The 121399-nt window shown below is 42.7% G+C and overlaps 3 protein-coding genes and 1 long non-coding RNA gene across 8 annotated transcripts; 2 read left to right on the top strand and 2 right to left on the bottom strand.

The window, feature by feature from the left end:
- Positions 1–5171: 5171 nt before the first annotated feature.
- On the top strand, positions 5172–51813 carry LONP2 (lon peptidase 2, peroxisomal). Its single transcript, XM_034426456.3, has 15 exons — positions 5172–5548; positions 7351–7579; positions 8948–9079; positions 11082–11204; positions 12927–13090; positions 14403–14497; positions 14952–15210; positions 22523–22664; positions 29538–29688; positions 30012–30138; positions 31293–31423; positions 37991–38133; positions 41633–41840; positions 48283–48473; positions 51534–51813. Exons 1-15 carry the CDS (start codon positions 5310–5312, stop codon positions 51753–51755), a joined length of 2556 nt encoding a protein of 851 aa, XP_034282347.1. The 5' UTR covers positions 5172–5309; the 3' UTR covers positions 51756–51813.
- Positions 51814–59308: 7495 nt separating this feature from the next.
- On the bottom strand, positions 59309–71857 carry SIAH1 (siah E3 ubiquitin protein ligase 1). Of its 4 annotated transcripts, none has more exons than XM_034426458.3 (2): positions 71409–71857; positions 59309–60317 (listed from the first exon to the last, which is right to left on the bottom strand). In XM_034426458.3, the coding sequence occupies exon 2, from the start codon at positions 60313–60315 to the stop codon at positions 59467–59469; it is 849 nt and encodes a 282-aa protein (XP_034282349.1). In that variant the 5' UTR covers positions 60316–60317; positions 71409–71857; the 3' UTR covers positions 59309–59466. The 4 variants fall into 4 exon arrangements, with proteins under 4 accessions (XP_034282349.1, XP_034282350.1, XP_034282348.1 ...); XM_034426459.3 differs by having other exon boundaries at positions 59319–60317; positions 71744–71843; XM_034426457.3 differs by lacking the exon at positions 71409–71857 and adding an exon at positions 64297–64870 and having other exon boundaries at positions 59319–60317.
- LOC148112268 (uncharacterized) lies at positions 71134–75463 on the top strand. The gene is made up of 3 exons (XR_015729646.1): positions 71134–71204; positions 74759–74854; positions 75358–75463. It is a non-coding gene; the product is annotated as an uncharacterized LOC148112268 (long non-coding RNA).
- Positions 75464–88188: 12725 nt separating this feature from the next.
- Positions 88189–110628, bottom strand: N4BP1 (NEDD4 binding protein 1). 2 transcript variants are annotated; one of them, XM_034426462.3, is made up of 7 exons: positions 110077–110628; positions 99549–101248; positions 93751–93881; positions 92922–93018; positions 90923–91030; positions 90238–90345; positions 88189–88769 (listed from the first exon to the last, which is right to left on the bottom strand). In XM_034426462.3, exons 1-7 carry the CDS (start codon positions 110368–110370, stop codon positions 88445–88447), a joined length of 2763 nt encoding a protein of 920 aa, XP_034282353.2. In that variant the 5' UTR covers positions 110371–110628; the 3' UTR covers positions 88189–88444. The 2 variants fall into 2 exon arrangements, with proteins under 2 accessions (XP_034282353.2, XP_034282354.2); XM_034426463.3 differs by lacking the exon at positions 90923–91030.
- Between the last annotated feature and the right edge of the window lie 10771 nt (positions 110629–121399).

Here is a 121399-nt window from a genome sequence, read left to right as displayed (position 1 = left end):
GCTTGGGAGATCTGTTTTATCTTGTAGTAGAACCCCCTAAGACTCTTCAGCTTCTGATGAATGTTCAAGACTGGCATTGTTGAAGAAGTGCAACGTTAGCCACATGGCATAATAGCTTTCGGCGGAGTCCTTGGTGCTGTCCGAGCTTGGTTGTTTTCTTGCAGACATTTCATTACCCAAGTAGGTAATATCATCAGTGAGAGAAGGGGATGGGGTTTGCGGAGAGGAGAAGAAGAAAATGGGAGGAGGAGGAGATGATGGAGATGACAACTATGGGGTCCTTGGTGGTCTCTGAGCTTTCTTGCTTTCTCGCAGATATTTCATTACCAAGCTAAGTAATAGATTCAGGGATCTTCTATTAGTATATAGCTTTCTCTTCCAGCGTCTAGTTGTTACTTCTCAGGTAGCAGCAAAAATAAAGGGTAAAAGAAGATAACCTTGTCAGAGGTATATTTGTTGCCTAGACAAGAGGGCTGAAATATGTATTTAAAAAAAAAAAAATCCAGAAGATATATATTCAGAAATGGCTCAGGCAGATGCCTTCCTAATTTACTGAACCCTAAGGAACTGAGCTTGTCGATCAAAAGGTCGGCAGTTCAGCGGTTAGAATCCCTAGCGCCGCATAACGGGGTGAGCTCCAGTTACTTGTCCCAGCTTCTGCAGTTCGAAAGCACATAAAAAATGCAAGTAGAAAAATAGGGACCATCTTTGGTGGGAAGGTAACAGCGTTGCGTGTGTCTTTCACATTTAGTCATGCCGGCCACATGACCGTGGAGACGTCTTCGGACAGCGCTGGCTCTTCGGCTTTGAAATGGAGATGAGCACTGCCCCCTAGAGTCGGGAATGATTAGCACATATGTGCAAGGGGAACCTTTACCTTTTTAAGGAGGAGGACAAGGTGGAGCACAAGTAGACTGGCAAAGTTGTGTTATGATAACCAATCTCAGTCCAAGTAACTTTGGTTGAGTTCCTGCTCTGAATTATCCAGTTGGATAAATACTGGGTTGGACTGACAATATTTCATGAAACTATAAAATCGGTTGAGACAGTTTAGAATATCAATTCTCTGCTTGTTACAAGAATCTAAATCAAGTCATTCCTATCTGATGGTTGTCAGAACACATCTTTCAAAGGGTACGTCTCCCACCCCTAAGGAACAGGATTCCTTGGTGAACTTTTCTGCATTACCGTGCAAACATTTTGTACAGCCTCGGTTGAACAACTTTTAAGTTCTACCCGGAATGGCAGTTTATCATAGTACTCCAGCTTCATGGCTGATTAATGTGTTTCAGATCAAATTAACAGTGAGAAAGTTAAGTGCTTTATTTTTGCTGTCTGTTTTTTTTTTTTTAAATGACCCCATTCTATCAATTCTAATTGGAAACCTTTGTAATTATTGACTTTGGCTTTTTGCAGAGTCAGAAGAACCAAAAAGTACATTTTGTAACAGCAAACCAAAAAAAAAAAAAAGGAAGATGCCCTCTTGGGAGATATATTTGTGGAACTGGAATATTCCTGACTCCAAAGCGTTTTTGAGAGTTGCAAGTAAGTGAGAAGAGAACCAGAAATGCTATGGTGGACAGTTAATACGTGGCCATTTGAGAGATGTCTAGAGATTGGTTCTTAAAAGAAAAGATTATATTCTTCTGCTCCTTGAAGTCACTGGTTGAGTCTTCTTAGGTCTGGGCAGTTCTAGGTGCATAGATTGGTAAAATTCCCATGCCTGTGGCCATTAGGAAAAAGGTAACTGATGATTGGGAAGGAATGGCCCTAATGGCTGACCAGTCCCAAGGATAAATGTCTATCGAGATTCCCAGTCATCCAAGTCATGGATGAGCTGAAGAAGCTTCTTGGATGAGACTTTCAAAGAAAGTCCAGTTGCCTCTTGAAAAAGCACCTTTGGGAGTCCCAAGGCTAATATTTTTTGGAGAGCCCACGTGGACAGGGTGCATTGCTTCACTCCTAGCCCTTCTCTAAAGTTGGCTTCACAGAATTAGTTAAACCACAGGATGGATTGTTTCATTTTGGCTTACATGTACCACGATCAATGGCTTATGGAGTTTTAGGAACCCTGCTAATGATGGTTAAGACAATAAACTACGGTTGAATAAACCGTAGTGTGGCACAATATGGGGAAGCCAGCAGGGGATCAGGCTGGTGATAAGATTACACGAAACCACTATCTTTCAGTAATTAGTTATTGCCTTCTATCAAGGAGTGAAAAGAACTCAATGCTAGGACTTCGTTTTTATAGAAGGTGCAATTTGTTGTTTCTTTAACCTTAATTGATGCATTTAATTGTTCACAGAGATTGCACTAGACGTACAAAATGCCAATGAATTTAGGGAACAAGGAAGGTGTCACTCACATAATGGCTTTGAGATACCTAGAAAAGTCAACACACACACACATTCTCTCTACCAGGAGCATCCATTATAAAAACACAAATAAATCAAAAAAGGGTTTCATGTCATGGTTGCCAATTTCATTATTTTCACTTTCCTTTCAAAGCGTGCGTGCTTCATGTTTTTTATCCTATCAAGCACTCCATTTGATTTCTCTTTTTGTGTGTGTTTGTAACAATTTTATTAATTTATGATATAACATACAGAAAAAAATACAAGAGCCTTGGTGACGCAGTAGACTAAAGCACTGTTAAGCAACACCAGCTGCCTGCAATTACTGCAAGTTCAAATCTCACCAGGCTCAAGGTTGACTCAGCCTTCCATCCTTTCGAGGTAGGTAAAATGAGGACCCGGTTTGTGGGGGCAATAAGATGACTTTGTATAAAAAAGAACACCGCTTTGGGGGAGGGGGCGCGAAAGCCCTACTAAGCAGGTATATACAAAAGTATGAAGGCTATTGCTTAACGTATTGTAAGCCACCCTGAGTATCCGGAAAAGGGCAGCATATAAATCGAACCAATAAATAAACAATAATAAATAAAAGCAAAAAGGAGAAATAGGGAAGGGAAAAGTGTGGAAGAGAAAGAGAATTAAAAAAAAAGAAAAGGCATTGACTTCCGACTCCCTTTGGTGCAGTAGAATAGGGTAATAACATCAAAACACAACTTTTTAGTTTTACATAGTAGTTTAAACTAGCCATTTCTGTAACACTGTATCTATCTAATCCGTAAAACCCCAAATCAAAGTTTCATTTCTTTTCTACCTCAGGCACAAAGTCCAGAAGCCGTTTCCAGGTAGAAACAAAGGTATTTGTATTATTTTTCCTTGATCAAAGCTCTCCATTTGATTTTGATACACTGGAACACTGTTGAGTTTAAACAAGTGTGTGTCTGCATGATTTAATCTTTTATTTTCTTGAGCTACTACATATACATAATGAAACCAGGTTCAGTTAACTCGAGGTGATTTCAGTGGTCCCCATAAAGCATTTAAAAGATTTATTTAATAGAAAAAATGTGCCATCTGCTGATAAGTCTTTTTTTAAGACATCCCATTTATTAAAGCTCAGGAAATCAAATAATGTGTGATGCCCTGACACCTTGTGGTCATCAACTGATATAGCAACAGGAGAGAGTCTGGAATTGTTTCACAGTATATACAATTTTTCCAAGTAAAATAATTGGTTCCTTGACCAGTGCAGTTGTATCTCTTTAATAGCAATAGCACTGAGACTTATATACCGCTTCACAGTGCTTAAGCACCCTCTCTAAGTGGTTTTGAGAGTCAGCCTCTTGCCCCCAACAACCTGGGTCCTCATTTTACCGACCTTGGAAGGAAGGAAGGAAGGCTGAGTCAATCTTGAGTCCATCAGGATCGAACTCCTGGCTGTGGGCAGAGTCAGCCTGCAATATGGCATTCTAACCACTGCACCACCATGAAGGAAGGAAGGAAGGAAGGAAGGAAGGAAGGAAGGAAGGAAGGAAGGAAGGAAGGAAGGAAGGAAGGAATAGCAATACCCTTAGACTTATATACCACTTCACAGTGCTTTACAGCCCTCTGAAGTGGTTTACAGAGTCAGCCTATTGCCCCCAACAATCTGGGTCCTCATTTTACTGACCTTGGAAGGAAGGAAGGCTGAGTCAACCTTGAGCCCATCAGGATCGAACTCATGGCTAAGAAAGGAAGGAAGGAAGGAAGGAAGGAAGGAAGGAAGGAAGGAAGGATGGATGGATGGATCTGGGTCCTCATTTTACCAACCTTGGAAGGAAGGAAGGCTGAGTCAACCTTGAGCCCATCAGGATTCAACTCCTGGCTGTGGAAGCCAGGAAGGGAGGGAGAGAGGGAGGGAGGGAGGGAGGAAGGAAGGAAGGAAGGAAGGAAGGAAGGAAGGAAGGAAGGAAGGAAGGAAGGGATGGATGGATCTGGGTCCTCATTTTGCCAACCTCGGAAGGATAGAAGGCTGAGTCAACTTGAGCCGGTGAGATCGAACTGCCAAATTGCAGGCAGTCTGATCTTCATATCGGTCGTCAACGTTTTAACTGCTCCTCGCAACTCTGCATTTCCATGTCTTGAAGGCTTAAAAATATACAGGAAGTCCTTGACTTACAACAATTTATTGAGCAAGTGTTCAAAGTTTCAAGGCCCCCCCAAAAAGTGACATGACTAGTTATTGCAGTCCTAACTACTGCATTGAAACATCCCTATTGCTGTGCAATTGATTGCACAGCAAATAACCTTTTTAATGTTTTTTTTTTTAAACTCGCCTGATAGCCCTCATCTTAAAAGTTCATTTAGTGGCCGTTCGAAGTTACAACGGCACTGGAAAAAAGTGACTTATGATCATTTCCCACACTTATGACCATTGTGGCATCCCCATCATGGTGACATGATTTACAGTTGGATGCATGGTAGCTGGTTCGTATTTATGACAGTCGCCGTGTCCCGGGCTTCTGTGATCCCCGTTTTGCGACCATCTGGCAAGCAAAGTCAATGGGGAAGCCAGATTCACTCAACAACCCCGTTACGAATTTTTAACAAGGGATTCACTTCACCAATGTGGCAAGAAACGTCGTTAAAATGTACCCTCCACTGATACGGTTGTGGGTTTTTTTTAATTTAATGAATTGTTTAATGAGTTGTTTTAATTTAATGAATTGTTTAATGAGTTGTTTTAATTTAATGGGATTGTTCTCGCTTCTCCACGCTTAAAAAAAAAAAAGAGTCGGCGCAATGCCTGCCGCGGCCAGAGGGGGCGGCCGCGAGCGTGCAGCACGCGCGGCTCGCGCCGTTTGCCCCTCGCCGCTCGCCGTAGCGCGGCCTGTACGCGGAGGCGACGAGCCTTGCTTGCGCTCCAGAGAGAGAGAGAGAGAGAGAGAGAGAGAGAGAGAGGCGAGCTCTCCGACCATGGCGTCGTCCTCTGGCAGCGCTATCCAAATCCCGACCCGCCTGCCGCTGCTGCTGACGCCCGAAGCCGTGCTACTGCCGGGCTCCACCATGCGCGCCAGCGTGGACTCTCCCGGGAACATGCAGCTGGTGCGGAGCCGGCTGCTGAAGGGCACGTCGCTCAAGAGCACCATCCTCGGCGTTATTCCTGACACGAAGGACCCGCTCAACGACCTCGACGCCCTCCCGCCGCTTCACAGGTCCGGCATCCAGCCTTGCCCGCCGCGGTCGCTATGGCAACAAGCGCCCCCCACCACCACCTCCAGCTTCCCTTCGGTTACCCTTCCCAACATGGCGGTCGTGACGTCAGCAAGGCCACGCCCCCTCGTTCCCCCTCAACGCCACCTGTCTTTAATCCCCGAGACCTTCCCTTGCGTTGCCATGGTCACCATCCGGCCTGTTGCCAGGGAGCTACCCTCCCTCTTTTCCTCCGGCTGCCTATCACACCTAGGTTCACCGTTGCCATGGCGACTGCAGCCCCCCCTCCTTCCTCTCGCTCCTCTCTGGCTAAGGATGCTCTTTGCTCCTTGGATAATTTGGGGCTAATTATTACCTTATAAAGAATTGAAACATTGAGCTTTATTTCTGATTTAATCCATTTTCATAGCTGCCCATCTCCTCCCATCTCCTGGCAGGGATTTTGGATTATCCCTTCATTTTTTATTTTTTTGGGGGGGTCTTTGTGCATAAACTGCAACAGTCGTGTATGTGATATTTTATTTATCTATTTATTAAATTTTTATACCTTCCCGCCTTCCGTATTAAGGCGACTCCGGGCAGCTCTGGAAATTTAATAAATCAATAGGTTATGGATTTGCCTGACAATCCAATTTCGTGCTGCTTTGAGGAGTGGAGCACAGTTAGGATGAGAAGTTTACTTTCTGTTTCCGATGGCGGTAACTAGCGAAGTTTATAGAAATAGGTTTTTACAAAGTGTTTGCAAGTTTTAGAAACTTTGCTTTGCGAAAGATTTAGATTTAGATGAAATGGGTGGGGGGGAAACACACCGGGTATCAGTCAGAATCTTGTGTTCTGTTCTTGAAAGTGGCTTGAGAAGATTATGGGCATTTAGGTAGGTCAGGCCCTCAAGGAAGGACATAGTTTTAAGGGGAAAAAAACTCCATACAACTGAAGTTGCCACTGGTGAGAAGACAAGTGAGTGGTCAGGTGAAAAAGCAGCTTTTCTTTTTCAGCAAAAAAGTGGCTGCAGAAATGCAATGAACGACAGTTTGTATTGCTTTTTTAATGCTTGAATTGAGATTTATAAATGGTCAAGTGCTTCATCTTGTCAAAAAGGTTGAAAGGGTACCCTGAAAATATTCCATATTCAATCACAGACGTCTCTAAGCAAAATGCCTGTCTAAAATAGGAATGTTTTCCAAAATATCTTTTAAGTATTTCCTGTGGCTAGGACTAACATTGCTAACATGGTAAATGTTAACCCCTTTATCATGGACATGGACAATACCTTCTAAAACAGCTTTGTGGAGACAGGTAGTCCTTGACTTACAATCATTCGTTTAGTGACTGAAGTTACAATGGCACTGAAAAAAGTGACTTATGACCGTTTTTCACACTTAAGGACCGTTGCTGCATCCCCATGGTCATGTGATCAAAATTCAGACACTTGGCCGTTAACTTATATGACGGTTGCAGTGTCCCGGGGTCATGTGATCCTCTTTTGAAACCTTCTGACAAGCCAAGTCAATGGCGAAGCCAGATTCACTTTACAACCAAATTGCTAACTTTAAAACTGTAGTGTTTGTTTAAAACTGTGGCAAGAAAGGTCTTGAAATGGGGGCAAAATTCACTTCGCTGTCTTGCTTAGCAACAGACATTTTGGGCTCAATTGTGGTCCTAAATTGAGGATTACCTGTAATGTTAGCCCCTTTGCTAGGGACAACATCTTCCAAAACAGCTCTGTAGATATCGAACTCCTGTTCATGTGTATTCCTAGTGTAGCTTGGCAAATAACACTTGCTTTTTTTCTTGGCCGTTTCAGGATTGGCACAGCTGCACTGGCCATTCAGGTAGTTGGCAGCAACTGGCCGAAGCCCCATTATACGTTGCTGTTGACGGGCCTCTGCAGGTTCCAGATTTTGCAGCTGGTGAAGGAGAAACCTTATCCCGTTGCAGATGTTGAACAGTTAGATCGGCTGGAACAATTTACCAACAAGTCCGAGGAGGAGCTGGGAGAGCTGCCGGAGCAATTCTACAAATATGCAGTGCAGGTTAGGGGCCTTGAAACGGTGCTAAATATCTGAATTATCTGTTGAGGAAATTACGACGAACATTGGGTGTAAAGGAATTGTGGCAAAGTGCATGCTTTGTTGCTGATGCAATGTGTTTACTTTTCCTGTTGAAATGTTCTCATGCATTTGGGATCAGGAGGACAAGTTTGCGTAGATAAGGAGAGTTGCAAAAAAGAGGTCAGGCCATGCAAGAGATTGGATCGAGTACAAACGTCCCAAAGGTGCTTTTTCAAAAAGACAACTGGGCTTTCTTGTTTATCCCTTGAAGACATTTCGCTTCTTATCCAAGAAGCCTCTTCAGTTCTGACTGAAACAGAACTGAACAGGTGTCTTCTCCACCATAGCTTAGGGCAGGGGTCAGCAACCCGCGGCTCTGGAGCCGCATGTGGCTCTTTCAACCCTCTGCTGCAGCTCACTGTTGCTGGTTGGCGCCACAATTTTGAGAGGAGCTTCCGGTTTTGGGGGGAGGGGGGAAGCATGGTGTGCCAGGAAGAAACTCTATGGCAAGGGGTGGGTTTTCCAGTCGGCTCCACAATTGATAGGGCTTTTGGTTAGGACAGGTAGAGCAAAAAGGATACCACACTAGGAGGAGACTCTATGGTGGGGGAACCGGACTTCCGGTCGGCTGAATTGAATGGGGGGCTTCCGGTTAGGACCTTTGTGACTCTTTGAGGGTTTAAGGTTGCCGACCCCTGGTTTAGGAATAGCAACTATCGTATAGTCAGACCATGTGTAATTGACACTGGATTTTATTATAGATTTTAGTTGTTATTTATTATTTTATACTATATACTATTATTTTATACTATACTATATATATATACTGAGTGCTTTTATTTGTTCTGGTCTCGGGTCTAAGACTGTAATAATGAATTGAATTGAATTGAGTTCTGACAGTCAGAACTGAGCATCCAAATGCTTGCTTCTCTGACCAAGAGCGCAACAAGTTTTATTACTTTATTTTTCCGACAACGTTGTTTGAGGATGAGATTCCTGACCTCATTCTCAAAACAGCTGCTGCTTGCCCCCAGGAAGAAGAAGCTTCACCGACGCAAAGTGTGAATCCTGCGGATAGTTTCGTCTGAAAGGTGCTCAGGTGGCCTAGAAAAAAAAGCATCCTTCAGATTTTGAGACAGCAGAGTTCACAGACAACTTGACTTTTCTTCTGTTGGTTGGGCAAGTCGCTCCAGAACAAATGACCTTGGCACAGCTGAAATACAAGAAATGGATGGGTCCTTGTTTTATTGTTGTCCTATCCAGTAATATTGGTTTATCGTGTTGAATGATACGAATAAATATCAGTATTAAAATTTTGCTCTACATTTCCCCCCCCCATCTTTGACCAAGCTGGTGGAGATGTTGGATATGTCCATCCCGGCGGTGGCAAAACTGAGGCGCTTGTTGGACAACCTACCCAGAGAAGCTCTACCAGATATTGTCACCTCGATCATCCGTACCAGCAACCAGGAGAAGCTTCAGGTATCAGACACTGCTTCCGCTCTAGCTTCACAGAGGAAGGCCATTTTAATGTTGAATGTTTAGCCCTACCAAAACAATGCCAAGCTGAAACAAACAAACAAACAAACAAACAAACAAGGCTTCTTGTCAATTCCCTTATAACTTAACAAATGTGTTACCCAAGCATTGGTGTAGTGATCCTTCATCCATGAAAAACATATATGACAGTAAATATACCAACAGTTGATGGATCACATTGTTGTTTTTTTTGCTGCAAGCTATGTCTCTGGTCACGATTTTCATTTTAGAAATTTCCAGTGGCATCACATGATAAGTTCTGTACACTGATAAGAGTGCTTTCCTTCTAATCATGGTAACTTTAGCACTCACACCCTGACTGTTAACCACAACACACTGTCCCTGATGTCAGCGGTTACCCTTTGCTTGTCTAAAGAAAACCCAACTGGCATTTGTCTAGTCAGTGTTTCTCAACCATGGCAACTTTCTGCTGACTGGGGAATTCTGGAAGTCGAAGTCCACGGTTGAGTTGCAACATGGAGAAAAAATTCTGGTCTAGAATGCCTAGCAAACGATTAAGGATTCTAAGGGCCGCGTGGCCACTCTTCAATAAGGCGTCTTGGGTGGTGGGATTGGGGCTGGGGGTTGAATTCCAAGGACCTGGAAAAAGTGCTTTCCTGGCTTTTCGAACCTGGGGTCTTCCACAATGATGGAAGCTGTTCTGCAGCACATGTCCGTGGCACCAGATTGAGGAAAAAGGGGAAGACAGGCCGTATCAGACAGCTTCTCAAATTTGATTTCTTGTGCCTGCCTGAATTCCACTAGTATCCTTTCCCAAACCCTGCATTTTTACCCCCCCACCCCCACCCAGTTCCACACTTGGAAACAAATAATTCCCCTGCTATCAGAGGCTTTCAATGTTTTCCAACATTCCTAAGGGGGGATAGTATTGTTGTTTATCTGTTATTTCTCACGGTCGCCTAGCTGATATAAATAGCAAACATTTCAGTCGCATTATGAAATATTGCAAACCCAGCAGGCAGGAGAGATCTTTTCGTTCAGCAAATCCTTACGACGGGATACGTCCAGTTTGCTCTTTTCTCTCTCATGAATAGCGGTGGAACAGGAACTCAAACAAGGTGGATTCCGATAGCTTACGATACTTTAATTTTCTCTGATCCATTTCAAATCATTGGCATCCTTCAGTCTCAAAAGACTATATTATCGTGCTCTGGAAAGAGGTCCTAAAAAGCATCTGGTGTGACTAAAAAGGCCAATTGGAGAGTGGCAATCCCTTCCACACTGAGGGCAGATACATTCTGTCTCCTGCCCAGCCCCCAGATTTGCTGGTTCCGGGACTGCCTCTTTGCCTCGGCCTGCCGAACAACTGTCTCTTCAAATTGGAGAAGGCCATGCTGCGTCTTTAGCCTCCAAGCTGAATGATCAGAGGTCAAGGTTTCCCAGTCATTAATGTCCATTCCCAAGGCCTTTAGATCCCTCTTGCAAATATCCATATATGTGTGTGTGTGTGTGTGTGTGTGTGTGTATATATATATGTATATGTATATGTGTATATATATATATATATATATATATATATATATATATATATATATATGTTTTCTCAGGTTTTCGCGGGTGTTTGTATGTAGGTCTTTGGTTATTAGGGTCTTCTCCCCTCCCATGTAAAATTGGAAGTGTCTTGGCGACGTTTCGATGAAGTCTCATTCGTCATCTTCAGGCTGGTGTTCTCGGCTTCGTGCTTCCAGGAGCTGCGATCTCACATTGCTCCTGGAAGCACGAAGCCGAGAACACCAGCCTGAAGATGATGAATGAGACTTCGTCGAAACGTCGCCAAGACACTTCCAATTTTATGTGGGAGAAGACCCGAATAACCAAAGACCTACATATATATATATATATATATACATATATATATATACATACATACATATACATACATACACACACACACACTTAATAATTTTTTGTACTTCTTTATTAGATCCTGGATGCTGTGGGTTTAGAAGAAAGATTCAAAATGACCATACCCTTGCTCGTTAGGCAGATTGAAGGTTTGAAGCTACTGCAGAAGACCAGAAAACACAAGCAGGACGACGACAAAAGGGTATTTTTGTTTGCAATAAAATGATTTACTTCAAGGTGTACGGATAGTCCTGCGTGGGTGTAATTTATTTGGCAGAGGATAAGTATTAGCAACAGGACTGATTTAGCAATGGCAAAAAGCAATAAGGAGGCGAACTAAATTGGGGCTGTAACTCAGCGGTAAAATACATATTGTCCTTGGGAATTCAGTTCAGTCTTCTCATCTCCAGACAAGGCCAGGCAAGTCTGGTTGAAACAGGAGAACTGCAAGCAGGTAACAGAGACATGATTGGGCTAGATAGATAATGGTCTGACTTGATACAGGTATGTGTTTCCCACTTTCAATATAGGATGTGGGATTTAGTATTCCCGTATTTCATGTTCTGCAGCAACCTTTTAGAGGATTGTGAGGACCTTTGATCCTAGTTATAGACCACACCTGGAATACTACATCCAGTTTTGGTCAAAGAAGGGAAAAAGTGCAGAGAAGAGCTGCACTGGCTCTCTATTGGTCTCCGGGTGCAATTCAAGGTGTTGGTCATTACCTTTAAAGCCCTATGTGGCTCAGGGCCAGGCTATCTTCGAGACCGCCTTCTACCGCATAGCTCCCAGCGATCGGTAAGATCCCACAGAGTTGGTCTCCTCCGGGTTCCGTCAGCTAAACAATGTCGGCTGGCGGGCCCGCGGGGGAGGGCCTTCTCTGTGGCTGCCCCGGCTCTTTGGAACCAATTACCTCCTGAGGTCCGGATCGCCCCCACCCTATTGGCCTTCTGGAAAGCGGTGAAGACCTGGCTCTTCCGGCAGGCCTGGGGCCGTTGATCTCATTATAATGAACTTGCGAGACCCGGCCACGAATTGGAGTGCATGTGTTTTAACGTTTTTAATGTTTTAATGTTTTTCTTTTTAACATTTTTTATGGGATTGTTCGCATTGTTTTATTCTTTGTTGTAAGCTGCCCAGAGTCCCTTGGGAGTTGGGCGGCATAGAAACGCGACAAAATAAATAAATAAAAATAAATAAATAAGAGCAACTAAGATGATGAAGGGCCTGGAGACTAAAACATATGAAGAAAGGTTGCAGGAATTGGATATGGGTAGTCTAGAGAGAAGAAGGATTAAGGTTGACGTGATAGCAGTATTCCAGTATTTGAGGGGCTGTCACAAAGAAAAGGGGGTCAACTTATTTTCCAAAGCACAAGAAGAAATATTGGACGGAAACTAATCAAGGAGAGAAACAACCTGGAATTAAGGAGAAATATCCTGACAATGAGGACAGTTAAAATAGTGGAACGGTTTGCCTTCAGCAGTTGTGGGTGCTCCATCACTGGAGGTTTTAAAGAAGAGATTGGAAAACCATTTGGCCAGAATGGTATAGGATCTCATGCTTGAGGAGGGGGTTGGAGTAGAAGACCTCCAAGCTCCCTTCCAATTCTGTTATTCTATTCTCCCAAACACTTAAGGGTAGGACAAGAAGTAATAGATGGAAACCTATCAAGGAGAGAACCAAGCTAGAACTAAGGAGAAATTTCCTAACAGGGAGAACAGTTAACCAGTGGAACGGCTTGCCTTCAGAAATTATGGGTGCTCCATCACTGGAAGCTTTTAAGAAGAGACTGGACAGCCAGTTGTCTGGAATGATACAGGATCTCCTGCTTGGACTAGAAGACCTCCAGGTCCCTTCCAGCTCTATTCTGATTGATTGATTGATTGATTGATTGTATTCTCCCCACCTTTCAATTTCCTAGATCATAGCAATACGTCCTATGCGGCGTATCGGCCACATTCCAGGTGCTGTGGAAGATGAGGAGGAGGATGAAGATCACAATGACATCATTATTCTTGAAAAAAAAATCCGAGCCTCGCGCATGCCCGAACAAGCTCTCAAAGTTTGTATCAAGGAAGTTAAAAGGTCCAGTGAGTTTTTCATTACTTTCGTGCAGCTTCTCTTCTGTGACGGAGCATGTGTTATTGATTGATGGCCAAAGCATACATGTTTTTTGCCTTTGGTTTTGGTATTCACTCGGGAGATTGCCTCTCTTTATTCTGTGCATGTTTTAAAGTGTTGGTGTAATCCCGAATACCTAAAGGGTGGGTGGGGTATAATTCTAACAAATAAGAAATAAAACACGCATCAAAGGCCAGCTGTGCAATGAAGACACTCCCATTAAATTTGGTAAATCTTATTTCCAAATAAACAGGCTTGGGATTATAGTCTTAGTTGCATAATGCTGCTCTCGAGATGTGGTTTTTATGTTACTGTTTCACATACACTAAATAGGATTTTGTAAGTCCAAGAACTGGATAAGAGCCATGGTGGCACAGTGGTTAGAATGCAGTACTGCAGACTAACGCACTGCTCACTCCAGCAGTTCTATCCTGACCAGCTCAAGGTTGACTCAGCCTTCCATCCTTCCAAGGTTGGTAAAATGAAGACCCAGATTGTTGGGGGCAACAGGCTGACTCTGTAAAAACCGCTTAGAGAGGGCTATAAAAGCATTGTGAAGCGGTATATAAATCTAAGTGCTATTGCTGTTGCTATATTGTGAATTAGAAATGTTTCTAATTTATTTAAGTACAGAAGAGATCCCTTTTCAGATATATCAAAGACCTGTGCCTATTTGGCAGCATTAAATGCCCGCCAATTGTAAGTTTTCGCAAACATTCTGAACATTAAGACAAAGACAAACTGAATGTTAACCTTAAGTCGAGGTAATCCTCTACTTAACAACACTTAGAGACCATTCAAAGTTACAACATCGCTGAAAAAGTGACATGATCATTTTTCACCCTGACCACCTTAGTAGCATCCCCATGATCATGTGTTCAAATTTCTGATCCTTGGCAACCGATTCATACTTACGACCGTTGCTATGTCCCAAGGTTACATGATCCCCTTTTGCGACTTGGCAAGCAATGGAGAAGCCAGCTTCACTTAACAACTGGGTAACTAACTTATCAATTGCAGTGATTCTCTTAACAACCATGGCAAGAAAGGTCGTAAAAATGGGGCAAAGCTCCCTTGACAAATGTCTCACTCAACAACAGAAACGTTGGGCTCCATTGTGGTCATAAGGCGAGGACTGCCTGTGTTAGTGCAAGCTAATATAGTGTCATATTAGTGTCATCAAGTATTCTAATAACGTTTCATTTCATTTCTTTGCAGTTTTATCTGTAAATTTTGATTTCGGTCCTTCAGTTAACAGATTTGTCTACTTTTCTAGGTTAAAGAAGATGCCTCAATCCATGCCAGAATACGCCTTAACCCGGAATTATTTGGAACTGATGGTGGAATTACCCTGGAGCAAGAGTACCAAAGGTCAGCGGATATTTCCTTAAGACGAGAATCCCATTTTAAAAAAATAAAGAGATCATAGAAACTTCTTCTATTTAAATACAGGTAGTCCATGATTTAACGACCACAATTCAGCCCCAAATTTGCATGACGATTGTTAAATGCGTTTTGCTCCATTTTACAACCTTCCCCACTGACTTTGCTTGTCAAAGGGTCGCAAAAGGGGATCACGTGACACCCCCCTCCCCCCCAGGATACCGTGAACGTCATAAGTGCACACTGGTTGCCCCCGAATTTCGATCACATGACCACAGGAGTCCTGGGAAAAAAGTGTCATAAGTCACTTTTTTTTCCAATGCCGTCGTAACTTTTAACAGACCCTAAATGAACTGTTGTTAAGTCAACTGTATTCTTCCGGTTACCAGAGGAAGGATTTTAGCTCAAGGGTGTAAAAAGATTTTATTGTTTGGATTAACAGATTGCCTGGATATCCGTGCAGCCAGAGTTCTTCTGGATAACGATCACTATGCCATGGAGAAACTGAAGAAGAGGGTGTTGGAATACTTGGCGGTCAGGCAACTGAAGAACAATTTAAAGGGGCCCATCCTTTGCTTCGTGGGACCCCCTGGAGTTGGGAAAACCAGCGTGGGACGATCGGTGGCCAAGACTTTGGGCCGAGAGTTCCACCGCATCGCGCTGGGTGGAGTGTGTGACCAGTCTGACATCCGAGGTCACAGGTATTTTAAGTCTTCTTGTTGTTGTTGTTATTGTGATTTAGAGGCTGTGGAAAAAAACATTCATCCTATTTCCTCACTTCCATCCCAGCTTCTTCCCCACTGATAAATGGCTTTCCCTTAATAAAATATCCGTGAATTCAATTCATGGTAGAGGATTTGAATCCCATAGAACAGCATCTGGCTATCTATGTTCAGCAGATCCCAAGTAGGGCAAAACTGATCCCTGGGCAGTCATGGTAACTGTAGTGACAGTAGAAAGCTATTATTTAAAGGAAGATTATAGAGAAAGTTTAAGGAGTACATGTAGTGCCAAGGATCTAGTTGTAGCAATCGTAGTTGTAGGGATGGGCTTGGGGGCTGTTTAAGTGCGGGGCATTAAAAAGACCGTTCAGCATCGCCATCGAAAAGACTCGTTACAGAAACTCTGAAGGGGATGAAATAGGCTGAGCTAGTTTTTATTTTGACAGCTGCCATTCGGTGTTCAACTGGGAACAGGATGTGCTGACTGGGGGAAAAGTTAAAAGTGTTGCCCAAATCATCTGGGGCACTGAAATTTATGTTCACGGCTGCAAGTTGGAACAGGGCAAACGAAAGTGTATGGCAACATATAAGGTGTTATTAGGGTGGAGGTGAAGATTTGAATTGAGCGTGTGCGTGTGTGATCCCTTGGGAAAAGAAGCGTGCTGTTTGTGCAAGGAGAGAAAGGCAACCTTGGCCAAGCGAAACAAGGCCTTCGCTCCTCTCCATGCAATCTGTTCACGTTGGGTGCAGCTCGGATTTGCACTGCTGATCATAACCTTTCTATGAAAACCTCATAGAAACATAGAAAACTGAGGGCAGAAAAAGACCTTATAGTGCCTCAAGTTTGCCCTGTGACTGTCTTTCTTTCTTTCTTTCTTTCTTTCTTTCTTTCTTTCTTTCTTTCTTTCTTTCTTTCTTCCTTCCTTCCTTCCTTCCTTCCTTCCTTCCTTCCTTCCTTCCTTCCTTCCTTTCTTTCTCTCTCTCTCTTCTCCCCCTCCCTCCCTCTCTTTCTTTCCTTCTTTCTCTTTCTTCTTTCTTTCTCCCCCTCCCTCCCTCTTTCTTTCCTTTCTCTTTCTTCTTCCTTCCTTCCTTCCTTTCTTTCTCTTCCTTCCTTCCTTTCTTTCTTCCCCTCCCTCTTTCTTTCCTCTTTTCTCTTTCTTCTTTCTCCCCCTCCCCCTTTCTTTCTTTCCTTTCTTTCCTTTCTTTCTTCTTTCTTCCTTTCTCTTCCTTCCTTCCTTCCTTTTTTTCCCTCCTTCTCTTTCTTTCCTCCTTTCTCTTTCTTCTTCCTTCCTTCCTTCCCCTCCCTCTCTTTCTTTCCTTCTTTCTCTTTCTTTCTTTTTTCCTTTCTTTTTTTTTTCTTATTTTTAATTATCATTTTTATTTAAATGTTATTTTAAATTTTTGTCGGACGATGGACATGTGTTTATCCCAAGCATGTCTAAACCCAGTTACTGATGACTGACCCGCTACCTCTGCTGAAAGTTGGTTCCTAGCTTCCTCTACACTACCTACTTCTTCTCGTGATGATCTATGAAACCACCATGTCTTAATAATGATTGTATGTCAGCCTGCTTCAAGTTAGCTTGTTGGAACACTTGCACTACTTCTATTAACAGTTCTGTGAATGAATGTTATGTACTTGTTCAGGCAAATAGCACAGAGCAGTGTTTCTCAATTTTGACCACTTTTACATAGTTGGACTTCAACTCCCAGAATTCCCCAGCCAGCCATGCTGGCTGGAGAATTCTGGGAGTTGAGGTCCATCTATCTTAAAGTTGCAGTGGTTAAGAAATACTGGCAGAGAGCTTCTTGGTTTCCCAATGGATGCATTTTATCAAAGTCATCTAGAATTCCTCAATAGATTCTTGAACCCAGCGCAAGAAAGTTGGAAACTGGGACAGTGGGGCTGATTGATGCTATAGTTAACTTTTGTTACCACTTGAAACCTGCTGGAATGTATGACAAAGGGCTTCCAAGGCTTGATGTTCATGTATTTCCCAGTAAGTCAGATAACATTATAAATACAGTTACATGCGCAATTGCCATTAGCTCAGTTCCAATTTTGTCACATCCTAAGTTATGTTGATGACAGGCAGAGAGGGAAGCTGGTAACTTGGTTTACAAGTCTCTCATCTGTTGATTAGACTTCTGAAAAGCAGAAAATGTCTTGCTGTTCAAGTGGGGACCACTAGAGGATGTTCTATGCCTTTTATTGAAGTACCTAAAGACAATGAGTATTTTGAAGAGTGTAACTGTTCCAACTGTCAGAAAGTTTCTCTTTAGTTCCAGGTTGCTTCTCTCCTTGATTAGTTTCCATCCGTTGCTTCTTGTCCTGCCTTAAAGGGATTTGGAGAATAGGTTGACTCCCTCTTCTTTGTGGCAGTCCCTGAGATATTGGAAGAATGCTATCATGTTACCCCAGTTCTTCTTTTCATTAAACTAGATATACCCAGTTCCAGCAACCATTCTTCATATGTTTTAGTCTCCGGCCCCCTAATCATCTTTGTTGCTCTTCTCTGCACTCTTTCCAGAGTTTCAATACCTTTTTTGTATGATGGTGAGCAAAAATATTCCAAGTGTGATCTTACCAAGGCATTATAAAGTAATAGAAATCTACATAGGGCTAAAAGTCTGTGAGGGGATGGCTAGGACAGAGTATTTGGCCAATAGAGCTAAATTTAAATCTAATAAAATGATAGCTCTTTAACCACAGGTTTCCCCCCCACCTTTCTTTGCCTTTTAATTTGTCTTCCTTTTTCACTTTGTAAAGTTTTGTATGAAGCTCTTGGGTCTGTCCACCAGCTCATCACATGAAAATAAACTGTTTCATAAACTGTTTCAACTCCTACCCTCAAAACAAACCAGAACAACTATACACAAAAACATTTTTTCCCCGAACGCCATTGCTCTGCTAAACAAATAATTCCCTCAACACTGTAAAACTATTTACTAAGTCTGCATTACTGTTAATCTTCTCATTGTTTCTATCACCCATCTCCTTCCACTTATGACTATATGACTCTAACCTTGTTGCTGGTATCCTTAAGATTTATATTGACTGTTTCCTTATGACTATCATTAAGTGTTGTACCTTATGATACTTGACGAATGTATTTTTTCTTTTATGTACACTGAGAGCATATGCACCAAAGACAAATTCCTTGTGTGTCCAATCACACTTGGCCAATAAAGAATCCTATTCTATTCTATAAGTTTGAATTGTGAAAAGGGACATCCCCGTAACATCCGTTACACAGATACGATTCCGTCAATTGTGATGCCTTTTTTGATATGTTTTATTTAAGTATGTGAAGCAGGATGTGCTTTGGATGCAATGAGAGCTTTTCCTTGCTGCAGTTTCAAGTCTCTTGAGTCCATGAGTGCGATTTGCAGCGGCATTATTCACAATTTATTTACCTTCCTCTTCCAAGGGGTTCTAAAAGTTAGGCATTGAGGTGAAATCTTTCTCCCTTCCATAGTGGAATTTCTCTCCCCGCAATAACTCGGAACTAATTTGGAAAGTGAGAAAATGAGAGAGGTGCAGAGCGACCTTAATGGGTTAGTAGGATTTTGATCGTTGCTCTTCCTCAGTCCAAATGCACCAGGCTACCTTCCGAGGAATGCAATACAGTTAAAATTAATCACTTTAACCTCTGGTGGATTTGTTTCAGTGCAATAGATTTAAAGGGAATATGTGTTGTTGAACTGCTTTGTGACGTCCACTGTTCTCTGGTGCCTGTCCCTAAAAATCCTTTTTATCCACAATAAATCGTCTTAATAGGTGTGGGTTTGGGTAAGAAAAAAAAGCAGAGGAAGTGTTTCAGGGCATGTACATTTATTTTATAATAATTTCCTCCTTCCTGAGTTTCCCAGGTCTGATAATTAGAAGAGTAGAGCAGAGCAGAGCAGAGCAGAGCAGAGCAGAGCAGAGCAGAGCAGAGCAGAGCAGAACAGAACAGAACAGAACAGAACAGAACAGAACAAATTAGAATTAGAATTAGAATTAGAATTAGAATTAGAATTAGAATTAGAATTATTAGAATTAGAATTAAAATTAAAATGCAGGAATGGAATGGAATGGAATGGGAGACAAGACGAGACGAGACTCTGGAAGGGACCTTAGAGGTCTTCTAGTCCAGCCCCTTGCTCAAACAGGAGAATTGTCTGATTTCTTGTGGCTTTCAACTGCTTTACAGATTTTTCAGAGAAATTTTGTTTTAGTTGGGACAGATTGGCTGGGTTCAGATTTCTGTTTCTTTAATTCTGTTTCAGCACACGTGACAGCCCAAGCATGGCAAATGAGAATCTGTGCTTTATGTCTTAGCTTCATTTTGTCATCTCGGGCTCTTTGGCTTGTTCAACAAAACCAGGGCTTAAAAATGGCCCCTGATGAAAACACGATCATTTTTAACTCCCTATACAAGTGGCCCTCAATTTACGACTACAAATTTTTGATGCTAAGTGAGACGCAGTTGCTCAGTTGTTAAGTGAGTTTTGCCCCCTTTTACGACCTTTCTTGCCTCAGTTGTTAAGTGAATCACTGCAGTTGTTAAGGCAAGAAAAGTCATAAAAGGGAACAAAACTCACTTAACTTTTCACTTAGCAACAGAAAGCTTGGGCTCCATTGTGGTCGTAAGTCGAGGACCACCTGTATTTGTTATTTCTGACAAATAAAAAAAAAAAATTGAAATCTCACAGATTACCTAGCCTGGTTCAATTGACAGGACGGCTCTTCCTTCCCTTCTGTGAAAACAGATATTAAATGGTTTTGCCCTGAGCTTAGAAAGTTTTTTATCATTTATCCCTTTGAAAACAACATATCCTTTAAACTTTTCTTTCTTCTGATGAGTGGGTTTAATGGAGCTTTGTACTATCTCTAGGCAAAAACTGATACTTTAAAACTCTATATGTATTATATTACTCTCTGCAATTCTATCCATATTGCTATGCTTTTTTTTCTGTAAATTTTAATAATTTTCAATAAAAATTTAAAAAAAAGAAAGAAAAGAAAACAACATATCCTTATTAAATTCCTCCAGTCGTGCGGGAGAGAGAGAGAGAGAGATGGTGGAAATCTAAGACTTGGATCCTGTCTGGGAGAAGTTGGATGTTGGTTCTGCTTTGTGTTTTGATCCCGGGAGACAGATAAACCCAGAGGCTTTGTAGTCGTAACTGGCCATGCCAGCACCAAGCCAAGGAAAAGAAAATGACTCTTTTATTGTCTACATTCTTTAGGTCTAATAATAGACCTAAAGGGCTAGGAACTTGTTTGTATGGACTTTGTGTACACACCCACTGAGCCTTTTGGGCAGGCTGCTCGGATACTACAGTCGGGGAAAACAAATTGCAGGAGAACATCAACAAGTCAGCTGCTTTGAAGAATTATTTGTCCTATTCCATGCGGGAGAAAAGTTTTTAATCTGTCTCACTGAGCGGTAAAAAATGCAGAAGCAACAAGAGATTGTTTCTCTCTTTTTCTTTCTCCCTCTCTCCCTCTCTCTATGTTTCTCCCTCTGTTTCTTCCTCCCCCTCTCTCTCTGTTTCTCTGTTTCTCTCTCTCTGTGTTTCTCCCTCTCTTTCTCTCTCTCCCTCTCTCTCTCTTTCTTCCTGCCTCTCTCTGTTTCTCTCTCTCTCTTTCTCCCTGATTCTCTGTTTCTCCCTCCCTCTTTCTCTCTCTCTCTGTTTCTTCCTCTGTTTCTCCCTCTCTCTCTTTTTCTCTCTTTCTCCCTCTCTCCCCCCCTCTCTCTGTCTCTCTATTTCTCTTTCTCTTTGTTTTTCTCTCTTTCTCTCTCTTTCTTCCCCCCCCCTCTCTCTCTGCCTCTGTTTCTCTCTGTGTTTCTGTTTCTCTGATTCTTTTTCTCTCTCTCTTTCTCTCTCTCTCAGTGTTTCTCTCTCTCTCTCTCTCTGTTTCTCTCTCTGTACTTGGGTGGAGCTTGGCTTATATCCTGCCTTCTGACATCATTTGGGTCCTGAGAAGGAGGCTGGCAAAACATTCCTTTCCCAGCTGGATTTTATTAGCCACCCCATTATATAACATAGCATTTTCTCCATCGTTTTAGCTAAATGAAAGTTACACAGGGTGTATAATCATCCACCACCTTACTTGATTTATGTTTTGTGTGCGTGAGATTTAGTTGCGGGAAATTCATGAACTCTGCTAAGGTTTCACTACATGAAGTTATTGGGTATTTTTAGTGATAATATATCATAAATTGCAGGTAAGTATAAGCCACTCTATCTATGCACATAAACACATATACACAAACATTTTTTTATTATAAATAAAAAACATTCTTGTCCCAAAGTCTAAGGAGAGACTGAATTTATCTCTGCTTACAATAAAGAATGATTTATCATCAGGCTTGACTGTAACCCTTCTTATATCCAGGCCTGCTCTCCAGCTGTCAATTTTTTTTTCTTGATTCACATTTGAGCTGGTCCTCTTATTGTTTAATCAAACTAACAATGTAAAGAAAATCTGTAGTACCATCATTCAGAAACACACATGAATAAGTTTAAAGGTCCAATTATGCCCACACTTAGAAATGATGGGCCATTTCACAAAGATGCTTAATTTGGGGGCTGCTGAGAGACCCTTTGTTGAAATCTTGAAAAGCTACCGTCAAGCGGATAAATCTGGATGACTGATCCCGATTCTCTAAGATACGTTTTCATAGCTGTTACTTCATTTATATAAGTTGTTTTCAGGATCACAACATATTCCATGTATTTTTTTGTCCTTTCAGGCAATTTCTCACTCTTGCTGATGGATGTGCTTGCATAGCTCTTAGTTCAAAATGTTACTAATTTTTAACAAGGCATAAAATACAGAAATGTATTAAAAAAAAAGGGAAAAGGGAAGAGAAAAAAGTGTAGGGTAGAGGGGGAAAAGAAAAGAAAAAAAGCATTGACTTCCAGACTTCCTTTTGGTGAATAAGATGATAACATAAAACCTCAACTTTTTACTTCTGTATAATAGCATATCCCAGCCATTTTTGTAACACCAAACCTATCTAATCGGCAAAACCCAAAATCAAAGTTTCATTTTTCTTCCCACCTCGAGCACAAAGTCCAGAAGCGGTTTCCAAGTGGAAACAAAATTCACTGTGTTCTTTTCTTTAATCAAAGCAGTCATTTTAGCCATCTCTGCTTAACTCCATCAACTTTAGCAGCCATCCGTCCATTGTGGGATGGTGTGTGCGCATAACTTGAGCTGTGCTCGCATCTTCGGTTTTTCAATACTCTCTCATTGCCTTGCATTTCAACCTTCCCATTTTGTCCTTTTTATCAGGCGCACTTACGTTGGCAGCATGCCTGGCCGTATCATCAATGGCCTGAAGACCGTTGGAGTCAACAACCCTGTCTTTCTCCTGGATGAGGTGGACAAGCTTGGAAAGAGCTTGCAAGGTGATCCTGCAGCTGCATTACTTGAGGTAAGAATTGGGATGCGTTCTGACAAACAAGGACCGGACATCTGGATTCTCACCTCATGCTCTCCAGATGAGTCGGGACCTCCGTTCCAAAGTTCTCCCACCAAAATTCCGGAAGTTGCACACCCATCATTGTTGGTGGACCACAACACTCTAGATAGGGAAGACGTGAAATAGATTTTCTGACAGAAGTCTGAGGTAAATTTCACCTCTTAAGGAAAACATGTTATAAAGAATATTACATTTTAGATATCTGATGTCTGTTTTGAGTTCTCAGGGCAGGACAGTCTTTAGTTTATCCTGGAACTATTAAAACAGGGAGTGATTAGCTTTTTGGAGTGAAATGAACAGCACGCTGGTTTCAATCCATTAATCAATTCTAGCAGAACATCCCTGTTTGCATCCATATTGGCTTTCTGTGGTAGAGGAACGAAATTCGAGACAGTTTATTATTTTCTTTTTTTAAAAAAAGTTCAACTAAGTTAATATAGGAGAGAGAACATGTTAAGAATGATAGCTATTTCGGATCAGAGAGCTCATGATAGTAAGCCCTTAAGCACGTGGGATTAATATTCTTAAAGATGGGCATTTTTATTTTTAACAGGAGTAGAAAGGGAGAACGGATCAGCAGCATTGGTGAAATAGCAAGTATTTTGTGCTGGACAAAATTACAAGTCATTTTCATTAGACAGGGTTTTTTTTCCCCATGAAATACTTCTCAAGTACTACAATCCCATCGTATTAGGAAACCATTGTTTTCACTTGGAAACAAGATGGATGTCTTGGTGCAACTTGGCATTGCTATGGTGTTAAGAATGATTATAATTAGGCGTAAAAAGTCATTCTGTTTACTTTCTCAGTGTGTTATGTCACAAAGCTGCCTCTGTTGGGACAAGGAATTTAGAGGGGATTGTTAGTCACTTGTGGCTAAATCAGAGAGATTCTACATCTGGATCTTTTATATGAATTGAAGTAGATTGCTAACATCTCTGACTCCCAGTTGTTAAATAGTGTCTGCAACAAATGTTTTATCCCATCTTTATATAGTGCTGAAATTTATTTATTAAAAAAACTTGTGGAGGGTGTGGATAATCAGGATTTTATTGGTGTGGGGAAGAATTGTGGTTGCTGTGCATTTCATTTTGGCTTTCAAAGCAAATTCCCGAGCTGGTAATTCTTCTGAGTAATTCTGATTAAACATATGTTTTGCATTATGCTCTGATTTGTGGGTCACGGAGTTATATTAAAAATAAACTGTAGCCTGCTCACCCCTGTTTTATAGGAGGCATCCCTAGATTGATTTATTTCATATTTCTGAAGCTGCTTAAGATGGTCAAAGCATTTCCACAAGTGTTTGGCAACATTCTGCGCTTAGACAGGTGAGGAAATACGTTTGCTTCCTAAATTCCAACGCTGAGTTTTTGGTCACCCATCTGTTCTGACCTAGGCCTCCCAAGATTGTGAAGCCGACTCCTCATCCCGATAAAACTTCTTTTATTTAGGTTAAAGGGAATTCCTCTCCAGCAAAGTCCCAGCAAACAGTCTTTCGTGAGATTTCACAACTACAGACCTTTATCAGGCTTGGAGAGCTGCCAGGCCGATATCTTCCAAACGCCACGCTCTAGCAGCAATTACTTGGCAAGAAGTCAAGAACAGATCTTCACCCTCATGAATTGAACTAATTGTCTCCTGCAAACTCCCCTTCGCTCCTCTTTATTCCCTATGGGAGGGGCCATTCACCGTCCACCTGTGCCTTGTTCCTTAGCTGTTCCCTTCTCCTGGCATCTCTGTGCATGCGCACATCGGGAACAGGCTCCAGCTGTTCTGCCCCACTGATGTCCAACTCCGAAGGCAGCTGACAACTGTCCGACGGCCCTGGCCCCCTCTCTGCCTCCGATGCAGAGTCCTCATTAGAGCCTTCCCCAAACTCCAGGACTGGCCCATATTCCTCCCCAACCTCCTCACTGTCCAAATCTGCCATCAGCTCCACAACACCATCAGCTATGATATTTCAGAAGGCTGTTAACACACCTGAAGAGTTCAGGAAAATGGGGTTCAACTTGCCTGAATGTTGAATAAATACGTTCTGCCATATGTAGCTGGGGGAATGGGCTGGAATTTTTCAGTGTGTTGATAGTCTCTGTTTAAGGTCAAGGTGCATTGGTTGCTTGATCAGAGCGGAATGTCTTCTTATTTCCAGTTCTGTTCGTCAACAAGGGAACATTCATTCTATATTTAGATGTCCTCTCTTGAAGGTCAGAGTGGACAGAAAGGAATCCAAGTGTTTCTTAATGGAGAACATTTGTAGGCAAGAGAAATTGTGCAGAAAGTACCGGCCAGCCTCTAAATGTTTTTGCAGATTCCTATTCCTATTTATGGGAATAGGAATTTCAAATGCACAAAAAGCTTCTTTTTTAGTCTTATTTTCATGCAAAAAACAAACAAATCCCAAACAACAACAGCAACAACAACAACATTGGAACAAAGAGCCTGAAGACGGATATTTTATCTTTCTTTCATGCTCAGGTGATCACGGATCGCACTAGCCCCTTCGTATTTGGAAACAGACTCTTGATAGTAAAATAAATGGGGCAGATTATTACCTTCACACCCTCTTTATGACTTTTGCAAAGGCTCCGCTGTGACTGAAAACCGAACTTCAAGCTAAATAAAACTTAATTTAAAGGTTCTTAGAAAAAAAGCAACTTTTTTCCTGGGGCGATTTCACTTGTATGCCGACAAACTCAGTGCAAAGCTTGTGATTCTGTCTTGAATCCTGTGAATGAAAGGTTCGCTCTGTGAGAAGGGAAGCTGCTGGAAATTGCAAATAACTCTTAAACTTTCTCTATGGAGATTTTCAGTCATCCAGGTCAGGGGTGAAATCTACTTACCTTCCCAACGGTTTATGAAGTGCGCTCTGCGCATGCTTTGCTCACACGTACGCTACCCACATGTGCAGAGGGTAAAAAACAGGTTACTACCTGTTTAAAACCAGGAAGTAACAACCGGGCAGGTGGGTGGAGCCTCGCGCCGCCATCGCTACCGGTTCTCTAAACCACTGGCCACCATCGCTACCACTTCGGCTGAACCGGGAGCATTTCACCCCTGATCCACGTCATGGTTGTCCCAGAGGTGGTTTTTTTTAAGAGGCAACTGGGCTTTCTTTGTTTTTCCTTGAAGACATTTCACTTCTTATCCAAGAAGCTTCTTCAGCTCTGACTGGGTGGTGGGGAATCTTTTAAGTATAAATCCTTCGATTTCCCCACCATCCAGTCAGAGCTGAAGCAGCTTCTTGGATGAGAAGCGAAAAGTCTTCAAAGAAAAACAAGAAAGTCCAGTTGCCTCTTGGAAAAAGAAAAACACCTTTGGGTCTTAAGCTTTCTCGATAGCTAGAGGTTAATTTCAGATCTTTGCAATGTAAAAGTTTGATCAAGTAACGGATTTCTATTCCAAAGACTGGGTAGGAAGAATTGTCTGGTGCCTTTTCTGCTATTTTGAATGGCTATGGAACAAGCTTTGGCTACAGACTGCGATTCGGCTGAAATATTAGCTGTCTGGCAGAACTTCTGACCCATCTCTGTTGACTCTCCCTCAACTCTTTCAGTGTATTCTATCAATTTTAAAAAGTTGTAGTAAGAAAAGCTAATTGAGATGGCTTTCTGTCTTTGACAAATGTTCAAACCCCCGCATGTCCATGTGTGATATATAATTTTAATTAGCAGCACTCTTCCAGGCCATAATTCAAGCCGATAAGCAAAAAAGGATGTGTGTTCATTCCATAATGGAAAGGATAAATTATGTTGACAGCAGCATGCTTGCCCGTCGCTCAGGCATTGTGGACGTTCCATCCTGTATCACGTGAGAATTGTTCACAGTAACGTAACATGGCTCGCTTAACCCATCTCAAGTGAGAGCTTTAGAGGGAGTCGGAAATACAGAAGTGGAAAAACATGAATCGCAAGAATGCCGGTTGTAGGCTGGACTTAAGGGAATTAATACCGAACAATGAGAGTTAAGAGGGCTAACCATGTTTCAATATTTGTTTCTCCGATGTGGTTTACACCATTTTCCGTAAACGTTTCTTGAAGTGGTATTCAGATAGAATGCAAAATCATTACGATGCAGCAATAAAATTCAAGTAGATTTAAATGAGTCGATATATAAAAATGTATATGTTAAAAGGGGAGACTGGCATAACTTTTTCAAGACTTGTGTCAAGTCTTCCATGGGAACCTAAAATTTTCGGGAGTAGCTGCCCTCTCAAACATCAACATACTGAGGTGAGATTTTGGCTTGCTTCCTGGCCATCATCCATATTTTGTAGATTGTGTGTGTAATCTGTATGCTCATATACAGGTGGTCCTTTAAAGTTACAACAGTGCTAAAAAAGAGGTGACTTATGATCATTTTTGACATTTATGACAGTTGCAGCATCTCCATGGCCACGTGATTTATATTCAGATGTTGGCAACTGGCTCATATTTACGACGGTTGCAGTGTCCTGGGTTCATGAAATCCCCTTTTGCGACCTTCAAACAAGCAAAGTCAATGGGGAAGCCAGATTCACTTAACTGCCGTTGTTGCTAACTTAACCACTGTGGCAATTCACTTAACAACGGTGGCAGGAAAGGCTGTAAAAGGTGGCAAAATTTACTGAACAACTGTCTCGCTTAGCGAGATAAATTTTGGGCTCAGTTGTGGCCGTAGGTCGAGGACTAACCTGTACTTGTATGCTTATAAGAAGCATATTCTTATAAGGTTGTAAGAAGCATATAAATATTTTGCTAGCCAGCACGATCAATTTAAAGTTGGGAATCCTTTCTGAGAAGCAGCTTTCTGTCTGTTGGCTTCGAAGCAGGGGTGGTAGTCACTTACCTTCCTTACCGGTTCGCAAATGTGAGCGTGTGCACTTTGCTGGCATGCGTGCTTCCGCGCATGCGCCCAGTGTCAAAAACGTGCCTAAATAGGATGGCATAGAGCCGGGGTGGGCGGGCCCATCCGTGATTTCCACTACCAGTTCGAGCAAACCGATCCGAACCGGCTGAATACCACCTCTGCTTTGAAGGTATAGTCCCAACCAATCTGGAAGTTATGGAAGGTTGCTAGAGATCTTAGCATAGACTCTGAAAGCTATCAGAGTTTCTGGCTTCTTTCCACATATGGAAAATTAAATCCCTTGTGCTCCGGTGTGATTCATTTTGGGTGTCTTCTTCTCTTGCCCTCCAGCAGTTTTGTTGAGGACAAGTTCTCTGGATTTGTGGGTTGAGTGCCTTCCTCCAAAACAAAGCTGCAGCTGCAAAGTCTTGTCCTCCCATTGGGAGTGGATCTTGTTCATCATGTCTTAATGTAACAGAGCTCATCCCTGGGATCATACAAATCTTGGGAGGATCAAAACAAACCAAAACAAAAAACCCACAGTTACCATATATCCATATCCTAATTTTACATGGTTGTATTTTCTGCCCAGGAACTGTTTCACGTCTAGGAGAGTTGGAAAACTCACATTTCTTTTCAGTGTTACAGAACTGAAAGGTATATGGACCATACCATTTCAGTCCCATCTCTGGACTGAAACGGTATGGTTCCTATTTCTACCATCTCAGTCCTTTTACAAGGATCCACTTAAATAAAATCCCCCTGACCCAATTGCCTTCCCTGAACTCAACTCTCTTTCCATCCCTGAAGCATATTTTCTTCCAAAGAGGCCAATAGACAACTAAAACTAACGGAAAACAACTAAAAAGTAGAAATAGAATTACTATCTACATATCTAGAAATACGGAGAGGCTATTACCATGGGCTCAAGTTCTGCTCAAAAAAAGAGAGATCTTTTTGGCTACTGTTTAGAAATCATCCTAATATTATATCTGTGTTTTTGTGTTTCATGACAATCCATAGAAAAGATTAGCCAAATTTATTCATTTTATTTAATTTGTTTGTCAAACATGTACAAGATAACAAGTGTAGGTATGAACATAAACATGAGCAAACCAAGTAAATACAAATAAATGGGGACAATAAGACAGGGATGGTAGGCACGCTGGTGTGCTTATGCACGCCCCCTTTACGGACCTCTTAGGAATGGGGTGAGGTCCACCGGGAGACAGTTAAGGTTGAAGCTGTGAGGATTTGAGGCTGTGACCACAGAGTTGGGTAGAGCATTCCAGGCGTTGGCCACTCTGTTGCTGAAGTTGTATTTTCTGCAATTGAGTTTGAACCTTGAGTTTGTATTGATTGTTTGCCCGTGTATTATTGTGGTTGAAGCTGAAGAAGTCGTTGACAGGTAAGACGTTGTAGCAGACAATTTTGTGTACTATGCTTAGAGCGGATTGCAGGCGGCGCAGTTCCAGATTGTCCGACCTCTGTGTGTTTCGCTGTGCCCTTAAGACCCTGCTGTTCCGCCAGGCAGGGCTATCTATGTAAATGATTTTAAATTGGGTGTTTTAAATTGGGTTTTAAATTCGGGCCGAAATTGTTTAATACTTTTAACTATTTTAAAACTGTTGTTTGTATCTTGTGTTTTTAATTGGCTGTACACCACCCCGAGTCCTTCGGGAGAAGGGCAGTATATAAATTAAATTATAAATAAATAAATAAATAAAATTGTCCAAGCCCAAAATTTCAAGCTTGGAGGCATATTGTGAGTAGAGGAGTGGAGTACTCTTCTCGAGAAATACCTCTGCACCCGCTCAATCATGTTAATGTCCGATATACAGTCTGGGTTCCAGGCGGACGAGCTGTATTCAAGAATTGGTCTGGCAAAGGTTTTGTATACCCTAGTTAGCAATACAATGTTACCGGAATGAGATGAATTAAATAAGCAAGGTAAATTTTTTTAAAAAAACCTTTTTTTTTTTTTGTTTCTGCTTTTAAAAGGTCTTGGATCCTGAGCAAAACCATAACTTCACCGACCATTACTTAAACGTAGCATTCGATCTGTCTCAAGTCCTCTTCATAGCCACCGCTAATACCACTGCCACCATCCCAGCTGCTTTGTTGGACAGAATGGAGATCATTCAGGTTCCAGGTAAACCCAAGCACGAATCACAGTCGTGTGTAGGTGTGTCTGCATGGGTACGCATCTCAGAGAGAGAGAGAGGGGATGTATGTCAAGATCCCAAGTAACAGACCCAACGCAATCAAACCTCTGAGGCCTAGGTGTTCCTCAAAGTACAGATTTATTAGGCATGTCATATTGGCACATCTGGTGAAAACCCGACTTGTCGTAAGGCATCTGGAATATCTCGTCTCCAGGCGTTCTCTCTCTACTTTCAAACCGAGGTTGTTGCTGTCTTAACCCTCTTTTAAAACAGCATTTCTAAATGTCCCTTCTCATGAACCGTTTCAAAGGGTACACGCAAGAAGAGAAGATAGAAATTGCACATCGGCATTTGATTCCGAAACAGCTGGAACAGCACGGGCTGACTCCACAACAGATTCAGATTCCCCAAGAAGCAACGCTAGTGATTATCACCCGGTAATGATTTTCTGCATTTTCAGTTCTGTACCACATTTTATTTTATTATATTTTTTTTGCTTGTAGTTCTAAATTTGGAATATTCTATTATCAAAGAGCTTTCGAAGAGCAGGGTTTTGCAACCCCAGTGCCTCTGTTCATTAATACAAGGCCTTCATTCTTAATTATATTTTAAATTTATGCAAAACTCCCAGGGTCATTGGGAGTTCAGATGGTATAACAATAATAGTAGCAATAATACTGAACATGAGTTATCTATGATTACTAGTGGAATGATTAGCAGAAAAGACAGACTGGTTTTTTTAAAAAAAAAAAAAAATCTGCAGGCAAAGATAATGACTTTTTCACGCTGAGTCTTTGAACAGATCTCCTCATTTTGGGTTTCAGAAACGGAAAAGAGATTTGCAAAGGAGAGAAGCAACACTGGAAGACAACAGAAATGTGTTTGTGTGGGGGGATGGAATTTGTCTTAGAAGAAGCAGTAGAGTTTACGGATGATCAGTGATCTTGGCTTACCGTTTCCAGTTTGTGTGTTCCTATCACCTACGGTTATCTTCGTGTTACTTTGAGAGCCAAATTCTGCCATGTTCCCCAAAGATGCTTTTTTTTTTTTTCAAAAGGCAACCGGACTTTTGTTTTTCCTTGAAGACGTTTCGCTTCTCATCCAAGAAGCTTCCTCAGTTCTGGCTGAAGGGTGGACGATTGCTGCAAGGAATGTAAATCCTTCCATCCTCCACCATTCAGTCAGAACCAAAGAAGCTTCTCGGATGAGAAGCGAAACGTCTTCAAGCAAAAAACAAGTCTGGTTGCCTTTTGCAAAACGCACCTTTGGGGCAACCAAGATTCGGATGACCGAAAATCTCCATAAACAAATTCTGCCAGGTTTTCATTGTCCGTTTCGCGCCCACCACCACGACCACCACCACTGCAAGGGAACACAATCGGCGTCCTCTGCAGAACTACTGAGGTGTGGAAACTTAGGGTTTATTGCAACCTTTGGCCTATATTATTTTGCACTCTGGATAATTTGCAGACCCCTCCTCACCAAACTCAGGATAGCTAGTAACCTCTGCAGCCCCCTCCAGGATCCCTGGGCGATGTTTGCTTCTGTTCACACACTGAAAAGGGTATCCTTGTCCGTTGCTTTTGGCTAGCTACACCCGTGAGGCTGGGGTTCGCTCTCTGGATCGCAAACTCGGAGCCATTTGCCGGGCAGTGGCCGTCAAAGTGGCCGAAAGCCAGCACAAGGAGACGAGGCCGGATCGCTCAGAAGAGACAGAAGGAGGTTTGTAAGCTGCTTTATTATTTTGTTTTGTTTTGTTTTCATCTTTCTCCTTTCTTAAAAATTCTGGCCGATCTGGGGCTCTCTCGCCAGCTTTCTGGCTTGGGTAGTTTCCAAGAAGGGGCCTTGCCATGATTTGAGTTTTAGATTTGCATGTGTTTTCTCCTTCGCTGAAATAAAACTGCACCGTTTCCCGGTTTTTGGCGTTCATCTCTCACGGCGAACAACAGAATTATCTGCCCCACATCTGCTGGCAGAAGGAAATCTTAGCTGAGAGGTGAATGCGTGACTGAAGCAGTTGCTCGCCTCACAATTCGATCTCTGAGGCCAGGGGTGGGTTTCACCGTCCATGTGTTGTGACTTTCTCCCTTCGCTTCCCCCTTCCTGTGTTACTTTTCAAAGGCTGTGCTTCCAGCCCATAAGCTGCTATCCAGGGGCGAGCGAAATACTAATCTTAAGTATTATTAACTCTTCATTATTAATTGAGACTCTGGAAAGAGTGCAGAGAAGAGCAACAAAAAAGATCAAGGGGCTGGAGGCTAAAACGTACGAAGAACGCTTACAGGAAATGTGTATGTCTAGTCTAAGAAAACCATAAGGAAGGCTGAGCGCCAAAGAATTGAGGCCTTTGGTGTTGGAGAAGACTCCTGCGAGTCCCTTGGACTGCAAGGTGACCAAACCGGTCAGTCCTAGAGGAGATCAACCCTGACTGCTCTTTAGAAGGCCAGATCCTGAAGAGGAAACTCAAATACTTTGGCCACCTAATGAGAAGGAAGGACTCACTGGAGAAGAGCCTAATGCTGGGAATGATTGAGGGCAAAAGAAGAAAGGGATGAAGAGAACGAGGTGGCTGGATGGCATCACTGAAGCAGTCGGCGTGAGCTTAAATGGACTCCAGAGGATGGTAGAGGACAGGAAGGCCTGGAGAAACGTTGTCGATGGGGTCGCGATGGGTCGGACACGACTTCGCAACTAACAACAACAGCCTAAGAAAAGAAGGATTAGGGGAGACATGATAGCAGTGTTCCAATATTTGAGTGACTCCTACAAAGACGATTAAAGACGGTTTAACTTTCTCTGTTACTGTGGAGAGGCTTCTTCTGTTCGCTCTGCCTTCCATCTACTGTCCATCCTCACAAGATAAAAACTTGTTTGGGGCTAAAACAAACACCTTCCAAATCCAGTTCTGATTTGTTTTGGAGTTTGATCCCAATAGCATTGCTGAAGATTTGTATTTGTTCCAGTGGGGTTGCTATACAAACAGAAAATTATCTGTCATAGCAGGTAGCAGGTATTTGCCACAGTGGTTAGAGTGCAGTACTACAGGCTACTTCTGCTGACTGTCGGCTGCCTGCAATTTGGCAGTTCGAATCTCACCAGGCTCAAGGTTGACTCAGCCTTCCCTCCTTCCGAGGTGGGTAAAATGAGGACCCAGATTGTTGGGGCCAATAATCTGTAAGCCGCTTAGAGAGGGCTGTAAAAGCACTATGAAGCGGGATATAAGTCTAAGGACTATTGCTATTTTATCTATGGACTCCAACACTTACAATATGTACGTTCCGGAATTCTTTACAAGCTCTCTTGAAAAATGTGCCTGTCTTCATTATGATGAAAACTTTGAGCTCACGTGTGTTTCCCACATATTCATATAACCTGAGATTTAAGACTCACTGATTATTCAGGCGTGTTTATCCTGGCTGCAGACTTAGCATTATTCTAGAGCAGTGATTTTTTTTTTTTTTAATGTCTGGCTGAAAGTACGTTAGACATTGAAGAGAACGTATCCTGTCACCATATGGAAACTCGGAGGTGTATTTTTACAGAGTTTTGTGCAATGTGAGAACATTTTAACCTCTTGAACTTGTACCTCAAATCTTTTTTTTTTTTAAAGATGGGACTCTTTTGAGTGGCAACAGAGAGATGTTGACGCAAAGTTTGCTACCCTCAAGTTCGTGTGACTCACACACTCGCACTCTAGAGAGAAACAGATGTCAGCCCCCGTCTTTCACAATTATTTTTATTGGCATATTCCTCGTGTTTTCTTAACTGGCTATGCCTACGTTAGCATCTAATAATTGCGGCCATATATTTCGAAAGCAACTTTTAAAGCACAGTTTTAATTATTTATGTCATATTTCTGTTCCCAGCCCCCTTTTTCTTCCAAAGGAGAAAGAATCGAGCAATTAAAAGGAGTTTGAATTTATTCTTAGCCGAAGTCAAAAGGCCCAGCTAAAAAAAGGAAAGCTTAAAATCCCCTCCTGAAAGCAAGATTGGCAAATCAAAGAAGTCGCCTTTTGTGGAGGACTTTCCATCATATGGGACTGGACAGAAACTCCTCCGAAAATAAGACCCAACTGGAAAATAAGCCCTAGCATGATTTTTCAGGATGCTCATAATATAAGCCCTACCCCCCAAAATAAGCCCCAGTTAAGATCATCAGCCAGACGGACGCAATTAGTATTGCATTTCCCCCAAAATAAGACCTAACCAGAAAATAAGCCCTAATGCATCTTTTGGAGCAAAACATAATGTAAGACTCAGTATTATTTTCGGGAAAACACGGTATATGTTTCAAGTTGTGGGGGCTTTTTTTCCAATCTAAGTCGGGGTGGGGAACGATGGCCCCCTTTACGATCTGAGGACTTCAACTCCCAGAATTGTATGGCTGGCAGTCAAGATCCACAGGTCGTAAAAAGGACCATCTTTCCTCACCGCTGATCTAGGTTTGCATACAAAACCTGGTTGCCCAGTGCAATGAAGTTCTTGTTTCTGCTACATCAACCATTCCCTAACCCTAACCCTGGCAAAAAAAAAAAAAAGTCGTAAAATGGGGCAAAACTCACTTAACAGATGTTTCACTTAGCAACATCAATCTTGGGCTCAATTATGGTCGTAACTCGAGGAAGACCTGTAATAGTGATAGGCCCCTTATTCAAGCCCAAATGTTGATAGTCCCCTTATTTATCCAAAGCACCAGAAGGCAATGCAAGAAACAATGGATGGAAACTAATCAAGGAGAGAAGCAACCTGGAATTGAGGAGAAACTTCACAATTCCACCAGTGGAATAGCTTGCCACCAGAATTCGTGGGCACTTCATCACTGGATGCTCTTAAGAAAAGATTGTACAGCCACTTGTCTGAAACGGTATAGGATCTTCTGCTTGAGCAGGGGGTTGGACCAGAAGTCCTCCAAGGTCCCTCCCAGCTCTATTCTGATTAAGCTAGTCTCCAAAGCATCTGAAAGCAGGACAAGAAGCAACGTATGGAAACTCATCAAGGAGAGAAGCAACCTGGAATTAAGAAGAAACTTCCTAACAGTGAGGACTATCAACCAGTGGAAGAGCTTGTCTTCAGAAGTTGTGGGTGTTTCATCACTGGAGGTTATTAAGTAGAGACTGGACAGTCACTTGTCTGAAATGGTACAGGGGGTTGGACTAGAAGACCTCCAAGGTCCCTTCCAGCTCTAGTCTGATTCTGAAGTCAACTCTCATCCCCTTGCAAAGCTTCACCGGCTCCAGATGCTTTTTTTTTTTTTTTTTAAGGTTTCTGGGGTTACCAGTGGAAGAGGCCGAAAGCTTCTCCCTTGCAACATTAGAGGGACATGTTTACTACTAAACACAGAACAAAAAGGCAGCTTTGTCTTCTGCGTCTCTTCCCCGCCCTCCCCCCCCCCAATTCAGCAAAAGAAGTTAATTTACAGGGTAGAAACTGGAGCTGGAAATTGCTGCCAGCAAGGAAAAGAACAGCAAACGGAATGTTTTCTGAATTGTGTAAAATTCAAGGGTTTGGGGGGGGGGTTGTTTTTTTTTTGTTTTTACCACCCCGTTTTGGTCTTTGTTTTTGACTGTTTGGAGGAAACCCTACCGCACAACTGTTGCCGACCCGGCTGCCTTTGTGTGGTCTGAAATGGCAGCCGGCAAAGCAGTGCAATGAAAAGGAAGCTGCCAAAATGGGCAGGGAGAAGGTTTGCCCTTTGCCTGGTGCTGGCATTTGAATCGCATCTCTGTCTCCCAAACAAGCAAAGGGGTTTTTCCCTTTGTTTGAAAAATTAGGGGGGAGGAGGAGGAGGAAGAAAGAAGAAAGATGTGGTATTAGTAGTAGTAGGAAGGAGAGGAGGAAGAGGAAGAAGAAGAGGTGGACGAGGAGGAGGAGGAGGAGTAGGAAGGAGGAGGAAGAAGAGGAAGAGGGAGGAGGAGGAGGAGGAGGAGGAGAAGAAGAAGAAGAAGAAGAAGAAGAAGAAGAGGAAGAGGAAGAGGAAGAGGAAGAGGAAGAAGAAGAAGATTATTATTATTATTATTATTATTATTATTATTATTATTATTATTATTATTATTATTCACGGCCCAATGCCGGAGTGAATCGGATTTGTCCTAAACATGAAATATGTCATGGAGACATGTATTGTTCACCGGCCACGGATTGTGGTTGGTCAAAGTTTGCTTCAATTCCAATTCCAGTTGGTAGGCAGCAAAAATAAGAGAGGTTTGCTGTACCCTCAATAGGTCCTCGTTAAAAAGGCACAAGGATAGAAATCAAGAGATGGTGAGTTCTACTCCTGTCTTAGGTATGAAAGCTAACTGGGTAACTTGAGTCAATCACCAGGAGACTGTGAGTTCTAGCACTGCCTTCCATATGAAAACTGGCTGGGTGACTTTGGGTCAATCACCAGGAGATGGCGAGTTCTAATCTCACCTTAGGCATGAAAGCCAACTGGGTGACTTTGGGCCAATCACTAGGTGATGGGGAGTTGTAGTCCCTCTATACACATGAAAGCAGGATAGTTGACTTAGACCAATCTCCAGGAGATGGTAAGTTCTAGTCCTGCCTTAGGCATGAAAGCTGGCTGGTTGACTTTGGGCCAATCACTAGGTGATGGGGAGTTCTAGCCCTCTATACACATGAAAGCAGGATAGTTGACTTAGACCAATCTCCAGGAGATGGTAAGTTCTAGTCCTGCCTTAGGCATGAAAGCTGGCTGGTTGACTTTGGGCCAATCACCAGGAAACTGGGAGTTCTACTTCCATTTTAGACATGAAAGCTGGCTGGGGGATTTGGGGGCAATCACCTTGAGATGGTGAGTTCTAGTTTTGCCATATGCACCAAAGCAGGCTGGGTGACTGGGCAGTCAACTTCAGTCCAACTCACCTCTCAGGATTGTCATTGTGGGAAAAACAGGAGAAGGAAAGAGTATTAGGTATGTTCGTCACCTTGAATTACTTATAAACTAATAAAGGCGAGCTGGGGATTCTGGGAGTTGAAGTCCATGCGTCTTGAAAAAGTTGCCAAGTTTGGAGAACCCTGCCATAAAATAACCTCAAACCTGGCACAATCCATCAAAAAAAATGTCTTCCATGAGGGATTAATTCAAGAGTCCGAACAAAACAAGAGCAGAACTGGAAAGTGAATTTTCTCTCCATTTGGCCCTCACGTTAATGCCAAAAATAATAAAAGGAAATTGTATTATGGCCAAGGTACTGTTTGAAGCTCGGCCCACTGTGCTTTTGTGGATAACATAATGTGCAAACAAGGCTGAGGGAAGTAATAGTAGTGCATGTGCAGGCAAGAAATCAGGTTGATACCGGAGTTAATTGTGGGTTTACCAACCGATGCTGTAGTTTAGGCCAGGGTGTGAAGACGGGCTGCATGGCTTATTTGTGGTTAGTTTTAATGTCTTCATGGCTTGTTCAAGTCTAGAAAATTGCCAAGTGAAAGCAGGTCTCTGCGGAGAGGGAGAACAAATCAGAAATTGGCTAAGGAAACTATGGTTAGTTTGCTTTGATTGAAAGACAGAACCCTGGCTTATTCAACAAACCATGGCTTCGTGTGCTATCGAAGCCCAGTCTGTCTTCAACTTGTATCCCGTACTGGAACAAAAGTTGGTTTAAGTGAATTCATTTTCATGCAGCACAACTTTTTATATCAAGATAAGATTCTGCCGGGTTTTAAACAATGTTTGTCCGGATTGCATGCACGACCCAAAGTATTAATCATATTTTGACTTATTATAAGTAGTCCTCGACTTACGACCACAATTGAGCCCAAATTTTCTGTTGTTTAGTGAGACATCTGTTAAGTGAATTTTGCCCCATTTTACGACCTTACTTGCTACCGTTGTTGTTAAGTGAATCCCTGCGGTTGTTAAATTAGCGACACCGTTGTTAAGTGAACCCGGCTTCCCCATGGACTTTGCTCATCAGAAGGTCGCAAAAGGGGATCACGTGAACCCCCCCCCAGCGCACCGCAACCATCATAAATATGAGTCAGTGGCCAAGCGTCTGAATTTTGATTAACATGACCGAGGGGATGCTGCAACGGTCGTAAGTGTGAAAAAGCGGTCATAAGTCACTTTTTGCAGTGCTAGTTAGAAGTTTGAACGGTCACTGAATGAACCGTTGTAACTTTGAACGGTCATTATACGATCTATTGTTAAGTCAAGAACTAACTCTATATTCTTCTTCGATGGAGTATGATCATTCTCTTTGGGAGCTGCCATCAGAATGTTTTTCCTCCCCCCATTTTCAGATAGGAAAGTGATCAAAATATTTTTTTCCCCTTTTAATTATCTTCCAGACTGGAAAGAACACATCGCCGAAGAGCCGAAATCGGAAACCCTCCATGACGCCTCGGACCTATCTCTGCCCCCTGAAATGCCCATTTTAATTGACTTCCATGCCTTGAAGGACATCCTGGGGCCACCGATGTATGAACTGGAGGTACGACTTCTTCTTCGTTTTTCTTCCGTTGCTTCTTCTGTTCTATTTCTTTCCTTGGTTGGCCTTGCAGCTTGTGCAAATCAGTTGTTGCTAAATTGGTAGGAGATGCTTTGCAAAGGTGGATCCTCCCCTCCTCACTGCTATGGTAGACTCTGAAGCTTTTTTTTTTTTTTTTAAGTTTTGTGTTTTTAAAAAATATAAACATTCCATCTTCCCTTAAACAGTGTGTCGTCTGAGTACAAATAACTCTGTGCAATAACTATCAAGATTTACAACATCGTTCATTAAAGGTAAAGGTTCCCCTCGCACATATGTGCTAGTCGTCCCTGACTCTAGGGGGCAGTGCTCATTTCTGTTTCAAAGCTGAAGAGCCAGCACTGTCCGAAGACGTCTCCGGGGTCATGTGGCTGGCATGACTAAATATCAAAGGCGCACGGAACGCTGTTACCTTCCCACCAAAAGTGGTCCCTATTTTTTCTACTTGCATTTTTTACGTGCTTTCAAACTGCTAGGTTGGCAGAAGCTGGGACAAGTAACGGGAGCTCACCCCGTTACGCGGCATTAGGGATTCAAACCACTGAACTGCCGACTTTCGATCGACAAGCTCGGCGTCTTAGCCACTGAGCCACCGAGTCCCTTTCCTATTTGTGATAGCTCCATTAAAATGTAGGTCTTGGGGTTAGAAGGGATCCAGTGGCTTTGGAACCACAGATTAAATCTTCAAGAAATATATACGTATTCTGGACCAGCGGAGAGTTAAAAGCAGCTCCAGATGGCCACCATCTGAGTGTGGCCATTGGCCAACATCACTAGGTAGCAACCTCAAACAATAAGTGCTGAAACAGCTTCCTTGGCCTTACTTAACTGCCATGTCTTTTTCTCTTTTGGGGTCTCAGTGGAAAACATTCCTCCTTGGTTCCATTTGTTTGTTTTTCCTCTAGCTTGCCGTGGGCCTCTCGTTCTTTCTTTCTTTCTTCTTCTTTTTTTTTTCTCCTCCTTGGCTCGGAGAGTTTTCACCTCTGACCTCCCCTCTGCCATCAATAACTAGCTGGAAATCTAGACCTCGCCAAGACTGTTTGCCTGTCAGCGCTTGGCCGGAGGAAGAGAAACCCAAAACCGAAATTAATTGAATCAATTAGCCTTCTGGAAGGGGAAGAAGGCCTCCCACGCCCCCCTCCCCCCAATGAAATATTTTTAAAACGAATACTTTAGGCCCATGAGCTTGCAAGCACTGGTGCTCTACGCAGTTCCTGCACAAAAGGAACCGGACACTTAGGAATCAACATTTTACTCATTTAGGGAAAGGAAGGGAGCCGTGCAGTCTGGATACGTTGAGTCGAATTCTGAAATAAAAGCTTGGGGGAGGGGGGGGGCTGGATTTGAAACAACTGTTTTGCAAAGGTATTGCAGATATTGGACCAGTGATAGATAGATAGATAGATAGATAGATAGATAGATAGATAGATAGATAGATAGATAGATAGATAGATAGATAGATAGATGATAGATAGATAGAGATTGGTTCACCTCGCACATATGTGCTAGTGGTTCCCAACTCTAGGGGGCGGTGCTCATCTCCGTTTCTAAGCCGAAGAGCCAGCGCTGTCCAAAGACGTCTCCGTGTTCATGTGACTGGCATGACTCAACACCAAAGGCGCACGGAACGCTGTTCCCTTCCCACCAAAGGTGGTCCCTATTTTTCTACTTGCATTTTTCACGTGCTTTCGAACTGCTAGGTTGGCAGAAGTTGGGACAAGTAACGGGAGCTCACCCCGTTACGCGGCACTCGGGATTCGAACCACTGAATTGCCGACCTTTCGAATGATAAGCTCAGCCACTGAGCCACCGCGTCCCATATAAAAGAGTTAAGGCGAGCTTAATTTCTGGGAATTATACGGATACATCCACGTGGCGAGGTGGGCGAGGGATGGCGTTGTCGTCTTCTCTCTTAACTTCCATTCCTACAACCTTGAGATTCCCTGGCAACCTTGCATCCACGTGGTAATTAGATCTGACCCTAAGCATAATTAAAGAGTTGCAATTGAAAAGGTCCTTTTTAATTGCTATCTTCATGGCTAAATGAGGTGGCAGCATCAGGAGAAGGACCTTCAAATACGGCTGCAGTTGGACTCTGTGGAGGGTGTCTCTGTGTGCTGATATTTATAGTCTGCATCCCAAATTACACGGGGCTTTAAAGTTTCAAACCAGAATGATTTATGCTCAGAACGACAGGTAGTTCTTGACTTACAGCCAGAATTGAGCCTAAAATATCTGTTACTAAGTGAGACATTCGTTAAGTGAGCTTTGTCCCATTTTACGACCCTTCTTGCCACAGCTGTTAAACGACTCACAGCAGTTGTTAAGCCAGTAACATGGTTGTTAAGTGAATCTGGCTTCCCCATTGACTTCGCGTGTCAGGAGGTGGCAAAATGAATTTTGATCACGTGGCCATAAGGATGGTTGTAAGTTTGAAAAACGGTCATAAGTCCCTTTTTCAGTGCCGTTGTAACTTCAAACTGTCACTAAATGAACTGTTGTAAGTCAGGGTCTGCCTGTATTGCATATTTGATTGTCTGTAATACTGTTAAGAACAAGCGAGTTGTATTCTGCCTAGCCTGGCCCACCCAATTGTGAAAAAGCTGTATTGGGTTACTCGTGTGCCAAAACAAATGGCAACTGCACTTAAACTTATATAGTGCTTTACAGCCCTCTCTAAGCGGTTTACAGAGTCAGCCTCTTGCCCCCAACCTTCTGGGTCCTCATAGTTTAGCATTTAAAGTTTTGGCCACTTCTGTACCCAAGAATTTAGAATAGAATAAGAGAGTTAGAAGGGACCTTGGAGGTCTTCTAGTCCAACCCCCTGCTTAGGCAGGAAACCCTACACCATTTCAGACAAATGGTTATCTAATCTGTTCTTAAAAACTTCCAGTGTTGAAGCATTCACAATTTCTGGAGGCAAGTTGTTCCACTGATTAATTGTTCAGGAAATTTCTCTTTAGTTCTAAGTTGCTTCTCTCCTTGATTAGTTTCCATCCTTTGCTTCTTGTCCTGCCTTCAGGTGCTTTGGAGAATAGCTTGACTTCCTCTTCTTTGTGGCAGCCCCTGAGATATTGGAACACTGCTATCATGTCTCCCCTAGTCCTTCTTTTCATCAAACTAGACATACCCAATTCCTGCAACCGTTCTTCATATGTTTTAGCCTCCAGTCCCCTAATCATCTTTGTTGCTCTTCTCTGCACTCTTTCTAGAGTCTCCACATCTTTTTTACATCGTGGCGACCAAAACTGGATGCCGTATTCCAAGTGTGGCCTTACCAAGGCATTATAAAGTGGTATTAACACTTCACGTGATCTTGATTCTATCTCTCTGTTTATGCAGTTTAGGACTGTGTTGGCTTTTTCGGCAGCTGCAGCTTTTTGGGCATTTCATGCAGGCTGCACTCTAGATGCAGATGAGATGAAGGATGACTTGTGAGCATCTGGCTTCTCCTTTCTTCCAGGTGTCCGTGCGGCTGAATCAGCCAGGCGTGGCGATAGGCTTAGCCTGGACGCCCTTAGGCGGAGAGATCATGTTTGTGGAAGCCAGTCGGATGGATGGGGAAGGCCAGTTGACCCTAACTGGGCAGTTGGGGGACGTCATGAAGGAATCGGCCCACCTCGCCATCAGCTGGCTGCGGAGCAACGCCAAGAGATACCAACTGACCAACGGTAGAGGAGGCTGGTGCCAACCCGATGTGTCCTTTTAGCGGTGTCATGCTATAGATCTGTAAACCATTCAACAATCAGACTTTTTTTTGTTTGGAATGAAGCATCACCAATGCTAGCAGAAGGTTGTGGCTTATGTTGGCAAGATAAGTGACAAGTTTAATAACAACAACAACAACTATTATTATTATTATTATTATTATTATTATTATTATTATTATTATTATTATTATTATTATTATTTATTGGTTAATCTTTAGTGAGATTCACAGCCTTTGAGGCTGGTTAATAGCTCAGCAGCTCGAGTCCTAACCAAGGACCTAGGAACTGTTAAGGTATCGTCGGAGGATGTAAGCTGTTCCGAGTAAGGTGGTTTTTTGTAGAGTCAAAATGTTCAAGTCCGGCAAATTTAGAATTTCTAAATAGCGGGGTAGCCCTTTGGGTATTGCTCCGAGGGCTCCAATTACAATCGGGACAACACACGATTTCTTTTTCCACAGTCGCTCAACTTCAATTATTATTATTATTATTATTATTATTATTATTATTATTATTATTATTATTATTATTATTATTATTATTACTCAGTACTGCCTACATTCAGACACTACCTTAACAGATCTTAGGTCCTTGGTTAGGACTTGAACTGTTACGTTTTTACCAATAATAATAATACTGATGGTGATGATGAAATGATATCATTGATACCAGTCAATGCTATTTGTGATACATTTTTAAATGTTCAGTTGACTGAGTTTCATGTTTAATAAATAAAATAATAATAATAATAATAATAATAATAATAATAATAATAATAATAATAATAATAATAATAATGCGGAGATACGGAGGATCCCGGATCTGCGCACCTTCCGCCGCGCTCTTAAGACCTTTTTATTCCACCAGGTGGGCCTGGCCTAATTTTTTCCCTCTTTTTAATTACGCAAATTTTAAATTGGTTTTAAGACTTGCAACCATGGCTGGGGCGGAAAGGACCTGGTTTGACTTTTTTTTCCCAGGCCTCAGGCGGCCTCAAACTGTGGTTGTGCGAGAGGTTGGGGACTTGAAACAACTGCCCCACTTCCGCCTCATTTGTCTCTCCCCAGCGCTCCCTTTTAAGACCGGGCCCACGGGGACCAACTTTAGCCGGTGGGACTCACTTCCGCTATGTTCTCACTACCAGCTGAACCCCCTGACTGTGGAGAGGGCTATGGAAAATTGGAGGTCGGTCCATAGCTGCATCCCTTCGGCTAAGGGGGCTGGACACCAGTTGGCCACCGTGAGAGGGTGGCCTGGTGTTGGGGCCTCCTGAGGGCCGAATCGGGATGTATTCACACATAAGCACTTTACCAGCGGTGGGGACCCGACCATCGGACCAACTGCCGTGAGAGGGCGGTTTTTTGGACCTGATCCCTGGACACTGGTTGTACTGACTCTATTGCTGCCACTTCACCACAAATGGGGGCGGACCAGCTGACCTAATCACCGTGAGAGGGTGGTTGGATCGATTTTCCCCCTTGGATTGCGGTCGTTGTGGAATGTGACTGTGTCCTCTGTTGTGAGGGGACAGTGGACTTGGTCCTGTGAATTATGTGTGAGATTCCCCATTTCCCTACCTTCTTCCCTGTCCTTTTAGGACCCTTAGGATATGGTCATGGCGAGCCACTATGACCAAACTGTACTCATCAGCGGAGCTTCTTGGTCTGCGAGACTCCCCCCTCTCGCAGGCTTGGCCCTCCACTCTATCGAGGGCCTACCTCGATGACGGGCTTTGGAACCCCGAGAGGTGGCATGTCGCAAAGAGGGGGTTGCGGGGTTTTTTAAAATTGTCTATGTCTAATCTTTTAAGGGGTTTGGGGAGGGGGGAGGGGGGTGGTATTGGAATTAGGGGCGTGGGTTTGGGGGATAACCCACCAAGGGGAGGGTCAGGCCCGGCCACGACACGCGGCGGGGCGGGTGGGGGACCCGGGGGCAATGGAGGGGGTCGAGCTTGTTCGGACTGTGTTTTTACCATCAGTACTGTGAGTGGGAGGGGTAGATATGGCGGGAGCAGGGGGCCATATCATGTTAAGGGAGCACGCACCCGCTGTCTCCAAGCGGTAGGGTGCTCCGGCCCCCAAGGCTCCACCCGTTTGCCAGGTTGCACAGATCCTCACGGCCCGGGCCTTTGTCTGATGTTGTGCAACGCCAGGTCCGTAGTAAATAAAGCCCCCCTCATCTGTGATCTTGTTCAGGAGGGGGGAGCGGACCTGGCGGGTATTACGGAGACCTGGTTGGGCCCGGAGGGAGGGGTCCCTCTGGTAGAAATGTGCCCACCAGGCTTCCGCGCATTCCATCAGCCGAGGTCACAAGGGAGGGGCGGGGGAGTAGCGGTTATTATTAGAGAAGGCCTTAGGCCTAGGGAGACCACTGTACCTCAGACAGCTGGTTGTGAGTCCCTCCTTGTGAAGTGGGGCCATGGGGTTCAGATGGGCTTGCTGATCACGTACCTGGCTCCCTGCCGCGTGGCAGCAACCCTGCCTGAGCTACTCAACGTTATTGCTGCGGTGGCGGTTGATACCCCCAGACTTATGGTCATGGGGGATTTCAACCTGCCGTCCGTGGGCGAGACGTCTGAGGTGGCTCAGGAGTTCATGGCTTCCATGACGGCCATGGATCTGACCCAACTAATTCATGGCCCTACGCACACTGGGGGAAACACACTGGACTTGCTTTTTGTCTCTGGACAGTGGTTGAGTGATCTTGAGATAGGGGATATAGTCATCGAGCCCTTGTCATGGTCGGATCACTCTCTCCTTCGCCTTGACCTTCGTACCGCGGCACCCCGCTGCAGGGAGGCGGAACCGATAAGATGGTACCGCCCCAGGCGCCTGATGGAACCTGATAGGTTCCAGACGGAGCTTGGGCCAATTCCTGAGGTTCTGGCTCACGCCTCGACTGGAGACCTAGTGGCCGCCTGGGATAGGGCGGCCGCTGGGGCCCTGGATCGAGTCGTGCCTTTGCGGCCTCTGACCCGGCGCGGATCTCGCCTTGCTCCTTGGTTTACCGAGGAGCTGAGGGAGATGAAGCGCCGGAAAAGACGCCTAGAGAGTAGTTGGAGAGCTAGTCTTTCTGAATCGGACCGGACACTGGTTAGATCCCATATTAGGACTTACCTAGTGGCGATAAAAGCAGCAAAATGTACGCATTTTGCTGCTCTTATTGCGTCATCAGATAATCGCCCGGCCGCCCTGTTTAGGGTGACCCGCTCCCTGCTCCACCAGGAAGCGCGGGAGGACCCCTTGGAGGGAAGAGCCGAGGACTTTGTTCAGTATCTGTATGACAAAATCACTCAGATTCGAGAAGGTCTGGACTCTGACTGGGTAGATCCAGCGAGAGTGACGGAGGCAGGTCTTGAGACTGTTATCTGGGATGAGTTTGATCCTGTGACCCCAGATGACGTGGACAGGATTCTGGGTAGATTGAACGCGACCACATGTTTGTTGGACCCGTGTCCCTCCTGGTTAGTGCTGGCTTCCCGGGAGGTGACGCGAGGCTGGCTCCAGGGGATTATAAATGCTTCATTGGGTGAGGGTGTCTTCCCCGCCGCCCTTAAGGAGGCGGTGGTGAGGCCCCTCCTCAAGAAGCCTTCCCTGGACCCGGCAATATTGGCTAATTATCGTCCAGTCTCCAACCTTCGTTTTGTGGCGAAGGTTGTTGAGAGTGTGGTTGCGGGACAGCTTCCCCAGTACCTGGATGAAGCGTCGTATCTGGATCCGTTCCAGTCGGGTTTCAGGCCTGGTTACAGCACGGAAACGGCATTGGTCGCGTTGGTTGATGATCTCTGGAGGGCTCGGGACAGGGGTTGTTCCTCTGTCCTGGTCCTGTTAGATCTCTCAGCGGCTTTTGATACCATCGACCATGGTATCATGCTGCACCGGTTGGAAGAGTTGGGGGTGGGAGGCACCGTACTAAGGTGGTTCTCCTCCTTTCTCTCCGACCGGTCGCAGTCTGTGTTGACAGGGGGGCAGAGGTCGACCCCGAGGCCCCTCATATGTGGGGTGCCGCAGGGATCGGTCCTCTCGCCCCTTTTGTTCAACATTTATGTAAAGCCGCTGGGCGAGATCATCCGTGGTTTTGGGGTGGAGTACCATCAGTACGCTGACGACACCCAGCTGTACATCTCCACCCCGGATCACCCCAACGATGCCCTTGAAGTGATGTCCCAGTGCCTGGAGGCCGTACGGATCTGGATGGGGAGGAACAGGCTCAGGCTCAACCCATCCAAGACCGAGTGGCTGTGGTTTCCGACGTCCCGATATAGTCAGCTAATGCCATCGCTGACTATTGGGGGCGAATCATTGGCCCCCACGGATAGGGCTCGCAACTTGGGCGTCCTCCTGGATTCACGGCTGTCGTTAGAAGAGCATGTGACGGCCGTGTCCGGGAGGATTTTTCATCAGGTTCGCCTGATCCGCCAGTTGCGTCCCTATCTAGATCGGGACTCCCTACACACAGTCACTCATGCCCTCGTTACTTCTCGTCTGGATTACTGCAATGCTCTCTACATGGGGCTCCCCTTGAGGTGCACTCGGAGGCTCCAACTGGCGCAGAGTGCGGCCGCGCGGGTGGTGATGGGAGCGACATGGAGTTCCCATGTGACACCTCTCCTGCGCGAGCTGCACTGGCTCCCGGTGGTCTTCCGAGTGCGCTTCAAGGTTCTGGTTATCACCTTTAAAGCGCTCCATGGCTTAGGACCTGGTTATTTACGGGACCGCCTGCTACCACCAATAGCCTCCCACCGGCCAGTACGCTCCCATAGAGAGGGGCTCCTCCGGGTGCCGTCGGCCAAACAATGTCGGCTGTCGGCCCCTAGGGGGAGAGCCTTCTCTGTGGGGGCACCTACGATTTGGAACGAGCTCCCCCCGGAGATACGTAGGATCCCGGATCTGCGCACCTTCCGCCGCGCACTTAAGACTTTTCTATTTTATCAAGCTGGCCTGGCCTAAATCTTCCCCCTTTTTAAATGTGGAAATTTTAAATTTTTAAATTTTAAATTTGTCTTTTTATAGGGGTATGGGTAAGGCATTTTAAATTGGGGAGCCATCTTAGATTTAATTCTGTTTTAAACGTATTTTAATTGTTTATATTGTATGTTTTTAACTTTGGCTGTGCACCGCCCCGAGTCCTTCGGGAGAGGGGGCGGTATAAAAATCTAATAAATAAATAAAAAAAAAAAAAAAAAAAATGATTGGGGTTTTAACATGTCTTGGGCCAAATTTGTTTAATTTGATTTTACTTTGTTTTTAAATTTTGTATTTATATGTTTTTACTGTTTGGCTGTTCACCACCCTGAGTCCTTCGGGAGTAGGGCGGTATTTAAATTAAAATAATAATAATAATAATAATAATAATAATAATAATAATAATAATAATAATAATAATAATAATAATAATAATATGATGATGATGATGATGATGATGATGATGATGATGAAACATGTAACGGTGGTACCCATTGTCACTGGGGGACTTGGTACCATGTCCAAGAATTTTATAACCTACATCAGCAAATTGCAGCTTCCTGCAATAACACCAGTAGACCTGCAAAAAACTGGACTACTCGGAACATTGTACATCTTAAGAAGGTACGTGGTTGATATCCAGGACACTGGCAGCAACCCGTATCAACCATTAGCACCAGTCAATGGTATTTATGATGCATTTTTGAATGTTCAGTTGACTGAGTTTCATGTTTAATGAATAAAGATAATAATAATAATAATAATAATAATAATAATAATAATAGTAGTAGTAGTAGTAATAATAATAGTAGTAGTAGTAGTAGTAGTAGTAGTAGTAGTAGTAGTAGTAATAATAATGACTCGATAGGTAGACAGACATGCCAAACCCAGTCTGAACATCTGGCTCTCTGTGTGCTGATCGATAACAGCAACAATTGCAATACTATCTTGGCCATTTTAATGTATTTATTGCTTCGTTACTTACCCTTTTCACTTTTATACTATAGTTTTATCCGATTGTAAGCTGCCTAGAATCACGTGACAGCTAAATGGAGGGCAAATAAGTTTAATCAAGAAACAATAATTAAATTGTAGTGACTTTGAAGGGTAAATAAGATGCTTGTTTGTTTTTAGGCAGGATTCGTTAGCATGCATCATCACACCAGAAAGGCACTAACTTCCTTCTGCCATCAATCTAGGGCAGGTTACTTTTTTTTTCTTCTTCTAAAGGCTAGAAGTTTGTATATTGATGCAGGTGTTTTTCACACATCACCCCCTCCCTCCCTTCGCTGGCACTTCTGCTTTCAAATACGGGTTTTCTTCCAAAATGGAAACATGTTAGGAATTCAAGCCTTCCAGCGCCGGGGTGGGTTTTTTTATTTATTTTTAGAACAAAGACCGGCCTAGCACCAATCTGCAAATCCCTTTCTCTTTCTTAAAAGCTTCTGGAAGTTTTGATCTCCTTGACAACACAGACATCCATCTGCACTTCCCAGCTGGAGCTGTCACAAAAGATGGACCATCTGCAGGCGTTACCATAGTAACCTGCCTTGCCTCCCTCTTCAGTGGGCGGCTGGTGCGTTCAGATGTAGCCATGACTGGGGAAATTACGCTAAGAGGACTGGTTCTTCCAGTAAGTATTGTTTAGAGATCATGATGGTTAAAGCTTTTACCCGCCCCCGGATCAGCTCCGATTCTTCCCTTCTTTATTCTAAGAATACCTATCCTGGCAACCTTCACTTCCTAGAGAGCTTTCCTGAAACCTTCCCTTATTAGATCTCTGTTTTGCAGGGCTGGGCCACGTCCTGCAGACTAGATTTGGTGCAGCTCCTTTGCATTGGAGTAAGCCAGCATCCCCGATGGCAATGGCGAGATTCAGGGAAGATCAGATCACGGTGATTTCTTGCAACTGCAGGGTTTCACGCCGTCAGATGATGCTTAGCTGGAAGCTCTGGTGACGTCACTACTCTTTAAGCTCAGGGGCCTGTGAAGGAAGGGATCCCTGTCTCCGTTCGCATCTAGACGGCCCCAGAAATGTTCTCATTCTTGAGAGGCGTTGGGGTTGAAAATTGGATAAGCATCTAGATTGCCTTAATTAAAATGGGCCTCCTTTCAGAATAAGAAGGTGTGGTGTTTAGCGCAAACCTGGAACAGGCAAAGGAAAAAAGTCAAGGTTTTTTTTAAAGAGATGTGGGGCATATGGTCTGTATCTTTATCTAGAGAGAACTCTTGGCATGGGTATGGATTACAGCAAGGCAGCCAGTAACTTGCAGAAGAGAACACCTGCTTAGAGACAGGCAGATAATTGCTCCTTTCCTGTTTCCCTCTTAGATCTATCTATCGATCTATCCACCCATTCACCCACCCATCCATCCATCTCATCTTTCTCTCATCTGTCTGTCCATCCATCCATCCATCCATCTATCATCTGTCTATCTATCTCATCTATCTATCATCTATCATCTGTCTATCCATCCATCCATCCATCCATCCATCCATCCATCCATCCATCCATCCATCTCTCTCATCTGTCTATCTGTCTGTCTGTTTAGCTGTCTATCCATCCATCCATCCATCCATCCATCCATCCATCCATCCATCCATCTCTCTCATCTGTCTATCTGTCTGTCTGTTTAGCTGTCTATCCATCCATCCATCCATCCATCCATCCATCCATCCATCCATCCATCATCTCTCTCTCATTTATCTATCTACATCCATCCATCATCTATTTCATCTATCTCGTCTTTCTCTCTCATCTATCTATCTATCTATCTATCTATCTATCTATCTATCTATCTATCTATCTATCTATCTATCTATCTATCTATCTATCTATCTATCTGTATATTATATATCTATCGTCTGCCTGCCTTCCTGCCTATCTATCATCTATCTCTACCTACCTATTATCTGTTAACCAAATTTAGCCAGCCGTAAACCATCCCCCCCCCCTCCGTACAACCTGTGACTGATAAAGCTGAAGTGAGCCAACCAGCTCCCACCCAGTAATGGGCCATTTAATAACCAGCTTTATTTAGCATATTAAGGCATAAGCTTGTTAGTTTTGGCTTTCCGTGCCTCATTGACTGAAGTCCATTGTGATTCATTCAAACATGGCTTAGCACAGTAACTGAATACTGTGAATGTGTTTGCAAAGCTAGAGGTGGTGGCTTCTACTGGCTTAACTTGCTCGCTGACTGTTTCTGCCTCTCTGAAATTAATACTGTTTACCAGAGCTTTTATTATCGAAGGACAAGCAAAGCAGCCTTCGTTTAACCTTCCCTCTAATCCAGTACCTTGAAATTGTCCCATGCAAAGGGACTCTTAACAGTTCAGGGTTAGGAGCTGTGCTTCACATTTCAAAAACGTCACACTCAATTCCCGGCCTCGCTGTTTAAAAAGGATGAAGATATCTGTGCAGGCAATACTGGAGGATTTAACTAGAATAGTAACTTGTTTGCTGTAGAAAGATCTGGATATGGTTTGTAGCACCTTCCCAGTTCCACACCAAAGAGGCCATTTCTTGTAAATTCATGTTCATCTCAGGATTGAAAGCTTTCGAAAATGAGTAAGGAGTTTAAAATCCTGACATTTCTTAAAGAAACTGCTCCTTAGGATGGAAGATTTCCCTGACTCTCCAGAATTATATTCTTCGGCATTGTGTCCCCCACTACAGTTATCTCCATCCCATCAGCTAAGCCCCGTTTACGATTTGAAATGTGCTGTTTCGGTTATTTCGTAGATTAATGTGTGTTCCTTGAAATGGTTTGGTTTTTCCGTCACTGTGTGCGATATAGGTGGCTAAACCAATGAACAAACGTGGCCTTTGAAGTGAAGTGTTTCCTAACGATACCATAGAGCGGTGTTTCTCTACCTGGACAACTCAGATGTGTGGTCTTCAACTCCCAGAATTCCCCAGCCAGCATGTTCTTTTTACAGATATTTTTATTTTCCAAGGAAGGTAACATCTTCTTGCGAAAGTTAGTTTTTACACAGTCTGACAGAAGTAGTTTGCTTGGCGAAGAGTGGAAACGGGATCTCCCACCCATAAGATAGGATGTGCAAGACAAAAGGGCACCAAAAGGATTTGTCTCTTGTATTTATATCCGCAGCTTCCTATTGAAACACACACACAAAGAGTTGCTGGAGTTCCTTTGTTATGCCTCCTAACTTTTTCCGTTTATCAAAAGTTCTTGGATTCCTGTGACACCCCCTCCCCCCCCACCCTTTGTTGGCTTCCCCTCCTCCCTCTTGGTTGAAGACACAGTAGGAAGCTGCTGTGTCTTTTTCTTTGGAGTCAGAATAAGGTTGCAGCTGCTGTCCTGAAGCTAGTTTATAATTCAGTTAACACGAGAGAATTACCCAGATTGGGAATGCAATGTGCCTCCTCTTGACACGAGTCCCCAAATGGCTCCTTTCTTGCTTGAAAGGCTTCTGCTCTCTCTCTCACTCTCTCACTCTCTCACTCTCTTTCTCTTCTTTCTTTCTCTCTCTCTCTCTCATTCTCTTTCTCTCACTCTCATTCTCTCTTCCTCTCATTCTTTCTCTTTCTCTCATTCTCTCATTCTTTATCTCATTCTCTCTCATTCTCTTTCTTTCTCATTCTCTCATATTCTCTCTCTCTCTCTCTCTTTCTCTCCCTCCCTCCCTCCCACCTCTCTCATTCTGATTTTCCCTGTCTCCTTCATAGGTTGGCGGAATAAAAGATAAAGTTTTGGCCGTGCACAGAGCTGGCCTGAAGAGCGTCATCATCCCTCAAAGGAACGAAAAGGACCTTGAAGAAATCCCTGCCAACGTACGGCAGGATCTCAATTTTGTGATGGCCAGCACCCTGGATGACGTCCTCAATTCAGCTTTCGACGGGGGATTTTCCACAAAGGCCAGACTCGAACACTTGAACAGCAAACTCTAAAAACGAGTGGATGAAGTTGACAGAAAGAACGAACAGTAAAGCCAAGATTTACCTGGTAGCCTGTAAACGCAAGTGTGGGTTAAAGGGGGCAAGAACAGGCAACCTGACATTAGTTGTTTATTTTTATTTTTTAAGAAGAAAAGGAATATTTTTAAGGGAACAATGATGATTCTTGCTGCTGCTTCTGATTGGCCCTACTCTGCATTCATGGGGATAGTAGCTCTGCAGAGATAGATCTGAATGCTTAACCTCTTAATGATGATTATTTCCCAATGCTATTAAGAGATACATTTACACATGGACAGACAGAATAGCACTCGCTAAGCACATGAGCCTTCAGGAAAGCTTTTTTCTTCTCCCTGTTAAATTGAGTTGAATGAACAGAGAGATTTTTTATTATTATTATTATTATTTTTTGCTGGAATGTCAGAGTTCTAGTCAAATGACTGTTGTTGCCAGGCAGAGTTTTCTCCTTTCCTGTAAAGGAAGAAGCATTGCGAGCATAATCTTCAGAGGCATCCCTCCTTCCAGCTGTACTGCCAGTGCAGAGAAAAATATACTCTTTAAATCTGAATATGCAAAAAAACAGACCCGGCCAATGCCAGACATCCCTGATTAGACAAGTGGCTCGTGAGGCCACCAGGAAACATTAAATTCTTTGCAATGATACCTGAATGGAGTTCTTAGCTCCTGCTAATTTTTGGGCCTTCCGGGCCCACCAGAAGTCAGGAAATGGGCCGTTTCCAGCCTCCGGGGGTGGGGGAGGCCGTTTTCGCCCTCCCCAGGCTCCAAGAAAGCCTCGAGCCTGGGGAGAGTGAAAAACAGGCCTTCCAGTTCCACTGGAAGTCTGAAAACGGGCCATTTCCGGCCTGTGGAGGGCTCTGGCAGGGAAGGCTGTTTTCACCCTCCCCAGGCTCCAAGAAAGCCTCTGGAGCCTGGGGAGGGCGAAAAACGGGCCTACCGGGCCCACCGGTAACCTTTTTGCCGTCATGTGCCAAAAGCGGGGGGAGCGTGGAGGGTCACGCTTGCATGCGGAAGGTGGGTGGGGCATTGAATTATGGGTGTGGGCACACATGCGCACGATCCCCCCTGCTCCCCCTGCTTTTGGCACGCGACAGCAAAAAGGTTAGCCATCACTGATATATACCATGGGGTTCATTTACCAAAGTTGTACCATTTTAAGTTCAGGTGCATGAGGAAGTTGCAAGAGACAACTTCTTCCATGGAAGTCGAAGAGATTCCCTTGTGGGTTCAGCCACATGTCCCACAACAGTGCATAGAGAGCCACAGAACGTTTAGCTCCCGAGACGCTGAGTGTTTTTAACATTCTCGGCGCAGATAACTTTCAACTATCATGAAACATTGGCTGGTTGATAAACAGGCATCCATGAAGACAATTCTTTTTCCCTGAACTGGCAGCTTGTTCTGTAAATGCAAAAATGCGACACAGAGTAAAAACTCTTCTTTGTAACGCGCAAGCAAATGCATTTGTTGAATCTTACGAGCAAATACGCTCTTCCAGTGTGAACATCAGATTTTGACCTAATTTTATTTATTCATCTTTTTTTTTTCCCCAACAAGGAAATCTATATAGCTGCTGAAAGTTGACATTGGCCTGGTGGCATCTTGGCCTTTTTTTTTTTTTAGGGCACACTTTCTGAGGACACATTGATCAGCATAAAGGTCACTTTTGCAAGATTTAGATACATTTTTAAGATGCTTTAATATATATGTGTGGCAAACCTAGCCAAAACCCAGTAGTGTAAAACAGGTTAATAAATTATAATATGCTATTACATGCTATTAAGTACCATCTCCAGGGGGGACCAACTCACTGGACCTCCTCCGCAAAGCACTAATCAGATGAACACAGCTCGGCAACAGACACTGTGCAAAGGGTTCTTTGTAATTAGCTTAAATCAGATCTTGTCCCAACACTCTAAATTATTTCCCGGCTGCAAATTTAAGCAACTTTACAGGGCAATCTTGCAAGGCTGTAGGTCGCTGTTCAAATAAAGCAAAGCAGAAACAGAAATAGCAGTACAGTTAATTATATCATTAACTGTGTGTATAACCAGAATGAGCGTCGGAATTGTATGTATTCCTCTTAACATGCCCTACAATCAATCTGCTTTTAACTGCTGGATCATTTTCCACTGCATTTTATTTATTGCTCTTTCAGCTGTTCGGACTCCATGCTTGTCCTGTAAGTCTATTCTGGTCACAGACAGCCTTCCAAGTATCATTACCCCTTCGTATCATTTGGGTTACTTGATCAATGCTAGATTCAAGTGGTACCGGTTGGGTCAGTGTGTGTGTGTGTGTGTGTGTGTGTGTGAACCATTTGGCACACCCTTTATTTTGTCAATGTATCAACACCTACAGAAAAATGCTCTGGCTTGCAAAACAAGACGTATTTAAAGAGGCCAGCTGCTATTCATTTTCACCCACTCTCCAAAATCAAAATGGTCCAAAACCTTTGCACCAAAATAAGCAGCTGCCCAGTGTTTTTAAAGCCTTCGAATGCAGACGTTTTTATTTAAAATGAACTTGAGGATTCATTGAGAACCAGCCAAAGTCCACAGCACTTACATGGAAATAAAAAGATTCTGGATTTGAGTGTCTAGGACAGAGGTCTTCAAACATGGCAGCTTTAAGACTTGTGGACTTCACCTCCCAGCTGGCTGGAGAATTCTGGGAGTTGAAGTCCACAAGTCTTAAAGCTGCCAAGTTTGAGGACCCCGGTCTAGGGAGATTCTCAGTCCTCCTGGTCATGGTTGCCCCAAAGGTGCTTTTTTTCAAGAGGCAACTGGACTTTCTTTGTTTTTCCTTGAAGACGTTTTGCTTCTCATCCAAGAAGCTTCGTCAGTTCAGTCACAAGAAGCTTCTTGGATGAGAAGGGAAACGTCTTCCAGGAAAAACAAAGAAATCCAGTTGCCTGTTGAAAAAGCAACTTTTGAGATTGGATTTGAGCAAGATTAGGATTTAGGACATAGGCCTAAACGAAACGTCTGTTGTAGGCTAACCACGATATCATCTCCATATTGCTGCATAATCTATACGACTATTAGCTCACGACACTAAACTCTTCTTGACCATTTTCTACTCCAATCAAAACAGGTCTCTCCTTTTTGTGGAAAGCATGACCTCTTAACAAAACGTCGTAGCTTTGAGACTGCTCTGACATCCTCAAGACCAGCATTTCCCAACTTCAGCCGTTTTTAAGATGTTGTAGACTTTAATTCCCCAGTCCATTTTGCTGGAGTTTTCCTTGGAAAAGAATTCCAGAAATCAGTTTTTTGCTGTGCCAGCTACATTATTTCAGGCTGTTTTAAAGCAGCCCTTATTTTAGAGATGGACAGCTTCCTTACTGATTGCCGTAGTCTTAAATTTCCTTTTTATCCAACGTTAAGAGAAGAGACATCTTAAATACAACAGGAGCTTATCTCTCAGACATATCACTCCCGATACTCACTCTCCCCTGCCTTTTCTGATATCATTCTTAAATCCTACTTCTTTACCGGTGTCTGTTTAGAGTAGATCTTCCTGCTCCCAGCAGTGGCCTGATCTACAACAGATTTCCACCTCCTTTTAATCCTGCAGTGCAAATCTTGTGGGAATTTATATTCTCCCACTGTCACAGCTAAGGAATGCAACCTTTTGTCCTACTAGCCAGTCTGATGACATCTGAGAAAATCTGAAAATAAATCTTGGGCTGTGCTGGAACAGGAAGCTCAGCCACTTATCTTTCCGTAACATTTTACTTGTGAAAGGAAGTGACTTGGGAAACATGTTGAAGGGGGATGCTGGGAGGTTAGGGGCTATTTACCCCCCCCTCCCAACTGCACAATAACGTTTCCTTGGCAATATAGGTCATCCTAATTTACAACCACAATTGAGCCCAAAATTTCTGCTGCTGAGATGTTTGTTAAATGAGTTTGGTTTTACGACCTTCCTTGCCACAGTTGTTAAGTGAATCCCTGCAATTGTTAAAGTTAGTTGTTAACGGTTGTTAAGTAAATCTGGCTTCCCCATTGTCATAAATATGAGTCTGTTGCCAAGCATCCAAATTTTGATCACATGGCCATGGGGATGCTGCATTGGCTACGTGATTTCACGCTGACTGAAATAATTGCCCCAAGACAACCAACATAGGATAGAATGGGAGAGAAAAAGACATGGAGTATTGATATCCTTGTGGAGAAAAAGTTGTGGACTATTGATGTACTTGAGGCATGAAGACGATGAGCTTGTTGTCTACAAAGCTGACAACCTAGGTTCAAGACCCAAGCGCTACGCAATGGGATGAGCTCCCGTTCCTTGCTCCAGCTCTTGCCGTTTGAAAGCATGCAAATGTGAGTAGATAAATAGGTACCACTTTGGTGAGAAAGTACAGCTTTCCGTGCACTTCGGCATATAGATACGTGAGCCACGACCACAGGAATGTCTCACTGGTTTTCTTGGCTAAAAAGAAGAGATGAGCAATGGTCTCTAGAATCACATATGACCAGACAGGGGAACCTTTGCCTTTACCTCTATAGATATACTAGAATAGAATATTCTTTATTGGCCAAGTGTGATTGGACACACAAGGAATTTGTCTCTGGTGCATAAGCTCTCAAGTGTACATACAAACAACAAAAAAACCAATAAGAGAAGGTAACAGGAAAGATGAGAAGGATAGTAGTAATACAGGCCCATGTAGATCTCTAGAGATTTTCTGTTCACTAGATCTCTGGTGATTTCCTGTGAAAAATAATTGTGTGGAAAGAGGGACTTTATTCAGAAAGTTTGGAAAGGCTTTGTTTCAGATCTCTCTAATGGTTGGTTGTACTAGCATACTAGCTGAACCTATAGCAACTTCTTTTTATCAAGGGTTACACGTTTGAAGGTAGATGATGCAACGAAGATAAGCAAGTTTTTTATAGCAATCTTTGAGAATTCAGAGAGTACATTGGGAAATATATATATATATATATATATCATGCGAAAGGGCAGAATAATAATCTATACACTTTGTCAAGATTAGCAGAATAGTCAATAGTTTTGTTAAGTACAGTTGCTATAGCCGGCACAGTTGACTGTACTGTATGACTCAAGGTGGGTTCCTAAGTATCATATGCAAACACCCAAGCTAAATTTTTGGGCACACATCCAGCTGCCCTTTCACTGCTGTCCTGAGAGAATTGCTGACTCAAAGAACGACTTAAATAAGCTTGTGAAATCATCCCGGCCCTGCAGTAGAAACGATTGACAATTTTCCTCTAGCGAGATGCCCCCTTGGAGAGCATTCAGTGGGCACCTAAAATTGCGTATGACAGCTTTGTTCTACTTTGTGCACTTTCGTGAATTAAAAAATGGGGGAAATACTCAAAATCGAATGATATAAAGATCACTCAAGAACGCCTCACTCGTGCACACCTTGCCATCTCATTAAGCAAAAGGCTTAATTGCAAGCCTACGTAACTTAAATGCAGCTGTCTCCTTTGAAGTCAAAATTGGTTAGTACTACTGTCAAAAAGTCATGAAGCTGGTATCTATCTATGCAACTTGTTTATTATGTACCTGGAGCACACGCCATGAGCACATGCCAAGACATGACATGCACTGCAAACAAAAACTTTCCATAACTATTATGTCCAGGTGTATCCAGACATTCCTAATAGAGGCTTTACATGCCTTGCTAATCCCTATATCCAGTAGCCTAAATCACATAATGGTAGTTCTTGACTTATAACTGGTCACTTAACAATCATTCAAAGTTAAGATGGACTTGGAAAAAGTTACTTAATGATCCGTCTTCTAAGTTACAATTGCTGCACCCTTTCCCCCATGGCTGTGTGGTTGTATTTTGGGTGCTTGGCAACTGGCTCTCATTGACAACCAGTTGCAACATCTCAGGATCATGTGATTGCATTTTTCTATTTTCTGGCAAAAACATGTCCATTGGACTAGCAATGGGCACGGTTGCTCATTTAGGAACCATTATAAAAATGGTTGTGAAATCGAGACCAGTCCCATGGCGACCAAAATTCCAGACTCAGTTGTGGATTTAAGTCGAGGGCTACTATGAACAGCACTTTTCCCATTCACTCCCTCTTTGTTGCCTGAAACCTCGTTTGCTGTTAAAAGAATCATTGATGATGGTTCCTTTAGTCATCTGAATTTTTTTTCATCTTAAAATAACTTTAAAAACAAGGTATTGGTGCAATATGTGCTAACATGCCTGGCTTCTAGGAACAAATACAAAATGTGTGAGACCACGCCTCACATTTCTCCTGGATGTTCCCATCTATAAATAGCCTGAAGGAAGTTAGGCAGATAAGCATTCACAGAATAGCCTGCTGGAAGAAGATCCTTGGCACAAAAGGATCATCCTGCTGCAGGAACCTAGCATTAAAGGTGAAACTGCAAGGGAGACTTCCATTTTTAGTTTGCTTTCATTCCATTATTGCCAAAACAAAATTTAACAAAACAGACCAGCCAACATCATTTTAAGATATTTCAGTTTGCCAGAAATTCTTTTAATGACAGAATTTTTAAAAAGACCAAAACAGCTTATTTCAACTCTCTCCTTTAAACAAATGGCCTATATTTATAGTTACAAATACTGTAAACTATGCTTTCTTGTATTGCACAACAAATTAATACAAGAATGACCTCAAAATGTTTCAAGATCTCTCAAATTCTTTTGAAAATGGGCCCGAATTTCCCACTAACTTAAAATAAATTAGAACATAATGAAACATTCAAAATCAAGTTTGAAATAAAAATGCAATGGTATCTACAATCTAAAAGACGACTATTTTGGAATTTGTCTAATGGTGTCTCTATTCTTCAAGTTGTATGCACCATTCTTCGTGGCAAAGCAGCACCCCAAAAACATTACCAATATATAGGGAAGTCTACCTTTAGCCATAAGCAATTTTGCTGTCTTATCAGAAGATGATACCCGTAAGTTATTTCAAAAGGTCCCCTTCCAAAAAGCAAAAAGGAAACAGAAAAAAAAAAAACCGAATCACAGGAAAGAAAAATCATTTATTTAATGAAAAACTAGAAGTTAATAAAAATTAGCAAATACACAGAAAATTTATACAAGAACAGCAGCAATACTATGTAGTGACTTGGGAAGAAAAAAAAAGCAAGGGAGAAAAGGAAGGAACAGGAGAAACAGCGGTCAAACCCCAAACCGCTGTGCATGGCTTGTCAGTCAAAAGAAACACAAATGAAAACACAAACAGTATCCTTTTTCAAAAGTACAATTAATCTACAAAGAAGTTTAGAATTATTTTACAGCACTTTTCATAGAATCAATTCTTAATACAAAAGGATGCCCATTTTGGGTATATATATAATATAATTTATATATATATATATACACACACACTCATTTTATTTATATATATATATATATATATATATATATATATATATATATATATATATATAAAATTTTCAGTGGTTTACTGCTGACTCATTTAAATATATTAGTGTTATTACATGCAACTGTTATCTGCACCTGAACAGTCTTCTCATTAATTTACCTTATTTACCTTCATTGATGCTGGCCTCTCCCTCACAATTGTTCACACCTAGCAGTCAGATGTTTACCACGGTTTCTGCGAAACTGAATGCAGCGGATTTGGATTGAGGTGATTATTATTATTATTATTATTTTAGACACTGGCCCTGAAAATGTCAGATTGGGGTTTCAGCACATTGAAATTGTCACATTAATACCTAAGTTGCCGTTCTCTGCAAACAGCTGTGCAATGCTGGTGTCGAAGACTAAGCAGTCACTATTCATGATGGCGGTTGCGATCCCCTCATGGATCGATCGCGGGGTAGCTTCCCAAGTCAATCGCCGCCTGTGACCGTTTAGCTCGAGGCGGTAAGCAAAATTTTCAGCTTGTTTCCGCGTGCCTATCAACTGTACGATTGCAAAGAACTGCTGGTGACCGTCATATTTCTCCTGTTTCTCCAGTACTAACATGAAGTGAAAGCCAAAGCAAGACTGCATCATAACCCAGTCGACAGCTCCGGGAAGATTAATGTCTGTAGCAAGGAAAACAATATCTTCTCCCTGTAGTGTTGTTATTGATTTATGTTGGTGCATGAGGTGTGGCATGACAGCATCCAGAGAGCCTTGCCACTTACAAGAAGCCCCAGGGCACGGACAAGAGTAAGGCCTGAATTCGCAAAGCTCTTCGTGGTCAGCTTTCTCGGTATGCGGCAAAGTTATCTCGCAGCCGGAGGAGGCATATTTACAAGGAAAAAGTACGGAGTTGGCAACTTTTTCCATAGCCAAATTCCGAATGGAACCCAACGGTCCTCGGCAGGTTGGACAACAGGTGAGCTTGGGGCGACAATTGCTACAAACGAGGTGCCCGCTTTGGCACTGGAGGATAGGTGGCAGTACATAGTCAAAACAGACGGGGCACTCGAAGAGGCTGGCCAAGTCATTGTTGGAAGCGGTGGTGCCCGTCAAGGCAGGTACCCTTTGGGACGGTGTACACTTCGAGGTACCTGTCGGAAGTGCTGTGGCAGTCTGACGACTCATTTCTGCAAGAAACAAACAAAACAAAAACCAAAGTGAGTTCCTTTTAACTAGCAACAATCATCTCAAACTTTTTTTATGGGAAAAAGATCAAATTCAACAATGGGCCAATCTATAGAGCCTTCAGTGCAACCATTTGTCACAGTGGCTTTCAGATGGTGATAAAGAGAACAATAAAGGTTATATACCTCTCTGAACAACTGATATTTAGATGTGCACGGCCTCTAAAATGTTTCATGGTAACTAGCTGCTAACTAGCTTCCATAGTGAGGTCTCAAATCTGCTCTGAAGGTGCTCTAAAAGACAGTAAGAGGTTTTGATAACAGCAACAGGTTTTACCTGAAATGGAATCACTATGGGAACACTTTCCTCATTTTTTCTCTCCAGGATTGCTATTAAATAAAACAATATTTAAAAAGAGTGCTCATTTAAATACCAACTCTAGTAAGCTGCAGTCTTGCTTTAAAAAAAGAGAGATTGAGCGTGTTCTAGCTTTCACTCTCTTTTTTTAAAGCAAGACTGCATTTCAGCCCAAGTATCTATGAAGTTTACAAACTGGTGAATTAAAGGTACAGTGAGTAACTCAAAAATTATTTTGTATGGCAAAATGTTGGTTATGATTTGCTTGATTAAACAGGATCTGTAAGTATTCCCGGAACTGGAAACATCAAGAAAATTTCCAGAGGTTCCAAACTTGTGATTGAAATCACACCCTAGATAGAACTGCAACAATATAGCCAAAACTCTTTTGCCAAAACCGTAAACAAAACCTAGCAGCTTTTGTAATCAAATTTTGCTTCTTTTCTGGCATCTTTTTTTTAATCCCAAACAGAGAAATACTCTACGGACAGGAACTGCCCATTGCTGACAATCAAGCTTAGTCAGGATTTCCCAACATCTCCAAATTAGCTGCTAAGTTAAAAATAAAAAGGTTTCCTGAGTAGCTATGTGCTGTTGAAGAAACCTACTTCCGGATACACTGAGAGCTTTTCCTCAAGACACCCTGGGTGATAATTAGCTATTCTGCCAGGCCTCTTGCAATGCAAAAACTGCCATCATCTTAGTGACAAACACCTAGGAGGTAAGCAATGGCGTTATGCCCAGGAGGAATAGCAGCACCCTCAGCCAATATTATTTCAGCACATTATACTTTGTGGGGATTTAAACAAAAGATGGAAAAGCAGCTCCTTCCTAAACACGTGGGACCAAAATATCAATATTTTGAAGGTGCCACATTCCAACAACCACAGTTTATGTTTTGTTTTTCATACTGATAGGAACATTTTCATTAAATATTTTCCCTGGCCATCTGGCTACATGTTTTGCGTTGGTGAAATGCTATTAAATACCTATATCTAAATATAGCTAACCTCAGTGGGCTGGTAACAGTCTTACTGTGCATGCCAAAAAGCATCTGCAAGCCCCAGAAAAGTACTGTATGGTGAAACCAATTAATGGGGTAGGATTCAGCAGTTAAAGTACTCAAATTAAAACAATGTCCCCATTTATTTGGCAGCAAGTTCCTCTGGGAAAAAAAAAAAAACAGGGTTAAAGCAAAGTACTGCCATATTTCAGCTGCTGTAATTAAAAAGGCAAGGGCAGCATGTAACATCTTGGGAATTTCTCCTTTTTGTTAAAAGAGAGGAAATGCCTCTTCTGCCTATGAACGCTAAATAAATTTCCTCCAGAACGGTTTATGACCAAAGAAGACATTCCTTAAATCAAATTTATTATAATGAGGGAATGGTCAAACATGTATTTGGCTACCCTGTTGTGTAAAGCACCCACACCCAAAAAGCTGGGCATTAACACACGTATAGCTACACTCAACCAGGCCACATATTTCATAATACGCAATCTGGTAAAGTGATTTAGAAATCGCATTTCCACACCCTTTAATCAGACGGCAAGTGCTTCCAACTACTTTTATCAAGTTTATCAAAGCTCAGCCCTAGTTATTTCGTATGCTAAGAAATTAATCATTTGGGTTTTACACTTGCTGTGAAACAATTCCCACACTACGTTTATAGGAGTATTATTCTATAGTCATAGAACCCATCAAGAATCTATTGATTCTTGAAAAGTGAGGAAGGGGCCCCATTCTCGTACAAATTTTCTGTATCTATATTGACAAGAACATGCTCTAGAAAAGTTTTCTAACTAGAATCTTTGCCAATTTATAATTAGATCATTTGGATGGCCTCATGGAACAATATATATAAAACTGTATTTTATATTAAACATATCAGTATAAATGTTTTACCCACTGATTTATTGAGCCTGCTTAAAATAACTCAGTAGCTTTCCATATTGCCAGTCATTTGCCAGGAGGGAAAGCCCTCATGTGACAAAATCCTTAATCCATTTGGATGAAACTGATCGCCATTGTAGTCATCTGGATGGACAGGACAAGTTTCTATGTATTCATTTAACTTCTTTCCACCACATCTAGAACTTTCTCCACTTTCATCCTTGTAATATCTTATGAAGGACTGAGTTTTCATGGCTCAGTGTGGACCTGAATCTAATCCTGAGTCATAGTCCAACACCCTAACCAGTATGTTGGCTCTTTCTTTCAATTTAAGCTAAACTGGCTTTACTAAAAACATGTTTTGCAAACTTAAATATCTGGCTTGTTTGAAATCATATTTCATTTCTAGAACTGCAAAATCTGGGCATGTTATTAAAGTACTAAATTCTTATTTGACCTATTTAAAAACTAATTTTCCAATTCCTTTAAGTATAACTGTTAGTTTCTAAGTACTGGCTTATACGCTATCGTAGGTCTCATGCTCTACTATAAAATGTTTTTAAAGCACTTCTGTGTCCAAAAATTCCAGGTATAAATTACTATCAAATAGTTATATGAAGTAATGCATGAAAAAGAATCTGAGATTCCAATTACTGTTCCTTACTCCCTTTATCTATAGGCCAGATTTAATATATCAATTGAAGTATTAGCACACACAAAATACCAGTTATTAACAGCTGGAAGTATTTCCCATTCCCCCCACCCCATCTTTAAATCTTCAAAAACAAACTATCAATATCGGATGGAAATATATGCAAAAAAGCCTGCTGGGAGTAGAGAACTGAAACTAATCTTTATCCAGCCAGTGACTCACCACTTTTAAGTGTTTTGTATACTTTCTCAAAATACAAATGACAGGGTGTGGATGAATGTGGAATCCTGCCTCATTATCATGGAGCATGTCAGATCATGCCCAACTGTAAAACAGATCTCCAATGTTACACAATATGTAGATCTATTTTTTGACCACATCAATACTTTACTTGCTACCTATACTAAAAATCACTATTTTTCAACAGTCAGCAATTATGTGAGAATACAATCTACTTGTTGAGATTCCAAAATTTTATCTTGCACAGTATTTTTAGGACTTCTGCTCTAGCAGAAAGGGGATCCTGCTCTATTTTGGTATTAGAAAAAAAATCAAGTACAATTACAATTAAAATCAAGTACAATTAGAAAACTATGAGCCAACTCTTCCCCAATATTTTTTAACCACATAAAAGATGATGATTTTTAATTGGCACAATACTTGGAAAGCCCTCAAGAATTCAAATACAAATTGCCAAATTATATGTCTTCGGATTACTGTATCAGGGCATGCCAAATTCCAAACTGATGCAATTACTTAATAATGTACTGCAAACATATTACATAGTGATTCCTCTCTCTGTCACATTTTAGACATATAGTGAATTTTGAGCTAAAACAAAATATTAGCAATTATTCCATTCCCATTTAAAGCACGTGATTTTGTGATACAGTATGTGGTTCTGCTACTTATAACAAGGACTGGTTCAACTAAATTACCATCTGCTGAAAACTTACAGGTGTTTCTCACATTTCTTTAAAACATACGAGACAAATGCCCGTGATATGCCAGGGCCACACAACGGACTTCTACAACTCTTGACTATGAGACTCCAAACAACGCCAGCTTAAAAATGTGCTACCTTTTCTTTTGTTGCTTTTATTCCCTGGCAGACATGTATCAAGGATTCCTTTCCAAGCATACAAAAAACTGAAGGCGGATTTCCCCGTCATCAGGAGTAAAACAGCTCATTGCGTTTCTCCATAGAAACAAAAACAATCCACAACAGAGGCCCCTCCTGGAAATTCCTAGGCTTGCAGACAGTCAGCGCAAACACAATACCCAGAAGGGGGCACAAATCCATGAAAGGCAGGCAGTTTCCCGAACATGGCCAGGGTGTGGAAACCCAACATTTCTTTTTCAGTAAAGTTTCCGAAGTAATCCTGAGCGTAAACCAATTGGGAAAAAGAAGAGTGCGGAGGTGGGGGGAAAGCAAAGGTGAGAGTCACGGAGTTGCAAATCCGACCAGTCTCCAGTTAGATCCACTTTGATCAGAAAAGCTTCTTAGGATGGTTCCTGCATTGTCACTTCCACCAACCCAGCCTTTTTGTAATCTTGGGAGATCTCCAGAGTCAGAGCTAGCGACGGCACAAATCCAAACGCCGCAGCAGCTCCTCCAGAATTCAGCCCAGTGCCTTCTGCAGCAAAGCCACTGGTTGCTGAAGGAACCCTGAGTCTGCTATTCTTCAGCTCCTCGTACACATCAGGGAGGGAGCCACGGAATAGAGGCGGTGCCTCACCTCGGCCTAGGGAAGAAAGAGGCAGGCTGGCCGGCCAGCCAACGGGCGTTTCAGCCTCACATGACCAGCTGGACTCTGCATGCAGTCAACTAATGCAGGCATCCATCAAAGCAGAGCCTGCTTGATGCAGGGAAAGAAAGGCTGGGAAAAAGGAGCCCTGGGCCATTCCCCAACCGCAGCCAGGCTAAGGAGCTCAAGGCAAAATGCAAACTACAGGCCTGTACTCCTCCCTCCCCTCCAAGAACCAGACTGTCTCCAACAAGCAGCTGGTGAGTTTAATTAGTGGCCCTCCTGCAAAGATGGTTTAATGTGGAACAGAAAGAGCAGCAAGGCCAGCAGACTTCCGCGAAACCAATGAGGCTCTGTAACCAGCAGCCAGGTTGTTATCTTCTCCTTCCCTATACACAGCCCCGTGCTTCCTAGAAAGGTCCAGCAGGGGACAGACTTTATCTGGGTTTGGAAGCTAAGCACCATCGGACCTGATTAATACTTGGAAGGGAGACCACCAGGAAATCCCAAGGGAGTGAAAAGTCAACAAAACAATATTCTTAAAGAGACAGAGGTAAATCTCTTGTATAGCGAGGAAACTGTATGGCTCTCTCCAGATAAGCTCAACTCCCTAAATTATAGGTAAAGGTAAAAGTTCCCCTCGCACATATGTGCTAGTTGTTCCCAACTCTAGGGGGCAGTGCTCATCTCCATTTCAAAGCCGAAGAGCCAGCGCTATCCAAAGACGTCTCCGTGGTCATGTGGCCGGCATGACTAAATGCCAAAGGCGCACAGAACGCTGTTACCTTCCCACCAAAGGTGGTCCCTATTTTTCTACTTACATTTTTAGGTGCTTTTGAACTGCTAGGTTGGCAGAACCTGGGACAAATAACGGGAGCTCACCCCGTTACGCAGCACTAGGAATTCGAACCGCTGAACTGCCAACCTTTCAATTGACAAGCTCAGCATCTTAGCCAGTGAGGCACCGCGTCCCTCACTAAATTATAATATGGACATTATTTTGGAATAAACAATCCCTTTTATGATTAGTAAGACTACTAGTTCTTTCCATGTTGCCCACAGGCTGACAGATACTGAAGAGTGCCTGCCATACCTGGCAATGCCAAGAATGCGACACAAGGTATTTTACACAGGAAAAGGAGATTTCCCGTGAAATGGCTGTTTATACTGAGGTGTATTTAAAACACACATGCAAGCCTGAAAGAGGTGAGCAATAATTTCTACTGGAGCCGTGCGGATGAAGACAAACAAGCCAAATCTCAGTAAATCAACTTAAATTCCAGGATTCCTCAATATAAAAGAGTGCATTCTGCAGTTCAACGCAGGTAGACAAAAGGAGAGGCAGGCAAAAGGTGATGCAAAAGGAGATTTGAAAGCCCTGATTAGCTCTCCAAGGATGTCTCCAAAAGTTTTTAAATGCTAATCTAACATAAAGAAATTATTAAATATATTACCGAATTATTAGTAACCATATTTAATTTTACTTCGGTCTATGTGAGAGCAAAACAAATCAGGTTTCCCTTTGGGCCCTGTCACTAACTTTTGGTATGCAGCCTTCCAAAAAAAAAAGTTTGTTCCTCTGATGCACTGAATGCCAGGAATAGCACCAGATACAACACGACTTATCTGATGACGCATGGAGCAAACAGCTGCAAATTCCTAGGGTTCCTATAGCTTTAAACCTAAAGGTATAAGCATCTGTATTGTGTATGGATTTAGGTAATTAAACAATTTTAAGTGGTTAAGTGATATAAACTAAGCCTTTAAAAATAGCTCTGTGAGACTAGGGGATGGGGTGATAGACTGAAAGTACATTTCTCTTTGGAAGGCCATTTCAGGTTGTGTAACAATTACTACTATGTGCACTCGAGGCTCCAGAAAACCACCTAACAGGAAGGTCATTGTATGGCAATGGGGTCTTAAAAATGTCACCTCTTTCAAAACTACATTCTTTTCTGTGCCAGGCCAGCTCCAAAACTGCATTCTCATTTCCTGTCTCTACCCCGTTTTGAGGAAGTCTTGTGTGATGATGGGTCATGGAGAGAACATTTTCAGGGCTTTTGAGGTTTTCCTTGAAGAAATACTCTTATGTAACGTGCCCTATAATAATACTCTGTTGGAATATTTCATGGAGGTTTCACATACGAAAATGTGACAACTACTTGTCCTTTAGTGTGTGAATGGGACACTTTTAGAAAATATCAGTGCTGTAAATTAAATTAAAAACCTGAAAAAGCATTGAAGAAAAAACAAGACAAGTCACTTTCTTATTATCAAGAAAATCAGTTTAAGTCACCAGAAATCTAGTTCAACTGAAAGGGAGACGTCACTTACAAAGATGAAGTCTGAAAAGTAATGTTTCAGAGTTTTCTTGAATCCCATCGCTCTACAAATATTGCATGCACTTTAGTACCGGTATGCAAATTTATACATACACTTGTATAAATTGAACAACAAACTTGGAATTAACAATTAGCCATTCAATGAAGATAGAGATTGCACCATACACATACATCTGTAACACAAGCCAAATAACATTTTCTTTCAACTTCTCATAGAAAAGCTGTGAGGGACTTCCAGGTTCATAAGAAATATATTTTCATACACTTCTAATGATATTTCCTGGTGGTCTGCCATCCAGTACTAACAAGACTGATGATGTTTCAACCACATTTGTTATCCAAGTAGGCTATAAATAAATGCATTTCAACACTATTGAAATCCTTCTTTAAAAAGATACTTCGGGATAGAATTGACGTGAAATACATACAAACTATAACAGAACTAATCTAGCAGGCTACAGAATGTAAGAGCTAGATCACAATAAAACTTATCGCATAATAGGTACTGTATGGACTCAGGTTGAAGAACTAGTAACAATTTCTTAAGTCCAAATTGCTTGTGGTCAGCATCCACCCCAATTTTAGGGCACTTTTCCTCAACCTGATGCTTTATGTCCAATAGTAGGGTGTCAAACTTAATACCTAAGTGCCCGCCTCTATTGGGTTTTTTTGGGTGGTGATGGTGGTGGAGCAGTTTGTATTTCATAGGATAGTAATTAACTACAAAAAGAGTCATGTACACTCAATTTTGCTTCAGTGTAGCATAATCTCCCTGGAATCTTGGAAAGCTCTGTGAGTTTGAAATGAACTTTCCATGATGTTCATTATCTTCTTACAGACTATAATCAGGAGCCTGAAAGTGATTTGTATTTGGTTTGCAGTTTAGATACGCGTATTTCTGAAGATCCTATGTGCATTAATGTCAAAGCAAATTCAATACAGGTCTCAATGAGGAATGGGTTTGTCTTCAAATTCCATACTTAGAACTTGGCTTTTTTCTTTCAGTAAGTTATTATTTGTATCTAAAAAAGAAATGAGCTACCTTTGTGAGATCAATCTGTGGTGCACTTGATCAGGATTTTTAAATTTAAACATGAAAAATTAACCCCAGTGCAATATGTATCCAGTAGCTTTTTTTAAAAGTCTGATCCTGAAAAATTGCAGTATTCCTGCAGTATCCTTCATCTGTCAAAATAGTTTGGCTCCATTAGGGCATCACTACTCTCACTTTTACAAGCATCGATATAAATGTTTTAATGTAGACTGACAAAACAGATGAAAATGAGAAAATAAGAACACAATAAACTCAGACAGGTGATTACCATTACCATTTAACACCACTCCATAAATCCGCTCCAAAAGGAACATTTTCATATGATTCAAATATTACTACAAGTTACAAACATAAAACAAAAAGATGTATTGAATCTTTCAAAGCATAAGCACAAGTTTTGAATTGAACAAGAGTTACTTTGCTCATCAGTAGTTAAAATAGAAAATGTGCCCATACATTCCATTGATTCCACAATAGTGAAGGATGCTGCTAACTTTAAAAGAGATGGCCAAGATCCAAATTATTCAAGTATCTTGCACAGCCCAAGGGATAGCTGGACTTCTATTTTACACACGCAAGCCCCCTGTCCCTCTCTTTGACATTTAAAAATCTGTTTTTGGAGGGGAAGAAATGGAAAGTTTTCTAGATTTCACCACCTTCAGTTTCAGTACCTGTGGCACTTGCCAAATCTTTTCCAATGCAATGTTAGCCCTGAATTGTGCCTTCTCTACAAAGATAAATAAGGTACACTTGTGCATTTACATCAAAAAACATACAGCAACATGTATCATAGATACGCATGGCATCGTGCAAGAACGGAGAAGTGAACTAAGGTGGAAAGAGAGAAAGCAGATCTCTGGTAAGACAATTAGGGATGAGGACAGCTTGCAAAGATCCACCCAAAGCTTATAACCAGAGCTAGTCCCAGGTACACTTACCTGGGAGAAAACTCTATTCAACCCAATGGGATTTACTTCCAAATAATCAGTCTACCCAGCCAAACCGAGTTTCTGAACCTCACTCTACCAAAGCAAAAGTACCCAGTGGGATTTACCTTGAAGCCAAAATGCAGAACTGCCATCCAGCAAATGGCAGCTGTTTTTTTTTTTATGGCCCCAGAAAAAGAGAAGCAATGAAGCTTCCCATGGCCCTTTTCTTCTCTCTCTCTCTCTCTCTCTTTCTCTCTCTTCATACATCGTCCAGAGAGGAAACCCCTGAACTGAAGATGCAGGAATGCAGGAATACTTTTCTAAAGTCAGGAATGAGAGGAGGAAAGTTTATCAATCCCCACCCTCCCCATTCCTGATTTCATTTCCTTAGGATAAGGATGAAAGCCTCTCCAAGAAAAGAAAAAGAAAAGAAAAAGAAAAGAAAGTCCTTCTCAGCTAAAATACTAAAAGAAAGGGAGAGAAGAGAAATGAGAAAGATAACGGATGGATAGGTAGGTAGATAGAGATATAGAAGATAGAAGTTTGATAACAGAATAGAATAGAATAGAATAGAATAGAATAGAATAGAATAGAATAGAATAGAATAGAATAGAATAGAATAGAATAGAATAGAATAGAATTCTTTATTGTCCAAGTGTGATTGGACACACAAGGAATTTGTTTTGGTGCATATGCTCTCAGTGTAAATAAAAGAAAATATATGTTCATCAAGAATCATAGATAGGTACAGATAGAAGTTAGATGATAGGTAGGTAGGTAAGCAGGCAGGCAGGCAGGCAGGCAGAGACATATAGAAGTTAGGATAGATAGGTAGGTAGGTAGGTAGGTAGGTAGGTAGGTAGGTAGGTAGGCAGGCAGACAGAGACATAGAAGTTTGATGATAGGTAGGTAGGTAGACAGACAGAGACAGAAATTAGATGAATAGATAGGCAGGCAGGCAGAGACCTATAGGAGTTAGGATAGGTAGGTAGGTAGGTAGGTAGGTAGGTAGGAAGACAGAGATATAGAAGTTTGATGATAGGTAGGTAGGTAGACAGACAGAGACAGAAATTAGATGAATAGATAGGCAGGCAGGCAGAGACCTATAGGAGTTAGGATAGATAGGTAGGTAGGTAGGTAGGTAGGTAGGTAGGTAGGCAGGCAGACAGAGACATAGAAGTTTGATGATAGGTAGGTAGGTAGACAGACAGAGACAGAAATTAGATGAATAGATAGGCAGGCAGGCAGGCAGAGACATATAGGAGTTAGGATAGATAGGTAGGTAGGTAGGTAGGCAGACAGGGACCTATAGAAGTTTGATGATAGGTAGGTAGGCAGACAGATAGAAATTAGATGAATAGATAGGCAGGCAGGCAGGCAGAGACAAATAGAAGTTAGATGATGGATGGATGGATGGATGGAGATAGTAACAAGAGTTTGGAGGGTCCCTGGAGGTCTTCTAGTCCAACCCCTTCTCTTCTGGAGATCAGACAGACAGAAGGGTGCCCATATGCCCACACAAGTCACACTTGGGCTTCCTTCCCCTCCTCCGCCTCACAAGAAAGACCGGCCTGATTGCAAAGCCATTCAAAAACCAAGTTAACCTATAAAACGGGTGGTTGGTGTGTGTATGTGTGGAGGGGGAGGGGAGCAAAGGCTGGACTAGAAGACCTCTAAGGTCCCTTGAAGCTCTATTCCGATGGATTGACTGACTGACTGACTCCCGGGGCCCTCCCCCACCCCTCCGCAGGCCGCGCGCGCGAGAGAGAGAGCCAGCCCGTGTCTCGGCCTCGCCAGCCTCGCCTCAGCCGCCTTCTTCCCCGCCCCACCCCCGTCACCGGACCGGCTCCTTTTGTTCGGCGGCCTGGTCCTCCCTCCTCCTCCTCCTCCTCACGCCCGGTCCGGGCTCCCCTGAGGTAAAGGCCCCTCCGCCGAGAGAGAGAAAGAAAGAGGCCCGGCTGGCGTTGTTTTTCCCCTCAGAAGAGGCCCGCGCGCGCCGCTAGGCCACGGCGTGAGGGGAACGCCGCAATCGAAGCTAGGCCAAGCCAGGCCAGGTTAGGCCCGGCCCGGTCGGGTCTAGAAGAAGCCGGCGCGGCGGCCTGGCTTCCTTCCTTCCTCACCTGTGGGCGCTGGGGCTGGGCTTGGGCTGAGCCGCGGCCTGGCTCCCACCCGGAGAGTCCGCGAGGATCGAGCGGGCGTCGTTGAGGGCGACGAGCAGGAGGAGGAGAAAAGGAGGCGCGGGAGGGAGGCAGCAAACACACAAACAAAAAAAGGGAGGGAGGGAGCGAGAAGGGGAGGCGGGCCGGCCGGCCGGCGGGCGCTGCGTGGCTCCTCAAGCGAGGGCGAACGAGACTCGTGCGCGCGGGCGCGGCGAACCAACGAACGAACCGGCCGAGGGAGATGGTGAAAAAGGAAAAGACGAAAAAACAAACAGACAAACAAAAAGGCGACCGACCGAACGAGGCGATCTCTTTTTTTTTTTTCCTCTCTCTCTCTCTCTCTCTCTCTCTCTCTCCCCGGAGCGCTGCCGAGGCGGGAGGGGGCGCGCGAGGGAAAGCTCTCCGGCGGCTGCGCGCGCACCCGCCTCGCGGGCACTTGCTCTTCCCGAGGCTGCTGTCCCCGCCGCTTTCTCTCACACGCTCCCTCCCCCCCCCGCCTTCCACCTCCTTTCACCTGGCGCGCAGGCGCACTCGGGCCCGGCTGAGCTGGAAGGAGGGAGGTGACTTGGCTAGGTCGGAGTTTGCCCTTGCGAAGTAAACTTTGGTTTATTGGTCCGGCAATGGTGGCTTAGTCTGCCAAGCTAGCAGGAGGATGCCCAGATCAAGGGGGAGTGGGGGGGGGAGGGATGGAGAAATAAAAGGTAGGTATATATATATATTTTATAATTATTTGTGCAAATATATATATATATATATATATATATATATATATATATATATATATATATATATATATATATATATATATATATATATATATATACACACACACACATATATATATATATATATATACACACACATATATATATATACACACACACACATACATACATACACACACACACACACACGAAGCATCCGTCCTATACAAAATAAAGTCTTATTTCTGTTTATAGTATTGTAAAACTTCATGTGCATATTAATTGCTAAATTTTCTGAGCAGTCTTAGCATTTTCAATATTAAATAGCATTAAAAATTATATTTACTGCTGTTTGGCAGCCACTTCAATTTCTTTTTGAGGGGGCCTGGGAAAGCAGATTGATAATAAGAATTCTTTATTGGCCAAGTGTGATTGGACACACAAGGAGTTTGTCTTCGGTGCATAAACTCTCAGTGTACATTAAAAAATACATTCATACTTGCTTTTTTGCAATTAGAGGGAAGGAAGAATCGGAGTATTACAACATATGGGGGCAATTATATCAGTGGATAGAGATTGAATATAGACAATGTAAAAATAAGAAACACGGGGAAAATATGTTGTAATACATTAAATTTAAATGTAAGAAGAAAGATAAATAGGTACTAAAAAGTATTGATTATGATGACGCAAAAAAATTTGTACCCAGATGTTACACTGATTGATTATTGATGAACTGTTTGTTTAAAAATAAAAAAAAACTATATATATGAATCATAAGATACAACACAGTGATTGTCATGGGATACTAAATAAGCAATTCAAATCATCATAGTAGGAAACAAATAAAATAATATAAACCGTAAAGATACAAGCAACAAGGTTATAGTCATAAGTAGAAGGAGATAGGTAATAGGAAGGATGAGAAGAAGAATAGTAATACAGTCTTAGCAAATATTTACTAAGTAAATACTTAGTAAATATGACATTTGGGATGTACAAATAAACTGTCAATGGGAAGTACAAATAAACAAGCCACTAATCTATAATCCTTGGCCCTGGTTTTTCTAGTCCCCATTCCTTTCTCGCCTTCATCATCATCATCATCATCATCATCACAGTAACAGAGTTGGAAGGGACCTTGGAAGTCATTTAATCCAACCCCTTGCTCACGCAGGGGACTGTACTAGGGATTCGAACCGTCGAACTGCCAACCTTTCTGATCAACAAGCTCAGTGTCTTAGCCACTGAGCCACCTACTCTTTTAACCTCATAATAATCCTAGTTTAGAGATCCTAATTTTAGAACATAGAACAACAGGGTTGGAAGGGAGCTTTGAAGGTCGTCTACAGGCAGTCCTCAACTTACAACAGTTCATTTCGTGACCGTTCAAAGTTACAACAGCACTGGAAAAGGGGATTTATGACCATTTTTCACACTTACGACCGTTGCAGCATCCCAGTAGTCATGTGATGAAAACTTAGATGCTTGGCAACTGGCATGTATTCATGTATTTATTTTATATTCGGCCGCTTGAGAACTGATTCACATTTATGACAGGTTGCAGTGTCCCGGGGTCACGTGATCCAGGGGTGAAATGCTCCTGGTTCGGACCGGATCGCCCGATCCGGTAGCGACGGCGGCAGGTGGTTCAGAGAACCGGTAGCAAAAATCCCTGCGGCCCCCCCCCCACTTGCACGATCATCAGAGGCTTTTTTTTTTGTTTACTTTTAAAAGCATTTTTTCTACAACCTCTTCCGCCGAAAAAATGCTTTTAAAAGTAAAAAAAAAAAGCTTCTGATGATCACGCAGCTCAGCTGGGATCCTCAGAGGCTTTTCAAAGGTTTTTTTTCTGCAACCTCTTCAGCCAAAGAGGTTGCAGAAAAAAATGCTTTTGAAAGCCTCTCTGATGATCCCAGCTGAGTTGCCTGACGTCAGAGAGGCTTTTCAAAGCATTTTTTTGCAATCTCTTCAGCCGAAGAGATGGTAGAAAAAATGCTTTGGAAAGTTTTTTTTTTTTTAAAAAAGTTGGCCACACCCACCCAGTCACATTAACCCCCTCCACCAAGCCACGCCCACAGAACCGGTAGTAACACATTTTACATTTCACCCCTGACGTGACCCCGTTTTGTGTCCTGACAAGCAAAGTCAATGGGGAAGCCAGATTCACTGAACAATCGTGTGACTAACTTAACAAGTGCACTTAACTGTGGCAAGAAAAGTCGTAAAATGGGGCAAGGCTCATTTAACAAATTTCTCACTTAGCAACATAAACATTGGGCTACAATTGTGGTCATAAGTCGAGGACTATAGTCCAACACCCATCAATTTCCATATTAGGAACTCCAGCAAAGGAGAACTTGGCATTTCCAGAAGCAAACTCTTGCGTCGTTGGAACAATTCTTAATTTCTCCAGGTTTTTGTTGTTGTTTTTTAATTTGAAATCTGCCAGCTACAAAAAAAAAATAACCAGAGTTATAAAAGAGCAGCTTCTATTGTCTTTGGATTGAACACAGCAGTTTGAAGTTTCAATGAGGTTGTAGTTTAAAATATCTAGGCTACAAGATTACTTAAAGCAAAGATAAATACCACATCCCTTTTTTGCAGGGTAGCCTTTTGAGTGTTTGAAGAATATCGTTGCCTTCCTCTTAATCTTCTCCACTTCAAACTGATCCAGTTCCTTCTCCGAATATGTTTTAGCAGGTAAGGGTTCAGGATAAACTTTATTGCTTGTAATCCCCTCTGTCAATAGTGCTGAATATCTTTTTACCTGGCACTGAATTAATGAGACTCACAGTATTTCTGCTGCCTGTTCCTTATTCTGAAGGACCACAGATGCTAGGGGCTTGAGGTGGGCTAATAGAACAGAATAGAATAACATGGTTGGAAGGGACCTTGGAGGTCTTCTAGTCCAACCCCCTGCCCAGGCAGGAAACCCTACACCACTTCAGACAAAAGGTTATCCAATATCTTCTTAAAGACTTCCAGTGTCGGAGCATTCACTGGTATCCTTTACGCTGGTCCATAACGCAATACAAGCGTAGCGAAACCAAGTAGACCGAGGGACACTGTTAATGCTGGATGGATCTAACCCAATAACTCACAGGAGACAATGGAATCTCTTCATCAATTCTTTATTCTAGGCCTGGAGTCCTCCTAGGTCCAATTCAGGGTAAAGGTCACTGACCTCTGTCTTGTCTTTGCAGGCACACATCTGGAACTGCTGGATGCCCACGTGTAGGACCCTTTTATACACCAGGGGAGGAGTCTGAGGTAAGTGGGTATGATGGGATATGGGGAGGTGCCAGCCCCTGCCTGAGAGAATTAGACATTTACCCTGACAGACACAGCCAGTAGGTATAGTTGCTAACTCAGCACCGGCAGAATTTGCAAAATTGGAATGAGGCCCTGCAGTGCCCCAAAAGGGTAATTTTGGCCGAGTGGCTAAAGCCTTACATGTAATTACTACCATCCTCTTTAAAGGATTAGATATTAAAAAGCCAGAACAATTCGCTGGTGATAAACGGAGCCTTGGCCAAACGGAACTGGTCTTTGATCTATTATTTTAGCAATTGAATCAACTGATATCTGCCAAAGAGCAGGAATGCCCATTTTAGGATTTCGTTCCTTGGAGAGTTTAGCAAACTCACTCTCTCTATATATAGGCTTAGATCCAACCTTAAGAGTAGTTCCATTGACAGAAGAGGGTCTGTTCTCATTAGAACATGGTCTCAATCTAGCCCCTAATTTTTATCATATGAACCAGCACCAATAGCCTGGATATTTGTCCAGGATATGTCGGCTGGTCACGCCCAGGATGAGGGCCTTCTCTGTGGGCGCACCGACCCTCTGGAATGGGTTACCCACGGGGCTCCGGATGGCCCCCGACTTCCGCTCTTTCCGCCGTGACCTGAAGATATGGCTTTTCCAACAAATTTGCTGATCTGATGGGTGATTTTAATTGGGAGATTTTAATTTGATTTTTTTTTTTTTAGTAGTTGCTGTATTGTTTTTATTGTTTTAATCTTCTGTGAGCTGCCCGAGTCCTTTGGGAGAGGGGCGGCATATAAGTATAATAAAATAAAATAAATAAATAAATATAGTAATTTTTTTCCCCATGGAATTTGAAGTTCATTATGCCATTTAAAACTAGAAATCTCTATGCTTGTAAAAAATAGGAATAAAAGTGAAAGAGAAAGAGAGAAAAAAGCAATATTGGAAAACTACATAGTTTTAAATTCCCTCCCATTGTGCCTTCCCATTATACCAACATGCTTATTAAAAATATTTCTGATTACAGTCATTATGTTGCTTATTCCCCCTTTGAAAACAATACTCTAAAAGTCTGAATTTGCCTTGCTGTTTAATGTATAATATCTCTGTCTGTCTGTCTGTCTGTCTGTCTGTCTGTCTGTCTGTCTGTCTGTCTGTCTGTCTACCTACCTACCTACCTACCTACCTACCTACCTATCTATCTATCTATCTATCTATCTATCTATCTATCTATCTATCTATCTATCATCTCACATCCTGGACATAAATTGTTTCAACTCCGATACCTAGACAGCTTTTCCCCTAATAATTCCCTCATTCCGCCTTAGAGGAACCCTACTTTGAAGTGGCGGTTTGATCCCCCTTGTTGCCCCTAAGATAGGTACTAACTGCTTGGAGGCAAGCATGCATCCTAAATAACTTGCGGCAAAACTTAAATCGATGGTAAATTTATCTCCCAAGGAAAAAAAAAAAAAGTAAAATGCAAACGGAGCATCTGAATTGCCTGGAGTGGTTTGGCAAAACGCCAGCTTAACTCACAAATGTTGCTTGGCTCAATTGGATCCAGATGTTTTACATGGCATAAAATATTCACAAACATTTCCCAAGGCAGCCAATTGTTATTGAGCTAAGAAATTAATCAATGGAGCAATGAGAGAGAGAGAGAGAGAGAGAGAGAGATCATTAACACCTTTTGGGGGGAGGGGCAAATACCTACCATTTCTTTGTTTGTTTTAATAAAAGCAGGGCCCATGACTGTTATTTAATTTAGTACAGTCATTTTTTTCTAAAGAGGTGTTTGCAAGGTTGATTTACCTTGGGCTTTGCAGTGTAATACCGCTCACACATACATACACACACACACACACACATACACAGAAAATTCCTTAATTATATTATTAGAAGGATAGGCCTGGATAAAAGTTTTCCACTAAAAATTGCACAAAAACAAATTTAGCCTACAGGTAATTCTCGGCTAACAACCGTTCGTTCAATGACTCTTCGAAGTCACAACGGAACTGAAAAAACTGTGCCGTTTTTCACACTTTAAAACTGTTGCAATATTCCTCTGGTTCAAACGATCAAAATTCGGATTCTTGGCATATTTTATAACAGTTGCATTGTCCTGGAGACATGTGTGATCCAGAGGTGGGTTTCAGCAGGTTCTGACCAGTTCTGGAGAACCGGTAGCGGAAATTTTGAATAGTTCGGAGAACCGGTAGTAAAAATTCTGACTGGCCCCGCCCCCATCTATTCTCTGCTTCCTGAGTCCCAGCTGATCAGGAGGAAATGGGGATTTTGCAGTAACCTTCCCCTGGATTGGAGTGGGAATGGAGATTTACAGTATCCTTCCCCTGGAGTTGGGTGGGAATGGGGATTTTACAGTATCCTTCCCCTGGAGTGGGGAAGGAATGGGGATTTTACAGTATCCTTCCCCTGGAGTGGGGTGGGAATGGAGATTTTACAGTATCCTTTCCCTGCCACGCCCACCAAGCCATGCCACACCCACCAAGCCATACCCACAGAACCGGTAGTAAAAATTTTTGAAACCCACCACTAGTGTGATCCCCTTTTGCGAATTTCTGACAAGCAGAGTCCATGGGGGAGGGGGGGAGTCAGATTCACTCAACAACTGTGTTACTAACTTAACAACTGCAGAGGTTTACTTAACAACTGTGGCAGGAAAGGCCATAAAATGGGGGCAAAACTCCTTTCACAAACGTCTCACTTAGCAACGTAAATTTGGGGCCCCATGTCAAGGAATACCTATACCAGGGGCCGGCTCTGGAGCCGCATGTGGCTCTTTCATCCCTCTGCTGCTACTCCCTGTTGCTCAAAATATGTGTCACAACTGCCGGCACGTGATTTATTGAGCTTTTCGACCCATCTTTTTTTTTTAGAGTTCAAAATGTTTTTGTTGCATGCAGAAATAAAAATTTGTTTTCTCTGTAGCAGTTCATTGATGTCATAAATGCAACACACTATAGTTTTTTTATACATAGCATAAAGGTAAAAAACTATATATGTGCAGTGTTATCTTCGTTTTAGATGTCAAAAGGTTATTGTGGCTCCTGGTGTTTTCTTTTCTGTAGGAAATGGGTCCAAATGGCTCTTTGTGTGTTTAAGGTTGCCGACCCCTGACCTATACCCATATGAAACTCACTAAAATGGAAATGGCTTAATTGTACAGTCATGACCGTCATCTGTGATCAAACCCCATTGCTACCAACACCTTCAATCAATAAAATGTTCTTTTCTGCTGATAGACGGCTCTAGAAAATTCCAGTTAATTTCGATAATTTTCCCCAGACCAATTTTAACATGAGACGCTTTTCAGAATTAATTACCTGGCATCATTTTCTATGTATGGGTTTCCTTTTCTTTATATATATATATATATAAATAAATTCGTAAGAATGAGAACCAGCCCTTCAAAAGCTGCAAACTGTTAGTAGCATGACGTTCTGATTGACTGCTGTTTCTCTCCATCTTTTGAGTGGCATTGGGTATAAACAGCTGCCTGAACATGATAGATTGGGGGGAGAAAAACTGATTTTTTTAAAAAAAAAATAACTGGGACAGTGTTGAAATTTTTAACAACCTGCTAATATTTTACTGCCGTCCCTCCCACTCCCCCTTAAGTTGTTCCTATCGGTCCAGCTCCCATCAAGAGCCCTTTTGTTCGATATTAACTGAAATATCTTTTTGTTTAAATTAAAAAAAAGAGAGAGAATGGCAGGATATTTGGATGGCTATGAAAAGTGGCATTCTCTATATGGCATTCTAGAGTGCGGCTGCAAAATTTATTTCTATTCTTCTGCCAATCTCAGCGCTGCTTGTAAAGACACCCCCACCCCACCCCAAATGAAGGGAGTGCTTGTATCCTAACTACTGAGCAATTACTCCTAATTGACTGGGTTATCTATGTACTCTTTGTTATCTTGGCATTTCCCAGGATGGCACACATGCTACGAAGCGGATCCCAGAATAAACTGTTGTTTTTTTTTTCCCTCTGGGCTGCGCAGAAGGAGCTTGGCATCAGCTCAATAATGCATTAGCGTCTAATGTTAAGTTTTCCAAGTAATGTGACAATCTGCCAGCTAGGTAGTTTTCGTTACAGCTTCTTTCAATGGCTTTCCAGCAATCCCTTTAAAATATAAAACCACGCCATTTTCTGCCACCCGTAAAAAACCGAACACCTGCGCAGAATACCAGCTTCGAATCTTATACAACGTGCCTCACCGATTGGCCCATGAAGCCATGAGATCAAATCTTAATCCGTGCTAGCAAATGCCATGAACAGATCGGATCAGAGACACAGGCTGTCATTCTGAAGGCAAGGTACAAAGTGCTGTCTGTCGAGATCATCAGTCTTCCTCAGTCTGGCGGCTTTTAAATCTCCTTGTCCTTGTTGAGCTCTGGAATCATGAAAATACGTTTTGTAGACTAAAGCATCTAGAAGTGGACAGCTGAGGCTGGATGAAAGCTATAGATGTGGCCAAACTAAAATCAAGTCCAACACCAAGGCCAACACCCAACACCAACATCAACATCGCTGCCAAATTAACTAGACCCAATTTATTTTAATACCTATTTGGAGACTTGGATTCTTTCAGATCATGCTTGGAACAGTTCAGCCTCTAGGTCTAATGTAGGCTTCTACCATCTTAGTCTCTGATGAAAAGAAGGACTAGGAAAGACATGATATCAGTGTTCCAATATTTCAGGGGCTGCCACAAAGAAGAGGGAGTCAACCTATTCTCCAAAGCACCTGAAGGCAGGACAAGAAACAAAGGGTGGAAACTAATCAAGGAGAGAAGCAACCTGGAAATAAGGAGAAATTTCCTGACAGTCAGAACAATTAATCAGTGGAACAACTTGCCTCCAGAAGTTGTGGATGCTCTAACACTGGAGGTTTTTAAGAAGAGATTGGATAACCATTTGTCTGAAGTGGTGTAGGGTTTCCGGCCTAAGGAGGGGGTTGGACTAGAAGATCTACAAAATCTAGTCTAGTCTAGTCTAGTCTAGTCTAGTCTAGTCTAGTCTAGTCTAGTCTAGTCCAGTCCAGTCCAGTCCAGTCCAGTCCAGTCCAGTCCATGCTATGCTATGCTATGCTATGCTCTCTACTCTACTCTACTCTACTCTACTCTACTCTACTCTACTCTACTCTACTCTACTCTTCCAGAGTGCATCTCCTTGTGATTCCAAAAAATGATAGCTTTCACACTTCCGGAGCATAATGGTGACAAAACATCTTCTAGAGGCCTTCAGAGCTTGGCCCGTGGTTCTAGAATTGTATTGCGATAGATGTGACATCACTCTATAAATACAGTAACTTGCCTTTGTCCAGGTTTATGCTATTGGTTAATCAGGTGCATGTCTGACAGGCACAAACAGCTCTTTAGAGCAGAGTTTCTGGCCAATCCCCTGCTGTGTGGTCATTCCAGCAGAAGATGCCAGGAATTCCCTGGGGAGTTTCTGCATGCAAAGCACTCCAGCCTGAGCTACTCAGTTTCCCTGTTGAGGTCAAGGATGCTATCCTTCTCATTCTCCGAGATCCACACAGTCTTTAGGGAGCACACCAAGCTTCTCAAATGAGAATATGTTGGGTGTTCTGAAGGAGAGAATCCTGCTTAATTATAGTTCCATATGTGCAACTATGTTGGCAACTTTTAAACACTGAAAGAGCCATTTGGACCCGTTTCCCACAGAAAAAAAAAACACCGGGAGCCACAAAGGTCCTAACCGGAAGCCCCCCCGTTCAATTTTGGAGCTGACCGGAAGTCCGGTTTCCCCACCATAGAGTCTCCTCCTAGCGCGGCATCTTTTTTCCTCTACCTGTCCTAACTGAAAGCCCTACCAATTGTGGAGCCGATCGGAAAATCCGCCCCTTGCTATAGAGTCTCCTCTTGGTCCGCTGTGCTTCCCCCTCTCCCCTCAACTGGAAGGTCTCTCAAAATTGTGTTGCCGACTGGTGACAGGGAGCTGCAACAGAGGGATGAAAGAGCCACATGCGGCTCCAGAGCTGTGGGTTGCTGATCCCTGCTCTAACAGGTAAATGACTCACTAACCAAGCAACCCCTTTTTAGCCTACTGCAGGAAACAAGCACAGATGGAATGGGGTAGAAGTCCCTCCCCAAAAGTAAGATATTGGTTGGGGGTTCATGAGTGAAGCCCTATCGCTTTTGTGGGTGCAGAAAAAAAGGTAGGGCATGAACCACTATCTCGCTCTCCCCCTGCCCAGATACCAGTGCCAGGAAGGGCACCCTTTGACCCACATGTTGTCCTTTGCAGTTCTTTGAGCCACTTCCAACTCAACAGCTGGAAATGGACAACACTTCCCATAATTTCTGCTTTGCTCCACAAAAACTAGCAGGTGAGAGTACCTGCTTAATCCTGTCTGGGTTTAGAAGCTAACCAAGAATAGGTTGCTTAGTTCTTGGGTGGGGATTACCAGAAAAATCTCAGAGCTGTACGCTGGACTGAGAAGTTGAAGAAACTTCCTAGAAGAAGACAACAGCCCACAATTTCTCTATTGTTCTCGCCCAAAAACCACCTGAATAAGTCCTTCAAGTTAGCAAAAGTTACACAAAGCTGGAAAGAGACTTTACTTTTAGCCCGAACTCCGAATCTAAAATGGTCATAGTACTGCTAAACAAAGAAAAATGTTTAGCGAGAGTGGCGAATATCTGTAGCTCGGCTGTAGGATGAGGGTGGAGGTTTGTTCTTCGAGCTTGTGGGTTGGTTCCCAAGCGTTTCGTTACCAGACTAGGTAACATCTTCAGCGGAGTTTAGGGGAATGTCAGTGTCGATGTTCTGCTTATAAGGGCTTTCTGTGGTCAGTAGGTCTTGTGATGGGGAGGGCATGACAGGTGAGGGTCCCGCCAGGTGAAGGTCTTGTAATGGATCAGGTGAGGGTCCCATCAGGTGAAGATCTTGTGATGGGGAAGGTCCCATCAGGTGAGGGTCCCATCAGGTGAGGGTCTTGTAATGGATCAGGTGTGGGTCCCATCAGGCAGGGGTCTTGTGATGGATCTGTTGATGGGGACGTCACGTCAGGTGAGGATCATTGGGAGGCGAAGTGCTGGTTGGGCGGTGGGTGCATGGGTTATGGGTCAGTGCCATCACTGAGAAGAGACATGTCCCCAACTTGCCTCCTTCCTGTCTTTTGGCCCCACCCATCCAGCTGGCTTCCCAAATGCTGGCCAGCTTAGCATTCTGTGTAGTGTGTGAACTCTAGTTTGTTGAAACAAGCCCAGAACCACAGCTGGTGTGAAGATATATGCGTACTGTGTGTTTTATTTCCATGCAATATACAACCTAGCAGCAGTTATTATTGTTGCTGTCTTCTTGGTATGAAATATTCATTTGGGTGGCTTCTTGCAAGCCAGCAATGGATGCCACATTATGTAAGAATCTCTCCCAGGAAGGCCTGGGTTGCATCCTGCAGATGATGGTGTAACAAGGCAAGTAGGAGCCAAGGACACTCTCCATCCCTCCCCAACACCCCCCACCCCCAAGTGCAGCCACAAAATGTTGGTTGGCTCTCTGACAAAAGTCTGTTGGCAGTTCTCTTTGGTCCTTTTAGAGTAAACAAAGCTTTCGAGCGGCCTTCTATTATTTTACACGTGCCAAATGCTTGTGGTTGAGTAATATCAAATCCTTCCAATTGTACAGGCTGGTCTGAAAGATTAATCACACATCTCGACAAGGCCAGGAAGCCTGTCACCAAATGTCCCGAATGCTGGCTCCATCTGCTATTCCTCCAGCAGCAAAACTTCAAAACACGGGGTGCTCTTTTTGTCTTCGTTGGGGGTTTGGATGGGACCGCTGTTCTAATAAAGGAGGGGAGGGGGCATTAGAGAGAGGAGGATCCGGGAGTTCATAGTCCTGCTGTTCAATCATTTTCGTGCTCTGATTCGAGCAAAGCGTGGCTGCCTCACCTCCGCGAGAGCCACGTTCTGCCCCGGTTTGGGTTATACGTACAAGAAACGAAATCACTGGATGTTGGAATGGCACCAAAATTATTTGGGAGGCAGAAAGTAGACAGGATAAGGAAAGAGACAGATGATACCTAGAAGATAGAGATATAGGCAGGGGTGAAATCCAGCGGGTTCTGACAGGTTCTAGAGAACCAGTAGCTGGAATTATTTTGAGTAGTTTGGAGAACCAGCAAATAGTACCTCTGGCTGGCCCCAGAGTGGGGAGGGAATGGAGATTTTGCAGTATCCTTCCCCCAGGAGTGGGGAGAGAATGGCGAGTTTGATGTATCCTTCCCCTGCGATGCCCACCAAGCCACATCATGCCCAACAAGCCACGAACACAGAACCGGTAGTAAAAAAAATTGGATTTCACCACTGGATATAGGGTAGATATAGAAGGAAGGAAGGAAGGAAGGAAGGAAGGAAGGAAGGAAAAAGAAAGAGAAAAGAAAGAAAGAGATAATCAGATTGATAGATGATAAATGGAAAATAGAGGTAGAAGATAGATAGATGATAGATAAAAGAACATTTTTGGGCCCCGTGTCTCTGACTCTTGCATCAGGAATTTTTGGAAATGGTTAAGTCTGGGGTCTGGAGTGGGAAGTACATGGGAGGCAAATTTCTATGTTTCTCACCCATAACATTGCCACCCCCAACCTCTAAATCAGGGGTCTCCAAACTTGGCAACTTTAAGATTGTGGACTTGAACTCCCAGAATTCCCTAGCCAACCATCTGGGAGTTGAAGTCCACAGTCTTAAGGTTGCCATGTAAGGAGATCCCCGCTCTAAATCCCACCACTGATTTTTTCAATGCCAAGGTGCCTGAATTCTCTTCGTGGAATGTGTGTTTGTTTGCAGGATTTCTTGAGGTTTCATATTTTTTTAAGCCTCAAATAATCAGTTACATTCCTGCCAAATTTGCAATAATTTTGAGCTATATGAGGCCGTTTGCTAGTTGTTACTCCCTAGTCCAGGCCAGCTTCTTCAACACATACGATATTTTCAAGGTTTTACCTCCATCTGGTGGCAATAGTTTATATATGCTTTTTGCCTCGCTAAGCTCAGCCGCAGGAGTTTCCAAAAGAAAGTTTTGTTGTCGGGAGGCTCACGCAACCTGCTGATCTATTTATTTAACTTTAGCTTTATTTAACTCAAGGGTTTCCAATCTAGGCAAATCTAACACCTGTGGACTTCAACTCCCAGAATTCCTCAGCCAACCTTGCTGGCTGGGGAATTCTGGAAGTTGAAGTCCACAGGTCTTAAAAGTTGCCAATGTTAGACACCTCTGGTGTAACAGAAGATCCAAGATATTCACAGAGCAATTACTTATCTTAAATCAACCGTGTTTTCCCCCAAAATAAGACCCTGTCTTATATTTTTTCGAACCCTGAAATAACCGCAGCTCAAGGAGGTTACCTAATTAGGATAATGAATCATCTGCAAGAAAAGCAAGGTCAGAGAGCACCAAGGACCCCTCATACCTGGGGGGGGGGGGCGCAGCCTGGTGGCGCAGTGGACTAAGTGCTGTTAAAGTAGCACTTAAGTTGCCAGCTGCCTGTAATTACTGCAAGTTCAAATCTCACCAGGCTCAAGGTTGACTCAGCCTTCCATCCTTCCGAGGTAGGTAAAATGAGGACCCGGATTGTGGGGGCAATAAGCTGACTTTGTATAAAAAAGAACACCATTTAGGGGGGCCCAAAAACCCTACTAAGCAGGTATATACAAAAGTATGAAGGCTATTGCTTAACACATTGTAAGCCGCCCTGAGTCTCTGGAAAAGGGCGGCATATAAATCGAACCAATAAATAAATAAATAAAATAATATTCTATTCTATTCTACCCTACCCTACCCTATGCTAGCCTCTACCTCTACCCTCTACCCTATGCTAATCCCAAATATCTGTATCATTAAAGGGAGAGGTTCACAACAGAACTTCGCTTGTATTAATATGACTGGACCAAGTTCAATTAGCCAAATGGTCATGTAGACAAATTACGAGTATGCTTCCTTGTGTTCGTCCCTCGGTCACTCAGCTGAAATGGTTTCATAAGACCCTTCCATGTTGATTGGTTCAACTTTGCTTTGACTATGAGCAAGGGAAGTCAGACACCCCTGCCTCTTTCCTGCCACCCCCCCCCCCCAATTTTAAGGTGTGTATATGTGTGCAGATCAAACAGAAAACTTTTTGTTCTGAACTTCACAGCTTAATCTAGGAAACAAAGATTGCTAGCTCCGGCCATCTCTGTTCTGAAAAAAAAAAAAAAACCCTAATGTTATCTTGTTCCCACGTAGAGAAAAAAAATGCTGCACATTTGTTTATCTTTCACAGGAGATTTGGAAAACGTACTTGGCAATTGCTGAAATTGCCTTCTAGCATTGTGGCAACCAAAATTATCTTGCCTATATAGCAGGACGGTTCAACGTTGCTAACTCTGAAGTCCCCAGGTCTTAAAGCTAGCAGGATTGGACATCCCTGGCCTATATAGCCTTTTCAAAGTAAAGAAAACTAGCAGATATGTTGGCCTTTTTGTTTTGTCTTGTGCTCCTTTCAGTGGGGAGACAGAATAAAAAAAAATAATAATGATAAAAATCAGGCCCTTATTCACATCCTGTATGTGATTCCCAGAGGGACGCAGTGGCTCAGTGGCTAAGACGCTGAGCTTGTCGATCAAAAGGTCGGCAGTTCAGTGGTTCGAATCCTTAGTGCCGCGTAACGGGGTGAGCTCCCATTACTTGTGCAAAAGCACACACTCAGGATGACTTAACACAAATTAAAGGTAAAGGTTCCCCTCACACATATGTGCTAGTTGTTTCCGACACTAGGGGGCGATGCTCATCTCCGTCTAAAAGCCAAAGAACAAAGCGCTGTCTGAAGACGTCTCCGTGGTCATGTGGCTGGCATGACTCAATGCCAAAGGCGCACGGAATGCTGTTCCCTTCCCACCAAAGGTGGTCCCTATTTTTCTACTTGCATTTTTTAACGTGCTTTCGAACTGCTAGGTTGGCAGAAACTGGGACAAGTCACGGGAGCTCACCCCTGTTACGTGGCAGTAGGGATTCGAACCACTGAACTGCCGACCTTTTGATCGACAAGCTCAGCATCTTAGCCACTGAGCCATCGCGTCCCTATACAAATTACACAAATATAAACACAAATTACCACTTTGTAAATTTAAAGCACCAATGGACCGTGATCAAGTTTTCATAAATAACGAAGTCAGCCCAACCCTGCTGTGAATAGACTCTGCTGGCAATTCACCCCTTAATGACTTTTATTTCATGGATCATTAAAGATTGGCTCCTGTATTCCCACCGTTAGCTGGGGTTCTTAATTAACAAAGTCAATAGCTGTTGCATAGTCCAAAAATCTCATACTGTATAGAGACACTTTCTTTACGTGAGCACATTGTGAAATGAGCTTCTTTGCAAAAAATATAATTTTAGTGAAGGATGAGTAAACAAAACAGCTGGTAGACACATCTGCACTATAAACAGACTGGTGAATACCTCTTATCATTTTTTTTAAGCAAAGAGGATTTCTTGGGAAACTGGAAGACCTGTTGAGTCTTGCACTAAAACGGCAGAAACAGGCAAGAAAAGAAAAAAATTGTGCAGTCCTAATTTCTTAGTTCTCCAGATTTTTGGATATCGATGCTCCCAGGTTTAACTGCAGGCATCTATACGAATTTGATTTTTTTTTGCATACGAATTACCATCTCTGACATGCTATGAAGACGTAAGTTCCCAGCTTACCAAAAGATGGTTTCATTTACAAGGAAACTCCTGTAAAAATCATAGGTATCCTTCAAGAAGAGCGCATTGTAAAATTTTGTATTATGTGCAACTCTGCACCTTATATTTTTTTACTCTCTTTCTTGTTGAAGTCCACCGATATCCATTTCCAGGTTGCGTAAAAAATAAGCTTTGATTTCAGAACTCTCGATATCATATAATGAATGATAAGTGGCACATTACAATCAAGTGAGATCATTATGGCCACACACGCACAGACAAGGATTATTTTACAGGGCTTCCAAAAGGGACAATTTTTCTGCAAACCCTATGTTTGTTTCAGGTGAGTCACAGAACACCACGTTTTTATTACCCTATTAAAAAAAAACTGGGAATGAAATGTCTGCTGTTGTTTTGTTTCTAAAATCAAGGAAAAGCACAGAACATAATAAGAGCTAGTGTACGGAATCAGATCAAAGTTTCCCTTGGTACACCTGCTATTTGAACCTAGCAGTTTGCTAACAAAGTCATCTCAAATGGTAATCTGTTAGGAGACAAGATGCACCAGATCTCCTGAACCAGTTCTTCAGAGGTTCGACTACATGGGTTTAGGCCATTTCGCCATGGCCAACTCGCCACGGAACAATTCGCCATTCACCGCAGGACAAAAGTTACATAATACCAAAGAAACGATGGGACAGAATCATTAAAGAAAGCAGCAGGAGGGACAAAATGAAATGGTGGATGACAAAAATTAAAATGTATTTTTTTAAAAATATATATTTTCAATCATTATATAAAATTGTTGAATTGTCCCGTGGCATGATGTCCCATTCCATTCTTACTGAGCACAACTCAAAGTTGCTCGCATTCATTTGGCAGTTTAATAAGGAGTTACTCAGCAACTGGAATCCAAAGTATAAGAAATTAAATCCATTTATCCTGCCAATTTACTCCAGAGGTGTGAATTTACTTTCAGTAGAATTTAGAGCTGCTTTCCGATCACTTCTCAAAACAAACTTGCAAATGATTTAAAGCCAACTCGTTAATAAATACTTTTTGTTTTTCATTCAAAAATATGCAATACAAATTTGTAAAACAAACGGGGAAAAAAAGGAACAAAATGTTAACTTAAGTGAACAAAGAGGGCATCTCAAATCCTCTGAATATTCACATTTTTTTTTTATACAAAAGGGTTAAGTTTTGACTATTCACAGATGGCCAGACTTCAACTCAAGAGGCATCTCTTTACATTAACAATCCAAACTGCAAAACTGAAAAGTTTTGAGGGGGAGCTTTAGTTCATCAGCTTAAATCAAGCACCAGTGCAGACAGAGCATTCATGTCTCTCATGTGGGGGTGCTGCGCCAGGATTTCCTCAATCTTCTCCCTCTGCTCTGAAGTTGGGAATATTTTTTTCAAGGCTTCTTTTAAATGGGTCGTTTCAGTGGCCGATCTTGGAGACGGGGGAAGGCCAGAGTTTACCAGGGACGTCGTAGGAAACCGAGGCAAGTTAGGGACGAGACCAGAAACGGGATTTGGGAGCAACTGTCCGCTCCCTTCTGACTGCATCAGGAAAGGGGATATTCCCAAAGGAAGATGGCTTCCGCTGTAAGGGGTTGGCGTAGCTCTGGAGAAGAAAAGAATAGCATTCAGTATGAGAGGCTTTGATTGGTAAGCAAGCAAGCAACCTTGTCCATCTAAGATGACCTACCATCGGTCATCACAAAGACAGCCAATATTTAATAATAGCAATAGCACTTAGACTTATATGCCGCTTTACAGTGCTTTACAGCCCTCTCTAAGCGGTTTACAGAGTCAGCCTCTTGCCCCCAACAATCTGGGTACTCATTTTACCCACCTCGGAAGGATGGGAGGCTGAGTCAACCTGGTGAGATTCAAACTGCCAAATTGCAGGCAGCCGGCAGGCAGCAGAAGTAGCCTGCAGCACAGCATTCTTAATCACTGCTCCACCGCGGCTCATAATCTTACTGGTTTGGTGTCTTGGAATCAATGTTGACTCCTGGCAACTGCCTGGATAGGTCCTTGCGGTTTTCTTGGCAAGATATCAGAGGTGGTTTCCAACTGCCACCTTCTCAGGGCTGACGGAGAGTGACTGCCCCAAGGTTACCCAGCTGGCTTTGAGCCTCAGAAAGGACTAGACCTCACACTCTCCAGGTTTCTAGGCTGATAGCTTAAGCACTGCACTTAATTAGCTCTTAATATTGCTCTTACCGTAGCCTTAACAAACCTGACATCTACCAGTTAAAATTACATTCATTTGTACTTTGTCAGAGTAACAGAAAAATAAGGAGTTGGAAGGGACCTTGGGAGGTCTTCTAGTCCAACCTAGCAAGAGACCCTATCACTTGCTATAAGCAGCCGTGAGAACTTTTAAAAAAAGAATTGTTAGATCTTCGTGACTTGGTACAATTTGTTTTACAACTTATTTATTTATTATTTATTTATTTATTATTCGAATTTCTATACCGCCCTTCTCCTTTCGGACTCAGGGCGGTGAACAGCCAAAATAAAAACATTTATACATAAATATGATTAAAAATAGATTTAAAATAATTAAATTTGGCCCATAGTTTAAAATTTATCAATTTAAAATCCATATCAAAATTTAAAACCAACCATAAAATCATAAAATCAAGAGAGACCGGCTAACTGAAAGAGATGAGTTTTTAGGGCCCGACTTAAATGTCAACCTTTGACATAATTGCCTCCCAGATCCATCTGTTGCGTGCTCTATGACATCGGGGGTTATGTCATATTTACAAGGAATCTACCATGTTTCTAAACGCAAGAGGACTTGTTACCAAGATTAAACTTGGCTTATCTTAACTGTCTCTGTGTGTGATGCAAATATACCCACACCTTGTACGTTCAGTTATGGCAACAAAAGATAAAACAAATCTGACAGAAGAGCCACTCCTGCTTGTGCTAAGCCTGTCACGTCTTTTTCTTTATCTCGTGATCGTTTCAGTTCTCTGCAGAACTTTTTTTTTTTAATTTCCATTTCCTCTTTTGACAAGAGAAGAAGAAGAAAAAAAAAGAGCTATGAACCCCCCCCCCCACCAGAAACCATCTACCTGAAACTAGCTGACTCCTGAAGAAAACGGTCTAATCCAGGTCCATTTCGTCCCAGGGGGTCATCAGGCACCATGAAAATGTCTCCAGCGAAAGTGTATTGCAGAAGCCTAATGCAGCAGCAAAAGAGAGGAAGGGTTGCAATAAGAAAAAGAAAAGAAAAGGGTTCCTCTGTCCAGTTGTGTCCGACTCTAGGGGGAGTACTCATCTCTGTTTCTTAGCTGGGAGTGTCAGTGTTGACCAAAGACACTTTGATGGCCATGTGTCTGGTATGATTATATGCCGAGGCACACAAAACGCTGTTACCTTCCTATCGGAGTGGTACCTATTTATCTATTTGCATTTGGATGCTTTTGAACTGCTAGCTGAGGCAAGTAACAAGAGCTCATCCCATCTCGCACACTCTGGTCTCGAACTTGGGCTGCCAGCTGACAAGCTCAGCATCTCTGACCACTGAGCCATATTACATATGGTGGATAATAAAGCAGCTACTACAATATTATAGAGAGATATTTATAATGTGTTTGTGTATGTACATGCGCTCTCTCTCTCTCTCTCTCTCTCTCTCTCTCTCTCTCTCTCTCTCTCTCTCTCTCTCTCTCTCTCTCTCTCTCACACACACACACACACACACACACACACACACACACACACACACAAGCAAGGTGATCAAAAAGGCATAGGTACCTCCTTTGAATAATCTCCCTCCAGGGTGGGGATTCGTCTACAAATTCTCTGAAGTTATCATTGGTAACAATAACACCTCCAGTTTTTTCAGCAAGGTGCAGCAGAAATCTACAACACATTTGGGAGAATCTGTACCCAGGCGCTGAATAAATTCTTTTTTTAAAGAAATAATTTATTGAAACATTTAAAGGAGCAGAATAAAGAGCTACATAAAAAAAAAAAGGTAGGGATATAGTAGTCAAGAATGAAAATTCAGATTTTATAATTGTAAAATCTTTTTTTTTTACTCTGTTTATAACAAAGAATTTAAAATTATTGTAACATTTAATCCATTTATTAAATTTGTATAACAACTCTGTTCATTATTTTTTTCTATTTTTTAATCTTTCCTTTTTCCTTTGTGTGATTACATACTTCTAATTTTTTGGAACAATGACAAATAGTGGTGATACCAATATTAATTCATGTTTAGAGATTCACAGAGATTCCTAGCTATTTCATACAATAACATAATGCTGCACTCAATCAACTCTGATGAAGGCCTGATTAACGTGCAACTTCTGGACAAAAGTTGGCTGTATCTTATCATCAAACTAGTGATTTATTGCCACCATTGACCTGCAAAGGTCAAAGGAATAATTAGGATGCTCTACCCTAGGCATTCAGATGGGATCTACTTGGTTTACAACTGGCACTTTCTTTAACACAGCTCAGCCAGAACTCTAACCGAGCTTTGGAATATAGAGATTTTGGGAATGCTTGTGGAAATATTGGATGACGTTGCCTCCCAGTGGTCTGTCTCGGTATACTGATTCCAGCATTCTCTTTGGTTTACTGAGGAGTTAACATGGTTAAGAGCCCTGAGTTTAGGTATGGCGGATGAGAGTGACAAAGACACCAGACTCTGAATATTGTCAGCAGTGATGTTCATGATGACTCCCTTCCTTTTAGAGAAAAATGGGATGGTTTCTTAGCAGACCACCATCAGCAGGAAAAACAGTTGGAGAAAACAAGCCCCTACATCTTTTAAGAAAATCATCAGTTTTGATGATGCCGTAATAGGATATTGAGTTTATACAAATAATTACGAATTATTTTTTTTAAGCAATTAGGGTTTTAAATGCAGCTTCTACCTTACTGGTATCTTCACAGATCACACCATCCCATTTTAGCAGTTTTTGGGATAATTTTTAATTCTTAAAAAACTTTTTTTTAAAAAGAGAAGGGGGTGGGGTGAGGGAGGTTTAGTTTGAAAACATCCTCGGAACCAATACTGTGTTTCCCCGAAAATAAGACCCCAACTGGAAAATAAGCCCTAATGTGTCTTTTGGAGGAAAAATTAATATAAGACCAGGTCTTATTTTAGGAGAAACACGGGTATAGCTGAAGAGAGGTTTATGAAAACATTAATGGGAAAAAAAACCCTATTTTTTAAAAAATAATAAATTTAAATAGTAAATTCATTTATTGCATGTTCATCATCTGACAAGAAACACATTAAAATATCTAACTTTCCCTAGGGCAGTGATGGCTAACCTTTTCGGCACTGAGTGCCGAAAGCATGCATGTGTGCGTGCACACACCCATAATACAATGCGTGCGTGACCCCCGCTGCCCTGCAGGTGCCCAGCCCCCCACATGCCTTCCATCCCCCCCGCATGTGCACTCGACCCCCCGCATGTCCCCTGCCCCCCGTGCATGCATGTGTGACCTCCCGCGCATGAACGTGCGTCTCCCACATGCACCTCACCCCCCGCACATGCACGTCAGAGACCCAAAAACTGGGTGGGAGGCGCATGCACATGCATGGCGGAGCTGAGCTGGAGCAACGACTTGCATGCCCGCAGAGAGGGCTCCGCGTGCCACCTGTGGCAGGCGTGCCCTAAGTTCGCCATCACGGCCTTAGGGACACCTTCCTAGAGGACAAGTCAGCTGAGTAGCTTCTCTTTCAAACCACCCAGAGACACAGAAGTGGAAATCGGGAACAAACCCTCTTTACCTGTCATCGTGAGAGGCAATTCTAGCCCCACATACAACTCTTGCTGGAGTAAGTGCCAAAATGCCAACATCTTGGAGCTGGGATAAGAAATGCTGCTCTATGAAAAGAAAAGAAAAAAAGAAGGGAAAGAAAAGAAAGAGAATGAAATGGATACACAGGCAATCCTCGACGTACGACAGTTCGTTTAGCGACCGTTCAAAGTTACGACGGCACTGAAAAAAAGTGACTTATGACCCTTTTTCAAACCTACGACTGTTGAAGCATCTCCTGGGAACGTGTGATCAAAATTCAGACGCTTGGCAACTGATTCATATTTATGACAGTCACCTGATCTCCTTTTGGGACCGTCCTGACAGGCAAAGTCAATGGGGAACCCGGATTCACTTAACCACCGTGTTACTGACTTAACAACTGCAGTGATTCACTTAAGAAATGTGGCAAGAAAGGTCGTAAAACAGAGCAAAACTCTCGTAACAAATGTCTCAGTTAGCAATGGAAATTTTGGGCTCAATTTTAGGTTGCAAGTCGAGGAAGGTACCAAATAAGCCACAATGCACAATGACTACTTTAAGTTCAACGAGCCATCAAAGCACTTCCGGCACTGCAGTCGTTAACAAAAAGCCAGTAACAGATATGGAGATTTAAGGGTTGACAGACGGTTTTTAGATGCGTTCTGTAGTCACAAAGCTTCTCTTCTTTTTAATTTATTAGCTAAGCTTGGGACTTATTGGAAAAATGACAGTTGAAATTTGGATAAGTGGAAGGTATGACGTTGGAGGCGTCTGTCTTAAATCCACAGGTCCGAGATATAGTTGTTTTTATTCCTTACCTGTGATATTAGAATCTTTCCGTGTTCGCCACTGTGGGACAAAAACTGTAATCTTCCTGTGACCACGTTTCCAAAAGTAATCGACAGCAATTGCGATTCCTCGACAGGAAAAGAATTTTTGCAGACCGTGGCTATCGGAAGAGAGAGAAAAAACGGTATTATCTCTCGATCTTCATAATCTTCTATTTATCATAATTGACTATCAAATTCTTCAATGAGGGGTAAAAGTTACACTCTCTTATTATTATGCCTTGCGAAACCGAAACCAGACCAAACCCTATCCATTCCCTCATTCACTTGAAATACTGGCTAGTATGAAGACATGACATTCACTAATGAGTATTTTTTTCCCTTTCAACCCTGCAATCCCTTGCTTTGGGCTGGGGTCGGGGCGACTTGATTGAAGCTGAGCATTTACTGGCCGGATGCCCTTCCTGACGCCTATGTGGAGTTCACAGCAATTACTCACTGCAGCCAGAGAGAGAAATATCTGCTCAAACCTAGGGTTGAACTCACAGCCTCCTGACTGTGAGGAGAGCCACTCTTGGACCACTCTTACTATGAAATAAATAAACTTTTTAAAAGGCAGAGATGATTCCTCTTTGATCAGAGATTATACTTGGAAAATTGACTTTAGTGAAAGAAAAAAAGTGGTTTCCCTGACAGTGGCATCCACATAGAAGCTGTGATTATGCCAAAAGCATTCCGCTCACATGACGGCATCATTCAGATACTGCAATTAGACATACCTGTGCCAGAATATCTCACACAAATATGTCAGGTATGGCATTTAGTGCGATGCTGTCAGAATGTATTGCTCAGTCGCTTGTAACAGTGAGAGGCGTGTCATATCAATTTAATAAATAAATGCACTTTCTTCCCCCATCACTGTTCTCATAATGGTTCATCAATGGAGGTTTTTAAGAAGAAATTGGACAGCCACTTGTCTCAAATTGTATAGGATCTCCTGCTTGAACAGGGGTTTGGACTAGAACTCCAAGATTCCTTCCAGCTCTGTTTTGATTGATTGAAAATGTACATCTTCACTCCCTTGTCCCCACCGAATGCCCAGGTGTGAGGCAAAAACTACACAATTAATAATATAATTTGAACTTTGGAGGTTATCACTAAAGTTTTATATATATATATATTTCCCTGTGTCTTGCAACAGAAGAGGGTGTGCAAGCTTAGAAACTGGAAAGACTGAGATAAAAACCAGAATCATGACTATGCTTTAGATTTCCTTCCTTGTATGGAAGACTTCCTTCAAAAAATTTTGTTACATCATTATGTATCCACACCTTCTCTCTACCTTTTTTATTCTGATATTCTCCAGAATAAAAAAAAACTGAACAAGAAGAAGCTTGCCCAAGGCCAAGCCAAGAAACAACCAAGATGTAAGTGATCTAAAATGGGTTCTAGGTTCAAATTTGGGGTTGATGTCAAGCCAGTGTGGTGTAGGGATTGTGGTGAGAACCAGGACAAGACAGGGAAGATGAGTGGTATAAAAATTCAATAAAAAAATAATAAAAATGTCTTGAGTCCCGTGCATTCAACTACAGATGGAGAAACTAGATTCAGACTTAGGACCACATGATTTGTTTTGCTGGTCAGTGACCAAAGTAAACATCACAGTACCTCCCTTTTAAAATTTATAATAGTAATTCTCAACCTCAGCAACTTTAAAATGTGTGGATTTCAACTCCCATATTTCCTCAGCAAGCTATGAGTTGAAGTCCACATATCTTAAAATTGCTACGGTTGAGAATGAGTGATTTATGCCATAGTCCAGTGAGAGAGTTTAGGCTGCAAGTGGAAAATTGGTCCATGATATTACACTAGAATACTCTGGGGGTTTGTTCATGTGGCCATAAATCCAAATCTAGCTTAATCAAAGGAATTTGCAAAGTGCAATCCCATGATTGTGGGATGCTTCAACCGGTTGTAAGTAAGCTGGGAGTCGGGAGGCCGATCCAACCGGCAATCAACTGCTTGTGCTAATCAGGCTGTGCTGAAGCTGAAACGGGCGGATTGCTGTAAGGAGGTAAATTGCTGGGAGCCAGAGGGCAAAGGGTGGGGGGGGGCTATATTCGGTGTATAAGACTCACCCAAATTTTCACCCTTTGGGGTGGTGGGGAGTGCGTTTTATACTCGGAAAAATAGGGTAAATTTGGAATTTCAATAGGTACCTCAGTGTATGCATTTGTGTGCATGTGTAAACACACTTATGTGTAACACGTAAAATATATAAAACAAGGAATTGAAAATTGCAAAGTAAAGTCCCAGGGGGGGGGGAAAAAAGCCACAATGTATTTCCATTGATTTATGTATCAAACAATGAGAACTAAGCTGACCTTTCTGATACTGTTGCAAAAGACCAAAAAAACCCTTTAAAGAGCATACTTCCTCTAAGGAGATCACAATTAAATGGGAGGCATGGCGTGACACAGCTTTGATACTGGATTGGTTCCTTCTCCTCAAGTCTCAACCTGGGAGAATCCACCTCGAATTTAACATGAACCATAAATGCTACTGTTAAGTATTTTACGAGCTTTGGGTCAAGCAAGAGAAAGGGGAATGACAGTCCGGTTGGGCGTGCTATTTTTTAAGCAGGCAAAGCAGTTCTGCAAAATATTCTCTCCGCTCTCCCCCCCCCCCTCTCTTTTTAAAACCTGGCAAGTAATCTGGGATGTTAAAAAAAAAAACAGAAACCCTGAGTTTGGCATGGCCATCAATCTTATCTCACCGAATTAAAGAACCCTGCCTTACAACAGCAATAGAAGTCCTGTTTGCATTTCAGTTTTATTAACTCAGCTCCAATCTCCCTCTAAGCACGTATCTTAAGCCAGTGATGGCAAAGCTTTTCGGCACCAAATGCTGAAAAGGGAATGCAAGCGCACGTGGCACCAAATGCCGAAAAGGGAGCGCTATGCACGCACGCTCGTCAGGGCCACGACCAAGAAAAGGAGCTGCCCAGGGGCCATGCGAGCGCCGGATAAGGTACTTCCGGTTTCCGGCGTGTGCAATGCGTGCCGACCAGCAAGTCTTCCGGTTATTGTCGCACATGCGCACGTGCCGATCAGCTGCTCAGCACACATGCTCATGCCGGAAAACGGAAGATCAGCTCTTCCGATTTCTGGCACTGCCGCATGCACAAAGGCCAGCTGATCGTTGCATGCGCATGCATGCCAGGAGCCCGAAAGAGGAATAGGCAACGCCGTGCGTTCCAGGCAACATGGCTCCGCGTGGCACTGGGCACACGTGCCATAGGTTCACCATCACAGTCTTAAGCTTTGAGAATGACACATACGCAGCTTCAAGCTACACTGAACTGATTGCATTAACTCTAGATGCTGGGTTGAATTTTGCAAGATAGGAAAAACTCTAGGCCAAGGACCACAAGAGACGGGGGCCATTCCTTGAAGTTTTAGTTTTCTTAGTAACAGGGGGACAGAATTATATGAGCCCACTCACCAATACATTTTCTCTCTTTTTCCAATATTTCATCCCATTATTTTAAGCCATAAGCAATTGAGGCTAAGATTCAACTTAACAAGGTTTTTTTTAAAAAAAAATCCGGCTGCCAACATTTAGTTTTCTAAGCGACCTTGAAACTTTCAACAATCTCCAGAGGAAAGTTTAAAACAACATTTCCATCTGGCAATTAAGGGATGTGCTTTCTCACACAAACCTCCTCCCTGAGTAAGGATCAAAGACATACTGACTCCAAGAGCAACATTTCCTGATATCACAAGAGTCACATGCAACAAAGGACCCACAACCTTGATTGTGACATACACATTTCTCAAAGCGTGGAAACCTTTGGGAAATCCATTTAGCAATAAGTGGGGCTGTTGTTCTGTTCTTTAAAAAAGAAGAAGAACCTGTAGAAGATACCTCCAGATTCAGTGATGGAGGAAAAACAACTTTAGAAAAAGGTTTATGAACAGAGACGGGAATGCGTGCTAAATTTGGTTTCCGTTGTCTGATTTTCCCTCCTTCGTCGGGATTCCAAACATAAAAAGGCAGCTTAATGGCAACAGCAACATTTTCGAACAGTAAGTGTGGATAGGATTCACTGTACACATGCACATTAGTGCACACACACACACACACACAGTCTTTGTGTTCTAACTTCTTTCCCAGCTATCCGAGTCTTGTTTTGCACATACCTCGCGTACCACAAAGTCCCACCTCCCACGCTATTGTTTTTAGAGGTGAGGTGAGGTGAAGTCAGCCTCTAGGGCAGAGATCTCCAACCTTGGCCATAACCAGCTTTCCTGGCTGAGGAACTTTGGGAGTTGAAGTCCACAAGTCTTAAAGTGGCCAGGGTTGGAGACCCCTGCTCTAAGGTTTTCAAGGCATCTTCGTTTGAGGTGCAGTTGATGTCTAGCACCTTATCTATGTAATACTGAAACACTTTTTCCTGTTCATCCTTCACTGGGCAAAACGGTGCGCCACAGGGCAAAACCTTTTGAACCAAGGCATTTCTTAATTTACAGAATTCACCCAGAAAACGGGGGACCCGTGACTTTTGTGGAATTAAAAGTTTGGCAAATTTTATAAAGCATTTTTAGGACAGAAAACATTAACAATAGAACAGTTTAGGACAAAATATGAAGTGTCTTAAAACATTTCCTGTGCTGATGTTTGACCGTGCCGTACAGTTCAACAGGGGCTAATTTCGAAACAGAGACATCTCCAAATTATATCTCGGCTTTTCCAATGAAGGCAGTACATTAGAAGCTCTGTCACTGTTTTAGGCACTCAGGAATCTGGTAAGGAAATCTTTCTGGAAGGATCACCTGAGAGACCACAGGTTTTCTACTCTTGCCTATCTCAGGGTCTCACAATTTTCAAGTTTTATTTTTAGAATTGCAATTGCATCTAAAGCTGTGGCGGTAATCCCTGTAAGCACTGCAGGCTAACTCACTGCTCACGCCGGGAATTCGATTCTGACTTGACTCAGCCTTCCATCCTTCCAAGGTCGGTAAAATGAGGACCCAGATTGTTTAGGGCAAGAGGCTAACATTTGTAAACCGCTTAGAGAGGGCTGTAGAGCACCGTGAAGCAGTAGATAAGTCTAAGGGCTATTGCTAAAGGAAAAATAAAACAAATCCTCAAATGTTACCTTCTGCAAATACAGCTAAAACAAATAACGTTACCTAACAGCGCAAATATGTTTCTGTGTAACTTCAGTTTATATCAACTGTCAGTGGATGGAATCCAAACAACAGTTACCACAGGGCAAGGTACTCTCCCATGCTAATTTAAACATGTATCATGGGGATTATCCAAGAGGCAAGTAGGGGAAGGAAGTAGCAGAGGATGTAAATACAAGCAAGAAAGCAGGGGCCAGTTGCAGCCTAAGGGACTATTATGCGTTCTTAAGGTGATGCAGAGGCCAACAGACCTATAAACTTAATGGGAAATTCCACCTATAGCACATGAGTGCATAAAAGGGCCTTTCCATTATATTTTTAATTCATTTATGGTGTTCCTCGGAACCACGGCTGAACTATGGGAAGTTGCTTTGGGTTTTAGAGCTAAAAAATCACAATCAAGTTTAGGAAACAAACAGTTTTTTTCTCTTTTATATAATAAAATTGCTCAACTTGCTGAAGGAAATCCAGAAAGGCTGCACTTTCAAACCCAAGATAAAAATAGAAACTCATCTCAGTTATTCCCCCACCCCAAGAAAAACTCTTTTATCATTCTCGACTTCTTTCCTGCCCCTTCCTTCCCCATCCTTCTTCACTCTACGTGCTTCTAGAAATCTAAGGATCGTCCATACTCACGAAATTGCAACATTGCTGCCATCGATGACTACGTATTTTAAGTGGGGTCTCCCCGGCTCGTTTTTCAGTTCCAGCTTGTACGGTGTTTTCAACGCCTCTAGAAACCGCTGAACCCCGGTGACCGAAGGATCTGCAGGATGACAGTAAAGTCCCCCCGTTTTCTTTTCTGGATAAGAACCTCTTAATTGCAGAGGAGGGGTGGGGTCTGCAAAGTGCTTTGGCTTTTGGGAAGGGAACTGCTGGGCTCCGAGTTGTACAGGATTGCAGTTTTCCTGTTGGTCGCCTGTTGCAGGCGATTGGGTGGAACATCCTCGAAGGACCAGGGTTTCATTCTGAACGGGTGGGTGTGCGCTCTCCCAGGCCCCCCTGGCTACCAAGATCGGATCTTTGGCTTTCTTATTTTTGGTTGCCATGGGCGCATTACTAGAAGCGTTCACGAAACCATCGCTTTCCACCTCGCTCGCCTTGCTGCCCTGTTCTGTACAGCCTGATCGTATTTTGCTGAGCTCTTGACTCGATGAGTTTTTGTTACCCAAAAGAACGGTCCGGTTTTCAGGATCCGATCCGTGGATTTTGTCTTTGCGGGGTGCTTGAGAAACAGAGGCGAGATTTGCATTTTGGGATGGCTCTGATTGACAGCCTAGATTGGGGTGGACCCTGATGCCGGAACTGCCTTTATTCTTCTTTGCTTGCGTTTCAGTATTCTGGGAGATAGTTCTGGACTTCTCTTCCTCTTCCGTAGCCATCTTACTCTTTTTCTCAATTTCTTCTAGGAGGAGTAGGGGCTCAGCCAACTGTCCATGTTCAAAAATCACCATTTCTACAATTTCCTCAGAGTAGCCCATGCTTTTGAAAAAATTGACCAGGATCTTGTATTCCATCTCCTCGCTTATTTCATCGCCGTTTTTAGTATCAAGTAACTCATTTGTATCCGAGACCAAATCTATCACCACTATGTCGTCACATCTTTTGCAGGACATCTGCTTACATTCTTGGTTGTTTTCGAAAGAAAACTGTTTCTTTGGAAGCCTCTCGTCGCCATCCGAGGATCTTCGTTTACACGATTGCCTTTCTTTTGAGGCAGATGCCTCCAGAGAAGTTAGACCATTTATGGGTAGAAAATGCCCTTCAGATGTATCGGGAAAAACGGTGTCCATTTGCTTGGCTAATTCAGAGACCGGTGTACCTGCATTGTTCCTTGCTTCCTCCTGACCTGTTCTGCCATCGTTGCTTACTACAGGTAGTTTCGGCATCTGAGTTGGGTGTTTTAGTGTCTCATCAGAAGGGCCAGGATCTGCAGTTCTGCCTTCCGTTTTGCCGGCTTCGTGCTGTGTGAGGCTCAGCAGCTCTTTCTTTAGCGAGCTTGGTAGGATCAACAAGTCCATCGTGTATTTATCTGCATGAGCTTCGACAAGGTGTTTGAACTGTTTCTTCACTTCCGACTCCTTGACCGTCAACTCGTTGAGGTTGCTTTTGAAGAGGTTCACAAACTGCTGGATGTGACTCCTGGCCATGACCACGGGCTCTGTCCGGCCTTTAATACCGAGTGTCCCAATCTCCACTACGCTAATATCAGCGGAGGTGCCTTGAATAAGGCAATTCAGGAAGAGGTTTTGTGCTCCTACAAAAATACAGTGCATGTCTTTGGGATAATATTCCCTCTCTTCCAATTCGGGTTCACAGATTCCTTTAATATATTCCTGCAAAAAGGGGGGGAGGGGTAAAGGTGGGGGGAGAGAAAGCATAAATTAAGGCAATTGGTGATAGTTCAGCTTCTGAAATTTGTGCCTTATTAAAGCTACGACTCTAAATTCTGTCAACAGGATGACTTGCTGTTTTTATTGCTCTTCCTCCTGGAGGAACTGAGAGCAGATTGCAAGCAAACAGTACCAGTGAAAACAATCTTAATAAGACGATCATCATAAGACGATCATCCTTTGTTTTTTTACAAAATGGATGGGGGAGAGAAGAGAAGAATCCTTAAATTAGGCTGTTGCAGGGTGGATTTGATTTAAATCGACTTGATTTAAATCATAATTTTTAAAGAGCAACTGTCATCTCTGTCCCGCAACGGCTCTGCCTCTGACCCGCTGTTAACTCACTGAGTCCCACTATTGCAGAATATACAACCTCATGCTATATCACTAAGCTCCATTTCATGCTGAATAAACTAAATTATGAATGATCTTAAATAGAAAACTATCTTTAGATAGATTTTTTTTACTCCAAAAGCATTTTATTAAAATAAATTTGATAAAAATAAAAGATCTAAATTTTTTAATTTTTTTTTTTTTAAATCATCGATTTTTATCCACCCTGGGCTGTTGTCAACTGTGAACCTCTAGGAGAAATCTAAGGAGAAAGACTTCTGCCCAATGAGTCAATCAGATCTCGTATGAAAGTGTCTTATTGCACCTTGAAGTATAATTTGCCCCTTTGTCTTGTTTGTGTTGCTATGTGCTAACCTTGTGCTTCAATTCTTATGAACATAAAAAAGCTTTCCAGATCTAATTGCCTAACATTTATACTTGAGTGCTGAGAAAAATAGGAAGAAACGTAGTATCATGATAATTGAATTGTACCCCAAAGAGATCTTTTTACAGTAGCTGCAAGTACATGAAGGCAAACAACTCATTCAGGAGAATGCCAGAGAAAATAATTAGCCATGCCTTCATTTTCCAGAAGGGCTACCGGAGGAGGCCTACACGTATCATGAGAACATACACGGATTATCTGTAGCTTCCCTGCTGTCAATTGACTCTTTTCACAAGGTTGCATTTTGCTAAACCAAAGATGTCTGTAAAGGAATATTGCGCAGAAAAGTAGATGACCTCAAACAAACTGTCTTCAGAGATCCGTATTAGTTTAGAAATCTATGTTAATCCCATTTTCATTTATGGAACCTCTCTTAACAAGTCTGCATTCAGGATATGGGAGAGAATAATTCAAGATTTCAGTTACCAATGACCCTGGCTCACCAGCTCATTAGTTTCATTTCAAGATTACCTTTCTATTTTTAGAACCCTGGAATGATGAATTTCATGAGAAATGAATGACTTCACCAAGGCATTTCCATTCAGAAATATCACTTGGATGCAATTGTTAGCACATCTTCATCACCTAATAGAATTATCTACAATACCCTTCCTTACTATAACTTGCATTATTCCCCTTCTTGAAAACCTCCAGTGATGGAGCACCCACATCTTCTGGAGGCAAGTTGTTCCACTGATTAATTGTTCTCACTGTCAGGAAATTTCTCCTTATTTCTAAGCTGGTTCCCTCCTTGATTAGTTTCCATCCATTGCTTCTTGTCCTGCCCTCAGGTGCTTTGGAGAATAGGTTGACCTCCTCTTCTTTGTGGCAGCCTCTCAAATATTGGAACACTATCAAGTCATCCCTAGTCCATCTTTTCATTGAACTAGACATATCCAATTCTTGCAACCCTTCTTTGTATGTTTTAGCTTTCAATCCCCTAATTATCTCTGAAACATCCATTTGAAAAAGAGGATGCTCACTTATTGTTGTTTATTATTCCAGGTTTCTTTTTCACCTTTAAGCACAATTGCAACCATGGGAAAATCTCTTCACAGTCCAAAGAACTCACTGCTGCAACTCTAAATAAAGTGCCTCTTTGGGCTTGCTTCCCTCTTGCTTAGGAAGCATTGCCCAATCCTAACCCAAGCCAAAATTCCAAAAATACTCTATGACTATCTGATTTTTACTCTTGTACAGTCCAAACCATTTCCTATGAAACAGCAAAGAAGGAGTTGAGTTTTCACATGAGAACAATCTGCTTCCGCTAATAGTAGTTCCTGCCTATGACCCACACACCCATCCTATAACATTTTAACACAGCTGATCGTATCCCAGATTTTACTAGTAAAAGAACATGGAAATAAGAGGAAATGGAAAGGAAAATGTTTGCCATGTACAAACAGCAGAAGCAGCTATAGTGGCCTTCAGATTCTGAAAAATGGGCTATTCTACTGGCTTCGGAAGTAGCGACAGTTCTCACATCTCTATCACGCCTACAGTTTTCAAAGAGATTATCTTTTATGTTTACCATTGAAGCAATAAGTATTGCAACATTCCGGTTTTACCCTGGAAATATAAAAGAGTTCCTAGTGAAAATTGTGAAAGCTCAACTGCTTTCAGTGTTGGGCAACTGACTGATATCAAAAGTCTGGGGTTTCTAATTTGTACGCTTATTCCTATTTTCAAAGGGCCATTCAGCAGGAAAGGTGAACATTGGTGAACATCCAGTTTGGCCAAGGAGAGTCTCATGATTCTTATTGTCAACCATAAACCATTCGTGACACTATCCTCCAAGATGACATCTCCAGAAATTTTAACTAATTCGAAATATGGGATGACCTGGCTACATGATTACAACACAGTGATGTTAAAACGTTGTGTACAGGTTCCAAGTTTATTTCTAGTTGCAAGTCAATACCGACTTTCAGGGAAAAAGCCACAAATGGCCGGGAGACCTAAAGGAGAATCTAGAAGAATTCTACCTTCAAATGTTAGATTAATGACAGCTAGGAGAAAGCCCCTTCCTTTAAAATTCTATTTATAAAAGGTGATATTGTACTACTTTGACTTGAACAAATCTCTTGCTCGAGGTTGATTCATGAATTGGGAAAAGCAAAACAGGAGCTGTCCGACAAATCACCTCTTTATCTAACATACTAGCTGGATCCCCCGTGCTTCACAACGAAACTATGTGATCAGGCTTGATAAATGGACACTTACAGCTTGAAAATTAATGAGTAGTTATGATCGGCCTCTCCTCTCCCTTTCTCTCCCTCAGCCTTGCCCCACAGAAACATCTCCTATCCTATCCCATTCTCTCCAGAGTTATTTTCAAGTTGGGAGGGGGAGTAGAATAGCTAACTAATTAGCATCAGAGCATGTTATAATAATATAGGAAATACGAATGCTCTGATGGCCATTTCGAAAAATCCTTTCTTAGTGAGCACCTAGAAGCCAAGAGGAACATACGTGACAAATTTCAAGTTTGTAGGCTTGAAGATTTCGTGATTACAGCGTGAGTGGTTTTCGCTTATATATAGAGAGATTTCTGGATTCCTGGAAGGTTAAAAGAATGGGGCAGAAATCCTAGTTATGAAAGCCCTCTTCCCCTACACGGAACATGCAAAACAGCCCAAGTTGGGCATATGATTTTTTTCCCACCTAATGTGTGAAAGACACAGTTCAAGCTCCAAAGTGCTTTTGTTTTGGAAGATGTGAATGAAATCAGTTTGGTTTTGAACTCAAACCCAGCAAGCATCCTAAAAAGCACAGGCCCTTTCAGAGAGAGGATTTCTGCTGTAAATCAAAGACATGAGATCGTTATTCAGAAGAGCACATGTGCCTAGACATATTATTACTAATTCTGCTCATCATCTCCTTTCCTGTTTCACACATTACAGTGACAATATTAGAGCAGTTTAGACAGAAGCAGGAACACGTTGTGGTGCCAAGCTCTTTCCATAGTTTTTTTTTTTCTTTTTGCCAGTGTGAGAGGAATTTTCTCAAATCGAATGAACCTGTGGGCGCTTTATAATTATAAATTCAACCTCTCAGGTGATAATATTAGCAATGGGACCAAAAGACCTGTATAAAATGGATGTGCTAACCTTTGTCCCCACTCTCTTTTAAGAGGGACAGTGCGTGACAGAGCAAAGTCTGAGCCATCTGAGTGCAAGTTCCAGTTTCTGAATGAATGAATGAGACTTCTGTGGCACTTTGGTTCTCAAATGCTTAAGTCCATAGGCAAATGAGGTACCCACTAATCGTCAAATCATGCTTATAAAGCACATGCTAAGAATTCTTCCTTCCTCCAGGCTGAGGATTTCAAAATGCATAAACTACTTCTGTACATACTGTAACTGGTAGGATTCTGGTCCTACCCTTGGAAATTAAGCCATTACAATTTACCACTTAGCCTTAGAAAGAGGCACAACAAAACAATATTTTCATGTCTATAACTTTCTTCCCTTTTCATCTCTTATACTTAGAGATGCAAACTTTCCTGCAAGGCATCTCAAATCTTTATTCACCTGTTACCAGCTCAAGTCTTTTTACTTTTTTTTAAAGTAATCTCCTACTTACTCCACAATCTGGAATAATTCAAATTGTTGTATTAATACAGGCATTCAAAAAACAGAAGCACCTATCACAAGTCCTAAATAAAAGACCTGACATGCTCTTTGTTATATTAACATAAATACCCAGGAAATTATGGTCTACACTGAGGTTAATTTCACTGTCAAAACATTGTTGATTAAGAGAACTCTGTTTTGTGGTGACTTTATAAGGCTCCATTAGAGAAGGCTTACATTCTTTCCACTAAAACAGTTAAACCTTTATTTCAAACCACAGTGGAATCTTAAATTAAAAATATTATTATTTAAGGCTTAGCCAGAGCACAAGAAAGAAGAGGTGGTCACACACGAGAGGCAGTCTTGAACACTCTCTCTGTTAAACGTCAAACAGCTAAGATAGATCAAGGAGGAACTACTGTACAGAAATTTCTAGTAAAATATCCTTAATGCTAATCTGGGATAAATAAGAAAATTTCCCCAGCGCCATTTATGGCAAGTAAATTAAAGTGAGCATTTACAGTAAACGAATAGAAGTCTTGTTGATTTGAAAAACATCTTCCCGGATTTTTTTTCATCTGGACGAAGCTAGCATGGATGAGATAAGCTGTCAACTAGCTCACCCGTTATCTCTCGATTGTTTATGCCTCCCCTCTCTTCCATCTGTTTCCCAGCTGCCCCACAATCTCTACCTCTTGCAAGAGATGTAAAATAAACAGCCGGCTAATATCCAAATTCTACAGACACTGTACAGTGCAGGAGAAAAAAAATGAAATTGTCCAAAGTTCAACGCCTGGCATCTTAAATATGAAGGATCCATAAAATTTACCGTACTTTTCGGACTATAAGACACACTTTTCCCCTCTAAAAGAAGGTGGAAATGTTGGTGTGTCTTATACACCGAATACAGCCATTTTTGGCCTCCTGAAACCCCGCCCCGCATGTCCCGTTTTCGCCAAAACAGGCCCGTTTTTCACAAAAATGGGACGCGCAGAGGGTTTGGGAGGCCTGCAGAGTGCTCCTGGGGGCTGGGGAGGGCAAAAACTTTTTTTTCTTGTTTACCTCTTCAAAATCTTTGCCTTATATTCCGGTGCATCTTATAGTCTGAAAAATATGATAAGTCTTTGAATCAGAACCTGGGGAACTACTACCGGTTTGTATAAACACCACTATGCTAAATAGACTTATTCTTCCTGCCTGCTCAGAACTATCTTTCCAATGGCAAAAAAGCAGACAAGACAAGGGACATCTGTGCTTAGCCCTATAATACATCATGGGAATTCTTCTTTTCCGAAAGAGGCCCAGCCCTCAATAAACACAGTTGCTAACAGCATCACAACAATGTGTTCCTGCTTCTTTGTTCAAAGTTTTTCTGCTATGAAAGTTCTGCCCCAGATTTGGTTCTGTGTCCAATGAAGAGTTCAGGCTGGTGAAGGGTTAGAGGGAGATTTTTCGGGAAGGCAGGAGGAACACAGCTCCTCAGAGACCCCTCTTCTTTCAGCCAATGATGAAAGCCAAATGGCACTGACTCCCTTGGAATCCAAGGGAGCTGAACGGATTGTTCCATCTCAATAACAGGACCTCCGTCTCGCACTCATTTGGTTATTGATCTGCCACAAGCCTTTCAGATAAGAGATTGTAATTAATTTATTTCCTCTCATTTCATGTTGATGCAGACGTCTCTGTCACTGATACACATGCTTAGAGGCATACGTGTGAAATCGGCCGATGTACACAAATATGAGATCTTATCCCTTCCTGCATGTAATCTTGGAGGTAAATTACAGCCTTCAAGACTAGAACTTAGCTGGGTCAGTCTCTGAGCTTGTTTTTTTTTCCCCCCTGAGATGTTTCACTACCCAGCTGGTAACATCATCAGGGCTAGAAAGGACTGGGGTTTGCTCTCTGTTTATATACAAGTGCCAATAGAGGGGGATAATTGTAGCTCAGGGCTGAACTATGAGATCTTTGATCCTCTCTGAGCTTGGTTGTTTTCTTGCAAATATTTCATGACCCAACTAGATAACATCATCAGTCCTAAAAGAGAGTCCAGTTTGCTCTCTGTTTATCTACAAGTAGATTGCCCTGTCAATAGTGGTAAAGTGTTGTTTTCTTCCTAGGGGTTCCTTGATTAGGCTGTTTACTGTTTGTCTGACTTTGTAGTTCCTTGATTGGAAAATTGTTTTCTGCTTAATTGATCTCCCAATCAGAGAGCACCAGGGACCCCTCAGTTCAACCCTGAGCCACAAAAATCCTCTATTAACTAAACCTATGTTTGTTGAGGCCCTCTGGAAAGTCAGTAAGTCGGGGCAATGACAGGATAGGGGGAGAAATGATGTTCCAAGAGGTGCCAGGGGGAAAAGGCTCTCTTCCAGAGTCCTATCAAACAAAGCTCCTTAGCAGGTAGGGTCCTGTTGGGATGGGGAGACGGAACCAGGGAAAGGCAGCGCCTCAAATTATCCCAAAGGTGCTTTTCAAAAGGCAACTGGACTTTTGACCCTTTCAAGGGTTTTTTCCCCTTGAAAATATTTCAGAGTACAAATAATTCTTCTGTTCCCCACTATTCAGTCAGACCCGAAGAAGTTTCTTGGATGAGAAGTGAGATTCTTTTCATCTGGACAAAGCTGGCATTCACTGATGAGATTAACTCCCAACTGGCTCCCATTATCTCTCGATTGTTTATGCCTCCTCTCTTCCCTTCAACTCCCAGCTGCCCCACAATCTCTATCTCATGCGAGAGGTGTAAAATACACAGTCAACAGATGGTTCTTCAAAGAAAGATGAAAAAAAGCACCTTTGGGACAACCAATGACCTGGAAGACTGAGAATCTCCATAAAGTCTTTGACTCAGAACCTAGAGAACCACAGGTACTCAATTGTATGACCACAATTGAGCCCCAAATTTCTGTTGCTAAGCAAAACATTTACTAAACGGGTTTTGCCCCATTGCGAGACCTTTCTTGACATAGTTGTTAAGCGAAGCATGGCAAGTGTTAAGTTAGGAACACGGTTGTTAAGTGAACCTGATTTCCCAGTTGGCTTTGCTTGTCTAAGAAAATGTTCGTGTGACCCCGGGACACTGCGACCCATCATAAATATGAACCAATTTGCCAAGCATCCAAATTTTGATTACCGTATGTGCAGGTGGCTAGATTGGTTGGAAATATGCAATTAATCCACCATAGCGATTTTACACAACTAACGTAGCAAAACCCTTTTGCGTTACTATTTTTGCATTTTAGTATTTAATGACCACGGGCCCCTATGGATCAATATTATAGTATAGTTAGGCCACCTGTCACTGACAAGGCTGGATATTCTGATTTTAATATGGATTTTTAATCTGTTATTTATTATTTCATCTAGAAATTTTTAACTGGATATTCATTGAGAGTATTTATATGTTCTGGTCTCTGGTCTTTTGACTGTAATAAACTCTATTTGATTATGTGACCATGGGGATGCTGCAACAGTCACAAGTGTGACAAACGGTCAGCCAGGTTGACTCAGCCTTCCGTCCTGCCGAGGTGGGTAAAATGAGGACCAAGATTGTTGGGGGGCAATAGGCTGACTCTCTTAGAGAGAGCACTGTGAAGCGGTATATAAGTCTAAGTGCTACTGCTATCTTCCTTCCTTCCTTCCCCTCCTCCCTCCCTTCCTTCATGGTACAATGGTTAGAATGCAGTATGGCAGGCTCTGCCCACTGCCAGCAGTTCGATTCTTATCGGTTCAAGGTTGACTCAGCCTTCCATCCTTCCAAGGTGGATAAAATGAGGACCCAGGTGATTGGGGGCAATGTGCTGACTCTGTAAACCACTTAGAGAGGGCAGTAAAGCAGTACATAAGTCTAAGTGCTATTGCAGGCTAACTCTGCTCACTGCCAGGGGTTCGATCCTGACCTGCTCAAGGTTGACTCAGCCTTCCATCCTTCCGAGGTGGGTAAAATGAGGACCCAGATTGCTGGGGGCAAGAGGCTGACTCTGTAAACCGCTTAGAGAGGGCTGTAAAGCACTATGTAAGTCTAAGGCCTTCCTTTCTTCCTTCCTTTTCCCTCCCTTCCTTCCTTCCTGGTGCAGTGGTTAAAATGCTTGACTCAGCCTTCCATCCTTCCGAGGTGGGTAAAATGAGGGCCCAGATGGTTGGGGGCCATAGACTGACTCTGTAAACCGCTTAGAGAGAGCTGTGAAGCGGCATATAAGTGTAAATGCTATCCTGCTATATCCTGCGCCGCTTGTAACTCTGTGCGGTCACTAAACGAGCCGTTGCAAGTCGAGGACTAGCTGTAACTAGGCGGGACAACCCTGACCTGGATGCTTTTTAGAGCCTCTCCACCTCCTCCTCCCCACCCTCTTTCTCGGGCTCGCCCTCAGGGAACAAACACCCCGAGGATGCGCTCCCCACCCCCCGTCCGGCTTTACCTTGGCGCTGCGCACTTGCTCCCGTTCGCCCAGCAGGCTGAGCCAGATCCTGCGCCCGCCGGTGGCCGAGGGAACCCAGCCGCCGCCGCCGCCGCTGCTCGCCGCCTCCACGAAGGCCAGGCGCACCCCGAAGAGCCGCTCGAGGCAGCCGCGGCTCCGCTCCAGGAAGCCGCTCTTCTCCGCCGGCGCCGTGAACTCATCCAGCACCGTCTGGTTGTCGTCGCCGTTGTTGCCGCCGCCGAGGCGATTTCGCTCCTCCGACGGCGCGGCTGAGGAGGGGCGGAAGGCGGCCATTAGCGAGGCGCCCCGCGGCCCGCGCAGCCAGAGCGACTCAAGCGGCGGGGGAAAGAAGGCGAAGAGGAGGAGGAAGAGGAGGAGGAGGAGAACCGACGGGGGCGGCCGCCGCTGCCCCTTCCCATCGCTTCGGGCCCGCCAAGCGCCGCCACAGCCCGGGAAAGTCCCCTGCGCCGTCGCCGTCGTCTCCCTCACCCCGGAAGCGCCTAGGCCTCATCGCTATGCAACCGTGACGTCACCATGAAGCGCCGACGCGACACACAGGGAGGGCGGGGCCGGCTGGCGTCGTCACCGCCCCCACGCAAGTCGCGCCCTCTTCCTCCTTGCGTCGGTCTCTGCCCGCCTGGCAGAGAACTACAGGCCGGGCATGTTGAGTGAGGGCAAGGACGGTGGGCGGGGCTTTACCAGACCGTTTTGTCCCTCTGTTGGGTTCGTTGTTGGTTTCTTTTGCCCCCCCTCCCCTTTCGCTGTTTGCTTTGTGGTGATAGGGTTGGAGTTATATTCTTGGAGGGGGTGATGGAAATGGAGGTTTATATGAAAGGATCTATATATATTCTGCTTGAGCAGGGGGCTGGACTAGAAGACCTCCCAGGTCCCTTCCAGATCCTATCCTATCCTATCCTATTCCATTCCATTCCATTTTTCATTCCAATACATTCTATTCTCTACTCTACTCTACTCTATATTCCATCCCAATCTATTATTCTATTCTATTCTATTCTATTCTATTCTATTCCATTCCATTCCATTCCATTCCATTCCATTCCATCCCATCCCATCCCAATCTATTCTATTCTTCATTCATAGAAGAATACATTCTATTCTATTCTATTCCTATTCCTATTCTTCATTTTACTTTGAAACTATCACAACCCAAGGAGCAGTGCTGCCTCTCTGTGTCTGTACAGGTAGTTCCCGACTTACAACAGTTTGGTTCATTTAGTGACCGTTCAGTGCTGAAAAAGGTGACCTAGGACCATTTTTCAAAACTGCTTAAAACCGTCGCAGCAACCCCCCCCCCCAACGTCACACGATCAAAATTCAGATGCTTGGCAACTGACTCATATTTATGACAGTTGCGGTGGGGATAGTGATCCCCCTTTTGTGACTTCTGGCAAGCAAAGCCAGATTCACTTAACAATGTGGTCATTGGGTCACATTTGCAACCATCACAGGTCTGCAATGCAAAGGAAAAGCTGCAGGAAGATCATAATTATAACATCATCATCATGATATCACTTAGGGTGGCCAGTCCCAGTTATGGTCCCTTAAAGAAAGACTACTAGGATCTGCTATTGTTCTTAGTCAAATGCCATTGAGGCTTGTTATTTATTTATTTTATTTATTTATTTGTAATTTCGATTGTTTTAAGTCAAGCAAGGATTCTCTACAATTAAAATGTCCACTGCAATTTACTTTAAAACAAAAGAGAGCAGAAAAAGCACAATAGCAAGGCATAGCAGCATCTTCCAATGTACTATGGAAAATTCTGTGTATTAAGGAAGGAATTTCTTGAAGGAATTTCAAGAAGGAGGTTGGTCTAAATAAAGGGCTGATACTTTTCATCCAGAAAAACAACGTATTTTGAACTTGGCCATCTCATCTACGTGGTGAAGTTCCAAATGGCTGCTCCCTGAAAAAATTGTGTAGCACTTTCTGTTTCCTACTCCATTTCTGTAGATGCTGAATTCCTTGACTTCTTAACAGTTCCATCAGATTAAAAGCAAAGAATTTGAGTCAACTACGTTGACATGTCCTTGGCGTGTTCTTGTCAACAGAATGAAACTGATGTACAGATGAAAAGATAATACAGGATGTGGATACCAGCTTCTCTTCGTAATTCATTTTCTCTGTACTTTCACTGCCGCTGCTGACTTCCTTGACAGGCTAATCTCGAGTCTGTTGCTGCCATCAACTGTTAATATGGAGCCAGTGCAGCTCCCAGCCATAAAATGAATGCCAATCTGACGTACTTTTAGCATTGTGAAAAGCGGAAGCTACAAGTTCAATCAATCAATCAATCAGAATAGAGTAGGAAGGGGCCTTCAAGGTCTTCTAGTAGGAGATCCTATACCATTTTATAGGATCTCCTATACAAGTAAACTCTCTTCTTAAAAACCTCCAGTGATGGAGCTCCCACATCTTTTGGAGGCAAGCTGTTCCACTGGTTAATTGTTCTCACTGTTAGGAAATTTCTCCTTAATTCCAGGTTGCTTTTCTCCTTGGTTAGTTTCCATCCATTGTTTCTTATCTTACCTTCTGGTGCTTTGGATAAATACGTTGACCATTCCTGCATGGGTCAAACAAAATTGTGAAAGCTCACAAAGAAAGCATATAGGTGGTAAGAGAAGGTATTTTATGCCTTGTAGGACACCAATTACTATTAGAACTTTAACACACATAGAGAGAGGACTAACGTAAAATACAAACCTCGATGGAAGGATCATGACTTAATAGGCTCCCCTGGGAGATGTGTGTTCAGAAATGATATCAATCAGCCCAGTATGGGGGCATCCCAAAGAAATGGATGAAGGAGCAGTGAAGAAGATGAGATGAGAATGGTACAGCTAGAATAGACCTGTATACTGCACGAGTCAAAAAGAGGGCTGTGAAAACATTTACAGACCCCTCGCATCCTGGACATAAACTGTTTCAATTCCTACCCTCAAAACGACGCTATAGAGCACTGCACACCAGAACATCTAGACACAAGGACAGTTTTTTCCCCAATGCCATCACTCTGCTTAACAAATAATTCCCTCAACACTCAAATTAGTTACTAAGTCTGCACTACTATTAATCTCATCATTCCCATCACCCTTCTCCTTCCACTTATGACTATATGATTGTAACCTGTAAGCCTCCCGCCGCCGCTACCAGTTCACCCGATCCTGGGCGAACCGGTAGCAACCCACCACTGGTGTGGGCGTGGCCAGCTTGACACCACTCCCCCAACTGCTGGCATGTTTCCTTTTGCATTGGGTAGACCGGGTTGAAGCTACGCTGTCCTGATCTTTCCTCTTTGCATTGGGTAGATCAGGACAGCCCCGTGGGCTGGATCCAATCACATCGCGGGCTGTATGCGGCCCATGGGCCTTGAGTTTGACCCCTGACCTAGACTCTCTAAACCAGGGGTGTCAAACTCGATTTCATTGAGGGCCGCATCAGAGTTGTGTTTGACCTCGGTGGATGTGGCCAGCTCGACATCACTTATGTTGGGGGCGCCTGTGGCGGCCTGAGTATTCTGCCAGCGAAAATGGGCTCCCGAGCTCCGTTTTCAGTTGCGACGGCCTCCTACAACCCTCTGCCAGCGAAAACGGAGCCCAGGAGGACCACGGGCATCTCTCCTGAGCTCCGTTTTCGCTGGCAGAGGTGCCATGAGTCAGTCCTTCGCTGTTTCCAGGTCGGCCCCGCAGGCCAGATCTAAGTACCCCGCAGGCTGGATCTGGCCCCCAGACCTTTGAGTTTGACCCCCCCCCGCTCTAAACATTACAAGGCATTGGTGGCAACGGTGTTTACTTAAGCACAACTGAGAAAGCTTTCTGCCGGATTGGGTTGCCAGGATATGCTCAGTCTTCCCAGTTCTGCCAGTTTGGATGCAGCTTGAGAATTGCTGTCAAAACAGTTCCCTGATTTTGCCTTGGGATATTCTAACCCGGTTGCTAAGAGCTTGGGGTGGTGGTGGAAATTATGAATATTTAAAAGGAGAGAGCAGCCAAATATTTCCCCCCCCCACCCGCACCCCCCGGTTATAGTCTCGGTGGCCTCAGAGGCTGGGTGTTAGCAATTTTAATTAATGGACGGCACATCTGGTTTTAGAGAATGGTGCTTGGAGCACTTTTCGAAGCGCCTTAATTAGGTATTAAAAGCTGCAGGTGTTCTGGCATCCGCTGACTTGGCTGCTCAGAGTTCACACCGGGAGGTTTGTATGGGGAGGTGTAGGAAGCCTCTGCATTTCGGCATATGGTGTGTCGCGCTAAGGTTCTGCCTCGTTTTAGCTTTGCGTTTTCAGGCACAACTGGTCGGCCAAGAGACAAAGGCCAGGTAGACCAGGAAACCAGGTTTTCATTGGGAACCTCTGGTTCACAAACCGATATGAATGGCATCTTCAGGACACAGATGGTTTTGTGCAATTGTGGTACACTTCCCAGCATTGCTGAAATAACAGAACAACAGAGTTGGAAGGGACCTTAGAGGTCTTCTAGTCCAGCCCCTTGCTCAGGCAGGAAACCCTATACCATTCGAGACAAATGGTTGCCCAATCTCTTCTTGAAAACTTCCAGTGTTGGAGCATTCACAACTTCTGAAGGCAGGTTGTTCCACGGATTAATTGTTCTAACTGTCAGAAAATTTCTCCTTAGTTCTAGGTTGCTTCTCTCCTTCATTAGTTTCCTCCCATTGCTTCTTGTCCTGCCTTCAGGGGCTTTGGAGAATAGCTTCACTCCCTCTTCTTTGTGGCAGCCCCTGAGATATTGGAACACTGCTATCACGTCTCCCCTGGTCCTTCTTTTGTTTCGACTAGACACACCCAATTCCACCAACCATTCTTTATGTTTTAGCCTCCAGTTCCCTAATTATCTTTGAATCTTATTCTGAAGAGGGTTCAATTCAATGCATTGTTTTAAATGGTTTGAAAAATATGAACTGTACATAAAAGCACCACCTGCCAGGACATCTCTGCGCATGTGTAGAAGCTTCTGCGCATGTGCAAAAGTGTTGCGCGTGAGTGCGTGAGCGCCCACGAGCGAACTGGTAGCGACGGGATTTGAATCCCACTACTGGATAGAATAGAATAAAAGAGTAGAGTAGAGTAGAGTAGAGTAGAGTAGAGTAGAGTAGAGTAGAGTAGAGTAGAGTAGAGTAGAATAGAATAGAATAGAATAGAATAGAATAGAATAGAATAGAATAGAATAGAATAGAATAGAATAGAATATGGAATGGAATGGAATGGAATAGAATAGAATAGAATAGAATAGAATAGAATAGAATAGAATAGAATAGAATAGAATAGAATAGAATAGAATAACAAAGTTGGAAGGGACCTTGGAGATCTTCTAGTCCAACCCCCTGCTTAGGCAGGAAACCCTCCACCACTTCAGACAAATGGTTATCCAACATCTTCTTAAAAACTTCCAGTGTTGGAGCATTCAAAACTTCTGGAGGCAAGTTGTTCCACTGATTAATTGGTCTCACTGTCAGGAATATAAATATTTGATCTGGTAGGGTTATCCCTCACTCCTGAGATGGACCTAGGGCCCTCTAAAAAAACCTATCTATTCCTCTCTTCTCAGCAATGTGTCTTTTTTATTCTTAGCATCTCTAATTCCAAACAAGAAAACGTGGTTAGCTCTTTTCACCCTACATTAGCGTGCAAACAGAGAATGTGCATCTGAACCACAGCCTTATGCATAATGAGACGGACTTTTGAGTAGACACATTCAGATCTACACTGATTTAGAACAAATTCTAACGTTTTTGGTTCACTATTTTGTCTTTTCCAATCGAATCTGGGTGTAAAGTGGATTTATCAGGAGGGATTCCTTTTTTTTTTTAATTTGATTTATATGCCGTCCTTCTCCGGAGATTCAGGGTGGCTTACAATGCGTTAAGCAATAGCCTTCATACTTTTGTATATTTATACAAAGTCAGTTTATTGCCCCCACAAACTGGGTCCTTTTGTTTTGGAAAGACCCATCCTGATTAATATTGTATAAGAGCCAGTAGGGGGCATCATCTCACTACCGTAACTCTTTAGAGACTGTTTTCCCTTAGCCTGTTGAGTGTTGTAGTTACAAACTAAATTTCATTTTTTTTTTTGTTTATGGCATTAATTCTGAGGTTAAGGTTGGCCTGCCACGAACAATAATAAGTTTAACCTTTGACTTTACACCATAAAATATAATGCATCGTTCCATGACTCTTGTAACTGTTGCTATCCATAAATTCATCTCCAGATAAATGAAGCACTTCCATCATGTGATCCTTGTACAAAGGGGTCTCTACGTGCAGAATAAATGCGATGTATTCCAAAAAAAGCAAGAAGACAGTAAAGTATGGGCGCATATTTTTCTACCAAAAATTAAATGGTGTGTGTGTGTAAATAAAAAACAGATTGAAATAGGAACATGTTGCCTTTTTCCTTACAGTTGAGATGAACTGATGGAACGGTGTGTGTGAAAAGGCTGGGTTGAATTCATTGTCTTTGCCACGCACAGAAATGTCTTCCACCAGCAGAAAAATCAGACGCGGAAGAGAAATAAGCTGGAATATTTATTTATTTATTTATTTATTTTATTAAATTTGTATACCGCCCTACTCCCTAAGGACTCAGGGCGGTGAACAGCCATAAAATAAAACATGTAGATACAAAATTTAAAATAAAGATAAAACTAATTAAATAAATTTGGCTGAGACATTTTAAAACCCCAATAAATTAAAACCAAATTTAAAATTCCATTTAAAAGAGGAAAAGTTTAGGTCAGGCCAGCTTGATGGAATAAAAACGTCTTAAGCGCGCGACGGAAGGTACGCAGATCCGGAATCCTCCATATCTCCGGGGGGAGCTCGTTCCAGATCGTAGGTGCCCCCACAGAGAAGGCTCTCCCCCTGGGGGCCGCCAGTCGACATTGTTTGGCCGACGGCACCCGGAGGAGCCCCTCTCTATGGGAGCGTACGGGTCGGTGGGAGGCTATTGGTGGCAGCAGGCGGTCTTGATATCCTGACATTCAGTGTGCATGGTTTTTGTGTGACTGAGAACAGATTTCAACGCACTCATTCTGCTGTAAGTTGCATTTTAAATAGGAAGATAGAGGACAATTTCCAAACCTGGCCCTCATTGCATCCAGATAGTTACAAGATATCCCCGTTATGCTAAACTAGTATTTTTTTTAAAAAAACTCTAATTTATTGAATAACCTATGATTGGGTTCACACAATGCACTAAACAGTAAACCATAGTTTGCACACTATAATGGCTAGGCTTGCACATTGCACATGAGCTGTGGTAGCGCAGTGGTTAGAAAACAGTACTGCAAGCTGCTTCTGTCGACTGCAGGCTGCAGTTTGTCAATTTGAATCTCACCGGCTCAAGGTTGATTCAGTCTTCCATCATTCCGAGGTAGGTAAAATGAGGACCCAGATTGTTGGTGGCAAGAGGCAGACTCTGTAAACCGCTTAGAGAGGGCTGTAAAGAACTGTGGTATATAAGTGGTATATAAGTGCTATTGCTATTGTCTTACGTCGTAAACTCTGAAGCCCTCATGCTTTGTGTTCTGTCTTTTAGACTCTCCCAAAGTTGCTTCTGAATTTGACAAAAAGGAGGAACTTACTGGGCACACGTGGAGTGATCATTTCTTGTTAGTCATTTGATGAAACGTTTTAATTGAAATGACGCAATGGTTAGAATGCAGTATTGCAGGCTGACTCTGCCCACTGCCAGCAGTTTGATTCTTACCGGCTCAAGGTTGACTCAGCCTTCCATCCTTCCGAGATGGGTAAAATGAGGACCCAGATGATTGGGGGGCAATATGCTGACTCTGTAAACTGCTTAGAGAGGGCTGTAAAGCATGATAAAGCAGTATATAAGTCTAAGTGCTATTGCTAACTGTGATTTCAAACATATGCCTGTCCAATCTCTTCTTAAAAACCTCCATCATTAGAGCACCCATAACATCTGGAGCAGGGGTGAAATCCTCTGAAGTCTACTACTGGTTCTGTGAGTCTGCTACCGAGCACACACTTTGACTGAGGCGTGCCCACGCAGCACTAAAAAAGGAACATTTTGAAACCTTCTGAGTCTGCAAAGGTAAGTAGAACAGCAAGGGGGGGCGAATCCGCTGTGCCATGCGATTTAGATTAGCTAGAAAGCAGGAAATCCAATGATTCGAGCTAATATAAATCGCACGTCACAGCTGATCGTCGCCCAGCTGATCGTCGGAAATACCGGTTTGCCCAAATCGGTAGCATTTTTTACTACCAGTTCACCTAAACCGGTCTGAACTGGTAGCATTTCACCCCTGGTCTGGAGGCAAGTCATTCCACTGGTTATTTTACTCTACCTCCTGTCCGGTAAGCTTGCAGTTTGGAGACATAGTCATGAGATGCCAAGCGCATTTGTTAGGATTAATGCATAGGTTTGTGAATATTAGTAAGAAGTGCAACAATAAAAGTGTGTATGATTCTCCTGCCTCCAGCGAAGTTCAGCTTGGGTTGTTTCTCGGTGATCCTTGTGTCTTTTCTTCTTTGCGATTGGGATAGCAACTTCCTTCCCCGCTAGGCTATTGAATTTCTGCACATCAATCCTTCTCTTCTACCTTTCTTTTTTTTCGCCCCTTTGCTTTCCCCAGGCTGCACTGTATGGTGGATATTATCTAAAAGATCACTCCTGTGAAGACATTTCTCCTCCTCCTTCCCCTGCTGCTTCTTTCTAGGTGGGTCTTTCTTCTCGATGACCTCAGAGACTCGCTCAACCTTCTGAAGAGTAAATTTGGCATGCACATTTTCTGAAGCAGGTTGTGGGAAGGGAAGCAATTATCCATCCAAACACATTAAAGGAGATTTTTCTTCTTCTTCTTCTTCCCCTTGCGGGGGTGAGTGGAGGAGGAATAAACGCACAACACAGAAAGATGTAATAAGTATGGCGTATTGAAGACAATGTTTATGTTAGCCTCTGCCATTGATGTCGGTAATAAAACCCACTTGATCAAAAGTGGGAAGAAAGAGCGAGATTTTGCAAAAGACATTTGCAAAAAAAAACGTCTTTTGCAAAAGACGTTTGCTTCCTTTGGCTAACGAAAGGATTAAATTGAGAAAATGTTTGCCCTGGGTTAAACTCTTGAATCTGGTCAGGGCTGCGAGCTTGGCCTAGCTACTGCTTGGCGGCTCTGCAGAACATGCAAAGCTGCAATTTAAGAGGTTGAGAATTTAACTGTACTGTTCTGCTTCTTGGAGCAGTAAATGCCCATTTTCTTGCTTAGTAGAAGAGCACCATCTCGTTCCTTTATTTATTTATTTATTAGTCCAATTTATATGCCTTCCTTCTCCGTAGACTCAGGGCGGCTTACAATGCATTATAGCAATAGCCTGCATACTTTATTGTATATACCTGCTTATTAGGGCTTTCGGCTTCCCCTAAGCGGTGTTGTTCTATACAAAATTGGCTTATTGCCCCCACAATCCGGGTCCTTATTTTACCTACCTCGAAAGGATGGAAGGCTGAGTCAACCTTGAGCCTGGTGAGATTTGAACTTGCACTAATTGCAGGCAGCTGGCAGCTAAGTGCTAGCACTTAACAGCACTTTAGTCCACTGCACCACCGAGGCTCCTTCTTCCATCAAAACATATTTCTTTCCCAGGGTCAACATCTGTCCTTCACGTTAAGCCGGAATACGGTTACAGTAGTCCTTGATTTATGACCACAGTTGTGGCCAAATGTTCGGTACTAAGCAAGACAGTTGCAAAGTGAGGTGCCCCATTTTACGATCTTTCTGCCAGATTTGTCATAAGTAAATCACTGCTGTTGTTAACTGAATCATGCAGTTGTTAAATGAATCTGGTTTCCCCCATTGACTTTGCATGTTGAAAGCCAGCTGGGAAGGTTGCAAAAGGGGATCACATGAGCCCGGGACATTGCAAATACATGCCAGTTGCCAAGCATCTGAATTTTGATCACGTGACCATGAGGTCACGTGATGAAAATTAGCAATGGTCCTAAGCAATGGACCATTGGTCCTAAGCAATTACCTTTACTACGGGTTTGCAACGGGATCACAAAGCTTCTGCGCATGACGACATCTGGTGCGATCGGTGGGGCCTCCCGCCGGTTTTACTACCAGTTCTTGTAAACTGATCCGAACCGGGGGCAACCCACCACTGGTATCCTGCCTAAGCAGGGGGTTGGACTAGAAGACCTCCAAGGTTCTTTCCAACTCTGTTATTCTAAACTTCCCTTCTAGAACTCATAAGGTAGAGTGATTAAAATATTAAAAGACTAGGAATATCCAGATTTAACTTCTCTCTGAGGTGTGGAGGCTACTGAGTGATGTCCGCAAGTCATTATCTGTCAGCTTCACAAGCTTCTTATTACTATGAGATTAACTCTTGAGAGATATTCTAGTGAAGGTCACCATCTTTGCCTTACAGATTTCATGCTTCACTTAACTTTCCTGCCAACACAGTTACACAGCTGACAACCGATCACAGAGATACAACTGAGCATTAGGCTTAAGGCATTCCTTTAGAAGGCAAACAGGCAAGGCCAGACAGTGCTACCCAGGCCTGATTCATGCTTATCTATTTGACTCTATTAAATCCCCGTTTGTCAGTTTGTACTTGTTTGATTATTCTCTTATATTTTGCCATGTTTATTCGGTACCCCGCTTCAGATTTCTTTTTAATAATAAATGGTCTGGAAATGTTCCAGAATAAACAAGAAAGACAAAAAAATATGTCTTTCTCTTTCTATTGTGTTTTTTTTAAAAAAAACACACACACAAATTTTCCCCATCCATTAATCTGAATTACTACAATAACAAGCTATTGTATATTTTTAGCTGCACGGCAATTATTTGCAGAAGGAAGACTGAGAATTGAAAGGTTGTGGAAATAAGTGGATGAATAATTCCGCTTTCCGTGCCTTTGCATTTTTGCTTCCTATCCACCTAGCATTTCTAGAGTCTATCATCATTTTATTTATAGGGGTGATTGGTCAGTTTGGGTAGGGATCAAAAATACCCCCAATCTTGTGTTTAGTCAGATATCCAATCTAAAATAGGGATGCTTTGCTGATCAATTATTCAAAAACTCACAGCTAAAATAAAAACAGCTTCTGCCTCCTCCTTTGTATGGGCATGTTATTATTTTATTATTATTTTTAAAGGCTGGCATTTGAAGCTTATGCGGAGGTTAATATCAACTTGATATACACCACAAAGAAGGTGACTGAAAATGAATTATTAACTCACAGTGATTAACCTTTCTCAAGATAACTTGAACTTGTTGGGCAGATGAATGTGAGGAGAGCATTGCATAG

The sequence above is a fragment of the Pantherophis guttatus genome, chromosome 11, assembly GCF_059756535.1.
Source record: "Pantherophis guttatus breed Tessera chromosome 11, ASM5975653v1, whole genome shotgun sequence".
NCBI lineage: Eukaryota > Metazoa > Chordata > Lepidosauria > Squamata > Colubridae > Pantherophis > Pantherophis guttatus.
The sequence above is the reverse complement of the archived record's forward strand: the minus strand, read 5'-3'. Positions and strand labels throughout refer to the sequence as shown.

Excerpts from the sequence above, each read along its gene's own strand:
- LONP2 (XM_034426456.3), top strand. The coding sequence starts at position 5,310 with ATGGCGTCGTCCTCTGGCAGCGCTATCCAAATCCCGACCCGCCTGCCG. Across the intron at positions 9,080-11,081 it reads GCAACCAGGAGAAGCTTCAG|ATCCTGGATGCTGTGGGTTT; the intron begins GTATCAGACACT and ends CTTCTTTATTAG. Across the intron at positions 29,689-30,011 it reads GGAGATCATTCAGGTTCCAG|GGTACACGCAAGAAGAGAAG; the intron begins GTAAACCCAAGC and ends ACCGTTTCAAAG.
- SIAH1 (XM_034426457.3), bottom strand. The coding sequence starts at position 64,387 with ATGACGGGGAAATCCGCCTTCAGTTTTTTGTATGCTTGGAAAGGAATC. Across the intron at positions 60,318-64,296 it reads TAAAAGCAACAAAAGAAAAG|AAATGAGTCGTCAGACTGCC; the intron begins GTAGCACATTTT and ends TGTTTCTTGCAG.
- N4BP1 (XM_034426462.3), bottom strand. The coding sequence starts at position 110,370 with ATGGCCGCCTTCCGCCCCTCCTCAGCCGCGCCGTCGGAGGAGCGAAAT. Across the intron at positions 101,249-110,076 it reads AGCAAGTGCGCAGCGCCAAG|GAATATATTAAAGGAATCTG; the intron begins GTAAAGCCGGAC and ends CCCTTTTTGCAG. Across the intron at positions 88,770-90,237 it reads CAGGAGTCAGCTAGTTTCAG|AGCTACGCCAACCCCTTACA; the intron begins GTAGATGGTTTC and ends TTTCTTCTCCAG.